At 32.9% G+C, this 144,179-nt stretch overlaps 9 protein-coding genes across 18 annotated transcripts in view; 8 read left to right on the top strand and 1 right to left on the bottom strand.

Annotated features, from left to right (window-relative positions):
* Window positions 1-23,527: 23,527 nt before the first annotated feature.
* Window positions 23,528-30,623, top strand: LOC133824617 (uncharacterized). Of its 4 annotated transcripts, none has more exons than XM_062257560.1 (9): window positions 23,530-23,671; window positions 24,371-24,432; window positions 25,457-25,546; window positions 28,326-28,576; window positions 28,673-28,771; window positions 28,854-28,895; window positions 28,988-29,117; window positions 29,741-29,842; window positions 30,350-30,623. In XM_062257560.1, the coding sequence occupies exons 3-9, from the start codon at window positions 25,462-25,464 to the stop codon at window positions 30,430-30,432; spliced, it is 792 nt and encodes a 263-aa protein (XP_062113544.1). In that variant the 5' UTR covers window positions 23,530-23,671; window positions 24,371-24,432; window positions 25,457-25,461; the 3' UTR covers window positions 30,433-30,623. The 4 variants fall into 4 exon arrangements, with proteins under 4 accessions (XP_062113547.1, XP_062113544.1, XP_062113545.1 ...); XM_062257561.1 differs by having other exon boundaries at window positions 23,541-23,747; XM_062257563.1 differs by lacking the exon at window positions 24,371-24,432 and having other exon boundaries at window positions 23,528-23,671.
* An 8,942-nt stretch (window positions 30,624-39,565) lies between these two features.
* On the top strand, window positions 39,566-44,353 carry LOC133824615 (probable inactive leucine-rich repeat receptor-like protein kinase At3g03770). Its single transcript, XM_062257558.1, has 8 exons — window positions 39,566-40,380; window positions 40,580-41,988; window positions 42,271-42,404; window positions 42,511-42,751; window positions 42,934-43,142; window positions 43,231-43,271; window positions 43,425-43,536; window positions 43,738-44,353. Exons 2-8 carry the CDS (start codon window positions 40,650-40,652, stop codon window positions 43,981-43,983), a joined length of 2,322 nt encoding a protein of 773 aa, XP_062113542.1. The 5' UTR covers window positions 39,566-40,380; window positions 40,580-40,649; the 3' UTR covers window positions 43,984-44,353.
* A 29,724-nt stretch (window positions 44,354-74,077) lies between these two features.
* Window positions 74,078-78,100, top strand: LOC133824611 (uncharacterized). 2 transcript variants are annotated; one of them, XM_062257553.1, is made up of 6 exons: window positions 74,078-74,232; window positions 74,538-74,667; window positions 74,777-74,828; window positions 75,860-75,918; window positions 76,665-76,710; window positions 77,803-78,100. In XM_062257553.1, the coding sequence occupies exons 2-6, from the start codon at window positions 74,545-74,547 to the stop codon at window positions 77,934-77,936; spliced, it is 414 nt and encodes a 137-aa protein (XP_062113537.1). In that variant the 5' UTR covers window positions 74,078-74,232; window positions 74,538-74,544; the 3' UTR covers window positions 77,937-78,100. The 2 variants fall into 2 exon arrangements, with proteins under 2 accessions (XP_062113537.1, XP_062113538.1); XM_062257554.1 differs by having other exon boundaries at window positions 74,083-74,245.
* Window positions 78,101-83,990: 5,890 nt separating this feature from the next.
* On the top strand, window positions 83,991-89,454 carry LOC133824610 (uncharacterized). Its single transcript, XM_062257552.1, has 8 exons — window positions 83,991-84,656; window positions 85,520-86,359; window positions 86,451-87,083; window positions 87,557-87,694; window positions 87,792-88,081; window positions 88,176-88,299; window positions 88,385-88,911; window positions 89,008-89,454. The coding sequence occupies exons 1-8, from the start codon at window positions 84,237-84,239 to the stop codon at window positions 89,225-89,227; spliced, it is 3,192 nt and encodes a 1,063-aa protein (XP_062113536.1). The 5' UTR covers window positions 83,991-84,236; the 3' UTR covers window positions 89,228-89,454.
* A 440-nt stretch (window positions 89,455-89,894) lies between these two features.
* On the bottom strand, window positions 89,895-92,361 carry LOC133825775 (uncharacterized). Its single transcript, XM_062258677.1, has 3 exons — window positions 90,535-92,361; window positions 90,081-90,454; window positions 89,895-89,946 (listed from the first exon to the last, which is right to left on the bottom strand). Exons 1-3 carry the CDS (start codon window positions 92,359-92,361, stop codon window positions 89,895-89,897), a joined length of 2,253 nt encoding a protein of 750 aa, XP_062114661.1.
* A 927-nt stretch (window positions 92,362-93,288) lies between these two features.
* On the top strand, window positions 93,289-107,547 carry LOC133824609 (general negative regulator of transcription subunit 3). 5 transcript variants are annotated; one of them, XM_062257551.1, is made up of 17 exons: window positions 93,289-93,522; window positions 93,614-93,757; window positions 94,140-94,277; window positions 94,816-94,866; window positions 95,888-95,977; window positions 96,075-96,221; window positions 96,332-96,442; window positions 96,862-96,915; window positions 97,463-98,179; window positions 99,321-99,485; window positions 100,090-100,255; window positions 100,540-100,685; window positions 105,777-105,977; window positions 106,067-106,201; window positions 106,292-106,473; window positions 106,858-106,969; window positions 107,370-107,547. In XM_062257551.1, exons 1-16 carry the CDS (start codon window positions 93,430-93,432, stop codon window positions 106,922-106,924), a joined length of 2,607 nt encoding a protein of 868 aa, XP_062113535.1. In that variant the 5' UTR covers window positions 93,289-93,429; the 3' UTR covers window positions 106,925-106,969; window positions 107,370-107,547. The 5 variants fall into 5 exon arrangements, with proteins under 5 accessions (XP_062113535.1, XP_062113533.1, XP_062113532.1 ...); XM_062257549.1 differs by having other exon boundaries at window positions 93,290-93,522; window positions 93,614-93,745; window positions 94,161-94,277; window positions 105,699-105,977; XM_062257548.1 differs by having other exon boundaries at window positions 93,290-93,522; window positions 93,614-93,745; window positions 105,699-105,977.
* A 10,156-nt stretch (window positions 107,548-117,703) lies between these two features.
* On the top strand, window positions 117,704-121,637 carry LOC133824608 (glucan endo-1,3-beta-glucosidase 8-like). Its single transcript, XM_062257546.1, has 2 exons — window positions 117,704-118,805; window positions 120,247-121,637. The coding sequence occupies exons 1-2, from the start codon at window positions 118,438-118,440 to the stop codon at window positions 121,373-121,375; spliced, it is 1,497 nt and encodes a 498-aa protein (XP_062113530.1). The 5' UTR covers window positions 117,704-118,437; the 3' UTR covers window positions 121,376-121,637.
* Window positions 121,638-128,916: 7,279 nt separating this feature from the next.
* On the top strand, window positions 128,917-130,264 carry LOC133824607 (GATA transcription factor 5-like). Of its 2 annotated transcripts, none has more exons than XM_062257545.1 (2): window positions 128,917-129,157; window positions 129,277-130,264. In XM_062257545.1, the coding sequence occupies exons 1-2, from the start codon at window positions 129,023-129,025 to the stop codon at window positions 129,976-129,978; spliced, it is 837 nt and encodes a 278-aa protein (XP_062113529.1). In that variant the 5' UTR covers window positions 128,917-129,022; the 3' UTR covers window positions 129,979-130,264. The 2 variants fall into 2 exon arrangements, with proteins under 2 accessions (XP_062113529.1, XP_062113528.1); XM_062257544.1 differs by having other exon boundaries at window positions 128,920-129,157; window positions 129,274-130,264.
* A 5,305-nt stretch (window positions 130,265-135,569) lies between these two features.
* Window positions 135,570-144,179, top strand: part of LOC133824605 (1,4-alpha-glucan-branching enzyme 3, chloroplastic/amyloplastic) — a 9,194-nt gene continuing 584 nt past the window's right edge. Inside the window, exons 1-20 of the mRNA XM_062257541.1 lie at window positions 135,570-135,989; window positions 136,086-136,157; window positions 136,354-136,418; window positions 136,953-137,630; window positions 137,980-138,152; window positions 138,242-138,331; window positions 139,141-139,216; window positions 139,675-139,782; window positions 140,095-140,185; window positions 140,309-140,410; window positions 140,585-140,687; window positions 140,817-140,954; window positions 141,082-141,153; window positions 141,280-141,384; window positions 141,711-141,788; window positions 141,859-141,966; window positions 142,180-142,260; window positions 142,762-142,866; window positions 143,001-143,086; window positions 143,428-143,482. Of these exons, the coding sequence (XP_062113525.1) occupies window positions 135,721-135,989; window positions 136,086-136,157; window positions 136,354-136,418; window positions 136,953-137,630; window positions 137,980-138,152; window positions 138,242-138,331; window positions 139,141-139,216; window positions 139,675-139,782; window positions 140,095-140,185; window positions 140,309-140,410; window positions 140,585-140,687; window positions 140,817-140,954; window positions 141,082-141,153; window positions 141,280-141,384; window positions 141,711-141,788; window positions 141,859-141,966; window positions 142,180-142,260; window positions 142,762-142,866; window positions 143,001-143,086; window positions 143,428-143,482 (2,655 nt within the window). The 5' untranslated portion in view covers window positions 135,570-135,720. The remainder of the gene's footprint in view (window positions 135,990-136,085; window positions 136,158-136,353; window positions 136,419-136,952; window positions 137,631-137,979; window positions 138,153-138,241; window positions 138,332-139,140; window positions 139,217-139,674; window positions 139,783-140,094; window positions 140,186-140,308; window positions 140,411-140,584; window positions 140,688-140,816; window positions 140,955-141,081; window positions 141,154-141,279; window positions 141,385-141,710; window positions 141,789-141,858; window positions 141,967-142,179; window positions 142,261-142,761; window positions 142,867-143,000; window positions 143,087-143,427; window positions 143,483-144,179) is intronic.

Below are 144,179 nucleotides of genomic sequence, written 5' to 3'. Positions count from 1 at the left end.
AAATTCTGTTGAAATATGAGAGAATTCCCTATTGGTTCAAGCTGCAATGAAAGCATAAGAATACGTGTCTACGCATTCTAATTCTTCTTCAAAATTGAGATTCCGTATACACCAATTGATTAGAAAAATAGTCATCAAACAAATGTTGGTGTCCTTCTACGTGACACCAAATATAAATTTGACTAAACTTAAAAACCATTAAAACTTAAAAGTCACAAAAATAAATATGAACCTTTTCAAAACAAGAAAAAAAATCACAAAAAAAAAAAAAAAACTAATGCAAACTTTTAATAACCAATGACTAAAAGAAATCCTATTTTAAATTACATTAATGAGGATTCGAATTCAAATAGAGATGATCTAATAGTTGATAAAAACTCATTCATAATGTTTTCGTAAAATTCAACGTATCCCCTTTCCCTATATTTTCCGTTGCTATACAGACACTTGAATTTATTTGTGAAAGTGAAGTCAGACAAGGAAATTAATTGGGTAGGCAACCATTATGAATTTGTCCAGGAAAGTATTATTTTGGTTCATATATTACTAAGAGTACTTATTTGATAATTGTTATTTTAAATTGGTACATATTTAATATTATGGATAAAGTTATAGATAGAGTTTGAGGGCCAAAAATGAAAAAAAAAATTGGGAGGGGCCAAAATATACTTTTTGAAGAAAATTGGAGACTAAAATGTAATTTTTTTAAGAAAATTGGTGAAAAGTATTGAAAAAATACTATAATTTTTTTTTCTCAAAATTTTGGGATGGGCCAAGACCTCCCTTTGTTATGTTGTAAGTCTGTCTTTATTTGGTATCCTAAATTCAAATTTATTTAATAAAATTTTGTTGCTTTAATCAAATTGTTTTTAATTATATGAGTTTCAAATTTAAATTTAATTTAATTACTTAATTACATATAACTAGTGACAGTTTAGTCATATTGATAAAATTTTATTTGTTAAATCTGAATCTAAGATACCAAATATATATATGAATTTAAAATACGCAATATCATATGAGCATTATTGAAGAAAAAAATGTAGCAAAATGATACTTTGGAAAAAGACATAGTAAGGAATTTTGTCATCTCCAACTCATAACACCATATATGGAATCAAAACTAAAACTAAGGAATCTTAGCACCGTATTTTTTTTCCATTCCAACCACAACACTAAAAATTACACCAGAAAGTATATTCTTTATTATTTTATCTTATGTATAAAATAATATACATACAAATTTATTATTAAATACTAATATAAAAAGTGAAATAATATTGTTTTTTGTTTTTGTGGTTGTTATAGTACTCCATCATATTTGGTAGGGTACTGTCGCTTGACAACATAATGATAGAATAAACAAAGTTGGATTGGATTTGATTTTCTACTTTTTTAACACTATATTTGTTGTTTCACGGCCCGGTTGAAACTGCCTTACAAATGACTCAAAACAGGTATGTTTTAAATATTTATATCGCAAGCGCACGAATTGTTCATATAGAATACTGATCGTGTAAGCAAAGATGTCGAACCCAAATGAGTTGTCTAAAATTACACACATGGCGCTGACATGGCCAAGACACATCAGCATGTAAAGAGCCATGTCAGCATTCTGTTAGCCATATGTGTTGAAAGTTAACGGAAGTCCTTCTTTACATTACTGTGAATATTTCGGGGGGAATTTTTAACGGCCTGAAAAAATTAGGGGGCACGATACGGTAGTGGTAATAGTTCGAGGGGTAAAAATCCTAAATAGCCTAAAGTAAAATACTATCTAGTTACATATTGTTTCATCATCACCTTAATAATTTTAAAAAGATTAGAAACTCATAACTAAAATAGCAAATACAGACTAAAAATTACAAACATAAATAGGAAAATTTGGATGATGAACCCCCAAATTGTTCCTCTAAAAATACATAGAAAATAACCAAAAAGAAGAAGAAGATGAAGATGAAGAGAATTAAGAGGTTTGAAAGTGTAGAAACTTTGGTATGGTAACCTCCTCCAAAATTATCCCTAAACTCCCTTATTTATAGCAAAAAAAATAAGCATTAAAATAATCAATTTAAATTGATTAAATTAAATTAATTAATTATAATATGACAAATAGGGGTAAATTATAGGGTGTAATAATGATATTTTTGGGTAAAATGTGTAGAAAGTTGGGTAAAAAGTGGCATTTTTTAACATAGGGGACAAGAGTACATTATGGCATTTTTATGGGCTCAAGAAAAAATTGCTTTGTGCCTTTTGGTGGCTGGCAGATGCTGGGCGTGGATGAGGAGTGAGGCATTGGGCCCAAGGTGTGTTGGGTAGCTGCTGATGGCCTTGTGATGTGCCAGGCAATTGACAGCTGGCTGGGTGATGTTGGTGAAGGAGCCTCGGCTGGGGGCATGAGAAGGCAGCTTGGTGCGTGAACTTCAGGAGGCAAAATGGTGGAGTGCATTTGGTGAACGTGGTTGATGGCTAGTTGCTGAACTTGGGCTTGGGCCATGGAGCTCCTTTGGTATTTCAATAATACCATTTTGTTCCTTTCTTTCCCTTGAAAATATCACTTTCTTTTTATTTTTCTTGTTTCTCTTGTATTTCCTCTTATTTCCAAATAAACAAAATGCAACTCTGTTTTCTACAAAATAATCATAAACTAAATTAAAATTAAATATTTTCATTAATAAAATATACCATATGACTTCCATGAAAATATTAATTAAAATTTAATTTACATAACATTTAATTTCAATAAAATCATATTCAAACAATCTCCACATCCCGCGCTATCATTGGTTTCAGACCTCTCACAAACTGGTCCGCTCGTACCTTGTCAGTAGGTACAAGATTCTTGGCAAACTTCGCCAACCGATCGAACTTCTGTGCATATTCTGTCACCGAGAGAGTACCTTGAGTCAGCTTGGTAAATTCATCCATTTTTGCTGCTAACACTGCGAAGTTGTAGTATTTATTGTTAAACATCTATTTGAATCTGTCCCAATCCATAGTGTTAACATCCTGTGATTGCTCCACTACCTGCCACCAAATCTGAGCATATTTTCTCAGCATGAAAGAAGCGCACACCACTTGTTCATTGCCTTGAATTCCCATCATGTTCAAGATCCTCTCCATCCCACTGATCCACTCCTCTGTTTGGACTGGATCGATGCTGCCTTCAAACACTGGCAGGTGTTGCTTTCAGAACCTTTCAAACAAGGGCTCCATACGATTCTCTGCAACTGGTAACCCTACAATGGTAGGTGGCTGCCTAACCATTGGTGCTTCAGACCTTATAGGTGGCCCAACTTGCTGCCTCAATTGATTGATCTCTGCGTTCTATCTTTGAATGGTCTTTTCCATTCTCGCAAAACGTTCCTCCCATCCTTGTGGCGGTTCGGGTTGTGCTGCATTCACTGCGGCTCTTCCCCTACCTTGACCACGTCCTACTCTGACTGATCTACGAGGGTGCATTCTCAATTTCCTGAACCACACACATAAATAACATATAATGAAAAGGAATTATTGCGGTAAAGAGATCATTTTAAGAGAATGCTAAGTACGTAAATGTACATTATCAAAAATTCATAAGTAATCTTTAACAACTTACTGTACAGTGAGTCGAGCTCATCCTTGGCGATGAACTTCACATGTTAGGGCTTACCACAGATTATTTTGGACCTTTTTTTTTCTCTGATACCATAATGTAACACCCCACGTCACTATGGCTACTTCCTAGAATGACGACTGGCCCTGCAACCAACACGAGTCTTTCTAGCGTGCTTTGTCCTCACTCGCACGCTTCCTGGGAAAACTTCCCAGGAGGACACCCATCATGAGATTGCTCCAGGTCAAGCACGCTTAACTTTGGAGTTCTCAAGTGATGGGCTACCGAAAAGAAGATGCATCTTGTTGGCATATGTAGTACCCATTAATCCATTAAAGCCCTCTTCAACTGTGTAGTCCCATACCTACACAGTCTTAGAATCAACACACTTGACCTTTCCCAGGTGATGTGGGATTGCATAGTTTTTACCCGGCCTTTCCCTCTGCAGATCACGGGATTCTGACTGCCACAATCACCCTTTCTTAGGGGTCCGACATCCCCGTCGACCACACTTCCAGCTGAGTCAAGGCTCTAATGCCATTTGTAACGCCCCACGTCACTATGACTGCTTCCTGGAATGACAACTGGCCCTGGGGATTCCAGAATGGAAGTGGGAAGATATCACCATGGATTTCGTGGTTGGTTTGCCAAGGACCGTGGGACGGTATGACTCGGTGTGGGGTGATTGTGGATAGGTATACCAAGTCCGCCCACTTCTTGCATGTTAGGACGAATTATACTGTGGAGCAGTATGCTGAGTTATATGTGAAGGAGATCGTTCGACTTCATGGGGCTCTGAGGTCGATTGTATCCGACAGGGACCCCACATTCACTTCCAAGTTTTGGGAGAGTCTGCAGAAGGCTATGGGCACGCAGTTACGGTTTAGTACCGCTTATCATCCTTAGATAGATGGACAATCTGAGAGGACGATTCAGATATTGGAGGACATGTTGCGATCCTGTGTGCTAGATTTTAGGGGATCGTGGAGTAAGTATCTCCTTTTGATCGAGTTCTCGTATAACAACAATTATCAGGCGACCATCGGAGTGGCTTCGTATGAGATGCTTTATGGAAGGAAGTGTAGATCACCTATCCATTGGGATGAGGCAGGTGAGAAGAGATATCTGGGACCAGAAATGGTTCAGAGGACCAATGAGGCGATTGAGAAGATTAGAACGCGAATGCTCGCCTCCCAGAGTCGTCAGAAGAGTTATTCAAACCTGAAACGCGGGAGCGTGGAATTTCAGGTTGGTGATCATGTGTTTCTTAGGGTTTCACCTTTGAGGGGTGTGAAACGGTTTGGTGTTCGGGGCAAGCTGAGCCCTAGGTTTGTTGGCCCCTTCGAGATTCTGGAACGGGATGGAGAGGTAGCTTACAGACTAGCGATGCCTCCAACTTTATCAGGGGTTCATAATGTTTTTCATGTGTCCATGCTCCGAAAGTATGTGTCAGATTCGATGCACGTTCTAAGTTATGAGAATCTGGAGCTAGACCAGGATTTTTCCTCTGAGGAGAAGCTGGTTCAGGTTCTTGACCGGAAAGATAAAGTCTTGCGGAGCAAGACCATCGCCTTGGTGAAGATGTTGTGGAGGAATAGCAAGGTTGAGGAGGCGACGTGGGAACTTATATCGGAGATGAGGGAGCGATATCCTGAATTGTTCAGGTAATTTCAAGGACGAAATTTCTGTAAGGAGGGGATAGTTGTAACGACCCAAATTTGCTAATAGGGTTTAGGGCCTTGATTAGCATGCCTGGAGGGCAATAAATGATTTAATATGTTAATATGTGAATTTATGTGAATATGTGATAGAGATGCATGTTTAGTTGAAGTAAATATGCATGTGGGCCCCGCTTGGATATTAGGGGTATGTCTGTGATTTTAGCCCGTTGAGGGTATAAATGTGATATGTATGTGATTTATCTGTGCAGCACGATCCGAGACAGTCCTGGGGAGCGGTTAGCCAGAAAGTCACAACGGGGTTGAGAATCCGACTCAGGACGAGTCGAGGGGTATTTTGGGTAATAGATGTATTATGGGGTTATCGGGTTATGGAAATAAATATTTGGAAATATATTTGAGGTTAGAATGTCCAGGATGGAATATTGGGGAAATTTACCATTTTGCCCTCGGGGACGTTTTGGTACCACGAGCTTTGAGGTAACCTTAAAGCTTAAGTTAAATAAAACAAAAAAAAAGGGAAACACTCAGAAACTTGTAGAAACCGACCCAAGCATTTCCTCTTCTCTCTCTTTATTTTCTCTAAGGCATATCAAAGGAAAATTGTGGTGGAAGCTAACCAAAATAAGGAATTGGGCTGGGAAATCTTTGGAGCTAGAAGCTTGAGGCTTAAGGACCAAATTCAAAGACTTAATTCAGCAAGGGTAAGCTTTAAATTACAAGAATTTTCTTGAAGTTTCTGCTGGTTCTCTTAGAATATGCATGTAGATGGGTGAAGGATTGATTTCGGGTTTGATGAGGATTTTGGCTTAGGTTCTTGTTAGGTTTTGCTGCTGAAATTGTTTTAAGATTTCTGTGATTAATGTTTGGATTGTTAGGTTGATTTTTATGGATGATTGGCTGGGTTTTAGAAGAGAAAATGGAGGATTTTTCTGGGTTCGAAGGGTCGGGTCGCGGCATTGTTCTTGCTGAGCCGCGGCCCTCCAAAGCATTTGGGTGCCCTGGAAGAAGGGCGAGTTGCGGCATGCCCTAGCTAGGGCCGCGACGCGCCTGCCCTATTTTGGGTGTGCTCTCGGGTTTGGGGGCGGACCACAACTCTTAGTGCAATTCTATGCTTTTAAGTGTGTTTAGGCTTAGGAACTCAAAGGTTAAGGCTCGGGATGGATTTTATCACCTGGATTGATAGAATTCAAGGTCCCGGAGATTAGAGTTAGGGCTCAAAGTTATTTAATGGATTAGAACTTGATGGATGAATATTGTTAATGCATTGTGACTAGGGTTTCGACGAGGCTCAAGTTAGGGGACTGTGCTCGGGATATCGGTGCTCGGAAAGCTCGGGACGCAGGTGAGAAAACCATTGTTCCCATAGAGCTTGTATGTAGGGCAGAGCCCAATATGTTTGAATTGCAGGGCGTAGCCCTTTGATTGAATTTATTAATGTTCAGTATATGTTTTGTTATGTTATGAATGCAATTATGTAAATGTTTGGCAAGAGCTGGGAACGGCGCAGGCCGAGGTCGGCAGGGGCCGGGAATGGCGTTAGGCACGTTGAGTGCAAGGCCGAGTGCGGCAAAGGGCCGGGAGCAGCGTTGAGCACGTGGAGTGCGAGTTGCCAGGGAGAGACCCTAAAGGATACCTGGGATATCCTCACGGTGTGGACCGCAAACCCAGGGCCTGGTAAAGCGCCTCAGACGGCATGGTCGTATGTGTTTAGCCTATTGATGGCCTGACTATATGCTAAGTATTTGTTACGCATATGTTTCTGCTTGTGTGGGTTTCCTTGCTGGGCTTCGGCTCACGGGTGCTCTGTGGTGCAAGTAAGGGCAAGGGGAAGATCGACCAACCATGAGTACGGAGAGCGTGAAGCGGCGCGTACATGTTTGGCCTGCCTGGCTGCCACAGCCAGTGGAGTTTGGGAGATGGTTGTACTAAAACCTAGATTTTGTCGTCTAGTCGACTTGGTTTGTACTTATATGTTGTAAATATTTCTAAACAGTATTTTGGGATCCCAAGTGTCAAATACTTTATGATTTTCAGTGAATGGAATTATTTTTAAAGTTTATAACTGTTGACGCCGTTTTTCGTCAACAGTGAAAGGAGAGCACGTAAACAATAACTGATAATGGCCAATTAAAATATGACAATACAAACACACGATTTTTACGTGGTTCAGTAGTTAAATCTGCCTAGTCCACGAGTCTCTGTTATTGTTATACCCAAATTTCGAGCTATGTTAAATATGACCTCGAAAGTTGGATTCGCAGCGAGTGGACTCATAAGGTTTAAAGTATGCTCCAGGATTGAATATCGAGCCTTCAAGGCTCGATACGACCTCGAACGTGGCGACCTCGAAATATTCATGATCTCGAAGGTGGCTTTCGAGACGCATCTATCATCAGGGATGATATCGGATCAAGGGTTCCGAGCCTGACACGCGTATGACCTCGAAGCCATGTGACCTCGGGAGATGTCATTAGCTCGAAAGCTGATGAGAAATCTGAGGGACTAAGGCCTTAGAGAGACATGATTATGACTTTGAATATCCACAAGTGTTATCCACAAGAGATGCAGTCTGCATTTATTGTTGTAAATCCCATAATATCATGAGATATTATTTGGTTAGTTATACGCCCCCTGGTCTTCAGGGGACGTTTCCTTTTATATCTGATTATAGGCATTTAAAGCCATTTATTTTATTTACACAAAAAGAGTAACTACCCAAAATATGTGGGATAGTATTCTGCAGCCTTCTCTATAAATAGAGAGGTCATGCACCATTGTAATGGACCAAAATTCTGAACCTTGAGAGAAAACTCTGAAGAATTCATCCTTGAAGAATTTTCAGAGATAATCTTAAGTTTAATAACAGAGACTCGTGGACTAGGCAGATTTAACTGCTGAACCACGTAAAAATCGTGTGTTTGTATTGTCATATTTTAATTGGCCATTATCAGTTATTGTTTACGTGCACTCCTTTCACTGTTGACGAAAAACGGCGTCAACAGTTTGGTGCTTTCATTGAGAGACTTAAGCATTCATCCCTGAGAAAATCATGGCCACAAACAATCAGAACACACCTGAGGAAAGTTACCCAAGAAGTCCTGGAAAACAATCAATGGAGATCCTGGATGTTGAAGAGAGAAGTGGGTCCTCTGATTCCCGGGGACCACCCCCTCCACCAAGGGATGAGGATATGTACTACAATCCGGAGCGGTACGTTCCTATTGTGGAACTTGAAAACCGGAAACTGAAGCAGCTGTTGGCAAAGGCCAACAAACGGAATGAGGAGTTAACAAGGATAGCCGCAGAGGCGCAGGTGGCTCAGCCCCCGCCTCTGCGCGAAAACCAAGTCCCTCCTCCAAGGGACGTGCATGTTCTTCCCCGGAGGCCCCGCGGGCGTCCACGAAAGGATGCTGCCACAAGGAGGCCGACTCAACCTCCGGCACCAGCAGAGCCATCCGCTCCACCTAGGCCCCAGAGGAGTACTCAGGCTCGGGCCCCGGCTAACCCTCCTGTGGAAGTGCCTGCGGGAGCTGAGAATAACCGAACCCCTGCAGAGGCTCGGACTTAGGTACCTGGGAGCGCACCGAATGCGACTGACCCATCTCGGGCAAATTTTGGACCCTCTAGGTCGCGACAAGGGTGGCAGCCACCGTCGCCTATACGGTTCCCTCCGTCACCCATAAGATATCCTTCGCCCCCCCGCAGGAACGCTCAACCCGTTCGAGGTCAGGATGAAGGCCGTGCGGGGGAAAGACAAGAAAACAGGGAGACTTTCCAGGAGCAGAGAGGCGCTCCATCTGAGAAAAGTCAAACGTCTCGGTCTCGCACGGCGGAGACGAGGCGACGTGGGAAGAATCCATCATGAAATAACCGAGCAATGAGTTTCACCAGTGATGAGTCCGGAGATACCACGTCCGTCAGTAAACATGACCGAGGTCGTAATAAAACTGGAAGCCGCAAGAATCGTCCCGACCTGCGAAATCATCTGAACCAGAGTCGGGGTAATGGAGATCAAACAAATCCGGATCTGAGGGATCGCTTGAATAGGCGTAGAGATCCCTCGCGGAGACGCGAACCTGGAATCACGATCAATGACAATCAATTCCAGACAGTACCTCCTACTGACCCAGTCCAAGAAAGAATCGATCAGCTCGAAAGAGCTTTTAGGCTTTTAAAGAATGAACGAGGAAATGGTCGATATGAGGACTCTGACGAGGAGCTCGAGCCGTTTGCTCCCCATATTTCCAACACTCAATTTCCTCAAGGGTTTCGGATTCCTCACGTCCCAACGTTTGAAGGAAAGACCGACCCGTGTAGTCACCTGAGCACGTTCAACACTATCATGAGAGCCAGTAACGTGGGTTACGAGCTCAGGTGCATGTTGTTTCCAACATCATTGGCAGGACCTGCCAAAAGTTGGTTCGAAAAATATAAGAGACACTCAATAACCTCATGGGAGCAGTTGTCTAAAGACTTTAAGAAGCAGTTCAGAGCAATGATGGGGGTCAGACCAGAAGCATCCACCTTAACTAACGTCCGGCAACAACCGGGCGAAACACTAAAAAGTTACCTAACAAGATTTAATCTGGAAGTAGCCCGAGCTCGGGACATGGATGACAGTGGTGTTGGGTTTTATGCCCTTAATAAAACCATTTTTCTTATGTAACACGTTATTATTATCAATAAAAGAAGTAGAAATCATTTTGTTTATTCAATTGCATTGTTCGCTTGTTTTATTACATGTTTATTCAATTAATACAAACATTCATAAAATCCTGAACATATGGATAGTTACAATTATGGTGACTAGGTCACAGTGGATTATAGTTGTAATTATATGTTCAAAAGAACAAGTCCTAGATTAGATCAGTGCATTGGATTTTCACTGATTAGGAAATCTACGATATGATCTACTTACACATTAGGAGTGTGATGTCTTGTCCAAGGCATTGACCAAGTAGATATGATCGGATGTATTTGGTTACATCGGACTAGGACCGATATTGATTATTGATTGATAAATAAGTATCGTTGTTATCGAATCTAATCAATATCACAACGTTGACCATAGGTTAAGTCGATCTTAATTCTGAGTGATAATATTCTGCTAATTATATTATTTAAATCTTTTGACTTGTTCGTTACCAGCTTACCCTACGGTCTAGTCCATACTTACATCTTGGAGATTTAGTAATGAAATTGAGTGGGAGTATTATTCATAGATATGAAATCTATAACTTCTGTATGAGAAGTGAAAAGATGATTTCCTTAATTGCTTTGTTCAAAAGGTTAAATGATTGAGATCTCATTTCTGTGATTAAGTTCACGGAAATATCGTTTATAAGGAACTTAGTGGGAGTTAAGGATAAAATACTGATGAGGGGTAAAACGGTAATTTTCACCCAGCTTGTTAGTAAGTCATTGATAGAGGATTGACTAACTGTAATGGTTATAACAATGGATAACGTATTTATGCTTTGGAAAATACGTTCTATGAATTCAAGAGTTCAATTCCAAGTCTATAGTGGAGTCACGAGGAATTAATAAGGTAGTGAAATTATTCGTAAATAAATTCACGGTAACTTATTGGAGCTTGATTTCATGGATCCATGGTCCCCGCATCACCTTTGAGTAAATCATCTAGAATGTCTCAATTAATTGATTTAATTATCAATTAGGATTTTTTTTTTTAAAGTTGACTAGGTCAATTTTGGAAAATTTATAGAGATATGAGATTTAGAGAATAAAAGAGAATCTTTGGGTAAATTTATTAATATTGATAAATTGGTGTCAATATAAATAAATAAAAATTAAATCAAGTTTCAAATTATAATTAGTTAATTTGAATAAGGATTTAGTTAATTAATTAAAATAAATAAATAAATAAATAAAGGGTTTTGAATTTAGGCCCAATTGGGATTTAAATTCAAAATAAAAGTATTGGGCCCAAGTCCATTTGTGGGAGCCCAAGGCTTTTATCTTTTTGTTTATTAGTTTAATTAATTCAAAATTTAAATTTAAATTTAAATTTAAATAAAGCTCATTAAGTTGTCTATATAAGGAATATGATATCTAGGGTTTTCATAAGTCAGTATCAGTTGATTTATTGGGTAAGTGAAAACCTAGACACTCTAATCCTTTCTTAGCCACTTTCTCTTCTTCTTTTCTAGATCTCTTTCTCATGTGTTGAGAACCAGCCCACACTAGTTCTAGATTGATCAAAGGCTTGGTGAGGAAGACTGTGTTGCTGATCTAGTTCAATCTCTTGATAATACTCTGCTATAGAAAGGAATCAAGAGTTAGAGAGATTGAAGGAAGGAGTTGTTCCAGTTCCGCTGCGTATTCGTAAGTTTCTACATCATTGTGTTTATGTTAATTTACGAATCTAATGTTCATATGTATGTCGTGTTATTCTATGTTTCTATTATGTGTTTGGAAATATAATAGGAAGCATGCATCTAGATTTAAATTTCAAGATCCTACAAGTGGGCACCTAATGGCTATCCGAGCTGGTGTATTACCGGGAAGTGCCCTTTGGGACGACATGCAAGGGAAACCGGTAAGGTCAATAACCGAGTTTAACAGACGAGCGCAGAGGTTTGTCAATGTAGAGGAAGCGAGGTCGACGCTCAAAGCGACTCCCCAGTCCGAAACTACAACGATAAACATCAACTCTGCCTCAACCTCGGCGGACCCAGCAGCTCCAAAGCCTGCCACGGAGAACCCCTCCAAGAGAAAAAAGAACGAAGGAAGTAACCCCGAAGCTGAGGGAGGAAAGAAAAAGAAAGGGGAGAGGTATTTCTCCGTGTATAGAGTATACACCGAGCTCAATGAGTCTCGGGAGAACATATACCTGGCTAATGAAAACCAGGTCCCCTTTAGGTGTCCGGACCCGATGAGAAATCAAAAATCCAAGAGGGATTCCAGTAAATATTGCCGGTTCCACAGAGACACCGGGCATACAACAGATGAATGTCGACAATTGAAGGACAAGATCGAAGGGTTGATCTCGAGAGGTTACTTCCGGCAATATGTCAAAAACCAAAGTACTGGTCAGACGGCCGCGAGCCAGAGAGTAGCCGCGCCTCCGACGACACAAAATAATAACTCCCGAGCTCGGGAAGAGGACTGGCCCCCGCCGATAGATGGAGAGGATGTAATAACCATCTCGGGAGGGCCTCACCTCGCAGGAGGAGGCAGGAATGCCCAAAAGAGATATGTTAACGAGTTAAAGACAGGGGACGGGTCTCCTTATGAACCCGAACCTAGGGCACCAAAAAGCCAGAGGATTGAAACACAACCAATAACCTTCACCGAGGAAGACGCCTCCCATGTTCAGTTCCCTCATCATGATTCGCTGGTCATTACTCTTCAGCTGGCCAATAAAAGGGTCCACCGAGTTCTCATAGATAATGGGAGCTCAGTCAACATCCTTTATAAAGCAACCCTCGAGAAGATGGGACTCTCCCTTCGCGACCTGAAAGCATGTGCAACTACTTTGTACGGCTTTTCAGGAGAAGGAACTGCTTGCATGGGATCCATTGAGCTCCCCATGACCTTGGGAGACTATCTAGTCTCGGTGACCAAGATAATAGAGTTCGTGGTAGTAGACTTACCATCTGCCTACAATGTGCTGCTCGGGAGACCCGCCCTGGTCGGGCTGGGGGCAGTTTCATCAGTAAGGCATCTGGCCCTTAAGTTCCCGACCCCTAGCGGAGTCGGGACATTAAAAGGAGACCAATTGGCAGGGAGGGAATGCTATAGCATCTCCTTGAGGGGAAAGAAACAAACGAGCGCTCGAGCACTCGTTATCATACAAAACAAAGACGGAACAGTCTTAGAAATTGACGAGGAGATTGATCCGAGGATTGAGGAGAAAGTTGACCTCGAACCCTTAGAGGAGCTCGAAGAAATTCAGCTCGAGGAAGTTGATCCCTCGAAGAAGGTGAAGGTCGGAAAACACCTCCAAGACGAGGCAAAATAGCAATTAATTTGTTTTTTGAAGAAAAACCTGGATGTCTTCGCGTGGTCACACTCAGACATGGTGGGGATAAGCCCGAATGTAGCAAGCCACGCACTAAACATAGACAAAAGCTTTCCTCCGAAGCAACAAAAGCGAAGACAGCTGGACGAAGACAGAAAGAAGGCGCTAAAGGAGGAGGTTGACAGGTTAAAGGCCAATCGATTCATTAGGGATGCCTTTTACCCTGACTGGGTAGCCAATCCGGTGTTGGTCCCAAAGTCCAATGGGACATGGAGAACCTGTATTGACTACTCAGATCTCAACAAAGCTTGCCCAAAAGACTGTTTTCCGTTACCAAGGATTGACCAGCTCGTGGATGCCACGGCGGGGCACGGCCTGATGTCGTTCATGGATGCATATTCTGGATATAACCAGATTCCCATGCATGCCCCCGACCAAGAACATACGAGCTTCGTCACGGATAAAGGGCTATACTGCTATAATGTCATGCCATTCGGGCTCAAGAATGCTGGAGCCACATACCAGCGGCTCGTAAACATGATGTTTTCAGAACAAATAGGGAACAACATGGAGGTTTATGTTGATGACATGCTTGTAAAGTCTCAACTCAACAAGAACCATGTTGATGACCTCGAAGAGTGCTTTGGCGTGCTCAGGAAATACAACATGAAGCTAAATCCTCAGAAATGCACTTTCGGGGTATCTTCAGGAAAATTTCTGGGCTTTATTGTGAACTCTCGTGGAATCGAGGCTAACCCCGACAAGATCAAGGCCCTGATTGACATGCCCTCACCTCGAAGGCACAAAGATGTCCAAAGTCTGACTGGCAGGATGGCAGCCCTAAGCAGATTCATCTCGAAATCTACGGATCGTGGTCTTCCATTTTTCAACTTACTGAGAGGAGGTAAGAAGTTTGAATGGACAGAGGAATGCGAGCTGGCCTTTCAGGAGCTCAAAAAGCACCTAGCGGAACCACCCATCCTGTCAAAACCTGAAACGGGAGAAGTATTGTACCTATACCTTTCAACCACCGAACACGCGATAAGCGCAGTGCTCGTTCGAGAAGAAGAGAGGGTGCAAAGACCCGTTTACTACATCAGTAAAAGATTACTGGGGGCAGAGTCAAGATATCCATTGATGGAGAAACTCGCGCTCAGTCTAATTCATTCATCCCGTAAGCTCCGCCCCTACTTTCAGGCACATCCCATCCATGTGCTGACTGATCAACCACTTAGGCAAGTCCTGTCTAAACCAGAAGCTTCAGGTCGACTTCTTAAATGGGCTGTTGAGCTCAGACAGTTCGAGATCACCTACCACCCGAGAACGACCATTAAGGCACAGGCATTGGCGGACTTTATAGTGGAATATACTGGTATAGCCGACGACGAGGTAATAACCACGGCCCACGAGCTGTGGAAACTTTACGTCGATGGCTCGTCAAATGAAAATGGAGCGGGGGCAGGGGTCATTTTGGTTACCCCCGCAGGAAGCAAATTTCATTCTGCCCTAAGATTTGGCTTCAAAGCGTCGAATAATGAGGCCGAATACAAGGCTTTACTCGCGGGACTTCGTATAGCTAAGGAGCTCAAAGCTAAAGCTATACATTGCTACAGTGACTCCCAGCTAGTGGTTAATCAAATCTTGGGAGAATACCAGGCTCGCAGCACGAGAATGGCAGCTTATTTGGAGAAGGCAAAATCCGCGTTAGAGTGTTTCGAATTCTATACAATCGAACAGGTTCCCCGCGAGCAGAACTCGAATGCAGATGCCTTTGCTCGACTCGCCACATCCACCGAAAATGAAGAACTAAACGTTGTACCCATAGAACACCTTTCGGCACCAAGCATTAACGAGCCAGAAGAGGAAGATGTGTATATGATCGAAACAGAGCCAACATGGATGACCCCAATAGTTGAGTATCTCGAAAACGGAGTTCTTCCAAAAGATCGGAACCAAGCTCGAAAGTTGATGTATCAACTTCCCCGATACACAATTTTGGATGGAAGGCTATACCGAAGGGGGTATTCCATGCCGTTACTTAGGTGCGTAACCCCTCTCGAAGCTAAAAAAATCATTGAAGAAATTCATGAAGGGTTCTGCGGAGATCACACCGGGGGGCATAGCCTGTCCAAGAAGATCATACGCCAGGGATATTTCTAGCCAACCATTAAAACGAATTCTTCGAGTATGTGAAGAAATACGACAAATGCCAGAGATTCGCCACGATACCCCGAGCCCCACCGTCCGAGCTGGCCATGTTGACATCCCCATGGCCTTTCACGGTATGGGGCATCGACCTCATAGGCTCTCTCCCGACTGGCAAAGGCGGAGTGAAATATGCTGTAGTCGCTGTGGATTACTTCACAAAATGGACGGAGGCTGAACCATTGGCAACTATAACCTCAAAGAAGATCCTTGATTTCGTAGTAAAGAGCATCGTGTGCCGATACGGAGTGCCGAGGAAGATCGTATCCGACAACGGAACCCAGTTCGATTGCGACTTGTTCACCAACTTTTGTGAAAAGAACGGTATAATAAAAAGTTTTTCATCGGTAGCTCACCCTCAGGCGAATGGCCAGGTCGAAGCTGTAAACAAAACCCTCAAGAGTTCTCTGAAGAAAAATTTGGAGGAAGCAAAGGGACGATGGCCCGAAGAATTGCCCCAAGTCCTTTGGGGATACAGGACCACAGCTCGAATATCAACAGGGCATACCCCGTTCTCTCTAGCATACGGCTGCGAGGAAATGTTGCCCATTGAGGTGGAAATCCCAACGATCCGAACTCAGATTTATGATCAAAGTTCAAACCACACTCAGCTCGAAGAAACCTTAGACTTGATTGAAGAAAAAAGAGAAGAGGCTCAGCTGAGAAATGCTGCTTACCAGCAACGAACTACCAGATATTTCAACAAGAGGGTTCAAGATCGAAAGTTCGGAATGGGAGATCTGGTGTTGAGACACGTATTCTTGGCAACTCGAGACCCAGCAGCTGGAGTGCTCGGGCCGAACTGGGAAGGACCGTACCAGATAGAGTCAATCATCCGTCCTGGTGTGCACAAACTTGCGAGATTGGATGGGAGCCTGGTACCGCGAGCATGGAATGGCGAACACCTTAGACCTTACTATCAGTAGTGTAGGAAAAGTGTTGCCTGTAACCATGATTTTCTATATGTATTAGCATGTTTGCTTTTGAATTCCATCAAATAAAAGATCTATTTCGTTCAATATGTTATCTCTTTTTATTTTTTATTTTTTATTTTTGCAATCTCTCTTAATTTAATAACCTATGGTCACACTCATAGGATATTAAGGGGGCATCATTGGTATATATACACAGCTTAAAAAATAAAAAATATACAAAGTATTTGGATATAACCAGATACGCGAGCTTAGATATTTCGGACATAACCGAATTATCAAAAATAAAGTATTTGGATATAACCAGATGCGCGAGCTTAGATAGTTCGGACATAACCGAATTATCAAAAATAAAGTATTTGGATATAACCAGATACGCGAGCTTAGATAGTTCGGACATAACCGATTTATCAAAAACTGAAAACGATTGGAGTTAACCAGATGTGCAAACTTAACAGGTTTGGAACAAACCAGCCAAAAAACTAATCGATGATAAGTAGGAACCTAAACCTACTTCGAGATAAATCGAGAACGAGGCTGGAATGTCTTAAAGAAAAATAGTTTTGAACTCTTAACCTTGGAGCAAAGACTGAGGATGAGGAAAAGTGACTAAGCAAAAAAGATATAACCAAATCATTCACATTACATACCATATAAGTACTTTTGGGTTCATGGTTAAAGTAATATTCGACTTTGAAAAATAACGATGTCGGAAGCGGATAATTTGAACAAATTGTGCATGAATGCATTGAGCTTCGAACCTAAATCCACAATATGTTTGTATGAATAAATAAACATAAATGATTCATCCATAAAAAATGTGCAAAATATTTCGAGCCAAGAAATGTAAAGCATATATAAGTAATATTTAAAGAAATTGTATCAGCCCCGTGGGCATAAATTAAAATAATTACAAAAATAAGGGGACGCAGCCCCAATAGATGGTTTCCCCAAGATCAGATTTAAGGAAGAGGAGTCTCCTTGGCCTTCTCAGCATCAGCAGCACCGGATTCCTCAGGACGAATAGCATGGCTGTCCTCCTGGGCTCCCTTCGAAACGGCCTCCCGAGCAGCTTCTTCCTTCTCGAGCCGAGCATTCCACCTGTCAAGAAGGGTCGCCTCGTGAGGACCTAAGAAGCTGGTGTCCAGATCTTCATTGTTGACCCACATTCGGTACATGGCCGAGTCAACCGCTTGATCCTTCTTCTCTTTGTACTCAGCAAGGAGACGAGCTTTTTCATCCTCCATGATATCAAAGGTGGTAGCCTTTTCCTCTTCAAGCTTCTTGTTGGTCTCCTCGAGCTGGGTGATCTCCCTCTTATGCTCCTCGAGCTCAGTTTTCAGCTTCCCGAGCTCGGTGGCCATGTCCTCACGTTCCTTAGCTCCTGCCTCAAGCTTCGCATTCGCTGCCTTCAGATCATCGCTCGCTTTGAGGTGGAGATCCTTCGCCTCTTGAGCATGAGACTTGCTCGAATGAATCTCGTTGTTCAACTTATAATTGAGCTGGGCGGTAAAGGCAAGAGACTGAAAAAGAAAAAAGTCATCATTAACACCAAGTCTGTGTGATTATAACCAAGAAGAAGGACTGTAGAAGGATACTTACCGCGGCAGCGAGCTCGATACTCTTCTCATAGAGGACAATACAGTCTTGGGTATCGTTCAAGCATTGCCATTGGGGAGCTTCGAGACTGCCAAAGCTCTGGCCGATTCGGGACATAACATCCGAGACCAGCGTAGACCCATGAGACCCAGCGGCATTGTCGACCACATATGCATCCATGTGGGTGGAAACTGATAGCTTCTGAGCCCGAGAAGCAGAAGGCTTTCTAGAAGGCGGACCTAAGGATGACTGAACCACGACAGGAGGTTGGGGCTCAACCATAATGGAGGGACCGACCAGCGAAGTCGGCGCCACTGCAGAGGCGACGACCTGCGAGGACGGCGCCGCTGTGGAAGCGCCGGCCTGGGAAGTCGCCGCAGCGATGGAGCTCGAAACCGGCGGAGTAGGAGGAAGGGTTTTCTTGGACCTCTTGGGGCCCTTGCTCGGCCGGTCAGTCTTCAGCGACCCCGCTCTGGGACGCTTGCTCCTCTTGGCGCCACCACTTTCGATGATGTTGTCGAGGTCAGAGTCCATCTTGCCTGCACAAATCACAACACAGTGTGAGTCAGCAAAAGAGAAGCATATAAGTTGTTTCAGTATCACAGACATATAAAGTGATGATAGAGGAAACCTAACTGGAACTCTCCCTCGAGCTCGAGCTTGGGGACCATGAAATTCCCCCGTCTTCAGAGGAGGCGGGGGGAGTGCCTTCCCTATATGTGGGTGATAACCTCGAAAGGTCCCTATAATCGTTGGTCCCATACTGAACAGCTATCCCGTTCCACACCTCGTCCGTGGTATACATGGTGTCGTATTTCCCGAGCCCACTATCAAACCTATGGACACAGTCATCTACCCAACTCCATATGTAGAAGTGGTATCTATCCTGTGGGCATGAGACTAACCTATTGGGCTTATGTTTTAGTAAGGTGGGGGACCACATTCTCGAGGTACGGAGGGCTTTACCTTCATCCGAATCTAAGCTCGAGGCTTCATCATTAGCCTCATTCCCCGACAGCGGACTCCTTAGGCGAACTGGAAGTGGCGGCCTCGTTTCTCTCCTCGGAGGAAGGGCGCCTGTGGGCAGGGGCACCTGCTCCCAGTGTTCATATTTTTTATTGGACCAGTCAAAGGTGGACTGGCCCTCTCCCAAAAGTCCGCATTTTCAGAGCCTATCCTCATGTAAAAGGTACAGAAGAGACCTCCTTCCATGGGGGAGTTGGAGCAGGGTCTCTCTGTGCCCCTTCATTGTATCGTCAGGAGTGGGACGCTGAAAATTGGCTGAAGGGCAAGACACATTTCAGCTAAGTGTGGATTTAAGAGTTAAAATTTCGAGCACAGAAATAAAAATAACGAGAAAACTTACGAATCCGCCTGAACGAGTAGTGTCGAGACGGGGACAGACCGTCTGTCCAGAAGAATGCCTTTTTGAAATCAGGCGGATGATTGGGAAGATCTTCAAAGACCTTCTTCTCTTTGGGATAGCTCGAGAGATAATAAAAGCCATCCCCTCCCCGAGCTCGGGAGGGGTTACTTTTCAGACAAAAGAGATATAAAATCTCCTGAGGCGAAGGTCCTTTCCACCCCATCTCGTGGTATAAGGACCTCAGGGCAGACAGCACCCTGTAAGAATTGGTGTTGAGTTGGAACGAGGCCAACCCAACGAAATCCGTGAAGTCCTTGAAAAAAGACTTCAAGGGCAACAGTGCTCCCGCCCTCATGTGTTCCTGGCTCCACGCCGCGTACTTCAACCTGGCGTCACAGCCCCCAGGGGCGAAACAACTTCGTTCATGGTTGGCCGGAGCTCGACACTTCAAGGAGCCTGACAGGCTGAGGCCGTGGAAAGCCAGGATTTCAGTTATCTGACTAGTTGTGGTAAACTTAAGATTATCTCTGAAAATTCTTCAAGGATGAATTCTTCAGAGTTTTCTCTCAAGGTTCAGAATTTCGGTCCATTACAATGGTGCATGACCTCTCTATTTATAGAGAAGGTTGCAGAATACTATCCCACATATTTTGGGTAGTTACTCTTTTTGTGTAAATAAAATAAATGGCTTTAAATGCCTATAATCAGATATAAAAGGAAACGTCCCCTGAAGACCAGGGGGCGTATATCTAACCAAATAATATCTCATGATACTATGGGATTTACAACAATAAATGCAGACTGCGTCTCTTGTGGATATTCAAAGTCATAATCATGTCTCTCTAAGGCCTTAGTCCCTCAGATTTCTCATCAGCTTTCGAGCTAATGACATCTCCCGAGGTCACATGGCTTCGAGGTCGTACGCGTGTCAGGCTCGGAACCCTTGATCCGATATCATCCCTGATGATAGATGCGTCTCGGAAGCCACCTTCGAGATCATGAATATTTCAAGGTCGCCACGTTCGAGGTCGTATCGAGCCTTGAAGGCTCGATATTCAATCCTGGAGCATACTTTAAACCTTATGAGTCCACTCGCTGCGAATCCAACTTTCGAGGTCATATTTAACATAGCTCGAAATCTGGGTATAACAATAACTCTGTTTATGATTTAATTACACTTTTGACTTTAAACCTCAATTAGCGAGGTAAATGCACGTTTTGGAACTCACTTAGTAACGACTCTAAGGAAGTAAGGTGTTACAGTTAGCAATGTTGAATTGGACCATGAATGAATATGTTGTTAGCGATGGGCTAGCGATGCAAAATTGGACTATGAATGAATATGTTGTTAGTGATGGGTTGGTTAGAAATGAATAGGTTGGTAGCGATGGGTTGGCGATGCTATAACGATGGGTTAGGCTAGAAATGAACAGGTTATTAACGATGGTTCGAATTATTAGTGAGTTGGGCTGGGTTAGAGATTGGTTAACAATGCGTTAGCGATGGGTTAACGATGCTTAGGCTCTAACGTTAAATAAAATGGTTGTTAGTGATGGGTTAGCGATGAGTTAGCGATGGTGACTGTCTTTAAATATAACGATGCGATAACGATGGTAAAAATGATGGAATAACGATGGTTTTATCCATTTTTAAAATTTTGTATTTTTTTTATTTGAGAACTAATTTGAATGGTTTTTTTTTTGGCAGATGGCACCTAAAGTAAAACGTCCGATGCTCGATATCTGGGCCAGGAGTTGTATCTGGAACTACTGTTTAGATCTGACTCACAAATTCCTGGTTAACACTTGCTCTAGGAGATGGATCAAGAATGTCATTATTCTTTGGAATCTTAGTAACACATAGAGGAACTCGATGCTTTATGGACTTGGAATTGCCTGATATAAAAATGGTCACTCCTTCATCATCTTTGATTTCAATGGGATCTAAGCAGAAATCATAGTATGTAACAGAGATTTCCAACTTTAAGTCAAGCAATGAAGAATCCCCGTTTAGCTTATCCAAAAATTATGTGTACCTAACATCTGTTGTACTTGAATAATAGCATTAGAACCCCATTTGAAAGTCCATTTATCTCATTTTTTCCCAAACGTCGTTGAACAAAACAATGATGGTGACTCTCGATCCTGGGAATTCAAATAAAGAAACTACAATGATTAAATCTGAAATCATAATTAACGATGCACCACAAAAAAATAGAAAACATAGCATAAATGATGGCATAACGATGGTGTGCAATTACCTTTATTCATTAACAATAGTTTAACGATGCAATAACCATACTTTACAGAAAATTAAAAACGCAATGATTTAACGATGTATTAACAATACTTTAGTGATGCTATAATGATGGTTTTGGTATATTAGGTTTAGTTAACTATGGGACTGCGATGCAATAACGATGTTTTTTTATAAAATAAACCTACATGACCAATAACGATGGGTTAACGACACTCAAGAAAAAAAAAATAACAAGGCCATCGTTAACCCATCGTTATGAAAACGCAAATCCAGAATACGACTTCACAAGAACACAGACTTGCTCGAAAAATATATCAAAGTAATTCTAACATGCATACAACACTAGATAAAGTGAGAAGAAAATTACCCATGATTTTTTCACTGTAAAAGTGTACAAATTTTTTTCCACAAGAATAGGTGGGATGATGATTGCGAATAGAAGAGCGTGGTTCGAATTAGAGCTGTAATACGGGCCGGACTTTCTAGCACAGCACAAAACCGACACGAGCTCGGAAGACACGAGCACGACACGACACGAAAAAATATGGGCTTGGGCCAGGCACGACACAAATTGAAAATTGGCACGGCGCGACACGACACAACATGAGCCTGAGCACGATACAACACGACAAGCCCGAAGGCACGACACGAAAGCACGAACAAACTAGCCTGAAAGCACGGCACGATAAAAAACCCGATATTTTGACATTAATAATGATAATGTCAATTATCTATAAATTAAAATGATAATAAAAGTCTATTATTTTTCTCATTGTTTATAATTTTATAATTATGTTAATTTATTTTAAGATTTGTGAGTTAAAATTTTTAGTATTTGTTAGTAGGTATTCAAATTCTAATAATTATATATGATATAATTTTGTATAAAGTATTTGTTGAAAAATATATAAAAATATCTCAAACTATAATTTAAACAAAGAGATGTATTTAGATTGGTGGTGAGTCCATTGATTGTTAAAAAAAAAGTGGAGAGTTCAATTCTCCATTAGATCCAAATAAGGAAAGTGGGTCGGCCTAAATAAGAAAAGTGGGCTGGTCCAACTTAGGCCTGACACAGCACGAGCACGACACGACATAGATCGAGCCTATGGGCCGTGCTGGACTTACTCTTTCAAATATGAGTCGGCCCGGGCCAGGCCGACCCACATTCGAAGCTCTAGTTCGAATCAATGAATTGTTTTTAGTTTTATGGGTGTGCTTCAGCTCTGTCAGCAAGAGAGAGTGATAATAGTTGTTCAGAGAGATTATGACAAGTGTAAATTTATCTAATATTGAATAAAAGGCATATGAGGGGAATATTTTGTAATTTTGTCATATAAAAAAGGGTAAGTAACTATTTGGTACCCTGTGTTTTTGCAAAGTATCATTTTGGTACCCTATGTTTTCAATAATGCTCATATGGTACCCTGTATTTTAAAATCGTACATATTTGGTACCCTAAACTCAAATTTAATTAATAAAATTTTACCAATTTAATCAAACTGTTGTCAATTATGTAAGTTCCAAATTTAAATTTAATTACTTAATTATATATAACTGATGATAGTTTGATATATTGACAAAATTTTATCTATCAAATCTGAATATAGGGCATCAAATATGTATAATTTTAAAATACAGGATACTATATAAGCATTATTAAAAACAGAGGGTAATACTTTACTATCAAAAAAGTAAATTCCCTATTAAAAAAAATTACTATATTATGTATAAAGGGTCAAGTTTCCACTATAATAATTCATTTGGCCTTATTCTAAAAAAAAAATCATTTGGCCATGCAAGGGACACGTTGTGAAAAACATTGACTATTCCACTAGGTGCAGTGAAGTAGTGATGGGAACCCCGCCTATTTTTTTATCCTCTGCGCAGAAAAAAAAAACTGAGAAAATATTTATATAGCTTATCGTCGTCTTCCAAACTATCTGAGTAAACCAAAACTTCCTCAGCAAAAAAAAATTCTGCTCTCTCACTCCTCTCTCAGGCTCCCACGTCTGAGGTCTGAGGGTAATTCTTGGAGCAGTTGAAGTAAGGCATTTTGATTTTGATTTTTTTTTTGGGAAATTTCAGTGGATTTCAAGTCTGGGCTCTCTTACGTTTGATGGTATTTATTAGTATTTTGGGTTTACATTCTGATTGAAATTTGTATTGATTAAAACTTGTATAAGCGTTTGATATTTGACATTTGGTGTTTTGGTTTGTTGAATTAAAGCCTGTTTTTGATTGTTTTTGATTTGGTGTTTTGGTATTTTCTGTGCTTGATGATCTATGACTAATCTGAGCTTTAAAATTGTTGTTTTGGTTATAAAAAGCGGCGATTCCTAACAAGAACAAACTTAGGTGGTGATGATGAGCCTAAGTTTTTGTTTGTAATCCTTGAGTGAATGTTTTCCTTTAAATTAAAATGTCATAAATTGGGATTTATCTTTTAACCTTTTTTCTTTTTATTCATTTCAAATTTAATCTGGTTGAGAGGCGTATTTGAATGCAAATCAAGAATCTTGTTCAATGGGTTGTTTACAGTTAATTTTTGACTCCTTTTGTCTTTCATTGGTGTAATGTAGTTATTTTTTGTTCATGAACTTCATTGCTGCATGGTTATATGGGTCGATTTTAGGGACTTTGTATGTTTCTATAAAGTATTCTGATTGTTTGTGATCTCCATTTGGGTTTTGAGTTTCCTACTTGAGGACTTGCTTGTAAACAAACTAAATCATATTTATGCAGGGAACTGCTCTGCATTTGAGTCTCTTTATGGTGCTTGTGAGGCAATGTTCAAGTCGGACTTGGTGCGTTTACCTTATTAACTTTTCTTTTCTTTTTCTGGAAATTTTGATGTGGCTGTTTGTATTTGTTTTTACATTGTTTCATAAATATTAGAAATACTAACAATGTTACTTGTTTGTTTTAAGTCAAATTTTGGATACTCCCTGCTTATACTGAATGTTTGGAGTTTTATCTGTCACACTTTGAAATTTTTTCTAGCATTGCAAACATACTTTCTTGTAGATTCTGTTAGGTGTTAGATATTCAAAGGTAGACATCAAAAGGTTCTTGAGCAACTGTTTGGATTCAGTTTTCTCTCTTGGATTAGTTCTTTCTTTCTCCTGTATGTGCATCTAATGGAGTTAGCACAAGGGTTGGTTTTGTCAAATTGTTCTTGGTTTGCTTCACACTTCAACCCCCCAAAAAAATATTTACAGTTACATACTTTGACTGAAATGGGCAAAAAGGATTTAGAGACATTCATTGTAGTTTGACCAAAAGGGGAATGATGACCTTAGTGTTTTCTTTTGAAAACAATATGCATAATATGAGTGAAATTACCACAAACACACAATTCAGAGTTAAATAAGGAGAGATTCAAGTTAGAAATAGTAGACATGTAGTATTTTGTGTAAGGTTCAATTCAATCGAAAATAAATTGGACTATCTATAGTGGTTAAAAATAGAAGGCAATGGTTTTTGGTTGATGAATGATAAGGCAAGTGTGTTCTTTGATTTGGAAGAACCTTTCAGCAAATATGTTATGGTTTTCTAAGTTATATATTGATAAGGTTATAATTCTCACAATGTGTATCGAATAAATGTATATTCAAACCCAAGCCCAAATATTTTAAGCAACATGTTTATGTAGGTATTAAATATGGGTTAGCATTATTAAAACTCTTTGGATATCTTTGCTGGGAATTTGACTTGAATGATATAGATGGTCTTAAACTTGATATAGAGCTTTTGGTATGACTTATTTTTTTGTGTGGGATTGTACAAGTTCTAATAATTTTGTAATAATTCTTGATTGCATTACTTTAGAGGACATGCCAAGATTAGTTCAAGGAGGTTCAGCAATAATTGTTCAACTATCTGCAAATCTCATCAGCAGCTCTGTCAAGTTCACCACATGTAAGTACAACTTTAATTAATACTGTTGGTGTTGCTTTGGGATACTTACTGTACTTGCTTGCACTATAATGGAGCTTGGAAAGACATTTAAAATCTTTTTTTTTTTATGGATTTATACAAACTTTAAGAATTTATGAACAAAAAGACACAGCTTAGTCAAAATATGGCATTTAACCGGATTAGATATAAATAATAACAAAATTTAAAACATAATGGAATAATAAATTTTGAATCAATAATAAAAAAAATTAAATAATGATCAAAATAGTTATAAATAATAAATAATAATCTATATAAAAAATAACACAGTTTTTTTTTTTTTTTCCATTTTCCCTCTAGCTGAGAGCATCTCCAGTTAAAAAGCAATGTTAGGGAGCCACTTTTACCAACCTCACTCCAATCATACTCTCCATTTTACCTAACTTTGATTAATTTAATAATTTTTTACAATTTTAAATTTCTAATATTTGGTTACTTTAACAACTAATTATACAATTCATTAATAAAATTTGTGTAGAAGAATAATTTTTTTTTATAATTTCACAATAAACTATAAATAATTTTAAAAAATGAACAAACTATGCTCAAAATAATATACAATAGACAGTTAAAAAAAATAGTTGTTCGAAAAAAAAAGATATAAGTGGAAAATAATTGTAAAAACAATTTGTGAAAAAAAGAGAATTAAATAAATAATTGTGATGTAAATTTTTTTTTTTGAAAGTAGATGTAATATTACAAAATTATTAAAAGATGTTAGTTTTTTTTTATTAAAATAATATAAAATAAGTTTAGGGAGCTCCCTATTTATTCTCTAAAATAGAGTCATTTTGAGGAGTGGTTGGAACATGTTTTTTGTTAAGAGTTCCCTAAAATAGCTAAAAATAAAAAAGAGATTTAGGGAACCCCTTGGAGATGCTGTGAAGAATTAAAGCATAGCAAAAGAGTACTTTTGGGACACATCTTCCTATGTGTAGTGTAAATATTTTGTTCCTATAATATTGGGCTCAATTGGTATAATTTTTGTTTTTATTTTTATAATGTAGAAGATATTATCTTTTTAGTTATTATTTTGATATTATATTATGGTTTAAAAGAGTTTTTCAAATTATAAAAAGATATTTTGATATATTAATTACATTAAGATAAAATAAAAAAAGATAATATATGTGCATGCAAAATCTGCACCAAAAGAGCATTAGCAGTAAAAGCCAAGTTGGCAAAATGCATTTTATTTATGGACTTAGCAAAAAATGGTTTGATTTAGTTGAAATTCAGTGAATCTTAGCCACTAACAAAATAATAATGACTATGTATTTTTTTTTTTTAGTGGGGAATAGACTTTATTATTATTCAGATTGAAGGACAACATAAAATTACAATTTAATATTATTGTCTGGTCAAAGAGTATGCAAAGATGACTCAAAAAATTAGACAATAAAAAATTAAAAAATAAAATCTAAAAGCCCGCAAACTTAGTCATATTTGAAACTCCCCGAATCAATATTTTCAATCTTATAAATGAGAAAATTTGGTTCGAGATGTTTAGCATTTTGTGTACCAACATTATTATATTTAAATTAAAATACGAGAGATTGATATTAATTTAAGATTTATTAATACTCAAAATAATATATTTTTAAAAAAAAAATCTTCCTAATTCTAGATCCAACTAATCAAATATTTGATTCTAAAAAAATTAATCAAATACTTGGAAAAATATAATTTTAAATTCCAATTATTATTTTCAAAATGATAAAATTTTGAAAAACAATTAATCAAATTTAAAATCATCAAATTTGTTTTAAACTTAAAAGTTATATTATATTTGCACCTTTGCACCTTAAGAATACATATAGGAACATTACTAATAAAAATAATAATTTTTAACACTTTTTCTCCATATTTTTATTGACATTTTTTAATTACTTTTTTTTTATTAATTTCCATAATTTTATTTTATCTTATTTTTATATATATATTTTTAAAAATAATATATAATTTTTAGAAGGGAATATACTTATTTGTTACCTTATATTTTTGCAAAGTATCATTTTGGTACTTTCTGTTTTCAATAATGCTCATATGGTACTCTGTATTTTAAAATCGTACATATTTGGTACCCTAAACACAGATTTAATAGATAAAATTTTGTCAATTTAATCAAACTGCTGTCAATTATGTAAGTTACAAATTTAATTACATATAACTAATGACAGTTTAATCATATTAACAAAATTTTATCTATCAAATCTGAGTTTAGGATACCAAATATGTACGATTTTAAAATACAGGTACCATATGAGCATTATTAAAAACACAAGGTGCCAAAATGATATTTTGCAAAAACACAAGGTACTAAAGGAGTATATTTCTTTTTAGAATAAAACTCTTACTTTAACATGTTTTTTATTTTTTTTATTTAAAATATATTTTTTAGAATATGAAAAAGAAAAAAATAATAAAAATGTGAGTATAAGTTGAAAAAATATATATATTATATATTAGTTTAATCGGGGTGGGTAGACACGTGCGTGTCGGGTTGGGTTTGGTTTGGTTTCGCACGTGGGAATTAAATGAGGCAGATACATGTATGTCACAACTGACCTTCCGTTCTCTTCCACGCGTTTCTCTATTTATACTCGTTTCCCAGACTCAAGGCATCTATCGTCACTTCTGACGCTATATTCTTCGTACCAACGACTTTTTACTTTTTAAGACTGCAAAACGTTTTTCTTTCTCATTACAAATTTAGCCCAATCTTTCTCTCTCTCTTCAGTTCAAACAGAATTAAAAATGGGAAGCGAAGGAGGAGAAATCCAGCAGAGAATAATCAAGCCCAGATTTCTCTGTCTTCATGGGTTTAGAACTAATGGAAAGATCATGAAAACCCAGATTGGGAAGTGGCCCCAATCGGTTCTAGACAAACTCGATCTCACTTTTCTCGATGCCCCTTTTCCTGCCCTTGGAAAATCTGACGTCGAAGGAATTTTCGATCCTCCTTATTACGAGTGGTTTCAATTCAACAAGGTTCTCACTCATCCTCATATCTCTTCTCCATATACATATATATATATATATGTACGAGTATTCCTTTTTCTCACAATTTTTCTTTGGGTATCGCAGGAATTTAACGAATACACCAACTTCGAAGAGTGTCTCAAATTCATAGAAGATTTCATGGTTGAGAATGGACCTTTTGATGGCCTCCTTGGTTTCTCTCAGGTAAGTCGATATATTTTCTAATCCCCTGTTTGGCTTCTTTCTAATCCTCTGTTTGGCTTCTAATTCTTGTCAATCTTTTTAGGGAGCTATATTATCAGCGGGATTGCCAGGGCTTCAAGCCAAGGTACGGTTACTCAGTCAACCATACGACATGTCGTTTGATTAATAAAAAGTTAAAAAAATAATAAAAATAATTGAGGGAGTTATTGGTTGCAGGGGCTTGCACTGACTAAGGTTCCAAAATTAAAGGCTTTGATAATTATTGGAGGGGCCAAGTTCAAGTCCACTGAGGTGGCTGAGAATGCTTATGCCTCTCCCATTGACTGTCTCTCTCTCCACTTTCTAGGTAATTTACTCCTTCTGTCAACATCCACACGTGTCTTTCACACGTGTGACAGACACCATATGACTTTTGACTTTTTTACTAGTACTTACTAGCTAGGTGACTTAATTCGAGTTATTTTGATTCAAAGTCATAAAAGAATAGGTTTTGGAACTCTAGAATAGTGACCATGATTTTCAGCTAATGATTTGAATAGTAATAAATGTTAATAATACCCTTGTTCTTATCTTACCTACACTCCTGAAATTCTGCATTTTATTGGTAAAATCAATCAATATTTACAGAGTTACCGTTCCCATATAATAAGGCAGAATCTGAAATATATATTTCTACTTTTTTTTTTGCCAGTGATTACAAGCTGGTTTATTCTATGGGTTGTCAGTATTATTGTTAGATATTAATTTAATTATATGCTACTTAATTATTTTTGTCTTTAGCTGAATAGTGGGTTTTTCTTACAGACCTTGTCTATTTTAATTCAATAAGAAATAAAATGAACAATGACTTCTTTAATTAGGAAGGCTATTACAAATTAGTCAAATTACTTTGTGATAATAATTATAGGAAAATTAGGAGAATTAATTGGAGCTTTTGTAATATTAATGTAAAAATAATATTTTTTACAGGAGAGCAGGACTTTTTGAAGCCATATGGACTTGAGTTGTTGGAAAACTGTTTAGACCCTCTTGTCATTCACCATCCCAAGGGCCACACAGTCCCAAGACTTGGTATATATATATTTATATATATTTTACGGAAATTTCTATAATAGTGTTTCATTTTAAGCCCATTGTTCTCGATTTTTTACTAGTTTTCAGTGCGATTTTTTTTGTGATCGTATATATTGTAGTTATTTAGAGCATCGATGTGATTTTTAGAAAATTTTGAATAGTTTACAGCATTGAAAACTAGGTTCAAACATATTGCACGCGTGACTAATTTTTTTTATACGCGTGAAAACAATATATTTGAACTTAATTTTCGGTATTGTAAAATACTCGGAATTTTTTGAAAAATTTGCAGGATGCTTTAAACAACTACAATATATACGGTCATAAAAAAAAAATAACTGTTCACGAATCAAGAATACTGAAGAACCTATTGGTGGGCTTAAAGTGAAGTCCTATAGAGAATTATCCAATATTTTACATATAGTTACTCTCACTCAAACTTTTATGTTTATAATACCATTTTAGATAATTTATTTATTATTAATTAATATATTTTTTTTCCAGATGATAAGGGCTTGGAGACTATGGAAAGTTACCTTGAAAGGATTCAAGAGATGTTATCAAAGAAAGACGAAATAGTTGTGTGAAAAAAGAAACAACAAAAATTAAGAATGGTCATGTTAGTCACTATTGGTAACCGATTAAAACTTAATTATGTAAAGTAGCTCAGAAATCTTTAGGGATGGGCTCATATTATTTTGTATTTTGTGTATATCATTCACGACTTGTATTACAGGTCAAGTTTTAATCTTATTAATTAAGAATTTTAATATCTTAATATATTATTTTCTTCTTTTGGTCCAATAGTCACCAAAACATTACACAGTTATGAGTATAATGTGTTTTAGTGCATGTTTTGTGTGCAAGTATCATATTACTTTCAATTCTCATTGTAAATGATTTACATTCCATAAATTTGAAATTTAAGAATTTAATTATTAAAATTAAAACCATGGGAAGAAAATTATAAGTGATATAGTTTAAGAGCCAATATTGTCACATATTCTGTCCAAGAATGGCAAATGTGGTTGCACATTCATTAGCAAAACTTGCTTTATCCTCGAAGACTCTAAAATATGGTGGACTAGCTACCATGGACATTCAAACTTTGATTTCAATGAAATTTCTTTAAACTAAAAAAATCTATTTGATAATTTATAATTTTTTAAGAAGATAGTATTAGGCAACTTATATAAAGAAATATATGGAAAATTATAACATTTTAAAAAAGGGGAATTCTTTGGTCTCTCAGCTGACGTTTTCAGGACTTAGTCCAACAAGTGTTGTGAGCCATAAGATGTGTTAATTTTTAGGTTGAATTTGTCTTGTCTCGTTTTTGTAAGACTCTGAGAATTTTATGAACTTGGATGTTGGTGACAACTTACAGATAAATTTCTCTTCAAATATTGAAATCTAAAATTTGTAACTTTTTTAGTTGATAAAATCTATACTATGACGAGAATTAGTTTCAATTTCTTTTTTGTTAAAAATTTATATATTGATTGATTTATATTTAATAGATATATGTCTCTTTGATTAAAATTTTCAAATTATAGTTTTTTATTCTTTTACAAATTTAATTAATGCATATTACTTAGATTTTATTATTTACATTTATATATGTCCTCATTTACTATTATTTTAAAATATCTCACCAAAATACTATTTTTTTTTATTTTACTTATAACTTTTACATTACAACATTTTCAACTCGTTCTGAAAAAATAGAATTTCATGTAATTAGATTTTATAATTCTAAAATATTATTTTTCTCTAACTTAGAAAATATATATATATTTATTTATTTATTATCATCCTAAAAAAAATAACATTTGTTATAATTTCTTATAAAACAAATGCTCGTGTTGTCAACGCTGCTCTAAAACCAAAGACACTTGTTAATGCAATAAACGAAAGTTCATTCATTTTGGGCCTGTTTGGACACCTGCATAAAAGTATTGGAATGGAGTTTGTTGTATCCAGTGTTTGGACATGTTGAAGGACTATATAAATTAGTTCATTCCTCCAAAATAATTCGAGAGCTATATTTAACCCACCCAAAAGTGTAGGTTATGTACCAATACAAATAAGATTTATTATTATTATTAGGGTTTATACTTTTTTAGACATTGTGTTTTTTCTGATTAATTGTTTGAACTCTGAATTTTAAAAAATTTATTTTTAGACTTTATATTTTGTAAAATAGTTCAAATAGACTCCTAAACTCAATTTCGATAAAGAAAAAAATTGAATATAACAATAATTTTTAAACATAATGATTTTATTTTTGTTCTGAATTGTTAGTTTGGCGAATTATTTGTGATTTTAGTTGAGAAAACTTTGACCAAAATCGGTTTTAGGGTTCTACAAAATATAGGGTCCAAAAAATAATTTATCAAAATACAGGATCAAAACAAATAATAAGACAAAACACAAGGTTCAAAAAGGTATAAACTCTTGTTATTATTAGTTTATATAATATATTTTTGAAAAATAATTTTCAAATATTAACATTATTATTATAAATATATATTTCAAAATTTTCCTAATTAAATATTGTTTTAGATAAAATTACCATTCTAAAATCTCATTTGATTCAAATAATTTTTTTATTTTAAGATTTTTAATTATCTATTAGATAAAAGCATGACAAACTATTTTATTGTACATTTAGCCTTAAATTACACCAAATATAATATAACACTTAAAAAATCTAAATTATTCCCAATTTCGATCCCACTCAATAGTCATATTCAATCAAATTGTAAATTCTATATCATTATCCTTCTCATATCTTGTAGAACTTGGTTTTAAATGTGTTTCATTTTGACCCTACCACAAAGCAAAACAACCATATAGAAAAAAAAAATAGTGTCATCAAAATATGAATCATTATTTCATGAAGAAATTGAGAAAAAGTGAAGATTGAGTCAACAATTTTTAGTATTGCACAAAAGAGAAGAAATTTCATATAAATAAAATTGTTCTATTTATCCTCATTTAGTGGGAATAGAAGCCCACATGTCAATAAAAATGCTTTTTGATTAGAATCCAAAGGGTAAAAAGCAAAACTCATCATTACCACACATAACAAAAATTCACCAAGTCAAAAAAAAAAAAATTACATAACAAAAAATCAAGGTGGAAAATTCTGATAGAATTTGGTATTAAAGTTTATTCCTTATGAAACACAATTTTTAGTTAATTTAAGGAATGAGGGGCATTGGTGAGAATCAAATTCCAAAATCTTTCCACACTTATATTTTATTAATAAGAAAATAATTGATCCATCTCCATATTAAAAACAAAATTACAAATTTTAACTTTTATTCCTTTAAACACAAAATAAAAACAAATAATATCAAACTTAAATAAATAAATAAATTATCTCATAAAAAATTAGTAATTTATACTATGTTTAAATTTCATAATAAAAAAATAACATTTATAATTTATTTCACACTTGTTAATAATAAAATGTTTGAAAGTGTGATTGAAGAAATATAATTTTATTGTTAATATTAACTAGTGATATATTTGTTTAAATTTATAACAAACATTTATTTAGAAAAAATTAATTACTCAAAATGGGGTGCAAAGAAAAAAAAAGGTGGGCCCAGCCCTAGACACAGGCGGGCCAGGTATGTATGTGTCTAGGTCCCTATATAATGAGGCCCAATTTTTTTGAAAAATACTATCTTTTTTACATGTACAAAGTCCCTCAAAATTTTAAAAAATATCATTTTATATATATATTTTTTAAAATAATAAATTTTGTATAGGTCCCTTACCACTAATGCCCGACCCTGTGTAAAGAGAATCACCTTTAAGAAAATATGTAAAACCCACTTTTATATACATGTATAGCATTTAAACTTAAATGAAACGATGTATTTAATTAATAAAGATGAAATATTTTAGTTTTGTTTTAGCCTGGTGAAAGAATCGATACTATCAAAGTTAATGGTCAATCTTTAGAAAGAATAAAAAAATCTCCAACATCTCCAATACTCAAACAACTCAAGTATTGGATCATTTTGATTTCCTCTGTTACAACAATCGCAAGGGAGAACAAAACCTCATTACTAGTGAACTAGGGAGAAGCAATGAAATCCACCAATGAAAATTAAAACCAAAATTCCTTGCCTTATTGTATCTAACAAAAAAAACTAATAAAATCCAATCAAAATACTATAAAACACTAAAAGGATAAGCAAACAAACTCACGGCATCATTCACTCCAAGCGGGTCAGGCATGTGCCTAAGACTCCCACATAATGAGCCCTAATTATTTTGAAAAATACAATTTTTTTTACATATACAAAGACCCCCAAAAATTTGATAGGATCCACTACCACTCAGGCCTGACCCTGGTTTGCCCTCCTCCTTAGCATGACACTCAACTCATTCTCCATTGACTAACTTTCGGTTGCTCTGCTAGAGAGGAGATGATATTGCCCTCCCAAATCACTAAGGTCGTCACCCAATGTAGCACACATTGTCGCTCGAGTTCGCAAGAGATAAAACAATGAGAGAGAATAGGATAATGCAAATAATTAAAAGTTAGGGTTTACTTTGTTAATTTTAGGCCTTTATTTCATTTCATTTCGTTTCATTTTTTCTTCTTCTCATATATGACATTAAGTTGTGTTTGAAGCCATTTATGACGTCGAACAATACTCAATATCTTTTTGAAAAGTAAAACATCGAATATGGCTAGACGTCTTACTTCGCCTGACGCATAAGATGACGTGCATTAGAAACTAGGAGTGTGCATAGTGTGGTTTGGACGGTTTGAACACTTTTTAATATACCACGCCACAAGTACGGTGTAGTAGCTAGAACACACCGTGCGGTGTGATTTCGTTGCACCAAACCGACCAAACCAAACCATTTTTTGCAGTGTGGTTTGGGTGGTTTTCCATGGTGTAAGTGTGTTAAAAAAATATGTGTGAGATGAAGATGGTGATAGGGAGGAGGCACAAATGAGACGAGAGAGAAAGAAGTTATCGTGTATGATGTGTTAAAGAATAAGGTATACCCTAATTTAAGTTGGCTCCTAGTTTCAAATTTGGTTACCAAAAAATGGTATATATGTAAAGTTTAAATTTTTTTAACATATTTGTAAGTATACGGTGTGGTGTAGTGCAAATCAAAATTTCACACTGGTGCAATTTGGCTAAAATACAAACCATACTGAACTATTTCACTTTTGACATCGCGATTTGCGGTATAGTGTGGTGTAGTGTGGTGCGGTCGGTTGCCGTGATTTGCCGGTCTAGATGCTGACCCTATTAGAAACATACATCATCTTGTATAATAATTCTTATCTTGTTATTGTAGTAGTGACGTACAACGAAAAAGTGAGACATTGTGAGGAAAAAAACTTAAGAAGTTAAGTATAACTTTTAAAAACAGCTAATATATACTTTGTCCATATTTATGTAATATCTATTAGTTTATAGCATCTTCATAGTGAAAAGTGGGATCCACTTAAGTAGAGCTGTGTCCACTTATGGGTAATACCCTAGCACATGATAATGTGTAGGAGTTGACATAATTAATCCATATAGTACATATATATGGGATCGAATTGGTGTCTTCTGAAAATTTATGATAAAAATTAAAAAAATTAAAAAAAATAATAATTATGAAAGTGAAAGCTGAATAAAAAAGCAAAAGGAAGAGGTCCCTTTACAAGAGCATTATTATAAAGCTCAGAATTCTATGATATGATGGAGAAGGTAATTGGTAAGTTGGTTGATATAATAATAACATTATTGGAGTATTCTATGATGGGGTCTTCAAAAAAAAGTTTTATTGGTAGGGTTTTTTTGTGTTCTCAATCCTTGAATAATTTTTAGTGCGAATTTTTTTATGATTGTGTATATTATAGTTATTTACAGTATCTTGCAAATTTTCAGAAAATTCCGAATAATTTACAGTGCCGAAAACTATGTTTAAATATGTTATTTTCCACGTGCATAAAAAAATTAGCCACGCGTGCAACAACCTGTTTTTAAACTAGTTTTCAGCACTGTAAATAATTCAGAATTTTCTGAAAATTTGTCGGATGCTCTAAATAACTACAATATACACGGTCTTAAAAAAAATCGTGCAGAAAACTGTTCAAGAGTTGAGAACACAAAAAAGCTTTACCGATAGGACTCTTTTTTAAGTCTCTACCAAAGAAATTTCCAACACTATTTATGCAACTTTTATAATTAGTGTGTATTTGAATTTATGATCAAAAAGTATTCTTATACTATTATACCCAACATTACAAAATTCTTTCACTTTGATCATTTTCTCTTCCAAAACACTTTCTCAAACTACCACCGACACTATAATTTTTTAATTATTATATGAGAGAAAATCTTTATTTTTATAAAGAGAGAAGTTTAAATTATTAGAAAAATAAAATATAAATAATAATAAAAGAATTTTAGGCATACAAAACTAAATATAATTATAATTAACCCTTTAAGGGCACATGTCTCTTTGTACTTTTGTTAGTTTGTGATGATCTGATTTTTGAGGAAAAGATGACATTATTTAATATTTTTTATTAAAAAAAGTTTGGTTGATTAAGATGTTTAGAAATAAGATTAATATTTTTGTAAAAGTGAGAAATATTTCCATGTATGGACAAATTTAATTTGTTTGGTACTCATGTATGAAATTGACTAGACTTGCATTTGTTTTGCTTAGCAATCGGATTATTACAATTTTACTAACAATTATTGGTTTTGCTTCATGTCCACTTAAGCAAGTAATCAACAACTTTGTTGATTTTTTTATGCAATTATTAATTTTACTATACTTAAATTAAACCTTTCTTGTATAATAATTAACAAAAAATTAACAATTTTATGTGTTATTGTTTTCATTTTTCTTTATTTTGTAATGAATAATTTGAAAAAAAAAACTAATATATAGTATATTGTAAAAAATTATTATGTCAAATAAAAAAAATTGATTATGTATTTTAAATAATAGGATAAAGAAACCATTAAAAGTGTTCTAAGTTTGTGAAACCAAAATACACTTATAATCAACAGTCAAACTGCCATATTACATAAATTATTTTTTAATTCTCTTAAAAAAATAATGTAAATATATTTTTGTGATATTTAAGTTAAAAGACTAATATTCCTTGTTGTTAATATCTTTTGCACATGCTCTTTTTCTTTTGGGTTTATACATTTTTAGACCATGTGTTTTGTCTTATTACTTGTTTGGACCTTATGTTTTGATAAATTACTTTTTAGACCCTATGTTTTGTAAAATTGTTAAAATAGAATCCTAAACTCAATTTTTGATGAAGAAAAATTAAAAAGAACAACACAATTTTTAAGCAAAATGATTTTATTTTTGTTTTGAATTGTTAGTTTGGTAAATTATTTGTGATTTTAGTTGAGAAATCATTGATCAAAATCGGGTTTAAGATTCTATTTTAACAATTTTATAAAATATAAGATCCAAAAAATAATTTATCAAAACACAGAGTTCAAACAAATAATGAGACAAAACACAAAGTCAAAAAAAATATAAAACATTTTCTTTTCTACGTTATGAAATTTTTAGCTTTCAAAAAGAAGATAATATATATATATAAAATACCCATCTTATTTAAATGATTCCTAACAACCTTTTGATTTGAGCTCAATTTGGTCATTAAATCCAAGAAAATGAATTGGAATCTCTGCCAAAGAAAAAAAAAATTATAACTTCTTTAAAAAATTCAAATGGAAAAGAAAATTTGTGATATACTATTCAAGTCTAAAGACAAATTGAAACTAGTGTTAACAATTTGTATAGAATTACATATCTATTTAACATATTCTCTAAATTAAAAAAAAAATACACCAAAATATTTTTAATGTGGGGTAAGCCATAAAATTAATCACAAATTATAGGAAGAGCAAAGGGAATTTGTTGAGTTGACTATCTCATGAGTAAATACTTAAAACACAAGAACTTATTCAGTTATACTCATAAATTTTGATACATAAATGTCACATTTTATTTATGTATATTTAACAGAATGTCAGAAAGAGTACACTTTGTTTATATTTTACTATAATAATCTTTTATATATATCCTATAGTACGCACAATTAATCAATAGATTTTGGTAGAAAACATTGAATTTGACAGTGATATATTATTTAAAAAAAAAGGAGTATTATTAAGAGCTCTATTTAATGATATTTAGCATAATTTTATTTTATCATTTTTCTTTTTAGTTGTAAAAATAAAAGCAATCAAGTTTTTATTACTAATTTTTTAAGCTTCCATTTTTTTTTTAATATCATAGTGTATATAATATATATGTTTAAAAAATATATTCATAAATGAAGAATTTGTAAACAAAACAAAATTTCAAGAATGTGATTATTGAAATCTTTTTTTTATCTAAATTGTCAAACATTAAAAATTAATTATCCAAATATTTACACTAAGAACCCTTTAAACAATGAAATTACTTCAATTGAAAATTAAGTGGTAGGTGATGGAGTAGCAATAAATCATATGTAAAAGTTAATAGACAAATAGTATTATTAGATAATATGTGTTGAAATTGGACCTCATTTATTATAATTTTAGCATCACAAATTATGTAGTATTAATTTATAGTGGAATTAATATTGTAAGGTAGCTTAAGGTGGCTAATACTATCATAAAAAATGTGATATTAAATTGGGATAAAAACAAAACCCACCACTGTTACATTTTTATTGCAGTCATTCACTTTTAGACATTAAGTGTCTGTTAGGACTATGTGACATCAGATTATATGTTTAATTTTTTTTTATTGAGGTTATATGTGCATCAATTAAAAAATATAGGAATTTTGCTGCAAATAACCTTAAAGTATTTAACACGTGACCCAATAGAGCATTGACACGAATGTCCTTGCTAGCATTTTACAGATTTAGTTGGCATCTAAGAGCACTCCTAACATATACTCTACTCCATTATTTAAAATACCTCACCAAAATATCAATTTTTCTGTTTTACCTCTAAGTTTTACGTTACACCATACATCAACTTCTTTATATTTTCTCTCAATATTATTTAAATATATTTATTAATAAAAATAATAATTTACAAAGAGAGAGAATGAAAAGTACTAAAATAATAATAAAAAATATTTAAAAAAGATGTAAACCTTAACTGCGTATGAAATTGGAAATATAGTGAGCTAAAATAAATAAGTGGTTTAGCTCATCGTATGAAATATATTTTTGATGATTTCGAGCTTAATTTTATAGATTTAGCTACTATAACTAGTGCTCTAATATTCAAAAGGACTCATCTTCAACAAAAAAATAATCTAAAAATTTAATAAGAGATATATTGCATCAACCCAAAGAGATTAAAGGGATTTGCCACAAATATCACTTTTTAATCCAAAATCCTATTTTATTTACTACAAGACACCTTAAGGCTTAAACCACATATAAAATATAGTTTATTTTATGTGGTGTTGGACAGTTAGTGGTGGTTGGATAATTTTATATATCTACTTTTACTTGCTAAAATTAATTGTAATAAATAAAATAATTAAGATGAAATAAATAAACAAATGTGTGTTAAATTAAGAAAGGCGGCAAAAGATAAAGAGGGGCCACAGTCTATGAATCACTATATAATATAAAGAGAAAAGCCAAACCTTAGAAAGCGAAAGCTTACATTACAGTCTGTCTATGGCTCTACTATCCTCTACTGTGCCCTCTCCAGTTGCCTACTCAAAACCCCACCTTTCTTTTCAAGTTCATGAATTTTGAAATAATTAAAGAAATCCCAAAAATGTTTTCCAAAAAAAAAAAATATATAGAAAATCCAACATGCCAAAACTCAATCTGCGGGGCACCACATTCTGGTCAAGTTTCCTACCACAGAGGAATAAAGGGTTCCAAGAATCTTTTTTTTTTTTTTTGCTTTCTGTGTAGCCATGGCTTCCCTTTTAGACTTGCCCATAAGGCATAAACCACTAGTTGTATAATATTATTCGATTAAATAACAAAAAAAGAAAGAAAGAAGAGATTTTGGAGTGTTGTTTTGTAGGAAGTTTCTGTTTTGTTTTCCAGGTCATGTTTTTTTGAGACTTGAAGAGTGACTCTTTTGGTTTGGTTCTCTCCCCAACTTCCTTTGAGAGATTTTGTTCCTTCTTTCTTGTTTCTGATCCAAAGGAGGGTAATTTGGGAAGCCTGTGAAATTATTTTTTCTTTGGTGGGTTTTGCTGCTGAATTCTGAATTTGAGCTTAGTTTCTGAGATTTTCTTTTCTGAGTGACCTTTTCCTTCACTCACAAGTCACTATCATTATACCCTTTAGTTGTTTTTATTTAACTAACCAATCAAGGCCAGATTTTTTTTTCTTTTGAAATAAAGAGAAAGAATCCTCTGCAGTTCAACTTGTCAAATTTATCAGTTTTGGGTGTGGGGGAGAGAAAAGTAAAAATAAAAATCCAGAAGACTGATTCATTTACCTGTGTTGGGAGAGCTGGCTTACTGCAACTCCTTTTGAGGTAAGTTCATTGACTTAGAATGTTGTGTCTTGACTAGCTGCTTAAAACAAATAACAAAAACTTCATCGTAATGTATTTTTTTTTTATGGATTTGGTGTTCATTTCATTTGAATGGTTGAATGTAAATTGTTTGTAATTGCAGAGGATTATGTTGTTGAAAGGATTTTCATTATTTAATTCTTCATATATGATTTTGTAGGACTTCTGCAAGTGTGTTTGAAAAGTATTTGATATGAGGCCTCAATAAAGTCTTCCTCATACACTGCCATATGGAGAAAATAGTGAACCGTTCTGTACTTGTTATTGTTACTATTTTTCTTTTGATCTGCCATTCAGAGCAACTGCAATCTTCTCAGACTCATACCCTTTTAAGAGTTAAGAGACTTCTCAACTACCCAGCCATTTTAAGAGACTGGAACAACAAAACAGACTTTTGTAACTATGAACCAAATCCATCTGTAACTGTTGTGTGCTATGAAGATACGATAACCCAGCTCCATATGATTGGTGAAAGGGGAGCACCTCTCTTACCTCGAAACTTTTCGATAGATTCCTTCTTTTCAACTCTTGCTAGGCTACCTAATTTGAAAGTTATCACCTTTGTTTCGCTTGGATTATGGGGTCCCTTGACTGGTACTAGTTTAGCAAGTTTGACATCATTGGAAATAGCTAACATGAGTTCAAATTTTCTATATGGAGGAATTCCAAGAGAGGTTTCATCTCTAACAAGTCTCCGGACACTCATACTTGATGACAACATGTTAGCTGGTAAGTTACCAGATTTGTTGAGCTCACTACCTCTTTTGACTGTTTTGAGTTTGAAGAACAATTCCTTCAATGGATCTTTGCCTGCTTCATTTGCTTATCTTGAAAATCTTAGAATTCTTGCTTTGTCACATAACCATTTCTATGGCGATGTGCCTGATTTTAGTCGTTTGACGAATCTTCAAGTTCTTGATTTGGAAGATAATGCTTTTGGACCCAAATTTCCCAGACTTGGAAACAAGTTAGTTACTCTTGTACTCAGTAAGAACAGATTTAGATCTGGTATTCCTTCTGAAGTGACCTCCTACTATCAGCTCGGACGATTGGATCTGTCGATGAACTCGTTCGTGGGGCCATTCCCTTCAGCATTGCTAGCATTACCTTCTATCACTTATCTAAGTGTTGCAGGAAACAAATTCACAGGAATGCTGTTTGGTAACCAATCTTGCAATCCTGATCTTGAATTTGTGGATTTGTCCTCAAATCTTATAACTGGAAGTGTACCTGAATGCCTTCATTCGGATTCTAAGGAAAAGGTTGTGCTGTATGCGAAAAATTGTTTGTCAACTAGAAAACAAAATCAGCGCCCGTTACAGTTTTGTCAAACTGAAGCATTGGCTGTGGGAATCTTACCTGAGAAAAGGAAACAAAACCAAATTTCTAAAACGGTTCTTGTCATAGGCGTTGTTGGAGGCACGTTTGTAGGTCTTGCTCTTGTTGGTATTATATTCTTAATACATCGAAGGGTAAATTCAAAGGTAATTAGCAAATCTCCAACAAGATCCATAACAGAGAATGCATCAACTGCAACTGGATACACCTCAAAGTTGCTCTCTGATGCAAGTAAGCTTTCATCACTTCCAACTCCTTAAGAGTAAACAAACATTTTTTATTTATCACCAAAAGTAATGCAAATGAAAGAGTTATCTTTTCACATTATCTTGAGATGTGCTAACGTGATGAAAACAAACTTTTCCTAATAACAAGTGAGTTTTGTTATGCTTATTATTGGAGAAAGGAACATGACATGTAAAGGAGCTAACCAGTTGAAGCGTGAGAAGTGGAATTTTCTGATTTTCTAACTTTTTACCATAGCTGACACTGGTATTCTTGTGTTTCATTAAGGGTACATATCTCATACAATGAAGTCAGGAACACTCGGCCTTCCTGGTTATCGAACCTTTTCTTTGGAAGAGCTCGAGGAAGCTACAAACAACTTTGATACATCTGCTTATATGGGTAAAGGCTCTAATGGGCAGGTATAACAATTACATCCACATATGAACTTTTATACATTTGAGAAGCTAAATTGATCTCAGTCATGTCATTTTTGATATTTTTTGTTTAAATAAAATGTGTTATCAGATGTACAGAGGCCTGCTGAAGGATGGTTCCTATGTTGCCATTAGATGCCTAAAGATGAAAAGAAGGCATGGAACTCAAAACTTTATGCATCATATTGAGCTTCTTTCTAAACTGAGGCATCGAAATTTGGTCAGTGCTCTTGGACATTGCTTTGAATGCTACTTGGAAGATTCTAGTGTCAGCAGAATATTTCTTATCTTCGAATATGTACCAAATGGCACACTGAGAAGCTGGATCTCTGGTAAGTCTAACAAGTTTATCATTTACTTTTATCAGAATAAAGAATATAGCTGGTTCTTAGCCCATTAAGAGAGCCATGGCTAGTCTGCCACCAATGGGAATGAGAAATCATTCTCTATCCCCCTAAGTACTTTAAAACTGTGTTTTCATTTTTTCCTTATAATTTAAGTTTGATTTGCCCAGAGCCACATTCAAAGCGGTCGCTCAGTTGGAGCCAACGGATAGTGGTGGCAATAGGGATAGCAAAGGGGATCCAATTTCTGCACACCTGGATTGCGCCTGGTGTATACAGAAATAATCTTAAAATAACTGATATATTACTAGACTACAGCTTTGTTGCGAAAATTAGCAGTTACAATATCCCTTTACTGGCCAATAATACAGGGAAGAAGGTAAGCCAAGATATATCTTCCATTGGTTAATTTCTTGACAAAATCAGTTTGAATTGGTATTGACTTTGAGTTCTGCATTTTCTTCCAGGTCAGTTCTAGTGGATCCAAAGAGATCATTGTTACTACGAGGTCTGTAATAAAGATTCTAGAAATCTTGAACTTAAATCATGTGTAGATGGATTTAACACTGAATTTTAAGTACTATTAGGAAACATTTTCCTTGATGATCTATCCTTTAACACAGCTTGTCTGAATGAGAAAATCCAATGAATTGTTCCACAGGATGAAAGATGATGAGCAGAGTGATGTTTATGACTTTGGAGTGATTTTGCTAGAAATAATCAAGGGTAGGCCAGTCAAGTCTGAAAAACAAGTGGATGCTCTTAGAGATCAGGTAATCCAGGTTTTGCTTTTTTTCTTCTCTTGAAAGACAACCTATAATACATTGCTAAAGCACACAAATACTTAAGTTGTGTAAAGTTTTATTTATTTGAAGTACTTAAAAAGTTACTCCTACTAATATATCAATCAAAACCCAAGTATAATTTAAAAAAAAATAAAAATTACATCATATCAATCCTTTGACAACATGCAGATACAGTTGGCCATTGCAACTGATCGAGCAGCTCGGCGGAGCATGGTTGACCCAGCAGTCAATATGACATGTTTGGATCAATCCTTGAAGACAATGATGGAAGTCTGTGTGAGATGTCTGCTCCAAAACCCTGAAGAGAGACCTTCTATTGAAGATGTGCTATGGAACTTGCAGTATGCAGCTCAAGTCCAGGATGCTTGGCGAGGAGGAGAATCTCAGACTAGCAGTGAGGGTTCTCCAATCTGATCACAACAATCTTATTCCTCTGTCTCCATCCCTTGGCATCATACAGGTTTAAGTCTATCCTGTTGTTGTACCTTATCCTCCTCTCTCAGGATTTTTCAGTTTCATGATGTGTTAAGAAGATGAAAAACTATACCAGTCTACCCTCTCTTACTAACTGAAAAGTGTTAATCAAGAAGATGAGTTCAAATCTTTGCATAATTATATGATAACTGCATTGATTTCTTTGCTTTCTTTTGTGCATGCCAAGGAAATATTGGATTGGTACACAATACTTTTCTAACTTCTAGTAGATTTAGCAAATTTGTCAAGTACTGTAAAAGCATGAGTATGATCACTCTGCAAGTACACACTGTGAAATATGTTTCATACACGAGTTCTTATTTTCCTTCTTAAATTAAGCAGAAGAAAAGAAAAATCCATCTCTGGTTTTCCATGTTTGATAAACAAAATCTAACTCTTATACCGCAGATCAAGATGTTCTAGGGAAGAAGACAGGGAATAATGACAGTAGTGAAACAAAAAATTTCTTTTAGCACAAGACAATAGGCCATTTTCAGTAATCCATTGGTCTAGAGGTTTTTTCTTTTCATTTTTGCTAGTGTCCACTTTGTAGTTTTTAATTGTTAACTCTTTAAGAAAAAAGAAAAGAAAAAGAAAAAGAAAAGGGAAAGCAATGAAGCCAATGCTATTATCTCAGACTTTGTTATGATATTGTTGTTATACAATACGATACAATTTATTACCAATATGTTAATCACAATCATGTTTCTCATTAATTATGTTCCATAGCTTATTAATAAAAGTTTGAAAACATCAAAATAGAAACTGAGGTTAAAGAAAATATGGGAAAAGAGACATGCATTTTTGAAGAGCCAGAAGTGAAATCAATTTGTCTAAATACATTTGTTGGAATATCACAACAACAAGGCTTGAGACTAATCTAGAACATTTACGGATGCAACACGAAATTATCCTGGTTCAGTCCCAATATGGAACCTACATCCAGCTAGAGCTCGTCCACACACGAGTTCTTGAATCCACTAAGAACATTAATAATACAAACCCAGTCAAGACAATTTGTTCTTGACAACTCTCACAAAACTCTCAAACACTCTGTGAACAATCACTCTTTGAAAAGACAAACAAGTAAATGGTACACACGCTCTTACTCTATTGTCTCTCCAAGAATCAACTCATTCTATGTTTCTTTCTGCTTTACTATGAGAATTAAACACCACAACGTTCAAACAGAAAATGAATTTGAGACCAATGAGATAAAGAGCTACTAGTTTATGAAGATCCAAAATCAATGTAATTAAATTTTCTTAATTGTTAATTAAATTTTCATAAACTTTAGAAACTAAACTTGAAGACTACGGAGTTTATGCTAAGATTGAATAACAAAGCAAACATAAATAAGTGAAGAGATAATAGATAGAAGATGCAAAGTCTATTTGTATAAAGTTGGATTAAACTCATCACCTACCTCCTTAGTTTGTCAAAGCTATGATTGTCCCTTTATATAAGAGAAGTGATGTTTACCAAGGTTCAAACAAATCTCTTACAATTAACTTGAATCTATAAATTATTGATTTTAAGGTATCAATCTCACCTAAAATGAGTTATTCTAAAAAGCTAATGTCAATCTCGTCTCAACTCACAAAATGATTTTTGAGTGAAGGTATTATAATAGTAGAGTGTTGTTATTTGACACCTCAAGGTGTCCAACACCACATGAGATGTCACCCTATGATTGGTTAGCGATACCCCATATTACTTATTCAATTCAAATGTATGGGACCCGATATTGGATTGCACCAATAGCGATATACCAACTCCTTATAGTGTTGAACATCAGTGGTGTCTCTTAGCAATTCTCTATAATTGTAAAAGTTGTCTCTATAAACTAGAAAGACACAAGAAAAGAATCCAAAATAAAACTTAATGATATGGTCAAATATATTAAATATGTGTCATATCAAAGTTTTTATTTTTATTTTTATATATAAAAAAAATTAAAACTAGATTATTGTATTGGTTAGAGATTATACGTAGATTAGTTTGTTAGGTGTTTTACTAGTTTCTGTTGCTTTTAGTTCTTGATTACTCAGGGGCTTTCTTGTCTTTCTGTACCAAGTTCCTCTTCTATAAATAAACATTTCTCAGCTCTAATCATTTTTTAACGATGTGATCAAGAGTATTCACTACAATCTTGTCTCAATTCTCTACACATTTGCATAGTATCAGAGCCAGGTTCTCTTGACTCATCTTCCAACTTTCTTCTCAGCTTCTTGAACTTTCTTGCTCTTCCATTTTTCTTGACCTTTAATGGCGAACGTTCCTCCGACTGGTGAACAAGTTAGATCCGATCAGAACAATCAATCTGTTCTGACCGCTTTCACAAATATCTCAGCCCTCACTCCTCATCAACATCACTTTCTTGCTCTGTCTCAAGCTTTGAATCACACTCTAGCTGTGAAATTAGACAGTTATAAACATTTGATTATAGGATAGATAAAATAATATGTATATATTTGAAATTGAATCTAGCTCTCCCTTAAGATATGCATAATAAAAATAATAATAAGATCCTCATTCTCATTTTGGTCATTTTCAACATTATCTTCCTCTTTTTCCTTATTATCCTCATTTTGGTCATTTTCCACATTGTCATCCTCATTTCGGTCATCTTCCACATTTTCAACATAGCTAATCAACTCTTTTGGAAATCCACCATCCATTGCTAAAGATATAGTTGTATGCGGTTCAATGCAGTTCCTCAAAGTGTTCAAATATTCTTGTGAGAAGTAAACCATAGGGAAGGTTACTAACTCTTTTTTTTTTTAAAATGAAATATATACATATAGATGAGAGAGATATCCAAACTTGTTAGAGGGCTGGATTTGATGAAGAAATCCCAAGATTTTCGATGGAATCGCCAATATTCCAAGAGAGAATGAGGGGTTTTTTTTTTAAGTTTTGGGGGCTTTTTGGAATGAGCTGTTGGAGATGGAAGACGATGGGTTTATAAAGACACTTACCAACAACACGTTGTTGGTAGTTCCTTCCGTGGTCGGTATAGGAACTTATCCCAAAAAAACCGCGAATCTTTGGCGCTATTTTGAAAATAGCTATACCGACAGTAATTTTCGGTAGAGACGTTGTCGGTACTACCATAAATTTTGTAGTGTGTGAGGTAGTAGCCTCTAACATGTTGGTGAGTATGATATGACCCAAGTTCACAAACATGCCACTAATTAAGCCATCAATAACCAGACTAATTTTTCTAAATAACAAATATAAATTCACATACATAAATTAAATTAATTACTTTGATGATTCTATACATTTTCTCTTGATAAGAATATTTGATTTTGTCTTTGAGCCTAATTAGTATACATCTCTTCCACATAAAAAGTGTGTAAATAAGAGAAATTCTTATTTTTAACAATTTTTTTTGTTATCCTTAATATAATATTACAAATATTTAAGAGAATATACATTTAAAAGTTATTAAAAATAGATATTTATTAATTATATTAATATAAATTCAAGTATTGTAAAATATTTGTATTATAATAATATTTAATACAAAACTAGATATTTAATAATTATATTAATATAAATTCAAATATTATTATAATAATAATATATAATACATAATCTTAATTTTTATTAAAAATTTTATTGTTTATATATATAAAGAAAACATGTAATTACATAAGAAATTAGAATAATATTATGAATATTTTATACATTAAATAGTATAGTTTATGATCTAAAATGTTATCATATACATATATATATTTGGAAAAACTATAAACATTGCTTAAGTTTAATTTTTCTTTTAATATGTTAATGTCATTCTTTATATATATGTATATAATATTATTTATTTGTTTAAAATTTATATGACAATCATAAATCTTAATAAGTATATTTAATAATTTTTTTAAAATAAAACTAAGTAAATGTATATTACACATTGCTTATACCTAGTATAAATATATGTATACGTGTGATAAGGCATTGTATTTAGGTTTGCTTTGTTTTTAAATGAGAATTTGTTTTATCAGTGAGCACCATTGTTTTATTTAAATTCATGTGGAAAATTATTTAAATCCCAAAATCCTAATTTTTTTTTGTATTATCTCTTTAGTCATTAAAAAAAATTAGGTCATTTTTACTTGTTTGAGTCTAATTATATATAAAATTATTACATAATTTTTATTTTATTTTTCTAAAAAAGGTATTATTTAGTACAGCTTAATCTGAGTTGGATCCCTTCAAATGTTACGTTACGAATTTACGTTCACACATGAATGGACCCCAAATAATCATAACTCAATTCATCAACAACTCACGAGAAACAGAAGATTTACCCACAATTAAAGTTGGGACAACTATGTTCAAACTTAAAATATCTCTATATTAAGACTAAAAATTGAACTACATTTCATTGTTTACTCACATTTCAAGCCTAATAACCTCACTTAAGAATCATTTAGGAAAAAAATGAATGTAATTTTTTTTATATAGTTTAGTCCCTGAAGTATAACTTCTTACATTTACGCTTACAAAATATTTATATTTTATTACCCCTTATTTATATATTTATAGTATTATAATAATTTTTTTAATTGTATATATTTTGTATATTGAAGATAATTAATTACATTTCTGTTGGATAATTAATCAAATATTCGTGTGAGAAGTACATAAACCATAGGGAAGGCTACTAGCTCTTTTTTTTAAAAATGAAATGTATACATATATATGAGAGAGATATTCTTACTTGATAGTGGGGTGGATTTGATGAAGAAACCCCAAGATTTTCGCTAGAATTGTCGATATCTCGAGAGAGAATGAGGGTTTTTTTGTTTGGGGCCTTTTTGAAATGAGCTACTAGAGATGGAAGACGATAGGTTTAAACAGACCTTATACCAACAAAGCGTTGTTGGTAGTTCCTTTTGTAGTCGATATAGGAATTTATCCCAAAAAAAACAACAAATCTTTAGCGCTATTTTGAAAATACCTCGACTGACAACGGTTGTCGATACTACCCATAATTTTTGCAGTGTATGAGGTAGTAGCCTCTAACATGTTGGTGGTGAGTATGATATGACTCAAGTTGACAAACTTGCCACTAATTAAGCCATCAATAACCCGACTAATTTTTCTAAATAACAAATATAAATTCATATACATAAAGTAAATTAATTATATATTTTGATGATTTTTCATTTTCTTGTGATAAGAATATTTGATTTTGTCTTTGAGCTACTTTGGAACCAGAAGAACACGAATGCTGCGGCTATTGTTTCTTCCGCTCGGATAACTTTAGATCAATATTTGTTTGCTCAAGCAAGAAAGGGTCAAGCTTTCATCTCTGTTACTATTAGTAATGAAAGCAATGAGCATTGGACTGCACCTGTGAATGATCAAGTTAAGGTTAACGTGGACGGAGCAATCTTTGAGCAGGAGGGTCGTTTTGGTATGGGGTGCTTGGCTAGAGGGCGAGACGGTAGGCTATTGGAGGCCTTTACTAGGGGCCATGTTGGGCGTGTGAGACCTGAAATCGCAGAGATTATTGGAATCAAGGAGGCACTTAGCTGGATAGACCAACATTCTTGGCCAAGTGTGGTGTTGGAAACTGACAGTCTTCTGTGTGTTCAAGCGGTAAAGAGCAGAGTTTCAATGCCTTCTGAGTTTGGTCATTTAGTCGATGACTGTACAAGTCTTATTTTAAATTCTTGTAATGTTGAGTTATGTTTTATTAATCGATCTGCAAACAGAGCTGCCCATTGCTTAGCAAGGGGGTCTTGTTTCTCTCCAGGTCGTACACTTCAGGACTATGATGTCTCTGCTGAGGTATTTTCTATTGTAATGGATGATTTTACTCATTAATGAAGAGTTACTTTTAATTCAAAAAAAAAAAAAATACTAGATTAGACATTTATTAATTATATTCATATAAATTTATATATTATAAAATATTATTATTATAATAATATATAACATATAATCTTCATTTTTATAAAATTTTGCCAGATAAACATTTAATAATTATATTAATATAAATTCAAATATTATAAAATATTATTATTATAATAATTAATATTTAATACAAAACTAAATATTTAATAATTATATTGACATAAATTCACACGTTATAAAATATTGTTATTACAATAATATATAATACATATAATCAATAAGAAATTAGAATAACATTTATCTTCTATTAAGAATAAATAAGTTTCTTCTTCAATCATTGAGGTGTAATTTGAATAGTATTATCATGAATGTTTTGTACCCTAAATAGGGTAGTTTGTGATCTAAAATGTTATCGTATTATTTTTTTTTTTTAAAAAAACTATAAACAATGTTTTGGTTTAATTTTACTTTTAATATGTTTAAGTCATTTTTTTATATATAATATTATTTATTTATTTAAATTTATATTACAATCATAAAAATTTAAAAAAATTTCTAAATAAAACTAAACTTACGCATGTTGATTGCACCTAGTATAAATATATTTGTGTACGTGTAATAAAGCATTGTATTTGGGTCTCCTTTGTTTTTAACTGAGAATTTTTTTTATCATTGAGCACCATTGTTTTATTTGAAATGTTTTGTTCATATAGAAAAAAAAAAATCATGTGGAAAATTATTTAAATCCCAAAATCTTAATTTTGTTTGTATTATCTCTTGAATCATTAAAAAAAATTAGGTCATTTATATTTGTTTGAGTCTAATTGTATATAAAATTATCACATATTTTTTATTTTATTTTTCTTAAAAAGGGTATCATTTAGTACAACTTAGTCTGAGTTGGATCCCTTCAAATATTACGTTACGAATTCACGTTCTCATAGGAATGGACCCCAAATAATCATAACTCAATACATTAACAATTCACTATGGAACAGAAGATTTACTCGCAATTAAAGTTGGGACAACTATTCAAACTTAAAATATCTCAATTCTAAGACTAAAAATTGAACTACATTTCATCATTCACTCACATTTCAAACCTAATACAGAATTGCTAAGGGGCACCACTGGTGCCCAACACCACAAGTAGGTGGCATACCGCTATTGGTGCAATCCAATATCGGGTCCCACTTATTTGAATTTAATAAGGGTTATGGGGTATCGCTAACTAAACATGAGGTGACACCTCATGTGGTGTTGGGCACCTTAAAGTGCCAAATAGCAACACTCAACCTAATAACTTGTCTTAAAGCATCTCCGTTGGAATGCTAAATTGGTGATACATTGCTAAAATATAGCTCACTTTACAAAAAAAAAAAGTTACTCCAATGCTGTGCCAAAAAATGTGTCAAATTTGGCACATACTACAACATATTTTGCATCACCATAAATGCTACATTTTTTTTTTTACTTTTATGTCATTTTTTTATTTTAGTATTATTTTTGATAATCACCATTAAATGTTAGACTTTTTACCATATTATTTTATTATTATCTCTAACTATCAACAACAAAATATTAAGAAAAATTATTACTTTTTTGTATATTTTCAATAAATATCAAATGAACATTAATGAAATATTGATTTTTGTATCAACTTTTACAATTGTACATTGGAACATAGTGCTAAAAATTGTGTCAAATTTATCGTATAATAATTTTTTGTGTCAAACATAGCACAATATTTACATCTCTCGTTAGAAATATTCTTAAGAATCATTTTGGAAAAAGTGTAGATGAGATCATTGGTGAACCCAGTCAATGACTACCCACCTTTACATTTTTTTTTTTAAATGAATGTAATTTTTCTATAGTTTAGTCTCTTTAGTATAACTTGTTACATTTACCCTTTCGTTAAATTTATTTATTCATTCCTTTTGTACAAAATATTTATATTTTATATCCCCTATTTGTATACTATGGTGCTGTTAGTAACACTTAAAAAAATAATTTATTTATTTAATTAATTAAAAATTTGACATTTAAAAATAAATTAGTGTTTGGTAACTCTATTTTTATTTAATATTTTTTAAAATTCATTAAATTTTGAAAATATAATTTTTTCACTTTTAAATTTTTTTTAAACCATTTTCGACTTTTAATTTTTTTTTTCTTCTCTTATTCGAATCAACGCCTCATTTTATATTGTTAAACAAAAAATAAAAATAAAAGTTATCAAAAACATTTATTATTTTTTATTTTTAAAAACAAAAAACAAAATATAGTTACCAAACATATTTTTATTTTTTAAAAATAAAGAAACAAAAATAAAAATAATATTTCTATTTTTGTATTTAAAAAATTCAAAAACAAAAATTTTACCAAACACAACCTATAATTTTTTCATTTCAATTGTATATTAAAGATAATAAATTAAAATTTTCCCCTAACCAATTCTTTCGGATAAGATTATAATTAATATATATATGATAATTCTTTTATAGGGGCTTCACTTTAAGCTCTATCGGTAGGACTATCAGTGTTCTCGACCCGTGAACAGTTTTCAGCACAATTTTTTTTTATGACCGTGTATATTGTAGCTATTTAGAGCATCCTGCAAATTTTCAGAAAATTCTGAATAGTTTACAGTACCGAAAACTAAGTTCAAACATATTGTTGCACGCGTGACTAATTTTGTTTATGCGCGTGGAAATCACCATGTGTTGAATCTAGTTTTCGGTACTGTAAACTATTCGGAATTTTCTGAAAATTTGTAGAATGCTCTAAATAGGTACAATATACACGATCATAAAAAAAAAATCACGCTGAAAACTGTTCACAGGTCGAAAAATATTGAAAGTCCTACCAATATGACTTAAAGTTCCTATAAAAAAATTGTTATATATATTATCATGTTTTGGGAGGCTTGGAGGGAGGGTTGTATAGGTATTTTGAGTAGTAATGTGCTTCCTTGAAAGCTACACGATTCCCATGCACAATGCACTTGACGTTATTTCCTATAAATAAATATATATATATATATATATTTATATATATTTATCATCTTCATATTCCCACACGACACGGACCAGCGCAAGACTTGTGCTATCTTATTACCCTTTAATTTTCATCTATATAATAATCTCTCTCTCTCTCTATATATATATATATATATACATACATACATATACCAACACCAACCACCACACTCTCTCAATTATAAATTTATCTTTATTAACATGATTTATATGAACTGTAACAGACAAACAAAGTTGTTGTTTGTAACTCTACTTCAACTATGTGTATATATATATATATTTAATAATTTTGGTGCAGGGCTTCACTTTAAGCTTTATCGGTGGAACTATTAGTGTTCACAACTTTATTTGAATAATTTTCAGCGCGATTTTTTTTATGACCGTACATATTGTAGTTATTTAGAACATCAGCACGATTTTCAGAAAATTTTGAATAATTTACAGTACCGAAAACTAAGTTTAAACATATTATTGCACGAGTGACTAATTTTTTTTATGTGCGTAGAAAACATATTTGAACCTAGTTTTTGGTGCTGTAAATTATTTAGAATTTTTTAAAAATTTGCAGGATGTTCTAAATAACTACAATATACACCATCATAAAAAAATCACGTTAAAAATTATTCACAGGTCAAAAACACCGAAGATTCCACAGTAAATTCCTACATGAAAATTTCCCTATATATATAGTGATGATATATATATATATATATATTAGTTGGCTGCGTGTGCGTTATATAGTAGAAAGTATATATATCTGAATAATTTATTGTATATTTTTTTAATTTGGGAAAGAAACTAAGTAATACCACTCCTTTTGCATGTATCTATATATCTTCTCACACCAGAACTCTCTTCCCATTTTTTCCCATTTTACCAACCATAACGTCTCTCTCTCTCTCTCTCTTTCAAAAATTCATTTGATGATATAAGTCCCAACCCCATAACCTTTTTCTTTTGCACTTCTCTTTTTCCTACTCTATATTAACCTATCCAATAATGTCAGATCACATCTCACCCACTACTAGGGTTTTAGATAGCCGGAGAAAGAGCACAACAAAGCGCACTGCCGCCACCGCCACCTCCACCTCATCAGCACTACTGCTTCAACCAGATCACGAGCTGGGGGAGGCGGCGGCGGCAACGCCTTTGACAACAGCAGCACCGCCCGCCCCTTGTGGTGCTTGCAAGTTCCTGAGGAGGAAGTGCGTTAGTGGGTGCATCTTTGCACCGCACTTTGGCTCCGACCAAGGGGCGGCGCGGTTTGCTGCCGTGCACAAAGTGTTCGGCGCCAGCAATGTGTCGAAGCTGTTGTTGCACATTCCTGTGAATAGGAGACATGATGCTGTTGTTACCATTTCTTATGAGGCTCAGGCGAGGCTAGCTGACCCTGTTTATGGCTGTGTCTCTACTATTCTTGCTTTACAACAACAGGTTTTTATTGGCTATAAATATATACTTATATATATATATATTTTGTTAAGGGAAAAACATGTGTTACACTACAGATCCTTTCACTATGTTTACATCAATCTCTATATGTAAAATATTATTACCTATTAACACTTGATAGTATTACTTATTCTAACTAAACTAATTACTCATTCTTGCTAATAAGTACTGTATAGCAATGCTAAAACCATTTTGCAAAAGTAATTAAGACTTGAATATTAATTAATGACAAAAGGAGTTATATTGATGTGTCATAGTTTGTTATTATATTCCTAGGCAAAATATTACCATTGGCAATCACTAAGTCTCTAGCAAATTGACATGTATTTATGAGTTGTCAATTATTATTCTGAGCAATCTTATAATATTAAATTATTAAATAAGAGACACACTTGTATTGGTATAAATATATATATATATAGTACTAAGCATCATATGTGACATTTTAGCATTATTCTTACTTTATGTGTGTATGAAAAGATTTGAAATTGAGAATGAGTTATCAATTATTTTCATTTATATGTTATATATTATATTCTTATTACATTCACATGGAAAACTTTGAATTTGAGAATAATGCAGTTACACATCAATTAAACTATACCGTGTCTTTTTTTGTATTTTTATAATAAATGTTACAAATATGTAAGTAAATAAACGTTATGTAATCATTAATTATATATTTATGTATTTATCGTATATTTTAGGTGGCGTCACTACAATCAGAGTTAGTAATAGTGCAAACTCAACTGATGAACAGCCGATTTGCATTTGCAAATGTAGTTCAGAGCTCGCAACACGAGCAGCAACAACAACAGCAGCAACAGCAAATGCAGCAGCATAACGTTGCGGTGTTGCAACCTGCCTACTCCAACAACTCCTCAACTTCGAATAATCTCATCAACATTACTTCCTTCACCTCCAATTTCGAGCTCGCCACTTCCGCCACCGCAACTCTTTCTTCTCAGAGTTTGGAGCCTCTTCAGCTTTCGCGACCCTCAAACGACGACGATGAGGACGAGGAAGAGAGTCAGATTCCTCATGTTTTCCCCACTGAAATGCTTCACCGTGGCTAATATGTTCAAATTATAAATTTACATATATTATAGTTACATGTGGATTAAAATCCTACAAACATATCTCTCAACTTAAACTCTGGCCTATTTTAAATTATTTATAATTTTTTTATTAATAAGAATATTATAATTTGTATTGAACTAAATATTTGTGAACCAATACAAATATATATAAGACTCCTTAAATTTTAATTGAAATAATTTTGTGCATGAATGATGTTTGGTAAAAGTAGTTTTCTTTCATTTATTTATTTAATTATTTTGGTTAGGATATAGTCCCATGAGTGGATAGCTCCTTACGTCAGTAATCACGTGTTCAAAAATTTACTATATAGACTCGATCGTTTACTTCATGCCACATCATGCTCATTGAAGATATGCTACCTAAGGACTAGATCCCTTGCATATCATATACATGTTCTCTTAGAACATCTCCAATGGTAGCAACATTACTGGTTGTCAAAAGTAATATATTTTTTTATTCTCTCTCATCCACATTACAATCGACACTATGAGACAACGTTGTCACTGTCAGGCAACATCTCTAGCATCAAAATCCTCTGAAGCACACTTGGCAATGCCACATTGGCATGTGGTCCAACAAAAGATAGTCAAGCCACTTTTGTGGCTACAGCAGTAAAGATGCTCTTAGTAAACTGCTTTACACTAAGTAATTTGAGCTGGATAAAGAACAAGCATTGGATCAATAAGTATTTTCGAGAATATCTACACAATTATTTTTGTAATTCAAATTTGAATATAAAATATTTCTCATTTAAGTATGTATCATCTTGTATATATCTAGGAGAAATATCCATACATATATATTTTAGTATTTTTTGCACACACAAAATGACTGAAAATGTTTTGTTTAATTTTGTGAGTAAGAGTAAGGGTGTTGGGCGCAACCAGTAGTCAGCTCGAACTCTAACGATAGAGCTTCAACAAGGACTTCAATATGCATGTGCTCCCAAGAAAAATGTTCAACACACCACCATGCACTACAAAAATTCTGACTTTTGCGCCGGCAAAAGTCAGGTATTGCGCCGGCAAAAGTCCTTTGGGTTTTATCGACGCACTTTTGCGTCGGCAAAAAGCAACGACGTACCCCCGTCGATAATGGGACTTTTGCTGACGCAAAACGTAATTGTTTAACGCCCAAACGTGACTTCTACTGAGCGGTAGTCGTAGTATTGATGGGCGGTCGATTCCACAAGGAGGTAAAGAAACAAGTTAATCAATAAATAAAAATGTTATAAATAAATAATGTGAGGAAAATAGAACAAGTGATATTTTTGTTGTTTTTTAAATTTAAAGATTAGAAATAAAGATAGAATAAAATGTGATGTAACAATAGATAACAAGTAGGAAGGATCAAGAATCACCGATATGCATACTTATTTGTTTGGATCTTTGATTCACAAAATTTACACAAATGGATAGTTCACATCCCAACTATTTATTTGGAAGATTTAACATTGAAGCACAAATATATTTAACAAAAATGTATTCAAGTGATTATTATTCTTTACCATGGAAAGATGAGATAAATCTTATGAAAAATCTAAAAATGACATTATACCATTGACAATAATGCAATAAGAGATTGGACATAAAACCTACCACAAATATTACTTTTAATATTTATAAAATACATAGAAAGAGCTTGACTAATTCTATATAGATTTTAGTAAAAGTGAATATATATGAATAAGATGGAGAAAATGATAAAGATATTATCTATATTATTTTCACTAATTTGATAATACATAGAAAGTGCATGACAAAATCTATATACTATTAGTAAACATAACTATAGATAACAAGATGAAGAAGTAGAGATGAAAGAAAATAAATCACTCAAATATATAAATTTTAAGCACATGGTGAATCAAAAATACCAAACAAATTCATAGTGCATATATGATCATCCTAACCTTCCTAAGAAGGTTAGCCTATTATGCTAGACATTCTCATAAAATTCTAGAGAGAAAATATGAGAGATGAGACTAAAATTTGGTAGAGTTTTGCTACCTAAAAATTACATACAAAATATGAAATGAGAATCCCTATTTATAGAGGGAGAAAGGGACTAAAAAGAAATTAAACAACAATTTGGGGTTTACAAAATAAATCTGAAATATTAATAATAAAATATGATTTTGAAAAATCAAATCTTATTATAAATATTAACCTAGTTATTTTGATGTATGGTCAAAATGCCATTTGTCAAAAACACAAAAAAAGATGAGCTTTAATGCTCAAAATGGCAATTTTGCAAGGCCCAAAGTGCACAAAAAGTTGGGCCAAAGGTAGCTGGTGGCAGCTGGTCCATTGATCAAGCGCAGCCAATGAGGGCACACCACGTCAGCAGGTGGAGATGAAGGAAAGTGGCTGGTTGACTGGGTCAACGGGCAGGAGGAGAAAGGCAGGAGGAGCTGGGTCTACTAGGCTTCGGATGGGCTGTTGGGCCTGCTAGAATCCTTGGGCTGCTGAAGGAGGCAAGACTCTGAAGAGGCTTGGGCATGACTGCTTTGTTGGGCTACTGGGAAGGCACGGGTCAACTGAAGGGAAATGAGGGTTACGTTGAGCATTTGTTGGATGTTGGAAGGAATGCTTCGGACAGGTGGCGCAAGTTTGGTGGCTGGCTGGAGTGCTGCTGGGACGCGTGGCACGCTGTGGCAGTGACACCTGGCGGCTGGGAGAAGAGTAGCTGGCGGGGCTTGGTCCTATTGGGCTTCCTTCTTGGGCTTTTGTAACGCCCCAAACTCCAGGGACCGTTACGGTGTGCCTTGTAAACAGTGCTAAACTCGCTAACCGAGCCATTTGGGCAAAATCGTGAACTAAGTATGATTAGCGGTTTAGGGATTAAAAACTTTGATTAAGATGTAACGTCTCACTAGAACGTTTAATATATACATTGGGATCCCGAAAATATAATTTCAGAGTTTATTACATAAAATATTTACAACAAGCCGTTCTAAGCGGCAAAACAGGGTTTAACCTTAGTTCCACTTTAAACCTCGGCCGTGGCGGACGAGCAGCTGCATATGTACACGTCATCACCTAAGCTCTCCAACTCAAGGATGGTCCAGCTTCCTCTTGCCTCTACCTGCACCACGTAGCACCCGTGAGCCGAAGCCCAGCAAGAAAACACAATAAAGCTTGATATAATATCAACAACGATCATAATAACCATTCAGGACTATCAGTCCAAGAAAATAGGTGACAATAGCCAAAAGTCACAATAATGAGCATCGCTCCTTCTAGCCATGTGACGATAGGGTCACCAAGGCTTAACCGATAAGTGATTCTTTCTTAAGTTTGATTAGGACAGGTGCAAGGCGATTAGTCACCAACATAACCTTCCTCACGACTCTAGAGTCGAAACTATGGACAACGTCCCTTAGCCATGTGACAAACGGTCACCGGGGTCATATACCTTGGCTATAGTCATCTGGTCCTAGACCAGGCAAGCGCTTATAAGTTCTTCGACCTTAAGGTCGGTCTAGCATTAATGCCATAGAGCCATTCAATGCGTGATTCTCGACTTTAGAGTCGGTCCAGCATTAATGCCATGGAGCCATTCAATGCGTGATCATCGACCTTAGGGTCGGTCTAGCATTAACGTCATAGAGCCATTCAATGCGTGATTCTCGACTTTAGAGTCGGTCCCTGACTAGTCAGTGTCATACACAAGTAAGTCATGCCGCTAATCATATATCACATGTTCCATATCCATAAACAAGGTATTTAGCATGCTTACTAAACAGGTATTAGTACAATTAGGACCATGCATAAACACAGAGGCTCAAGCTCTGGACGATATCACACTCAGTATACAAAGCATGTCCTAATCACATGTTTCTCATGCATCATATGCAATATATCCAGCAATCCAACATGCATTAATAACAGCCATGCATGTCACGTTTAATAGTCAACCAACATGCATCAAGAATAACCATGCATGTCATACATAATAATCAACCGACATGCATCAATAATAACCACGCATGTCATACTCAATAATCAACCAACATGCATCATAATAGCCATGCATGTCACATATACACAGGGTGCAGTTTTCTTACCTCAAAGTCGAGCTAGAACGATTAAAAGAACGACCCTTGAGAACGATCAACCTTTAGTCATTTAGCGGTCACCTAGTCATAACCAAATATAAGGTATCATCAATAAAAATGATCAACTTAAGTTCCCAAATCAATATCTACCCTCCGGGACATCAATCCCCACTTAACCGGGTACTAGGACCAACCCCGAGGCCTATGGTAGACATCCCTAAGTCAAAAACCCTATTCTGGCCAAATCTGCCTCTATGGGTCGCGGCTCACCCTCCTGACAGAGCCAAACCCTTCACAAAAACGCACGTAGGCCGCGACTCACCCTAGCCGTGCCGCGACCCATTACCAAAACCAGCAAGCACCAGCTTGCGTTCCCCTGCGTTTTCCTTCGAAACCAACCCTTCAAACCAGTCCTAAACCTCAACCCAATACCCAATTTAACCACCAAGCATCATCCACAACTCACCCACATCAAAACCCAAGTTAAACCTCAATTAAACTTCCATTAATTCCAACTCTTAATCAAGAAATCACAAGCTGGAACTTAAATAAAAAACAGAGTATAACCAGGGATTTCATGGTTGAAACTTACCTCAAACTTGGTTCTGATTCCCCCTTAATGGTTGAATCACGACCCTAAGCTCCCACCTTTGATTCCCTAGCTTAACTCCTCAAGTTGGCTCCAAAATTCCAAAGAGAAAAGGAAGGAAAATGGTACACGGGTGAGGGAGAGGAAGAAGGTTATTGATGCTCTGTTTTTTTTAACAATTCCACAGCCTTCTAAAACTCAAAAGGCTGATACATATCCTTTGCCAAATGACCTAAATGCCCCTAGGTCACTTAAGGCTTCTAAAATCACCCCAAGGGCAAAATTGTCCTTTCCAACCCATACCGTTAATTATAATTAATGCTCTCCAATTCCCACTATTCTCAATATTCTCAAATACCAATAAATCATGTCCCATTACCCTTTAATTCCCGGTAATGCTCTAATCATTAAATTCACCCCGAGACTCACCCCGAGCCCCGAACTTAAACCCGTTATGACTAGACCGAACACTTACATCTCATGATCGTCTCATGTCGATTAGCTCGAACCAATCCACCTTATAATGTGGCTATATTAATTAATCACAACCATGCACCCAAAATATACAATTACGCCCACAGTGACCAAATTACCCTCATAATTAACATATGAACCCATATGCATGCATTCACCATCATATAATAATATAATTCACGTAAACATGCATATAATCATTAAATACTATAATAAATCAATTATGGCCCTCCCGGCCTCCTAATCAAGGTCCTAAACCTTATTAGGAAATTTGGAGCATTACAGCTTTAATCTTCAAAAATACCATTTTCTCTTCTCTTTTTTTCAGATTTAATTATTTTCTTTTCTCTTTATTTCAAAGTATCAAAATACAACTTTAATTCCTACAAAATAATAATAAATTAAATTATAATCAAATATTTTCATTTATAAAATAAATCATATTAATTAAAACTTAATTAATTTTGACTATTAAAATCAATAAATGTGTATTTTTCACCACTAATCAGTAATGCACCGGCAATTGTATCTTTTGGCGACGAAAAAATGTGTCGGGAAAAATAAAGATGCGCCGGGAAAAAAAATTGTCGCGTTATTGTGGAAAACACTTTTAGCGGCGCAAAATTGCACCGGCAAAGATGATTCTTTTAGTGGCGCAAAATTGTGCCGACAAAATATGTGTCTTTTAGTGGCGCGTTTTTGCGCCGGGAAAGGTGAATATATGTAGTGAAGCATTTTTGCGCCGGTAAAGGTTGAGACTTTTGCCGACGTAATTTTGCGCCGGTAAAAGTATTTTTAAAATAATTTTTTTGATAATAATACTAATTTTATTTTCAATATATTAATATCAATTAATAAATTTCTATTTTAATATATTAATAATTATTTAGTTTTTTAGTAATAATATTTAATTAGAAATAAAATTAAAATTTTATAAATAAATAAAAAAAATTATAACTGTTAATATTTATTGTCTCCACCAAACATGAAAATAAAAAAGTAGTTTAGTAAATTAAATCTCTAATAAATTAAACTTTAAATAAATAAATAAAAAAGTTCTACAAATGTGTACTGCCCTCCTCATCATCCCCGCCCCCGTGAGCATCATCGTCCTTGTCCGGATCCTGTTTTGGTAAGTCGACAGTAACACCAGGAGCCAATACACCAACCTGCTTCAACAAAGCACTGAGCAGTACATCTTGATGCCGTTGACGACTCTCAAGTTTAGTCGTATACTTCTTTAGATTATGATTTTCCAGCATAATGTCCTGAGTTTGCTTGAAAATGGTATCCACTTCAGGTGGCAATTGCCCGGACATTTGAGAAGTTGACGAAGATGCTGCCCTATTTGTGCCAATTGCCTTCAACCTAGTCAACCCCTCAAACCCTTTCTTAAAACGCGAGCGGGGTCCAAGGACATCCGTGACAATATCCATATCAGGCGGGAACTAACCGTCGACATTATCGCCGACACAAGAGGCACCAGATGATACAGGGGCCGTACTCTGCGATGCTCGACGCTCGGTCATCTCAGTCTGCACAATAAAAAGCACGTATGTCGAATTCCAATATAATATTATTTGAAAACCTAACTTATAAATTTTTAATATAACAACATATAAAATATAATTTTATTATCTATCTGCTAACATCCTATCATTAATGACTGCAGACCAGTGATTGAAAAATAATGTAATTAATTTTGTTCCTGTATAAGGGAGCAAGTGGGTTAAAGTTAATTTGGTCATGAAAATCCATATCTAAATAAAAAACATGAAGATATTGTTGATATATACAGTAAGAGCAGTTAATTTCATTAATGGAGAATTTATGTCTCTAAACATATACATCAACTATATTTGCATGTGTTGTGATTTAGATATGGATTTTCATGAACAAACTAACTTAGCCCACAAACTCCCTTATACGGGGACAACATTAGTTACATTCTTTTTTTATCTTAGTCCACAATCATTAATCATAAAAATATTAGCACATAGATTATAAAGATTTAATTGTTAAAAACTTAATTAATAATTAATAAATAAATATTAATTGACGCCAACCAATTAATAATTAATATTTATTGATTATTTACTAAACTTTTTTAAAGTTGAACGATCATAAATTAGTTAAGGTTATGCAACTTACATATTTTGTCGCCGCTACATCACTAATCCACTTATCATTCTTCTTGTGGAGGTGCTCGAATGTGTCGATCATGCTCGGAAGTTGGCAAGTAGACGGGTACATCTAAAAAAGAAAATTATTTAAACATTGTTACCTTTATAATATTTTCGGAAATGTAAGGATATAGGTTATTATAATTTACGTGATCATAAACATGGACAACGATGGATTTGGAACCGTGTCCTCCTGGTATGGTCATTTCTGCTCGAGCTTCTTTATTTCTCTTCGAAATCCGCTTCAAACATAAAATAGTACTCATTAATCTAGATTGTAATTTTATAATTAAACATTAATGTAAAATCTAAGGCATACCTGCTGAGAATCAGAAGCCCAAAAATCGCATAGAATTGCCCAATCAGAAGAAGTAATCGACCCAAATGGTTTTGACTTCGCTCTTTCATTGTCCATCTCTCCTCCAACCTCTACCCAGTGTTTCTTCATCGTGTGGCGCCAATCAATCAGATGCTTTTGCATTTGTCTTACCATGGCATCGTTGATTACTGGATTGTCTTGTGGATAAATGAATTTGTCATAAAATCACAATTAAATTTGGAATTTATTAAAGGGTTTATACCTTTTTGAACCCTGTGTTTTGTCCCATTACCTGTTTGGACCCTGTGTTTTGACAAATTACTTTTTGGACCCTATGTTTTGTAAAATAGTTAAAATAGAACCATAAACTCAATTTTGATGAAGAAAAACTTGAATATAACGATACCGTTTTTAAGCAGAATGATTTTATTTTTGTTATGAATTGTTAGTTTTAGGGGTGAGCATCGGTCGGTTTGGGAGGTTTTTCCATAACATAAAATCCAGAATTCGGTTTTCGGTCCGGATTAGTGCAATCCAAAAACCGACCGACCAAACCAGTTAAAAGAAATAACCGACCGTTTTGGACCGCAGTTTAGTCGGTTAAACCGACCAAATCGAATTTCTTTTTTTTTTTTTTTAAAAAATTGAAAGTTTTAGTTAAAAAACTAAAAATTTTGGATTGTTAGAATCCATTTTTGTGCATTTTTAAAACATAAATATATAGAACATAATTTCACATTTTTTTGTATTTTTATTTAATAATTTTAATAATTAATAATTATATAATATTATATTATTATATATTATATTGTTCGGTCGGTTTCGGTTCTGCCGGTCGGTTTGGACAAAATTTTCAAATTGACCGAACATTAGCGGTTTGTGCCGTTGGCGGTTTTTTCGGTATTCGGTTTAATCGGTTTCGGTTTTTTCGGTATTCGAAAGGTCAGTGTATACGGTTTTTTCGATTTTTCGGATTTTATGCTCAGCTCTAATTAGTTTGGTAAATTATTTGTGATTTTAGTTGAGAAAATATTGACCAAAATTGGGTTTAGGGTTATATTTTAACCATTTTACAAAACATAGGGTCCAAAAAGTAATTTGTTAAAACACAGGGTCCAAACAGGTAATGGGACAAAACACAGGGTTCAAAAAGATATAAACCCTTTGTTAAAATATTATGAAGATAAACAAAATCTTTAATAGTGAGTTATTAAAGATTTAAAAAATGCTTACAGATAGCCTCTGCCGAATAACTTGGATATCAGCTGGTGTTACTTGTTCCCAAGCTAGTGTAGTTGGGGGTACGGTGTCATGCAAATTCCGAGCCATGGAATTGTTGAACCATTTGCCGTACGTTTGAATAGCTTTTCCAGTTTGTGCATCAAACTCTACTTTCATATGACTAACTTTTTTGGTGGCCAGCTCCTTCTCGATATTGGCACCGTAATAAGCTCCCCTGCTCCTCTTGGAGCCACCACCGGTGTCATTACTTGATTTGGCCATTCTATATTAAAATATTCATTAATTGACTAATTCAAATTATGTATGTCTATTATTTTTTGTTATAAAATTAACATTTTATTACTTATGGTCTTTCCAAACCTACCCTATTCCGACCTAGTGGATCCCTTGGAGATAGTAAGCAGTCATGTAGTTCTCCACATTTTTTCAAAATGTTTCTCAAACATATTGAAAAAATGAGGAGCAGTACATGAATACATTGGATATCCCCAAGGCATCCACTAGGTGCATGTCTATTGTTTTTTTGTTATAAAATTAACATTTTATTACTTATGTTCTTTCCCTACCTATCCTATTTCGACCTAATGGATCCCTTGGAGATAGTAAGCAGTCGTGTGCTTCTCCTCATTTTTTAAAAATGTTTCTCAAACATCTTGAAAAAATGAGGAGCATTACATGAATACATTGGCTATCCCCAAGGCATCCACTAGGTGCATGTCTATTTTTTTTTATACATATAAAATTAACATTTTATTACTTATTGTCTTTCTCAACCTACCCTATTTTGACCTAGTAGATCTCTTGGAGATAGTAAGCAATCATGTACTAATTCTCATTTTTTCAAGATATTACATAAATACATTTATTATCCCCAAGGCATCCACTAGGTGCATGTGTACCAATATCTGATACTATCATTAATTAATGATAATAAATAAAGTTTTCATTGAATTAAATAAAAAATTACATATACTTGTTTAAATTACATATCACTGTCATCGTCATTGTTATCCCAAAATTTGAAAATGATGATGTGGCAGTAAAATTGACACGTGGCATGGATTAGTTGGGTGATCTGGCTTAGCAATAGCCCAATGCTTCAATGAAGAATTTGGACTGCTTGAGAGATGTCATGGTCAAGCCAAATGCACCCGAGGAGAATACTTGGGCTAAGGTGTGCTTGGCTCGGAACCTAGTTCGAGGAGCCCAAGTGCTTGGCTCGGACCCTAGTCCGAGGAACCCAAGTGTTTGGTTCGGACCTTAGTCCGAGGAACCCATGCATGCCAAGAGATGGGCTTAGACCTTGGCCAAAGAGAGGCCACAAAGGGTCCGATCGGACCTTAGTTGGAGGAGCCAAATGCTTGGCTCGGGCCATGTCCGAGGAGAGTCTCCTAAATGCTTGGCTCGGACCATGTCCGAGGGGAGCCTCCTAGGTGATTGGCTCGGACCATGTCCAAGGGGAGCCTTAGGAAATTGGCTCGGACCATGTCCGAGAAGAGTCCATACATATGTGCCAAGGAATTGGCTCGGACCCTAGTCCGAGGAGAGGTCCCAAGAGATTGCCTCGGACCTTAGTCCGAGGAGAGGCAAGGATGATTGCCTCGGACCCTAGTCCGAGGAGAAGGCAACAACAGGTCCGATCGGACCCTAGTCCGAGGAGCCAAATGACTTGGCTCGGACCTTAGTTCGAGGAGGCCCAAAACATGTGGCTCGGACCTTGGTCCGAGGAGAACCAAGTGGAGTTGTGGACGGATCTTGGTCCGAGGAAAGTAAGGGGTATGGTCCATATGCAGGTGTCCAGCATGCATATGTCCGACCAGAAGACGATATTCATCAACAAAACAGACTAGACTACATCAAATTTCCAGAAGCGACTTCAGTAAGAATCGGTCTGGGCACCGCGGGAATCTCTCATTCCTCACTCAAATTGAGGAATCTGTTGTATTTTAAATATTTCTTGTAATTTAAATATAAGATGAATAATAAAATATCCCTATCTGAAGGGGATATCAGTTGAGGATCCCAAGCCTATAAATAGAGGGATGATGGGATCGTAAAAGGAATTTTTGGCAATTTGAGAATTGGTCTGAGTTCTAGAGAGAGAAAGTGCGTTTTTTCTTGAGAGAACCCATTTTGTATTCTTGAATATTTACACTGAAGAAACGCAGTTGACACTGGTTCATCTGATCTTGAGTGTGGATAAAGTAATAAAATCTCTAAGTGGACTAGGCTATTACCGATTGATCGGGGCTGAACCACTATAAAATCTCTTATGTTATTTACTTTTCTTAATTAAACTGTCTGTGTCGTTTACATTCTCTTGAAGGCTTGTCGTTATTGACGTTCTCACGTCGTTGGCTAAAAACACAGTCAACTGTCATCACTAACTACAATATCATTACGAACACCACTATCACTATCGACTAGAACATTGTCGTCATCCTCATCGTCTTCATACTCGACCAACATGTCGTCTTCAAATTCAACTTCATCATCGACAACAAATTCATCTGAACCTTCGCCAACCAAATCATCGACGTTGTACACTTCAATGGGATTGACATCAACCCGATCATACTGAAGATTATCAAAAATTAGAAGTTCTACCCACAACTGAAATGAAGAAGAATTAACTTCTTGCAATATTGGTATATCATTTTTCGTCTCAGTATCATCAATATCGGAATTTGAGAAATCCCTATCTCATCTCCATCCTGATCTCGCACCACATCTGGTGGCAGTGGCAACACCTCTCCATGGTAATGCCACACTTTGTAGGATTGTGTGATGTCATTGCTGAATAAATGCATCGAAATTGCATTTATAGGCTGGAACTTAACATTCCCACATTTTTTGCACGGACAACGAACTAAACCCCGATCGTTCACCTGATTTTTAGCGATCTCGAAGAACTCCTTAACACCATTTCTATACTTTAGAGACCAACGATTCCTCGCACTCATCCAGCTTCTGTCGCTCGCCATTTTCAAGCGAAATAATTAAGAAAATATTAATAATTGTCTTAAAATAAGGGAAATAATAGTCAAAATATTTCAGAACCGTTTATCTCCCTTATTATCACATATCATATCTCTGGAAAAAATAATTATTTATATTTACCAAAGACAATATAGCTAATTATTAATTATTATAATTTTTTAAATCATTTACTTGTTTATTACTTTTATTTTAAAATTAATTTAATTATACATTAATTTCATTTTGTAATTTTTTATTAAATTCTTCAATTTTTATTTGATTATTTGCTTAATTAATAGCAATTTTATTATATTTATATTTTACTTAATTATATTTTATTAAATCATTTATATTTTTAAATTTTTTCAATTACAAAACATTTAATATTAATGTTAAAATTAATTGTTAATTATTATGATTGGTAATTTTACTTTCTTTAGATTATAGGTAAAAATTAATGTTTTGATGTATTTTTTAATTATTCTTAAACGTTTATTTAATTAATTATTAAACATTTATTAATTTTACTAACCCTAACAAAATTTGGGCAGCATAACGAATATATTTCAAACTATCCCAAAATTTTTAAAACCTACAAATTAAACGCGTATATAACCAGAATATTCCTAGATCATACAAAACATATATATATATTATCAAATACATCAATTTACATATATACAAATATTTAACCACAAAAAAATATATACTAAAACTGATTTTTTTATTAATACAAAAAAATTATTAAATACATATTTACAAACATATCAAATTTAATATAAAACAATTTAAAAATATAAACATACATTATTAATATGATTTTTTTAAGTTCATACTTTAACTAAAATACATATATCACAAAATACAATATAATAAATATTAACAAGCAAAAATAAACAAATACATATAAAACATTAAAATAAAAAAATACATATTCAAATCTGTTTTTTTAATTTTACAAAAAAAAATAATAAATACAAAAAACATATATTATAAAAATAACTTTAAAATAATTGTTATTAAGAGAAAAAATACATATAAAACATTAAAATAAAAATTAATGTTAACGGCTATATTTTTTGTAACTAATGTTAATTTTCCTAAGACTAACAAAATTTGGGCAGCATAACTGCTATATTTTAAACTATCCCAAAATTTTATAAAACATGCAAACTACACACAAAAATATACATAATATTACTAGAGCAATATACAAAATATTTCCAGAGTATGCACAACATAAACCAAGATTAATAACATATATCAAATCTTTTTATTTCAGTAACATCAAAACGATTTATTTAGTAAATATTTATAAACAAATAATATTTAATATAAAAAAAAATTATAATGCAAATGCACAATATAATATAATAATCTAATAATATACATATAAAGCATTAAAATTAAAAAATATACATACTCACATCAGTTTTTTTTTAATTTTTAATAAATACTAAAAACATACTTCTTTTTTTCTTTTTCATTATGTTGACCCTAGATTTGGGCAACTGACACAGAGTCACAATTTGCTTGACGTGTATGAATGCGTTGAAAATAACGTAATGACGAAAAGAATAAGAACACGATATTTTATAGTGGTTCGGCCCCAGAATCTAGTAATGACCTACGCCCACTTAAATTGTTATTAGATTGAGATTCAAAGGAGTGATCAAAGAACTCGGGTCCAATGAGTTTCACTAGCCTCTGAAGAACAAATACAATATGATTTCTATGACCTTTCTAATCCCAAGCAATTTAGAAGTCTGAATAGAGAAAATAGAGCCTGATCCCCTTCCCTGAGTCCTCTTCCTCTATTTATAAGCTTAGGGAAGATTTACATTTATTTGTTACAGATATTATTTCCTAAATAATCGGATACTCAAGAAATCATGGGAGAGAATCTCGGATTCCCTCATAACCGCCCAAGATCTTTTCCGCGTATAAAGTGCATACGACTAGTCTGGTCGTATGAAAAACTGATCGTCTGATACAGGGTGCTTTCCTGGTCGATAGTCGAACACGCATTCTTCCAGGTGTCAGCCATGTGTAATTAATGCTTGCCACGTCATTCGTTTCTGATTTTTTGGATAACACATTATTAATCTAATTTTTCTAAAACTACACAGATTCATATATTTTTTTAACACAAAAATATAAATAAAATATCAAATATCACACACGTACATATATATTAATAGTTCACAATTAATTAATCAATTTTCTAAAAAAAATTAACATTAAATAAACATATGTACACACACATTCCATGGAGATGTTCTAACCGAGAGAAACATAAACAAATATATATACATATAAACATAAACAAACATATATACATATATACGTAAACATATATACATAAACAAACATATATACATATATACATAAACAAACATATAAACATATATATATACATAAACTAACCCTTGGAGATGTTCTACCGAGAGATTGGAGCTGCAACCACTTTGGTGGACCTGTTTATAGAGAGATAAAAAATATATATATATAATTACAAACCGAGATATAGAGAAAAAAGTAAAAAAATGTTAAAATTTTTGCCATTGGATTTACTAACCTTGACTTGAGAGATATATCTTCGTTAACTTCTCAAATGTCCGGGCAATTGCCACCTAAAATGGACAGCCTTTTGCAGCGAACTGAGGACATTATGCTAGAAAATCAGAACCTAAAAAAGCATAATACCAAACTTGAGAGTCGTCAACGGCGTCAAGATCTCCTGCTCAGTGCTTTGTTAAAGCATGTTGGTGAATTGGTTCCTGGTTTTACAGTTGACTTACCAGACCAGGATCTGGACGAGGACAATGATGCTGACGGGGGCGGGGATGATGAGGCGAGCAGTACTCGTTTGTAGAAGTTTTTATTTATTTATTTAAAGTTTAATTTATGAGACATTTATTTTACTAAACTACTTTTATATTTTCATGTTTGGTGGAGACAATAAATATTAATAGTTGTAATTTTTTTTTATTTATACAATTTTAATTTTAATTTTATTTCTAATTAAATAATATTACTAAAAAATTAAATAATTATTAATATATTAAAATAAAAAATTATTAATTAATATTAATATATTGAAAATAAAATTAGTAATTTAATCAAAAATATTATTAAAAAAATACTTTTACCAGCGCAAAATTACGTCGGCAAAAGTTTCAATCCTCACTATATATATACACCTTTCCCGGCGCAAAAATGCGCCACTAAAAGAGTCAACTTTTACCGGCGCATTTTTGCGCAATGCGCCGCTAAAAGTGTTTTCCACAACAACGCGACAAAAATTTTTGCCAGCGCATCCTTATTTTTCCCGGCGTATTTTTTCGTCGCCAAAAGATACCATTACCGGCACATTACATTTGCGTCGGCAAAAGTGAAATTAGCGACGGGGGTACGTCGCGGTCCTTTGCCGGCGCAAAATTGCGTCGGCAAAACCTTACTTTTGCCGGCGCAAATTTGCGCCGGCAAAAGTCCTATTTTTTGTAGTGATAAGAGCTTCATTATTTGAGCTGAGCCACGGTGGGAATATGGCATGGGGTGGTCAGACCAGAGAGAAGAGAGAAGAAACATACAAAAAAATTCTGAAAATAGGGAAAAAGGGCTCACGGCTGCACTAAATCGTTATGACTTTTGCCGGCGCGTTTCGTTGCGTCGGCAAAAGTCTAAAAATGCGCCAGCAAAAGTCAGTATTAAAACCCTAGGTCAAAACAACATCGTTTTAATAAGTCAAACTTTTGTCAACGCAAAATTAGACTTTGTCGGCGCAACGAAACCCGCCGACAAAAGTCTAGCCACTTAACTTGTTGAAAACGTGCACTAAGTTAAAATACACGTTTGACTTTTGTCGGCCCGACGTTAGGTAAAATGCGCCGAAAAAAGTGTGCTATTTTTTATAAAATTCGATAGATCTTTGCCGGCGCAATTCGTGGTTGCGCTGGCAAAAGTCATTGTTTTTGCTGGCGCGTTTCACTAAATGCGCCGGTAAAGGTTTTTTTTGCCGACGCAATTCGGAATTGCACCGGCAAAAGCCTTCTTTCTTGTAGTGATGAGTATAAACACAAAATTTTAAAATGAAGCAATCAAAATATAAGTAACTATAAGTGAATTTAAAATAAAATCAAGCATAATGAACTAAGGTCCAATATTAAGCCTTAAGGTGATCTTTGGTTGTCTTGAATAGAAAGGAAAGGAGTTGAAAATAATGGTTGATTCCTATATGTTTGGTTGCTAAAGTTAAATTGGAAAAACTTTTTCATTGGAAAACTCATTCATTCATCTAAAGGTCCAAACTAATATTCCATGTTTTTTTTTCTTTCTAGTATTAGTTTGTATTTTATTCAAATGAAAAGGTAAGTGATAGGATTCGAACTCTTAACCTCTTTGAAAGAATTAAAGTGTGCTTTATTGCTCTTAAAAGAACTAATATTTTTTTACGATCGTTTTCGGTTTATTTATTTTTTTAAATCGAAACCAAAATCAACTTTGAAATTTGATAAGTATTTTAGTTTTTACTTATACAACCTAAAAATAAAGACTAATATGTGTCTTAATTATTTATTTATAGATTTATATTTGAGATTGTATCATGTTCTTGCTATTATATTTAATAATTTATTTATCAAGAAAAAAATTATTTATTTAAAATATTTAATTCTTAATTTTTTAATAAAGAAAGTCTATAATTTTTATTTTGGTGAAAAAAAGGGACAACTTGAAACTAAGAAATATCTCTTCAATATAAAAAGTGTATAGATAACGTAAATTCTTAGTTTTTAGTAGGGATGGCAATTTGGGTCACGACACGATGGCACGACACGACACGACACGTTTAATAATCGCGTCGTGTTCGTGTTTGAGTTTTTGACACGTTTAATAATCATGTCGTGTTCGTGTTTACCTTAATCGTGTCATGTCATAATCGTGTTGACCCATTTAATAATCGTGTCGTGTCATAATCGTGTCAGACACGATAACACGAATACTTTACATAGGTTTTATGATTTTTTTCGTATAATTATGATTAATCGTGTCATAATCGTGTTATCGTGTTCGTGTCGTGTTGACCCGTTTAATAATCGTGCCGTGTTCGTGTTCGTATTTTTGACATGTTTAATAATCGTGTCGTGTTCGTGTTTACCTTAATCGTGTCGTGTCATAATTGTGTTGACACGAATCTGACATGTTTACACGAATTTCCACCTCTAGTTTTTAGTTAATTTTAACGGAATATTTTTATATTTAACGATAGATTGTAAATATAACTTAAACTTAAATAAATAAATAATTAAACAAATTAAAATATGATATTTTTTAGATATTTTACAATGATAATTATTTAAAAGTAATAAAACTATATATTTTATAACTTAAATAAAGTTAATTAAACATAACTTAATATTATATTAAACATATAATATATAATCTTTTGTTGTCACTACCAAATTCAAAAACTAAAACAAACATAAACTTAAAAAAAAATTAATTAATTAGAATATGATATTTTAAAGATATTTTATGATAATTTAAATAATTAAATCATATTTATTCAAAAATAATAAATGCATACATATTACTTTTTATCTTATAAATTTGTGTGATAGTTTGCTTTTTATCAAGTAGTTGAAGTTCTTTTTCTTCATCAAATTCACCAAATGACATTGCAAGATACATTAAAAACTAAAAATAGTTGATGCATGCATATTACTGTCTGTACTATGACTTTTTCTATTGTTATTTTACATAAATCAGTTAATAAAAGAATAGAAAAAACTTTTATTGTGTCACTTAAATTATATAAAAATTCTTCTAATTTTTAATTTCTTTTTAAACATTAGGGTTTATACCTTGTTAGACCTTGTGTTTTGCCTCATTACTTGTTTGAACTTTGTGTTTTGTAAAATGGTTCAAATAGGCCCTTAAACCTGATTTTGATGAACAAAAAATTTAGTATAACAATACAGTTCTTAGGCAGAATGACTGTATTTTTGTTCTAAGTTGTTAGTTTTATGAATTATTTGTGATTTTAGTTCAAAAAATTTTGATCAAAATCGGGCTTAGGGGTCTATTTGAACTATTTTAGAAAATACAGGATCTAAAAAGTAATTTGTCAAAACACATGGTCCAAACAGGTAATGAAACAAAACACAGGGTCTAAAAAGGTATAAACCCTAAATATTATTATATTTTATATATATGTCATGAAGTCATGTAAATATATATCTATGTCAACGTTGTGTTAAGATGTCATATATGTAGAGATTATTGATATAAATATTTGTATATCTTATAGAACCATAATTCATATTCTATTATATATATATTAAAACAGTGAACCAATCTTTATTAAAATTATAGACAATGTTTACAACTTTAAAACAAAACAAACGTACATTGCGCGTTGCTTCTACCTAATATGAATACTTATAAAAAAAGCTTATATCAGAAACGATATGTGCACTCAAAATATACACCTAAACATTATATACATCGACATGGTAATTTAATCTAGTCAATTATATTTATTAAAACTGAGAAAAGTATTGTAATGTTTGGAACATATTTTAGGTATTACATATCATTAGTAATAATTTCTCTTTTTCTAAATTTACAATTTTACCACATTTGCACGCATATATAAGATTTTGGCCCATTAACTAAGCCCGGCCCAATGTTTCATCACTAAGTCTCAGCTCAGCCACTTACACCGACTCTTTCACTACACCACAAACCGGTCCTCTCTCTCTCTCTCTCCCTTCACCGCCGTTCCCAATTGACGCTCACGGCCGCCTCAGGCGGAGTCACAACGCTTGGCCTCACAAGCTCTCACCCTGACACCGCCGTTACTATCAACTGTAAGATTTCCAAGTGCGTTTTCCCTTTTCAAAGTTTTATTTTTTGTATAGAAATTGTTTTGAGGTTAATCGTTTCATTCATAAATTTTTTGTATAAAATTTCATTCTATTTTAAAGAATATGGAATAGAAAATTTCAATATATGTAATGTAGATTTGTTGTTTCATTAAAATTCACTTGGGAATTTTGATTGATTTTGAGTGTTAAAAACCCGTCGTATTGTCTGTCAATACTTTCAAGGAGGCATTTTTTTTAGCATAAAAGGCTAAAACCCTAATCAAACACCATCAATCTGTATCTTTCAGAGACAAAATGGCAGATCCCAAACACGGGGAGACGAGTTTAAGATGTCATCACTGCGCTGGACCTCTGACAAAGGATGTGGAAACCAGCGAGTGGACTGTTCGGCCATTTATTAGGGATAGCTTTTCTATGGTATCTATCCATCCATCAGCTATGCATTTTCAGGCTCTATTTGAATATTGTCTTCTTCTTTTTTTATCTCCTTTCGTATTTCATTGTTGGGTTTTTTCTTATTTTATAGATTGGGTCTGCTGTTGGTGGCACAACAAGTGCTTTTTATGGATTCAACCATGGTGTGCTTTCTCGTTTCTTATTTTTCAATTTCATTACTTTTACATGTTTTTAATCTTTTTGGGCTTCTTATATATGATTGGCTTTTCTTTTGTTTTCTTGTCTTTTACAAAGTTATTTTAGTTTATTATGATCTGTTGAGTTGTCAATTCATGTTCAATTAAATTATTGTGCTTTGATCCTCAAAACTGATATGGGGATGATGTGTGGGTATTTATAAATTATATATATGAAAAAGAAAAAAAAGTTTATTGGAGTAAGCATTCGAGTAATCAGTATTTAGCCGGGAATAACTCATTGATTTTTGTTTACAAGTTTAACGCTTTGTGATTCCTTTAATATGCTTCAGTTTTAGGCAATGTTTAAACACTGAAAGGCATTATTAGCATTTTGGTTTTTGATCTGTGGACATGTTTATGCAGTGAATGTGATTTAACTCTTATCTATTGACAAATTCACTTGTAATATGCTCTGTATTGTACATGTATAATTTTAGGACTCTTACTGCTATTACCAAAATAAAAAGAACAAAAAATATAGATTTCCAATATATGTAAATGCATTGTTCTCCATTTTCCATTCATAAAATTTGTCAGTATTGGCTGATTTTCACTGTGAAATGCATTACATTTTCTTTGGATCTCAACATATAGTAATAGTACTTTAATTTTGAGGTCTAGTCGTAGTGCTTTTCGTTAGGTATACCCTTGACAAGATTTTCCCATGCAAATCGCTAATTATAGGGTAGGAAGCCAAGTAGCTGATAATTAGCTATTCCAGGATTTTAAACACAAGGGTTTACTGATTGCTTTTAAGTTCCATAGCCCTTCTTGTCATTGTTTTTGTTTTATTTTTCCCAAATGCCATATCCTTGTTAAAGACTTGAAGTTTAAAAAGAAAGAAAATTAAACTACAAAGGTTGCATAACTGTTTGTTGACCTCTCTTTTCTGTTTGTGCCTTTTGCCAAGAGATTTCTTCATTGGAAACGTTGCATTATAAACTCATGTGTTCATTTTGTATTTGTTGTTGCAGTAATGCCAATTGTTCGGAGATTTGTAAAGGGGCCAATGTGGTTACATTTTCTCGTTGGTGTAAGTTTTTTGGTGTTTTAGTACTTACTCTGATATGTTTTTTCTTTGTAAATGACAACTTGTACTTGCTCATGTATTTTGGCTCTCCAATGCAAACTTTCTTCTTCCTTATGACATAAAAGATTCAGTATATAAATAGATGATATGTTTGTTTAAAGAATTGTGCATTATACTTAGTGATACGGGGTTTTATGTAAAGATTTCATCTCTCCCCTTTTTTCCTTAGTTGGGGTTTTATGTTGAATTGTAAATTGTTGATAAAGGCTTATGCTTTTCTATGTTGGAGAATGGTTACTGTTGGTGGGGGAAGTCTTTATCTCGTAGGAGTTTTGGAATGTTTTTAAACATGAAGAATGGGCTTCAAAAGTTTGGGAGTTGATTATGGGCTGGTATTCTTATTAGTTGTTTTCCTGCCGGGTTTCATGCTCACTCCGTGAAACAATTGAATTTTGTGCTAGGTGGTGTGGCAAGGCTAATGTGTTTTCTTGTTTGAAGGAAGATTCTTGTGGTTTTTCACTATATAACGCCTTAATTTTAATTTCTATAAAGATTCTGTGGAAGTTTTCTCCATAAGTTAATCCGCTATTTTGTGAAACTTTTTTTTCCTTAAAATATCATGGTTGAAGTTGTCTCAGGTTAAATTAATTTCCTTTTACTTTGTTCATATTGTAATGCGAAACCCTTACATGCAATTGTAAAGGATTATACACTGGCATTGGCCTAAATTTTCTCATGTAAATATGCAGGCACCACCTGTGATAGTATTTTCTTCTGCATGTGCGGGTTTGGCAGGTCAGAATTTTTTGTACTTTACTTTTGGTGTTCTTTACACTGTGTCTCTCTTACTCATCAAATTTAACAGGCTTTAGTTTCTGCTGATGTGGTAAAATAAAGTTTTGTAGAATAAACTATTTCATGCAGTAAGGTTTAACTAATATCAAGTAGTGGTGCTCATCCGATCCGATCTAACATTTTTGCTTCTAACCAATCCAATTAAAGGTTGGATGTTGGAAATGAGCATCCAATCCAATCTAATTTGACTTCAAAAATTGGATTGGATCTCTTAACCTGAATTTTAATATTAAAAAGTATACTAATGATATTTGCTAATAATACTACATTAAAATTTTAGAATTACCACATTAGTCCTTAACATGATGTATTTACATAATGAGATATACTATGATGTATTCACATAATGAGATATACTATATGTCAACCAATATAAATTTTTTTAATTAAATATATTTATATTTAATATAATATATATAAATATTTTAGTAAAGGTTGGAATCGATCGGTTCTTAATTAGATTTTCAGAGTGTTATCCAATAATTGATCCAATCAAATTGTAGTTGGATATTCAACTTTTTGTAATTGAATTGGTTCAGAGTAATTGGATTGGTTTGGATCTTGAGCACTCTATCAAGTATATGTATATGCATTTATCAAACAATTATAAATAGTTGTGTACATTCATTCGAGAGCAACTAGATTGACAAATATATACGTGACTTCTGAAGCATTTTTTATTTACCCCAACGCGAGGCTCTCTAGGTTTCTAAGTAATGCTTGTGAGAGAGGAGGGTTTTTTATTTTTCACCCAATCACTTCTAAAAGTACTTTTCTAATTTTAAAAGTTAAAAAACAGCTTAAAGAAGCTTAGCTGAACGAGGTCTCTTAACTATTTTTATGTAGCGTACTTTCTAGTCATTAATCTCTTGTTGTCTCTCTTAAAGGGAATAGATCATTTTTATTCTGCATAATTATCTTAATCTAAGAGAATTCCTGCCTGCCTGAGTTCAATGTTCCATTCCAGCTTTTCGGGATGAGATTGATAGAATGATAGTAGATCATTAACATTTTCTATTGGAATGTGCGCAGGTGGTGCAGTTCCGGCCGTTGCACAACTTGCTTCGTCATCGTATCACGCAGCATTTTCTTCCTCGCCATTTCCGTCGCCTACCACTTCTAAAGACGAGAAGATTCACAAGTCCAGAACGTCCTCGACCCTTTGATGTACAGAGAATATCCGCCTTACTCGAGTAGGCAGGTGCTCATACATCCTTGAATGGTCCTACAAAGTATATATTTTTTGGTTACACACTCAAATTAGTGAATATTTAACCCAAAAAAATCTTATTATATTGAAAGTTCTGTAAATATATTCTATTTTTGTGCTTTCCATTTTTGTCAAAGGGGTATCAGCCTCCAACTGAGTTGGGTTCGTCCATTTCCAGGTTATTAGAAAGAAAAAAAAAATAAGTAGAAAAAAAAAACTTTGAATATGTGCTAAGACTAAGAAATAGAAGAAAATTGGTATGGCTTTCAAATTTTTTATTGTGTGTTGGCAATAGTTAGTGATGTTGCATTATATTAGTTTGGTATATAATTGGTACTTGTATATTTTGTAACATATTAAATAAAATTTATGATTTAAAATACTAAATATCATTTCAAATAAAATTTAAAATATTAAAAAATTACTAATATACTATAATAATACATAAATATAGATATAAAATACATAAAAAATTTAAATAGGAGCCATCGAAGCAGAAAGTGTTATCCTCGCCCTGTCACATTTAACATTTGAGGAATAAAAATAATCTTCATCCTTGGCCTGTTCCTCGTTTAGACAAGAATTCTCTTCCTCGTTTAGACAAGAATTCTCTGTTCCATTGAGAGTGGGTTCTTTGGGAAAAATGTAAGCATATATATATATATATATATGATAATTCTTCTTTAGGAGCTTTACTTTGAGCGAGTTTATCGCTGAGACTTTTAATGTTCTCAATCTGTGAATAGTTTTCAGTGCGATTTTTTTTATTAAGTTCAAATATGTTGTTGTATGCGTAACTAATGTTTTTTTATGTGCGTGGAAATTAATATGTTTGAACCTAATTTTCGGCATTGTAAACCATTCGGAATTTTCTGAAAATTTGCACGATGCTCTAAACAACTACAATATACATGGTCATAAACAAAATTGTGTCGAAAATTATTCATGGGTAGAGAAACTGAAGAGCTCCATCGGTAGAGTTTAAAGTGAAGCTGAGAATTGTCATATATATATATATATACTAGATACAAACAACGTGCAATATGCACGTTTGTTTAGTTTTATTTATAAAATTTATTAATTATTTTTATTAAATTTATATTAATGTCATATAAATTTTGAAATAAATATCCTATTTTAATTAAATAATTTATTTAATTTTGTTTAAGTTTGTATTTGTTCTAGTTTTCGAATTTGGGAGTGACAACAATAGATTATATATTATATATTTAATGTAATATTAAATATTATACGTAGATTTTAAATTTAAGTTTCTTGCTAGTTTTTTTTTTATTAAAAAAAAAAAAAATTTGTTGCTAATTCACAGTAGATTATATTATATATTTAATATGATAAAATTCTAATAAGTGAGTTTAAGTTTAATTAAATTTTATTTAAGTTATAAAACGTATGATTTTATTATTTTTAAATAATTATCATGATAAAATATCTCAAAAAGATCATATTTTAATTTGTTTAATTATTTATTATTTTAAAATAATTATTATTGTAAAATATCTGAAAAATATTATATTTTAATTTATTTAATTATTTATTATTTTTAAATAATTATTATTGTAAAATATCTCAAAAATATCATATTTTAATTTTTTTAATTATTTATTTTATTTGATTTAAATTTAAGTGTTTACAAACTATCGTTAAATATAATAATATTCTGTTAAATATAAGAATATTCCGTTAAAGTTAACATTGAAAAAAATAAAAAACCGTTAAAACCAAGAATGTTCGTTATCTACACACTTATTATATAGAAGAGATATAAAATATAAATATATACATATATAAATTAAAAAATCAAACTAAAGTAATATGGAGGTTTTTGTCTTAATTAATTATTGTTATAATCATTATTATTAATATAAAAATAAAATGCAATAGAATTAATTACTATTAATATAAAAACATAAATTTAATTGAATTTATATAGACCTTATTATTAACATTGAAATTGAAATAAAATAGAATTAATTATTATTAATATAGAAATTGCAATAAAAATAAATTAAAATTTATATGTAGAAGATTAAGAGACATGGTGGAGAAGGGAACAAATAAAATATAGGGAAAATACTAGTTTGATCAATGTGTTTTTTTTAAATACGTGATAGACTTTTGTGTTTTGTTAAATGATAATTCAGACCCCATATTTTATAAAATGGATAAAAATGTGCCCTAGCCTTGATTTTTATTAAAATATTTTTGGTTATAAGATCAATTTTTAGGTTGTTGAAGAGAATGTGGTCAATGATCTAAGAATGAAAAATTATATTTGAAAATATTTAACCAAATCAGGTCAGGAGTACTATTTTTATATATTTTGTAAAACACAAGGTTTGAATTGTTATTTAACAAAAATATAGACAGCGATCTCGTATTTTAAAAAAATACAAGGACCAAACTAGTATTTTTTATAAAATAAATAAATTAAAACCTATCATTATTTAAATATAAGAAAATCAAAATAAATAAGATTAGAATGCCACATTTGCAGTAAGTAGACTTTCAGCGGAGAACTTTATAAGCCAACGCTTATTAATGTGTTGTTTACAAAATTATAATATATGGTTACAAATTTGTTATAAATTTGTAAAAAAAATTTTAAATCTTAGCTAAATATGTGAATATCCCAATTTTTTTTTATTAATTTATAAGATTTTTAAAAGAGAAGTTTACATAAATATGGGAAAAATATATATAGGTTTTAAATTTATGGGAAAAAAAATAATTGTACAAAATATGGTAAGTTTTGGAAAAAAAGTTTAAAATATGGTAAATAAATTACCATAAACTTAATTTTCTTATTTTTTATTCTCTTCTCTCCTCACGATCTCTCTCTCTTCTCATTTCTTTCTTTCTCTTCCTCAATTCAATGGCCATCTCAGATTTCTTCTGGCGTTGCTACCTCCACTGCCGCCTCCGACGACGACGAAGAACTGATTTTCTTCTTCTTCTTCTTCTTCTTCTTTCTTTCTTTCTTTCTTTCTTCTTTTTCTTCGTCTTCTTTATTTCTTCTTCTTATTCTTCTTCTTCTTATTCTTATTTGGTCTTTCTTATTCTTCTTTTTCTTTCTTCAAATCTAGTTTTCTTCTTTTTCATATCTGATTTTGAACTTCATATTTGATTTTTCTGGGTTTTTTTTTTTCTAAACCTGTTTAAGTAACCAGGTACTTGACTTCATATTTGATTTTTCTGGGTTTTTTTTTTCTAAATCTTTTTAAGTAACTAGGTACTTGACTTCAAATTTGATTTGATTTAAGAAATGTACTTAAGAAAAGTTGACTGCTATTATTTAGTGTAGACTAGGGTAGTATAAGAAGCTAGGTAGTTGAATATTTTAGGGTACTTTTAACATATGAAAGCTTAGGTTAGCTCATTAGTTTTTTTGGTTGAAAAGGACAAAAGTTGTCAAAAGGTTCTTCTCTGTGATGTTTAGATCAATAGGTTTAGCAGCCAAATATTCATCAAATAAGGTTATAACATAAATATTTATGTGTTTATTGATTATTTAAAGAAATAGAACTAGAACGTTTGCTCAAAAAATGTATCGATAGGTTTACAAAATTTATTCAGAATACAAGTACAAGAAATAAAAAAACAAGCAAACAAAACTTTTGATTTTTCTGGGTTTTTTTTTTTCCAAATCTGTTTAAGTAACCAGGTACCATGACTCCTGAATCATTTTATTCATATCATATTTTTTTTAGACCTAGGTGTAACCAGTTACAGTAGCGATTAATTTATATTTTTTTGTTTAGATTTGATTTTGTTTACACACCTGACTAAGTAACCAGGCACCATAGCAATTGGTTATTTTTTTTAGATTTGATTTTTTTTTCAGACCTCGCTGTAACCAGTTACGATTATTATTAGTTTAGATTTTTTGTTTGAATCTTATTTTTTTTCCAAGACTGGCTAAGTAATCGTTTACCATTGCAACTGTCTCTGTTTTTTTTTTCAGACCTAGTTGTAACCAGTTACCTTCAAGATCAATTTAGTTTATTTTTTTTCATATCAGTTTTTTTTTCAAATCTGTTTAAGTAACCCGGTACCATGACCCCTGATTCATTTTATTCATATCTGATTTTTTTTAGACCTATGAGTAACCAGTTACGATAACGATTAATTTAGATTCTTTTGTTTAGATTTGATTTTGTTTTTACACTTTACTAAGTAACCAGGTACCATAGAAATTGGTTTTTTTTTTTCAAACCTCGCTGTAACCACCATATCTTCCTACTAAGCTTTGAGCCTCTCAGCCATTTTTTCTTCTCCTCATTCTTCAGTAGTTTAATTCATCCCCCATCCTCTTCACAAAACCTCCATTAAAATTCATTTCTTTTTACTCAGTTCAATATATACATATATTTTTTCCACAGATAGATCTAATATAATCTTAGCTAGATGTTACTAACAACCAAAACCAGTAGCTGAAGATGTCTCCAGTACTCAATGAAGTTCTTCTTTCTGGGTATATGATAAGCTCCAGCCCCAGATCTAGCCTTGCCCTTCGCCAACCTCCCCAGATTTTTGCATCGCGAGCATCACGATACCATGACCATGCCTGAGCGACGGAGATCGACATCTGCCTTGGAGCTTGCTGCAATATTGACGATGCAAGAAGAAGAAAAAGAAGAAGAAGAAGAAGAAGAGGAAAATGCGTACAAGAAATAAATATGGAAAATGAATCACAAATTGATTTTCATTTTAGGCTTTAAGTTTAATTAAAGCGTGATGCAGATAAAAATGTGATAGAGAGTATATGTACTCAAATACCTGCATGCATACTGGGAATTGATTTTCTTACAAAAAAAAAAAAATAATAATAATAATAATAATAATACGTAAAATGACTGAAAAACCTTCACAAAAATTAACATAAATGCATAATAAAAAACTACTGAATTAAAATTTTCTTACAAAAATATTTACCAAAATAATAAAAAAAAAAATAATAAAAAAGATAGAAATTCCCTCACAAAAATGCCCATATAGAATAAATAAACTTATACAAAAAAATATGGGATACAGAACAAATATTTTGATAAATATAGGAAAACAAAATCCATAAAAAAAATAAAACAATAAAAAAAGCCATAAAAAATGCACACAAAAAAAAAGCCATATATATCAAATTTTATTAAATTTTCCCATATTTCATGTAAATTTTTGGAAAATGCCAACACTGTTATCTCAAAGAAGTACCCTATTCATGTAACATCATTTACAATAACATATCATCTACGTACCAATGTAGATAAAGTAAGAAAATTTTCAAAATACTTCATAGGAGTGCAAAAAATTTATATTAAGTAATATAATCAAAATAAATTAAAACAAACATTCTAATAAATATAAAACATTTAAAAGATTTTAGAATGACACATATTCTCCTCTTTGAAAGGTATCGATTATAAGAATATATTTATAATTTAATTAAATACTTATCATAATTAAATATCTAATTAAATTAAAATTTAAACATGTAGATACTATTTTTTCTAGAATAAAATAGATTAATTAAAATTGTAGAAATATTAGATACTATACGAACTAAATTCAAATTTAAATGTGTAGATATTTTTGTTTTTCACAAAAAAAATGTAGAATTATTTAATTTCGGTTCCCTTATATTTATATTTATACGAGATATATGGAATGCAATATGCACCTTAGCTTAGTTTTATTTATAAAATTTATTAATTATTTTTATTAAATTTATATTAATGTCATATAAATTTTAAAATAAATATCCTATTTTAATTAAATAATTTATTTATTTTTATTTAAGTTTATGTTTGTTATAGTTTTTAAATTTGAAAGTGACAACAAAATAATATATATTATATGTTTAATGTAATATTAAATACTATATATATATTTTAAATTTAAGTTTCTTGCTAGTTTAAAAAAAAAACAATTTGTTGCTAATTCATAGTAGATTATATTATATGCTTAATGTGATATTATTCTATGAGAAAATTACATAATACACCGTATAAAGCAAAAAAATTTGAAATATACGGTTGCCTACTTTTATACGGTTTTTTATTTCAAATATACGGTTTTTTATAAAGTCTTTTTTTCAAATTTCAAACCCCGAAGTTTTTTTGTATTCTCTTTCTCTTTCATCTGTTTCATTCTCCGTTTCTCATTTTTTCTTTGGCCGAGTCCGAAAACCTAACTGAGTTTCTTCATTTTTTTTCAAAATCGTTTGGCATTGACTGGTTAAACAATGGTTGTCACTCGTGCGGGGTCTGCATCTCCTGCTCGGTCGGGTGCTGCGTTCTCTGGCCCAGCATCCTCGAAGCATTCCGACGATCAAGAGTCTTCCGAAACGAAGGGGAAACTTCTGAAGAGTAATCTTTCTCCTTTGTCTAAAGGGAAAGCTGTTTTGAAGTATTCATTGGATTCTCCCCTTCCTAATGTGATCGAGGATGATGTTGGTGGTTCAAATGAGTTGAAGGAGGGCGACATGCATGCGAGTGTTGACTTAATTGGGAAAAAGTTGAAGCGAAAACATGTTGCATTGTCAAAGAGCAAAGTCAGTGCGAAGAAATCTAAGAAACTATCTATTGAAGGTTCTAGTCGAGTAAAGTGCAAGGCTAACAGAAAAATTGCGAAGAAGAATGTTGGTTTACTGGATAAACCGAAGGTATTTATGTTTGTGTCGTTTAAATTCGTTTTGTTCTTTTTTTTCTGTTTTTTATGGGTCTATTTGTCTTGTTGCTGTTAACAATTGTTATTTTTTTGTATCAAAGTGTTACAGGTTTGTTAATGGTATTTCTGATGTTTGTAACCTTGTTTTCCATTTTTGTAAACATATGTTACAAGTCATAATTTGGTAGTTTTGTAACGAAGTGTTACAAGTTTGTTAATGTTCTTTCCGACGTTTGTAAATATGTTTTTCTTTTCTTTAAATTTATGTTACAGGTTCTAATTTGGTAGTTTGTGTATTTTATATATTAGGTTTTATATTCTTGAAATATGTTTTCTATGTTGTTCATGCTCTGATCTGATTTATGTTTTTAATTTTGTTAATTTTTGTTAGGTTTTTGTACCTATATGTTACATGTTTGTTAATGGTATTACTGAAACCATGTTTTTGTTTTTTTGTAAACATATGTTACAGGTCCTATATTGTTAGTTTTGTAACCAAGTGTTACAAGGTTGTTAATGTTCTTTCTGATGTTGTAAATATGTTTTTCTTTTTTTGTAAACATATGTTACAAGTTCCTATTGTTAGTTTTTGTAACCAAGTGTTACAAGGTTGTTAATGTTCTTTCTGATGTTGTAAATATGTTTTTCTTTTTCTGTAAACATATGTTACAAGTTCCAATTTGTTAGTTTTTGTATTTAAAGATAATAGGTTTTATATTATTGAAATATGTTTTCATTTTTTCAAGTTTTGATTGTATCTGTTTTAATTTCATTTCATCAATTTGTGTTTTTCTTGTCATCTAATCATTTGATTTGTCTTGTTTTAAAATTTTGTTGGTTGTCTATTATTCTATGCAGCATATGGAATGTTTTATCAAACATGAGGATCATTATAGAGCAAGAGTCAATTTTCACTGTGGTTTTGAGAAGATCAATGTGATCTCAGAAAAATTGACTGACTCTCAAAAGGTTTTGTTTAGTAAGACTTGCTTTGGTCATTTTCTAAACCTTAAATCTTATGCTAATCAAGCTAAATTGGTTCACCATGTTTTGTTGAGAGAAGTTAACCAACCAAACTTAAATGAAATGTGGTTTAAAGTTTGTGGAAAGCTGATTAGGTTTTCTTTGGGTGAATTTGGGTTATTGTCTGGGTTAAATGTGTTTGGTGATATTGATAGAGGTGGAATTAAGAATAGTAATCCTATTGGATTGTATTCGAAATTTTTTGGTGACCATACAAGGGGCATTTCAAGAATTATTGTTGAAGAAAGGTTTAAGGCTGCCAATTTTGATAATGATGATGAGGCTGTTAGGATGGCTGTACTTTACCTGATCACTAACTTTTTGTATGCTTGGCAAAAAGAGAAGAACATTGAAAAAACTGACTTGTATCTTTGTGATAGTGGTGGTTTTAATCATTTTCCATGGGGAAAGGATATTTTTAATGTGACTCTATCATCTTTGAGAGATGCTTTAAGGGAAAATGAAGTTGTTATTACTCGGCAAGGTTCTTACCCAACCTATAAGTTGAATGGTTTGCCATTTGTTTTCCAAGTTTTCATTTACGAATCAATTCCTAGTTTAGAGGGAACTTATTGTGAGAAGGTTAGTTGTGGTCTGCCTAGGATTATAAATTGGTCATCTGTTGCAATCCCATCTCATAAGGAGCTTGAGAGGAATGTGTTTTCATTACATAAGGTAATTTTTATTCTTTTTGCTTTTCTTTATATATGAATTTATTTGATTTTTTTAATATTGTAAACTGATTTTTCTGTGTTGTTATTTGCAGACCAAAATTGTTAAAGTTTTGCCCACTGATGAAGAGAACAATGCCTTCAAGCTTGAAGGTTTTTTCCAGTGCAACAAGGATATGAATGTTGCTGATTTTGAGGATGATGATTTTGTTGCTCCTCCAAAGAAACCAACCAGTGAGGCTCCTTCCTCATCATATGTTCCTTGTGTGACATTTGGTTTTTCTGATATGAAAATTATTGTGGATGAATGTCAGAAGAAGTGTAACATTATGTCTAAGGAAATTGCATTTTTAAAGTCTGCTAGTGAATCTAGACATAGGGCATTGATGGAGATGTTGGTTAATCTGAAAAACGATCAAGATTTAAAACACAAGGCAGTTATGGAAATGTTAGGTGAGTTGAGGCCAAAATCATGTGGTATTAATGATGATATTGATCATGTTGATGTTGGTTTTGTGGGAGCTGATGTTGGTGATACTTCTGGTGGTGGTGGTGTTTCAAAGGAAAAGGATAAGTTTTTTGAGAATGAAAGTTTTACCCAAGTTTTTGATGAATGCATTCAAGCAATGCAAGAAGATGCTGCTGGAGATATGGTAATTGCAGATGATAAGAATGATACAGTAAATGAGAATGAGAAGACTACTGGGAATGATGTTGAAGAAACAATGGTATGTATTCTTATCTAAATATTAATTTTATTGCTTGGTTGGTTTGTTATTTTTTATTTTATATTTTATAGATGTTTATATTTCTGTTAATATATATAATTAATATTTTATTTTTATTAATTTTTGTTTTCCCTTTTTGATAGGAATCTGATTTTGTTTCCATTGGAATATGAGAAGTGGAAGAGAAAGTTTAGAATTCTTGTTTTGTAAACCTCTTGTTATTAATTTGTAAACTTTTTTTTTCTTAGTTAGTTTTGTACAAGACTTTTCCAGAGCATGTATAAACTCTGTTATGTTTTTGTAAACTTATGAATTTTGGAATTTTTTGTTTGGCAATTATTATTTTTTATTATATATACAACTTTTTTTTCCAGAGCTATGACCAGGTTATTTTGGTTTCATGATTTGTATTTTTTTAAGGTAATGTATTCATGTATTTCTGTATTAATTTATAAAATTTTGTTTTTCCATAGAATATTGTCAAACCTCATGATGATGTAGCTGATGTTGTTAAAGATCTAGAAGAAGAGGCTCATATTTTTAACAACATGAATGTGGAGATTTTTGATAAAGTTGTTCATGCAGCTGTTGGTGATTTGGCAAAGAAAAAGGTAACTAAACAAGGCAGATATTGTATTTTGTTTTCTCTTTTTGCAATATGTTCCAATAGTTGTATTATTGAGTTTTTCATATTATTTTTGTTTCTAGGAAGTTATTATGGCAACACCCATTGCTGGTTCTTTGATGAATCCAGTAGTTGTGTCTACTCCTGTTGTTGGCAAAAGGAATCCAAAGCCTGCTACAGTTTTGCAATCTCCTTTTGTTAACCAATTTGGATCATCTTCTTCTAAGGATATGAAACATTTGGAGGTTGTGAAGTCTAAAAGGAAGGTTGTGGGACGATATGCTTTTGGAGACAATCTTTTTGATCTGCCTAATCAAATTGACCAAGACTCTTTTAACAAGTGGTTTTCTCTGGGGCTGAGAAAAAATAATAAGTATGCTTCTATTTTTTAATTGTTTTTTTATTTATTTTGTATTTCAGTTTCTGTTTCACCATAATTCACTTTTAAATGTTTATAATTGTTATAGGTATAAGAAATTTGATGATAATAATAGTATCATTAAGGAGCCATTTCAGTTTTGTGTAACTGAGATTGAGAGAAAAATTTGGTTTTATGATTTAGTTAAAGATGGGAGGGATTTGGACAATGAGGTATTTTTTTCCCTTATTATCATTAAGTTGTTTTAGTTTTACTGTTTTCATTATTCTCATTATGGTTTGCTTCTTGTTTTTTCAGCATATTAATGTGGCATTTTATTACCTTAGAAAAAAAGCCAAGTATTGTGAGTTGATAAATGTTAGAGTTACTACTACAGATAACTCTTTTGATCAAGTTATCACTTCTCTGTATGATGTGTATCTGTCAAGTGACTGTGATCGATCTGTTATATCGCATAACAGTGTTATTTTTGAGTATATTTGTGGTTATAAAATGCTTTGTAACACCCCTTGGTCGCTAGTAGATTTCATTTTATTCCCTATTAATATGACTGTTGTTGGCTGTAATCATTGGATTCTTGGGGAGTTCAACGTGAAGCAGAGATTTTTTAAAGTCTACAACTCAATGAGGAATAGAGTTATGGATAAGAAAGTGTTGAAAGTTGTTGAAGCATATTCTACTTTGTTGCCCTTGTTTCTTTCTTTAAATAATTTTTATGAGTCAAGGGAAGATATTGATCTAAATGCACAAGCATTCAAGGGCATTGATATGTGTCACCCGTTGGACATTGTGTTTGATGATGAGGTTCCACAACAGAGTAACAAGTAAGTGGTTTTTTTTTAGTTATTGTTATTTTTTGGTTGCATTATTTTGTTTATATGCATTTATGTGTTACTGATTTTGTTGTTTTTTTTTTGTAGCGATTGTGGGATTTTTATCATAAAGTTTGCTGAATTTCTTATGCATGGACTTATTGAAAATATCCCCAATCCTCTGAATGTTAGTTTCCAGAGAAACAAAATTGCAGTCGAGCTATATGTCCATGCTAAAAGAAAGAAAGATGAAGGCTATCTATCTGATGGGGAGTTCAGAGGAAGAATGAGCAAGAAGATGTTGAATGTTAATGCAATGGAAGTATGAGAGCATCAAAGTAGTTAACATTTTGGCTTTTATCTTGTAAAGAAGATACATACTTATGGCAAGATAACTTTTGTGTCTTTGTTTTGCAAACTTTCAAGCAAGTATCATGTTTGAATATTTTGAATACTGTGGCATATCATTGAATTTTGATATTAGCCCTTTTTTATGAGGAATGTTGTACAGAGGTGTCTCAAGTTTGTAACTTGAGTTCACAACTTTATTTTTATATTTCATGTTTTAGGTAACATCTGTTAAAAGTTTGTAACCTAAGTTCATGCAAAATTGCGTAGCATTACTTAACGTCTATTAATAGTCACGATAACTTCAGTTTCAAATATGTATCAAATCGTTTCAAACTTTTGAAGTTAATCCTTTTAAATGGACTGGAAATTTACAAATGAAAATCAAATATTTTTGTTTCAAAACTGTAACATAAGCTGATAAAAGAACTTATTTCACATTTATTTGATGTTGGAAGTGTCTGTGAGAAACTAGTAACATATCTGTAACAATTATGTAACAAAATGTTACATTAATATTCATTTCAGATATATCTGTATCAAATATGTAACAAAAATTTACAGATAACGCCCTGAACATTAATTCTGATATATTGATGCAAATTTTTTCCTAAGTTTTTATAATATTCCATATATTCAATAAAATTTCATAATTCTTTATCACAAGTAATAGTGATAAGTAATGTTCCAATCACCGTACTGAAACATACAAAGTTTCAAAATTCAAATAAAAAGTATTTTTAATCTATAAGCTTTGAGTGCTTTTTTGTTTTTTTGTTCTCAATAGAGGCTGGTTTGTGCAGGTTTTTCGGTTGTGCCCAAGCTCTCCACACCTTCCACATTTAAGCTGATAAGACCCTTCTCTTGCTGAGACAAACCTTTTTTTCCTTGGCCTTCCACTTTTTCTGTTTCCCTTTGGAGGTAGTACTTCTATTTCCTCAACATCAGGCGGAACTCTCCATGTTTTTGGATCTCCCAATGGATGTATTGATGCATTATAGGTGTTCAACATGGCTTGTTTTGTGAAATAATATGAGCAATATTTTTTATACTGAAGGTTCATCTTTCTAATGACTGCCATGGCATGTTCACAAGGTAATTCATCCAAATCAAACTTGTTACAAGAGCAAGATTTCTTTGCAATGTCAACAATGTTTGTTGTTAAACCATTGTGTACACTGTAAATGAGTGTGCTAGCTGGTTCTACCTGCAATGAAATTATAATAATGAACAAGGAAGTATATTAATACAGAGGTATTTATAAATAAAGGAAATAGTTGTACTTACAGTCATTCTTAATGACTTGACAAAGTTCTTTCTTAAGTATTCCTCTTGTTTCTTTGGCAATTCTGTAAATGTTGCTTCTGCTTCTTTTTTGTTGTTGTAGCTCCATTTTTGAATCAGGTTTCTAAGGCACTCGAGTAATGTTGTTACTGGAAGCTCTCTCATTTCTTTTAGTGCTGCATTAATGGATTCAGCTATGTTTGAAGTCATAGCTGCATATCTACGACTTTTGGAGTGGATTCTTGCCCACTTTTCATATTTAACCTCATTGGCCAGAAAAGGACGGATTCCTTCATGTAAACTGTCCAAGTCCTTCATGTATTTTTCAAAATCTTCCATGTTATAAGCTTTTGCAGCAGCATGAAATGCAATACTGGTTGCCTCTGCGTCTGTTTTAAACTTGGTCTTTATGTTGCAGAAAAGATGGTAGGAGCACACTCCATGAGTTACATTTGGAAAGACATTTTTTATAGCATTCTCTATGCTTTCGTGTCTATCTGAAACTATACACAACTCTTCTCTTTCTCCATAACATTCTTTTATTTTTCTGAAGAACCACTCCCATGAATCATTGTTTTCCGAATCTGTTATAGCAAAAGCCAATGGGAAGATGTGTCTATTTGCATCTTGTGTTGAAGCTGTGAGAAGTGTACCGCCAAATGCAGCTTTTAGGAATGTTCCATCAACAACAATTACTGGAATGCAATGTTTCCAACCTAGAATTGATTGTCCCATAGCCATATAAAGATATTTAAATCTGTTTATACTATCAATTTGCAAATCTGTTACAGTACCTGGATTTTTGTGCTTCAAAATGTGCAGATATCGTGGAATGTCTCGGTAGGAATCTTGACTTGAACCATGTACATAATTAACTGCTTTTTCCTTAGATCGCCATACTTTTTGGTAACTCATGGAAACTCCATATCTGTCCAACATGTCTTTAGCTATATCTTTAGGTCTATAATTTGTTTTTGGATCTGTGAACTTGGTCTTCACAACATTCCCAACCATACTACTTGAAGCCTGTCGGTGATCTCCAAGAATAATGTCCAAGGAACATGTGTGGGCACGATTGAACTTCCTAAGTTGGAACATATCTGTCTTTCCATATCTTGCAGCACGAAATGACCACGTACATTCTGAATCAAGGCACTTCAACTGATATTCTTTTTTGCAAGATTTGTGGACCTTGAACTGAAAATTGTTTTTTATGGCATAGAGACCAATTGTTGTTGTAAGAACCTCTTTGTTTTTGTATACCTGTTTTTCTCTTATTCCATCAGAAATTGCATGAGTTATAATTGTAGTTTCTGTTCCAATATGTTCAGGAATTGATTCATGTCGTTCCTTCTCCAAAATCAAATCTGTAATTTGATCTGCCAACTGAATAAAATTTGGTAGTCCTTGAGGTTCATCTATAGAGAATGTCGATGTGTCCGAAATATCATTCTCTATATTATTACTACTTGAAGCAACAGTAGAACTCATCTTTTGAAGTGCTCCACAGGTAATTGTTTGGTTGTTCTCTGTTACAGAAACTATCAAAGGGTATTTTGTGAGTGTTTTGTCATTTCTTTTGCACTCCAAGTAGAATTGTATAGAGCTATCACTTTTGATCTTCAATGGAGGCAATGTTTCTGCAATCTGGTACTCAATTGTTGCATTTTCTGTTGACAGAATGGTAGACAACTCTGTAGACAAGATATTCATTAGTGTTGTAAATGAGCAATCTAATGGTATTAACACTCCCAGCATTTTGAAATCCTCATACACATTATTTTCATTCCAATGACCATCATAATATACCAAAGATGTTATTGGATTCATGGCTGCAGATGAATAAAAAGAAAAATTAGATTGATATGTAGAAATTTTATATTTTCATTATAAAACAAAATAGGATATAAACTACCTTATGGGTTAAAAACTACCCAATCCAGCACAAGCTATTCAATAACACATCCCCCAACAAAATGAGAATTTAGCATATAAACTCGTCCCTTTATTGGTTTTTAAATGACCAAATTCTGCACAAGGAAGAGCAAATAACTTAAAGATGAGACAATCTAAGAAACATCTTTATAATATTGTAACAGTTTCTTTTTTTTATAAAAGGTTTTCAGGATTTTCAAATGTTTCTATGGTAAAATTTGTTTATGATTCTGTGGAGATATGTGTTAAAATATATGTTTTTGCTATAATTATCTTAATGATTTCCGAAAGCTATAAATTATGTTCCAAGAACAAAATAGAAGACCCATCGATTCAAGGAAACTTACCACAAAACAGATATCGTGTAATTTGTTTTGTAGACCCATCGATTCAAAAAATTTGCAGTAGATTGCAGAAGAAAATTTCTCATTTTTTCCCAGTTTTCTCGGTTTTGTTAGCTGAAATCCATGGAAATGTTGAGTACAGCATGTTACAAAAACTTTGGCCGAGTTGTGATGGTTGGGTTGGGTCTTCGGTATATAATGGTGGGAAATGTTGGGTCTTCCGTATTGGGTTGGGTCTTCCGTGAATTGTGGGCTTCACTTTTACCGTAATATTGTAAGAAGCATGGATTACCGTATTTTTCGAATTCTTTTGGTGAAATGCCGTATATATAAAATTTTCCCTTAAAATTATCGTTAAAACAATCAAAATTCCTTCAAACAAAAAATTTTCGTAAAAACAAAAAACAAAAAGTAAAGTTAAAAGAAGCCCAAGGCCCAAAGAGTCCTGACTATAAATACGAGAGAGACGAAGAACCAGAGATTTTGCTCGACTCGATCACTGCTCTCTTTCTATCTGACTCATCCTCCCAAGGGTTCCTTCCCTTTATCACCATTTTCTTCGTATCACAATCGCCATTACACTTGCCATTTTGATTGATTTTCTTTCAATTCCTCTACAATGGGGGCCAGTCGGAAGCTTCAGGGCGAGATCGACCGTGTTCTTAAGAAAGTTCAGGAAGGCGTCGATGTCTTCGACAGTATTTGGAATAAGGTTCACTCACTCTCTCTCTCTCTTTTTTCTTGTTTTTCTGTTTGTTTGGTTACTCGGAAAATTGACTTTCTTTTTTCATACTCTTTTTTAGGTTTACGATACGGATAATGCTAATCAGAAGGAAAAGTTTGAGGCTGACTTGAAGAAGGAGATTAAGAAGTTACAAAGGTATAGAGACCAGATCAAGACTTGGATTCAGTCCAGTGAGATTAAGGACAAGAAGGTCTGTCTGTCTGTCTGTATCTCTCCTTTTCTCTCTCTCTCTCTCTCTCTCTAGTATTTATTACTTTTTTTGTTTGTTTATTTTGATTCATTTTTACTTTAAATTTGAAATTCTACCGTACTGCATAGCTTTGGATTCTATACACAGTGAAATAGATGCTCTATTCCATTGGGAGAAAGTGTCTATTCATATTGATAAATAGTGAAGTTATGTGAAGGAGTTAATCAGTTCCGGGTTAATTTCTAAGTTTTATTTGGAAATGCTTGATTCCAAGTGATATGAGGTGATATGAGTTGCAGATGATTATTAACAATTGTATTTCTGATGCTATCAGTATGAAAGGATAATAAGCAGAAGATGATGATTAATTTTTCTTTGATATGTGTTGACGTAGGTTAGTGCCTCTTATGAGCAGGCTCTCGTGGATGCTCGCAAACTTATTGAGCGTGAAATGGAAAGATTTAAGATATGTGAAAAGGAAACCAAAACGAAAGCATTTTCTAAAGAAGGGTTGGGACAACAACCTAAAACTGTAAGCACACTTTGCACTACCCATATTTTGGATCTGTTGTATGATGGCGATGTGACAATGTATATTGTGGCTACACTCTTATTCATTCCTGCTGGAATTTTGTATACCTGTGAATTTATTAACCTCTTGTTTATGACTATTGGACGTTCGTCTCTGTTTTTTTGGTTCTTTGAGGATATTATTCACATTTCATCATTCATTTAATTTGGAAAGAATTATCATGATAGTGTGACCCTTCAATTCTTTTTGAAAGGAAAAAACCTCTCAGCCTCGTACCCTATCTTGCATTGATTTGACCTGAATTTTTACTTTGCTTCTCTCTCTCTTTTGTAATTTTTTTTCCAAACTTTTTAATATGGAAGACTGGTCTGCAAAGTTAGGAGCTATCCTCTCTCTCTCTCTAACGTATAGAAAAATGTTATTGGAAAAGAATTAGAGGGAATACTGATAATGCATGTGTAAAATTTTATTTATGAGAATGTACACTGTTCATTCTATCTTTACCCATATACTCACTATGTCAGTATTCTGGTTATAGGATCCGAAAGAGAAGGCTAAAGCAGAGACGAGGGATTGGTTGAACAATGTGGTATTAAACTAGACCTTTTGTTTTAACTTCTATTGCTTCCTGGCTTAGAAAGATTGGTACATACTGTGTTGGGTATACAAATTACCAGTCAGACATCCAATAAGTCAATGACTAGTTTTATTTCCATCTTTTTCTTTCTATCTGTGCTGCATGTGAATTGTTTATGCTATTCTATATAGTTGTCTGGCTGTGTGTGTTTTATTATCACAATGAGATCAGGCCATTTTATTGTAATTGAGTGTGGTTTTGGTGTTAACTTATCCTTTTATTTTCGTTGTCTGTTTTGTTTGTTTTATTTTTCTGGCAGCCTGGTATTTGCTTTCTTGTGAGAACTATTATTTTACTCTGCCTCTCTTTTGTTATTAATTTTTATTTCAATGAATATGTTAGTTCCATTTCATATAAAATAAATAAAATATATAGTTATATATCTTACTTGGGAATGTTTTAATCTTTTGTGATGAATTTGTTGGTTTTTATTATCCTTATCTCATGGTAATAGTTAGATGTCATTAATTTAAAAAAATGACGCCTAAGTATGAATTTTTGAAGATTCCGAGGGAGACTTTTTCCCAACTGTGGGAAAAAGATAGATATTGGGCAGCTACTTGGACAAAACCTCATTGTTAACTAGATTTCAAAATTTTGAGGATTACGGTTTGAATCTCAAACTTGAGTCAACAAAAAGAAAAAAATAATATCCATCATTTGACTACTGGGTTTGGTCAAGATATATTTACTTCTACACATCTTTTGAAACTCTTTTAATGTATTTTTTTTAATGATCAAGCTAATATGTTGCATTTTGTATTTGTTCAAAAAAATATGTTGTATTTTGTATTCTGACATTTTTCTTTGGTCAATCTTGTTTGACTACTAGGTTTGGTTAAGATATATTTACTTTTAAATAGTTTTTGAAACTCTATTTTATGTTTTTTTTAGTAATTAAAACTAATATGTTGTATTTTGAATTCTGATTTTCTTTGGGTGAATATTGTCATGTGTTTTTGTGATTGAGTAGGTTTCTGAGTTAGAATCGCAGATTGACAACTTTGAAGCTGAAATTGAAGGGCTCACTGTTAAGAAAGGAAAAACAAGACCACCTAGATTGGTTAGATGCAACAATATTAAAAACTTTTTCTAATAATGTTATTTTTTTTATGTGGTTATTGATAATTTAACTTCTTTGTTTTTCTTTGGTCATGCAGGTTCATTTAGAGGAATCTATTACTCGACACAAGGCTCATATTATGAAGTTAGAACTCATATTGAGACTATTGGATAATGATGAATTGAGTCCTGAGCAGGTCAATGATGTTAAAGACTTCTTGGATGACTATGTGGAGCGTAACCAGGTATGTGTTGATTTTATATATGATTTCAACTCTTCATCATTCTTGTTGTGGATTGAATATATATCTGCTATAATAAATTTTTTATCTTTTCTTCTAAAAATATATTGCAGGAGGACTTTGATGAGTTCAGTGATGTGGATGAGCTTTACAGTTCATTACCATTGGACAAGGTGGAGGCACTTGAAGAACTTGTTATAATTGGGCCTTCTAGTCTTGTTAAGGTAAAGGCAGTTTTTAATATTTAGTAATGTTGTATTTGTTAGTTGGGGGGAATATTTAAGAAAAGTTTAGAATTTGAGTAGTTTTTATGCCATCACTTTAGTTTTGGAAAGGCCAAGAACATTATTTTGTTGTGGGAAAACTATGCAATTTGAAAAGGTCTTATGGGAGGTGGTGTCAGTAAAGTTCATGTTAAGAGCTTGTGCAATTGTGTCCCTTTGATGAAATTTTGTACTTTATACTTATCCACTTCATTTTTTCATAATTAAGTGGCTTGTGGAGGTGCATTTGATGGTGATGATCTTTCAGGCATATGCTTAAGTATTACATTGGCTTTTATATACACATGCTAGTTATACCAGTATAAGCACACATCAAATCCTTATGTGAGGAATCCCTTTGATTTTTGTTATTTCGGCAGGCTGCGCCAATTCTTGGATTGAAGTCTTTAACAGTACCAGCAATTCAAATCCCTGTATGTTTTAATTATTTTTCTATGATAATATTATATAATTACCTTAGTGCAATTTTGGGATGTTGAGTCTTCAGTGATATTGTTAAGCCTGATTTTGGTTATGAATCAGTTTTTGACTATGTTAGACCAGAAGTTGTTCTATTGTTTAGATGTTTGATTGGGCTTTTGGCAACATTGATATCTTTATTTTATTTTTTTTCCTACGAAGTATTTTGAAATTTTAGTTTTCTTTTGCTCAAGGGCTTTTTTTTTTTATTTCCTTCCTCGACTTCTACTTATTTGGTTGCTGTGATTGTTTCATAAAGTCAATAAGAGCATATAGTTGTAGTGTCCTTGGTCACAAGTGCAAAAAAGAAAAAAAATATCTTGAAGAATATCTAACATTGGTGATTTCGATTACTTGTTTTGAACTACACTAAATTTGTGGTTTTTTTATTTGTTTTTTGCACTTAAAATTGCATTGTTTTTTTTTTCTTTTTTTCCTAGAAGGTTGCTTTCATTCACTTGACATTGTTTTAGTTACATTTTGGTGTTAATTCTTTTGTAGGCCACCGTATCTTCTACTCATCAGCAAACTACTTCTGTCCAAGAACCAGTTGAAGAGACAGCTTCCCAGGAGAGTACCCTTGATACAGTTGCAAGAACACCACCTCCCAAAAGTAGTGTGATGAGTTCTTCGGCTGCAACTACTCCAGCAGGAAGTCATACAGCTTCTGCACCTGTGAATATTCCATCTCATAATTTGTCTGGTGTTTCGATTGGTTCTCCGAATCTGCAAGGTTCAAGTTCTGTTCGGGTTACTGACAGTACTGGGGCTACTAGTTCTTCTCCTGTAAGTTTATCTACTTCTTTAAAGGAAGAGGAAATAGGAAGCTTTCCTGGTCGCAGATCATCTCCATCTTTTACAGATACTGGACTTGTAAGAGGCATTGGTAGAGGCAGTCTTTCAAGCCAACCTTCATCTAGCATCCCACTTAGTTCTGGTAATGTAAATCCTGGTAATAGCACCCTTGGTGCTGTTCCATCAGCATCTGATATGGCTAAGAGAAACATTCTGGGAGCTGATGAGAGACTTGGGAGCAGTGGTGTGGGGCAACCTCTTGTTTCCCCTTTAAGTAGTAGGATGATTTTGCCTCAAGCTACAAAGGCTGATGGAACAGGCTCACTTGATTCTAGTAATGTCAGTGATGCTGCGGCTCTAGCTGGCAGAGTTTTTTCCCCATCTGTTGTCTCTGGCATGCAATGGAGGCCGGGAAGTGAACCAGTATGTTAACATTTCCTCTAATATATATATTTTTTTATTTGACCATGCATTTAAGATTTGAAGGTAGCTTTGAATTTCTCTCACTTGGAACCTTTACACCATTATGGTCATCATTATAGCTATCACTCTTTTTTGCATAAAAATTTCATCATTGTTTTGAAAGGCTAGTTCGTTAATTAAGATGATGTGTTAGTCAAACAGGGTGTAATTTTAAAGTTCAGAAGGCATAACATGTCTTATTGCTTTTCAGCTGATGTGGAGAATTAAAAGGCAGTAGTAATAATAAAGCCATTAACCTACTAAAATTGTATAACCTAACACTATAAGTAGATGGGCAGCCAAGAACAGCTGGGCAGCAGCAGCAGCAGGGAGAAACATATTCAGTTTGAACTGTTGCTGCATGCTGGAGTGCTGTCATGAAAAGCACATGCTGACCTTTTTCATTTTTTTTCTTCTTTAAACACAATCAAATCCATATACAATATGAATGCTCTGATGAAACCCACACAAGCAGGCTCAGTTTCTCAATATAAAGGATATCCTGCATAAAGCTCTAAAAACCTAGGTGAAGCCATGGTACTCACCTCACATACCCCTTTCACTTGCAAAGCTAACCTCTGTTCTAAAAGAGGCTGCCTCTTCCTGAGAAATTCCTTCAAAATGTCTTTTAAAAAGTTTGGTTTTCATGTCTGTCAAATTATTTCTCACTGCATTTTGTCTTCAAATTATCTTTGGCTATGTATGGAACACTTTTATGTTTTCTGTTTAAAATGTTACGGTGAAATCTATAATTGCCTAACAGTCCGCAAATCCATTTATTGAATATTGACAAAATCTAAATGTGCAACCACTGAAGGGACACTCTTCCATTTTATATTTAAATGAACTACATTATTAGGTGTAACATTGATGTATATGTTTAGTGGTGTAACATGTATTTTGTATGAAGGTTGTTCTTTGTTGAAGTTTTGGGTGATGCTAGGTTTCTGCTATCCCTAATTTTCACATATAAGTGCTTTAAGTTGTGCTCCACAAGAATTTATTATTATTTGACTGGAAAGTTAGGATAATAGGTTTGCATGTTGATTATATTTACCATCTTGTTGTTTGTGTACTTATCTAATTCCATTTTCTGGGGCAGTTTCGTGGAAGAACTGAAATAGCACCGGATCAGAGGGAGAAATTTCTACAGCGGCTCCAACAAGTGCAGCAACAAGGCCACAGTAACCTACTTGGCATGCCAACACTTGCTGGAGGAAATCATAAGCAGTTTTCAGCACAACAGCAAAATCCACTGTTGCAACAGGTGGTTTTATTGTTTTATTATGTTTATTTTTGAGGCATTTGCTTTTCCTTTCCTTTTGATTAGTTAACCACATCTGAAAGTTAAATCTTCAAGGAAAAGTCTACTAGCTTGCATTTTTTTTTATGTATGCTTAATCTTTGTTTGTTTACCAAAATGGTGAAAATATGGAATAGCATTCCAATGCCTTAAAATGTAATCAAACATAGGAATGGAATGAAATTATATTCATTTTTCATTCCATTTCTTTTTCCCCAACCAAACATATCTTATACATTGTATAATGCATATGTATTTTTTATTTCTTTTTACTCATTAAATTTTATTCCATTCATATTTCTATGATTTTCAAAGTTTGGGACTGGGAAGAACTGATTTCTGGGTCTTTTGTGCTTGTTGGGCTGCTGCTATGGCTTTCCAGTAAAGAGGTTACTATTTGTGTGGCTTTATCATCATACAAAGAGAATAAACATTTCTTCTAAAACATATCTTTTCTCTTCTCTAGGGCTTTAAGTGCATATTAAACTTAGTTTGTGCCACATAAGCACAAGTACCCTTTCATTTATGAGTTGGTGATTTTGATTTCATGACATAACTATGTTTGCAGTTTAATTCTCAAAATTCGACTGTACCCCCTCAAGCTGGTCTGGGACTTGGAGTCCAGACTTCAGGTCTTGGTCCTGTTACTTCTTCCTCCTTGCAGCAGCAGACAAGTTCCATCCACCAACCATCTAATCCATCAGTGTTGGTATCAAGTGGCCCAAAAGAATCTGGTACCTTCATTTACTTTCGCCTTATATGCTAAATATTATTAACTAGGCAGTTTGATATACAGTATAGTCAGCATGCTGATTAATTATTTACTATTTCCTTGGGAAACAATACTGTGATTGTTAATTTATCTTATGCTTAAAAAAAAGATTTTCCTTTTTAGTGTGTGTGCTTGTGTTCTATTGAGTGGCAAGTGGGATTTTGAACTAAAAATTAGTGTTCCATCTGATTATTTTAGATAGTCATGGTGTTCTAATGATTTTAGTATCTGTTATGTTTGATGCAGAACTTGGCCATGCAAAAGTTGATGAACACCAACAGCAGAATTTACCTGATGATTCAGCCGTTGATTCTACTGTTGCTAGTTCTGGGATTGCAAAGAATCTTATGAATGAGGATGACATGAAAGCTCCATATGCAGTTGATTCTCCGGTATGTTGATTTATTTGATTGTATTTTTAATGGAATATACTATGTACCGTTTAGATCTATATTTTCTTTAATGGTCCACATTGTTCCTATAAGTAAATGAGGATTCAGAACAAAAATTCATTTCTAAAATATTTTAAACGAATACAGTGTGAATTTGGTCTGACATTGGAAAAAATAAAAAATAAAACAAAAACAATAGCTTTGATATCCTGGTAATGTAGAATCATAGGGGAGAGGGGTGATGGACTATGGAAGAAAGAGTACAGTAGACAAGTCTGATAATAGTATTGATTATTCCATAAATGATAACACAAGGTTTAACAGCGGTCCAATGTACTTGTGGATAAATAATTCCAAGTTTGTATTCATAATAGGAAAGTGAAATAAATATCTCTATTATTTAATGATAGATTGCACACTAATATGTATATGGGTCAGTAATTATGTCAATATTTACTCATAAATAGTTACATATGTTTTAGTTGTTAGTTCTTTTTTTTTGTGATCATTTGGGAAATCTTCTTTATCAGGTCACTAGAATTGCCAACTCAGCATCAGAAATTAATGACGATGCAATTTTCTTTTCATAATATAGTCACCATAGAGACTTAATCGTTGATTTTTTTATATATATATATATATATATAGATATTTTATAGTTACACTTAAGATAATGTTTTTCTTAGATTGGATGGAATCCTTTGGAATGGAATGGAATGACTTTCTTATGTTTGGTTTCATTTTTACTATGGAATTACTTTTCACCCAATTAGAGGAATTGACATTCCATTTAAAAAATGGATGGAATTGTTATTCATGTGTGAATATATATGTATATTGTCCTCAAATTTTTCAATGGTTTTTGTTTATTATTTTTTCTTTGATTAAATCTAATAAATGTGGAATGATTTTTTTTGTTTTTTTGTTTTAAAAAAAAACTGCAATGACTTTTATTTTTTAAAAAAGAAAATAAACTACAAATTACAATGATTTTTTTTAACTATTAATCAGAAAAACCTTTATATGACAACTTTATAAGTTGGTATAATAATAAATATTCTATAAATATATCAACCAGAAATAATTTAAGATTTTCTATTTTTTTTATTATTAATGTTATTTTAATATAATATATTAGTCTGAAAACATTATTAATTTGTAAAATAACAAAACTAATCAATTTTTCTTAAAATAATTTTCTCATTATCTCACAAAAATATATATTATTTCATGATTGTACATTTTGTCAAAGTGCAATTAATTTATTTTACTTTTATTGAGAAGAAAATATAATGATCCTCATTCCAACTTCCATTCCAAAATCTTAACCAAACAAAATAATCATAATTATTTTCCATTCCCATTTAATTCAATTTGATTCCTATTCAAAATAATTGCAGTAAAGGCAAGAAGGGTTGGGTTTTCAAAATTGATTTTACTAAGGCCTACGATTGTGTAGATTGGGATTTCCTGGGATTCGTTCTGGAAAAGAAAGGGTTTGGTGCAGTTTGGAGAAAGTGGATTCAGGGGTGTTTGTCTTCTACTTCCTTCTCCGTGTTTTTAAATGGGAGACCGAGGGGGAAATTTGAGGGTTCTAGAGGTCTTCGCCAAGGTGACTCCCTCTCACCTTTCCTTTTTACCTTGGTGGTTGATGTTTTGGGTAGGATGGTGGATAAGGCCAAGAGCGTCTCGGGGCTAAGAGGTTTCAAAGTAGGGAAAGATTTGGTGGAAGTCAGCCATCTTCAGTTCGCAGACGACACGATATTTTTTGTGGACGATAACGAGTCTTTTTCAGCTCTGTTGGATATTCTGAAAGTCTTTAGTGTTGTTTCTGGACTTTCTATTAACTTGTAGAAGTGCCAGCTATTGGGGATTAACTTGGAGGAGGAAATAGTGACGCTTCGTGCTAGAGAGATTGGGTGCAAGGTGGGTCAGTGGCCTATGAAGTATTTGGGTCTTCTTTTGGGGGACTCCCCGTAACAAAGGATTTTGGGAGCCTGTGGTTTCAAGTTGTGCCAAGCGGTTGGATAGGTGGAAGTGTGCTTTCCTCTCTAGGGGAGGCAGATTGACACTTATCCAATCAGTCCTTTCTTCTATCCCGGTGTATTATTTGTCGCTTTTTCGTATTCCTAAAGGGGTGGTAGATGTGTTGGAAAAGCTGATGCGGGACTTTCTTTGGGAAGGTGCGGATCATTCTTAGTCGGATCATCTGGTCTCTTGGAAAGAAGTTTGTAAATCTCGAGATCACGGGGGCCTTGGTATTGGCAATTTGGATGCAAGAAATAAGGCTTTCCTCATGAAGTGGCTGTGGCGCTTTCCAATGGAAAAAAACACCTTGTGGCATAGAGTGGTGATGAGTAGGTATGGGGGGATGGAGGTTTTTGGGACATTGGTAGAGGGGGGAGGCTGTCTGTTCGTGGCCCTTGGAAAGATATTTCCGCTCTTTATGAGGATTATCTTCAGTTGGTAAGCTTCAAGGTGGGGAAGGGGGGATCGTATCCGCTTTTGGGAAGATATTTGGATTAACGATGCTCCTTTAAAGAATTAGTTCCCAGATTTATTTTTGATTACAATGTCCAGAAATTGTTTGATACGGGACTTGGTGGTCTTAAGAGGGGTTGCGAGCCTCCAAACTCAAGGATGGGATTTGCGCTTTAGAAGGAATCTGTTCGATAGGGAGATCACCAGTCTCTCTCAGTTATTACTTTTGTTAGAGAGGGTGTCTCTTCCAGGAGTTTTAGAAGATAGGAGGGCTTGGATACCTGACGTTAACGAAGTATTCTCTTGCAAATCGGCCTATTCGAGGTTAAGTTATGCTCAGCTGGGTTCTGTTCGGGAGTGGGGAGAGTCTTTGTGGAAAAGTGTCTCTCCTTCGAGAGTTAAAGTGTTTGGTTGGTTAGTTTTCAACAATAAAATTAATGTTCAAGACAACTTGCAAAGAAGAAGACCCTACCATTATTTGTCTCCTACTTGGTGTGTTTGTTGTAAGCAGGCAAGGGAATCCACTAGTCATTTATTCTTGGAGTTTCATTTTTCAAGAGAAGTGTGGGGTAAAGTCTTAGCCGAGTTTGGTATTCTTTGGTGTATGCCATCTATCTGTTCTCAATTGTTTCTCACCAAGTTAGGGGGCGGTAGGCGAGTTTCTCGTCTTTGGCAAACTACTGTGTTGGCAACTTTTTGGGCCTTATGGCTTGAGAGAAATAACAGACTTTTCGAAGATGTTAGCAATCCGGTAGAGACTATTTGGAATAAGATAAAATTTTGGGTGGCGACTTGGTTGTATAGAAACAAAGGTTTTGAGGAGGTTCTCTATGACCTTATTAGAGATTGGGACAACTTCTGGATTTAATTTATGGGGGTGGGATTTGTTGTGGGTTTTTTGATTGTTTAGTTTGTTCTCTTTGTAACTACGGTATTCCTCCGCCACAAGTGAGGTTTTCAACTTTTTGAGTAGAGGTTAGCTTTTTGACCTTTGTCTCTTTTTAAAAAAAAAAAAATTAGGTTTAAAAAAGTAAATACAACAAGGGCATTTTAAAAAAAAAAGTAAATTTACCAAGGGTTAGATTTACTTATAAATGGAATTTTTTTAAAAAAAATAAAAAGAAACTAAGGTCACATATACCTCTTCCCAAATTTATTAGGAACCCTCACTTATGGCGGAGGAAAATTGTGGTAACAAACAACAATACGGAAATGAAAGCAAAATTACAAAAAAATATTCCATCCTCTGAGTATATTAAAGAATGGGATCCCTTTAAAACCCTTTGCATTATGTAGCAAAGGGCCACCCAAGATCTAATCTTAACCCAAAGACTATCCACATCATTAGCATGTCTCGAAAATCCTTCTGTTCCTTTCCACCGATAGCCCCCAAAGAGCAGCCGATACAGCAGTCCGCCAAAGAGTGTCTTTCCTTACATCGACTAATATAGAACATCATGATTTCCTCAATTCGAGCTGGGTTACCCCACGGAACACTGAATTCTTTTAACAGTCTATGCCGTAGCTGTATTGCAAAGTGACACTGTTTGAATTAACAAATACTAGTCTCATTATTGTTGCTGCATAACGAACACCAGCCAGGGGATAACACCAACAAAGGTTTTTTTTTTTTGTAGGACTTCATGCATGTTCACCTTATTCCACATTAACAACCATAATTTTGCTTTACCTTTGGGTGGAACTGGTTATAGTCAAACATTCATTGTTACCTCTTAATAAGTCGAAGGCAGATTTGCACAAAAATATTCGAAACTCTCTCCTCTCCAAACTCTGCAGTCTTCTATCAGCTCGTTGATATTTACAGTCTCCAATCTTTCTAGGAGTTCTATTGCCTCTGAAAATTCCCTATCATGTAGGTATCTGAATAAATTCATGTTCCAATCCACCGGAGGACCATAAATGCTACAAACTTTGAAATACAATTTTTGAACTTATATTTAAAAGAATCTCCTTGTTTCTAGCCTTTCTTTCCTGCAAACTTGCCTTTTGACCTTCCGTTGATAAAAACTGAATTAGAAACAACTTCAAACACCCCATGATCCACTTCCTCCCAAAATTCTTCTCCATAACAAAATCTAGAAACTTCCACTCCACGTTGTCGTACCTTTTCAAAATCCACTTTAAAAACCACCCTTTTCTTTCTCAAGTGTCTACTCCTCCACCACTTCATTTGCGATCAATGCCGCATCCATTATTTGTCTCCCAGCACAAAGGCACATTGGGTTTCTGAGTTTGTCTTACATAAAACATCTCTTAATCTCATGGAAAGGACTTTGGAGATGACTTTGTAAAGATTTGTTACCAAACTAATTGGCCTAAAGTCTTTAATTTGCTTTTTTAGAAACGGGGCAAATGTATGGCTTTTGTAATTTTATTCAAAACATACATGTTCCTTTGTGATAATTATTCCTTTTTTTCAGTGACTATCTATTCTAATATTTATTGTGCTATGACTGGACTAGTAATTTATTTATTATGTAGTTGACTTTCATGATGGCTTGGTCTGTGTAGACAGGAGTTTCTGGCTCCTTAACAGAGCCAGCTCAGATGCCAAGAGATATTGATCTCTCTCCTGGGCAACCTTTACAGGCCAATCAATCTTCTGGTAGCTTAGGTGTTATTGGTCGAAGAAGTGTTTCTGATCTGGGTGCCATTGGCGACAACATTACTGGGTCAACTGCAATGCCCGGGGGAATGCATGACCAATCATATAACGTTCAGATGCTTGAAGCTGCTTATTACAAACTTCCACAACCCAAGGACTCTGAACGTGCAAGGAGTTATAATCCAGTATGGATGTGCAATTATCGTTAACTTTCATCTTCTGTTGATCTTGGACGTTACAATTTAATATTTACCATTGTTTTGTTCATTTACAGAGGCACCCCGCAAGTACCCCTCCAAGTTACCCTCAAGTACAGGCACCTATTGTTAACAATCCAGCATTCTGGGAACGATTGGGTCTTGAACCATATGGAACTGACACCCTCTTCTTTTCATTTTACTATCAACAGGTGCAACACCGCTAACAATCATATATCATGCTTGCATTACTTTTACTACAAGCTTAGTTTCATATTCTGTTCTTTATTTTGCTTTCTCAGAATACACATCAACAATATTTGGCCGCAAAAGAATTAAAGAAGCAATCATGGCGATACCACAGGAAGTACAACACATGGTTTCAGCGACACGAGGAACCAAAAGTTGCTACAGATGAATATGAACAAGGGACATATGTCTACTTCGATTTCCATATTGCCAATGATGATTTACAACATGGATGGTATGTATTTATTGTAGTTGTGCTTATAAATATATGTAGTTGACATCATTATATTATCTGTTTTGCTGTCCATGCACTACATATGAATCCATTACTTGTTGGGAGGAAGAGAATAATATAACAATGGAGAAAAATAAAAAAACAATAGTTACAATCACAAAGAAATGACAAATTGAGAGAACTCAAAACAAAGACTTGCACAAGATGATGATATGTTCAGCTTTTTTATTCCAAACTACTAGAGAGGATTGCTTGAGGTTTCTTTGAAGGTAGAATGAGAATTGGCTTGACATGTTTGTCTTGTAGAATCTCATATCATATATGTGCAATTGAAAATTTTAGTGTGGAATTACATAGTTTGCTGATTCAAATATTGGTATACAGGTGTCAGCGGATCAAGACAGAGTTCACCTTCGAGTATAATTATCTTGAAGATGAGCTTATTGTATAGAAGATGTGTTGATGCTACTACTTCAGATCATTGTTCATTTACCAGGTTCGTAGTTTCTGGATGACTTTTACCCTACATTTGGAATTCTTCACAGAAAATAATTGTTTTTTACTAAATTTGCTGTCAAAGGATGAAAAGTGATAAAATGCAATATAGCACTAAGCGACGATCATGAAATAGTATCTTAGGACTTGGTCAAGTGTAATGACCCTGGTATCTTATCCCAAAAGGCACAAAAACATTAGTGGGCGGCGTAAGTGAAAATAACATGCTTAATTTTGGTACCAAAAGAAGGGCCTTGATCGTGGTGGTGACATTTAGGATAGCGGAATCTTGTTATTTCCTTTTCATACCTTGTTTGGGTCGTTAGGCTCATTACTCATCTAATTCAAGGAGTAAACATGAAATAATTTTGTGTGTTGAAAACCTTGGTTTTTGTTTGCAGGTACTCGTTGGAAGCGGGCTGGGTACCACTCAGCGCTCTACCCTGCTAAGCATAGAGGTTACTAATTCATATTTTCGATTTCTTGTATTTTCATTATAAGTTGTTTGAAACTTTATCATCGTATACTTTGGTATAACTAAATTTAGAGATAAGAATTCAAATCCGTCTTATTTTCCAACGGAAGTAGTACCATAGATATAATATTCTGAGCTTCAGCTATTCAAATCTCCCCTTAAAAAGAAGAAAGAAAAAAGAGCTGCTGCATCTAGGGATTATTGGTACATTTTACCTTGTTTAAATATGGGAGTTTCAAAGTATCATTATTATCATTTGCAGTTCAAAGAAGAAAAAAATGAGTACCAAATTTGCAAAATGTAGAGACAATCTGCCAAGTGTCAACAAAAGAATATAAAATGGGAAACAAGTTGCAACTCAATGCTATCTATATATCTTTCAATTCCTTTTAGGCCCTGTTTGTCGGAAGAAATAAAAGGAATGAAGTGGAAATTATGTTGTTTCTTTGCTTGGCTGGCACCTGGCATTACCATAGCAAGTCATTCTACCAAACTGATTAGAATATGATTAAAAATGTTCGTTATATTGCGCACTATAGTATATATTATTATTAATATCATATTCGATCATTATCAAGATAATGGAATCGTTATCAAGTCATTGACTGAAAAGAAGCACGTGAATTGACTTTGGGGGTAGAGAAGGGAGAATTGGCATCTAGAGATTGAACTGCTAATCTTTTATGTTAATATGAAAACTAAAACTAGATGAAACATTTCAATGATAATCACTTTGATGATCTGTGTTTAGTTTTGAACAATTCTTCAATGATTGTGTAGTTTTGGATGGAATTCCTCAAAAGTTATTGATCGAGTGATTTTAACTTGGAAAAGCTAAAACAAATTGACCATTGTGAAATTTTCTAGGGTAGGTACCCTTTGGTATCTGCTCATTTGATATGCATATTTTGTATTTTAAATTTAAATTTAATTAATAAAATTTTACCAAATTAATCTCAATTATACGAGTTACAAATTATATATAACTGCTCACAGTTTGATCATATTGATAAAATTTTATTAATTATGATATCACATATTTATGTTTATAAAATGTGGGGTACCATATAAACATTATTGAAAGCTAGAACGATACTTTGCAAAAACAAAAAATGACTAAATTCTTAATTTTATATAATATTTTCTTGAAAATGTTTGTGTATTTCGAAACACTTGTAAATATATATATATATAAATATTTTTGACAATTCTTTTATAGGGCTTTCATTTTAAGCCCTATCAATAGAGCTCTCAGTGTTTCTCGACCCGTGAACAGTTTTGAGCGCGATTTTTTTTTATGACCGTGTATATTGTAACTATTTAAAGCATCTTGCAAATTTTCAGAAAATTCCGAATAGTTTACAGTACCGAAAACTAGGTTTAAACATGCTGATTTCCACGCGCATAACAAAAATTAGTCACACGTGTAGCAACATGTTTGAATCAAGTTTTCGGTACTGTAAACTATTCAAAATTTTCTTAAAATCGCGCTGATGCTCTAAATAGCTACAATATATACGGTCATAAAAAAAATTTGCGCCAAAAACTATTCAAAGGTCGAGAACACTGAGAGCCCTACCAATAAAGTTTAAAGTGAAGTCCCTATAAAAAAATTCACCAATATTTTTATATAAATATACATATATATATATATATATAAAAAAGGTAATATTATGGCATCAATTTCAACAACCATAAAAGTAAAAATATTGTGGCCTTAGTTGATAAATGATTACTTGGAAGCTATATGTGTGGTCTTTCAAATCATATGGCTGGCTTATACGAACTGTCAGTGTGTAATAACTTATCATGCAGAACCTTATTAATGAGGTACAGCTCAAATGCGTGTATGTGTTTTGCTTGTTAGTGTGTTAAAGTATATTTTTTAAAAATGAAAATGAAGGATAGTAAGTTCCATTTACAGATTATGGGTCAAACATAATATGGGATATTAAATGGTGCATATTTATAGCCAAAATGGTACATATTAATTAAATAGTGATTTCAATATATAAAATGGGATTATATATTGAGACATTGTTGCCCATATTATGCAGTGAATTCAATACTTAATATGGGATTATAATGAAGACTTGCATTTTGTGTGGTTCAATTTTATCACATCAATTACTCCACAAGGTTTGATTAGAAGTCACGTGCCATGTGCAACACTATATTAATATATATTGAATAATGATATGTGTACCAAAATTATGTATCAAAACAATATATTAATTGATGTGATATTGTTTTTTAAAATAGTGAGTCTCGCCTGAAATAAATTTGATTGGTTAAATGAAACTGACATGTCTAATGTTTATTTTGGTGTACATATCATTAGTCATATATAATAATTTATGGTATCAGCTTTATGGAACATGATACCTTATAACAAGAAAAAAATACTATTTTTCTTTTAATTGAGTTGATATTTTTAAATTGGTGAATGATAGGTAATCAATTTCATTTTTGCAAAACACAATGAATAAAGACTATTGAGCCAATTTTAGCAGTGCTACTCCTCCTCGTGTCGAAACAAATAACACTACTTTATAATAATACTCTTAATAATGCATATTATTGTGCAAAAAAATCGAATATCTTGTATAAATGTTAAGAAAAATTATAAACCTTAAGAAATTCCCAAACACTCAATGATATAATCAATTAAACTAGTTTTTTTATCCTTAAAAAAAACTACTTTTTTTCAAACTTATTATTAATATCTACGTTGAATATTGAATAGATATATTTTGTAATCTTTACTATAAAACCTTAACATTGATAATAATTAAAGAAAAATAGTGACTCTTTTTAATTATCTGTATTTTTTTAATAGAGATTTTTGTTTTGCAAAATTACTCTCTGAAAAAGAGTTGATATTTGTTCACGTTGCATTTATTTGCAACTCTTTTATTATCTTTAATTATGTGAACTTATATGATTGAATTTTAATTTTGCTACATGTATATTTATGATGTTGTAATTATACACATTTTTATGACATAGAAATTAATGGAAACCCTTAATGGAGTTAATGTCACAATACTTTCTAATGCAAAATTTGTGAAATAAAAAGTATGAGTTAATATACATTCTGTAATGAATAAATTATTATTGTTATATTTTATGGTGCGAATCAATTTGAGATTTTGATAATTAAATAATAAAGCCGAAAAAAAATCACTTATATTGCTAATTAAATAATCTCTCAATCCACCAATACTTGATTATAAGTTTACATGATATGTGCATATAGTAGATATTTGATTTTAAGTTTGCTACATATTTGTACATAATTTTTAGATGCAAAAATTTATGTTTTCAATAATGAAAAGATAGAAAATGCGAGATAATCTATTTGAACAGTTGTCCCGAGCTGATGTGGTGCCTCCTAATGCTTGTAGTCTCTCTCTTAATTGGGAGATACATTACTATACTTTCCATTTTTGGTACTATTGAAAAATATGTGATCATTTTTTTCCCTTGAAAGGTAAAAAAATTGTCCTTGAATTGGTAAAACTAATGAGAGATTTTTACTAGTGAAAAACCATAAAGTTTGATAGAGTTCTTCACCCACTTTGTCTCTTTAAAAAAATACTTCATTTACTCCAAAAGGATATTATATTATTTTTCTTATTTAGGTGGAATCGATCAAAAAAGAGAAATGCTAAATGTATTTTATATTACACTTTCTTTTGTACTTTCATAAATCAGTGACAAATGAATTCCACTAATAATTTAAAAAATATTAAAATATAAAAAAAATTAATAATATCTGCATGTCATGCATGGATGAAGAAGAATGTAAAAGAGAGTGCAATAGAGAGTTTCTATCAAATCATAAATACTTAGACACTTATGTATATGTATACACGGGGTTTGTTGTATCAAATCAAGCCGTACAATAATTAAATTATTTCATTTATTTATTTTCTTTGTTAGTCTATCACTTTCTAGTTTTAATATTTATAAAATTCAAAATTTCAAGCTGAGCTCACCCCCTTGTTCTTTCTCCTCTCACTTGCCCTTTTTTTTTTGGATAAATAAAAATAATCAGATAGGTTGTCATATTTTTAATTCTATCCACTTTTGTTTTAATTTTTTATTTATTTGTTGTAAAGAAAGGGTTCTTCTTGCTTATTATTGGATAATTTACTAAAACTACCCCATTACCACATTCAACCATTTCTTATTGCAACTTACAACTTTTTCTTTCAAGAAAAGTTTATATCAAAGAAGATATCATTCTTTTTTTTTATTATTATTTTATTTTATTTTATCATGAACTTGTGACTTTTCATGTAAAAAAAGAAGTGTAGTATCACTGAAGATAAATTTATAATCATAAAAAAATAGAGAATAATGTTTAAAAAAATACAAAACCTAGGCTTAAAAGATAAAGTCTTAATTATTTTTAACTATAATTAATTTGAAATTTTAATTTATTTCCCCTCCAAATTAAGCACTATTATCTTATGTCCCCTATTTAATTTCTTTCCTCCAATTTTATCCAAAAATTTCAGCCAATTTATTTTCAAATAGTAGTTACCAATTATCTTTGTTTGTGAGAGTATAATCGATTCCCACTATCATATTTTTTATCTTAATTTTTTTAAAAGGTATATTTTTCTCTTTTAGTAATATAATTATTAGTTTTTTAATTATCAACTAGTTTTATATAATAATATTCTTTCACTTAACACCACGTAATCATATTCTTGTTGTTGTGGACAATTGTTTAGATTTTTTAAAATGTTTTATAATAATAGAAGAATTCACACTTAAATATATATGGATTAATTTATGCATGAAGGTAGAATTTCTTTATCACCTATATTTTAATAACTAATTCATTTTAATAATCTATTTTTATTTTTATGATATTTAGTTATTTTTGGCCATTTTAAATTTTATAAATTAATATAAGGGATATATCTACAACTACAAATAAAAAGGAGTGCTTTTGTAATTTGAATTAATTTTTTTTTTTTTTATGAAAATTTTGTAGAAAAGTTGAGAAGTAAAAAAGTGTTGGAAATACAGAGTGTACATACGTGGAAGTGACATGGCAATGACACTTCTTATCCTTTTTTTATTTGGATGTTTAAGACTTTATCTTAGATTTTCTTTTTTAAGAAAATTCTTTAAAGAGAGCTTTAGCTCCTCATGTTATTCTTTTTTTTTTTAAAATAAAAAATAATAATAATAAAAAAAAAACCTTGCCCTACGTGTTTCACTTTTATAAGTTCGATGGTTCTATTATAAATTTAAAACAATAAAATTAAAGATACATATTCCACTTTTAATAGCAAAATCTTACATGTGGCATAGAGCATTATTATTATTATTAATATTATTATTATTTTGTTATTATTAAAATGTACTTTATAACAGCTTAACCATATAGGTATTAGTATTCAAAAAAGTTAAATATTAACAAATAAAGGAAAATTAATCGTCTATGGTGCTTTGGTGTTAAAAATATTTTGTTTGGGATTATTTTAGGTAGTTCAAAATTGATAGCTTTTGGTTCTCTCCTAGTAACTTTAAGTTTTGCCAATAGAAAATAGATTATAGAATGTTTGGTCTCTAATTTAATAAACAAAAACAATTATGATGTATATGACATAAATTGTATGATGTGATTTAATCTAAAAGAGCGACTTACATCAACGATTATCATGTTACCGTATGTGAAAGACGGATGAGACTTCTCCACTCTCATTCCTGCCGGAAAATGTATGAGGCAGGGACAATAAAGAAATGGAGAGACGTTTTTTATCTTATCTCCATCCATACTCGTCACACATGATGCCCAAAAATTATCTTTGCTTTTAAATATGATTCAATATTTTTAATAGAACAAGCGATCGTCTTTTTTTATGCATACTCGTAAAATTTGTTGTTTCCCACAAATTCTTTGAAAATACAATGCTACCTTGAGTCTTTTTTTATATGAGAATGAAAAAGTAGGACAATTTTCATGTTTTGGTAGTATTTGTGTTCTGCATATATGAGTTTCTTCACATTACCTTTCCATCTAAAACCCTACTTATTAATTATGTAAGACATTCTCATATACAATTAAACATTATTTTTTATATTCTTGACGAGAATCATAGCCTTAAAAATCACCTAACTTTTTCATTTCACTTTTTTTAAAGGTTATATATATAAAAGAAAATGAAAGGAAAAAGACAATTCATAGTTTTTAAAAAAACAATCTCCCAAAATACAATGACTAATAAAGCACCAAATGGTAGTGATGTTTATGCTTCTCTATGTGATGTTTGTGCTTCTAGGCTAAGAGATTGGCGCCTACGATTGGAACCACTGGAAAACACAGGACCATTGAATGGATACCGCCTCCGCCTGAGTAGCTTTGTTTCTCTGCAGATGCAACAGCCTTGAATTCTGGCTCTATGGTTGCAGCAGTTTGTAGGAACTCAAATGGTAGTGTAGTTTCTCTACACGAAAGGAAATTGAGTATCACAGATCTTTTGATTGCGAAAGCTTATGCATTACTTCTTGCTGCATCTGTAGCCAAACACAAAGGTTACTAAGCTGTATTATTTCAATGTGACAATGCCTTAGTGGTTGCTGGTTTGGCAAAAAGGAACACTGTGGATAACATCCGATTGGGGAGTCTTAAGAAGAAATTTCTTGTTAGCTGCAGTGCTTTCAAGCATTGGGAGGTTGTCAAACCCAGTCGCGAGTGTAACTATATGGCCCATAATGTTGTTCAATAGGCTTGTTATTATAAGCTGGAGGGGGAGCTAGATTGTAAGTTGTGGTGTAATGAAGTCCTAAACGATTACAATAAGATACACTTCAAAAAAATCAATCATAAAGACTCGAACACTCTAAATAGAAAACTAGCAGCCCAGCAACTAAACAGCCGACAACACAAACACGAAGTCCCAATGGAGGAATTCCTTTATTGCACCAAAGCTTCCATTATGGTGGATACCATGCCTTGTAATCGTTTGGGAGATTGTCTAAATTTTTCGACCAACTGTCTAAAATTTCGATCGCCTTTTCGATCACCTATCTAATTTTTTTATTAGCTGTCTAAATTATGAGATGCTATTTTACAAAAAATTATTAAAACTAGGCTAGAAAGCAAAAGAATTTTAAAAACTAAATCAATCTGCCAAAAAATCCTAATAATAATAATATTTTTACTATTTTAATTCAAATTCCCAATTCTGAAATCCAAAGGCATCATTAATAAATTATTAATAATAATATATTAATTAATTAATTAATTAAAAAGAGGCACAAGGCAAGCATATACACATTCATACATTTGTACGCAGCTGAGCTCAAGTCTCAATAACAAATCTGATTCCAATCCCAAAAAAGAGAAAAAGTGCAATCATGATCCAACGGCTGTGATTCGCTCACGTCAGCCACCGACCTCCGAGAAAAGAGATAACACTAAATTACGAGAATGCCCTTGTCTGTTATTGACGTTACTCGTTGCGATCTGTCCTTTTTGGGAATAGAGAACGTGTGATGTCTCAGTCATAAACTCGAGAGCTTAGTGGGCCACGTCATCTGACTCATCCCATTCTCACTCGCTTCTGTTCCCCAACCCAAAGCTAAAAGCCAAATCTATCGACACTTATTTATTTTTATTATTTTAGTTCATAATTTCACAAAATAAAACTCAAATATAAAAATAATAATAATAATAATAATAATCATAAATAGTGTGAATCACTCATTCTTCACACGCTTTCTAATTTCCATTAATTATATAGAATTTCCTCAAAATTCATTGTGACCCCTCCTTTTACGATGATATACTTTCTTTTTTTCAAAAAAATAAAAAATAAATAATTGATCCTAGATATTCACAGAGTATACACATATTATTTAGTTATGCAATAATATAGATAATGATATCTCTCTATTAGAAAAAGAAGCTTTGACTCGGTGAATGTGATGTATGTTTGATATGGTAGAAATACTATTTAGACCAAAAAACGACAAACATGCTAGCGAGGGCTTGAGAAGGGCCAACAAAAGATGCATAATTAATTACTTTTTAATTTTTTTTAGAGAAGTAGCAAATAGATGTCGGAATGAGAACAACTTCTTCTATTTTATTTGTATTACGTTGATTTGTAAATTAAAAGGAAAATATCCCAATTTATTAGGAAAAGAGGTCACAAATTATTGGCTATAAATACGTTGTATCATAAGGAAAACGGTACGGGACAAATTGTATACTGTTATTCTCTTAAATCGATAACACATTAAGCATTTTGAAGAAAACTCAATGGCTATGCTCTTTAATTTTTTAGAGTCTCTAAGAAAGAAATAATATAGACTTGTTGATCATGTTAGTCCTTAGTCGATCCATGTAAAAATATTTTTTCTTTCACTTTTATATTGTCGTTGGTATGTTTTTATGTTAACAATACTCAAATTTATACTTATTTTTGCTCGGTAAAAACAAGATCAAGTGGTGTCAATCTCGTCTCTAGCTCGCTTTAAGGCAATCTCGGGGACCACATGACAGTTATAGGGGCCTGACATCTCATCCCCTCTTGATTGAGTTATCGACAGATGTACTTTAAAGGGTTCCTACCACAAGGATAGGCCACCGAAGCAAGCCTTGAGCTTCATACAGCTCTCCCCGCCCACATGAGGGCTTCAGTGAACTTCAAACCCTTGACCCAACGCAAGGAGGGGATGTCGGTAAAGACATCCCTACTGCTACACCACAAGACATGCGGTCTCCCAAAATTTAAACTTATTTAAAAAATTGTCACACTATTATATAAATAAAATTTGAGCTTAAATTATGTGTCTTAATTATACTTTTTTAATAAAAAATATTAAATAACCATAATAAACTTGATTTAATTAATTGATAATATAAAATACTTTACCAATGTAAATTAAAACATATTTAGACATATTTTTCCTATTTTTCTAAAATAAAAATTAAGTTGAATTTAGTTAGCTTCTATGGACCATAATTCTTAGCCATACCCTTGACACATACCTTTAATAAAACCATAAAGTAATGAAGATTTAATAACGGTCTCTTACAAAATAATTATTTTTTTAATAATAATTTTCATGACATCACATTCTTCGTGAAAGAATTCTTTGCAAAGAATAATAATAAATAAAAAAACTATTTTATGAAGAAATTATGAAAAAATAATAATAATAAATCTATTTTCAGCCGTTACTATTATTTATAATCTCTTTTAAGACCATGTCAGATGTTTCTTACCATCAGTTTTTCAAGGGGTGTCATCGTAATTTTCTCATATATATATAAATAAAGGAACAATACATTTACACCCAAGATTAAGACACCTAATTTATATTAAAAATTAATATTTAATATATTTTTTTTCAACTTATGCTTATATTTTAAAAAAAAATTCATATTTTAAAAAATACATATAAATAATAAATGTTTTAATTATTAAAATAAAATAAAAATTAATATTAAAATATATAAAAACTTGTTAAAGTAAGAATTTTTTTCTATAAAATTATAAAAATAAGATAAAATAAAATTATTAAGATTGACAAAAAAAAAAGAATGTCAACAAAAATATTCAGAAAAAAATGTTAAAATTAATTTAAAAAAAAAATTAATTGGGTGCCTTTATATATCTTTGAATGCAAATATAATATAATGGAGAATTCTCTTACAGGGATTTACTTTAAGCCTTATCGGTAGGGCTCTCAGTATTTACAACTCGTGAACAGTTTTCAGCGCGGTTTTTTTATGATCGTGTATATTGTAGCTATTTAGAGCATCTTGCAAATTTTGAGAAAATTCCGAATAGTTTACAGTACCGAAAACTAGGTTCAAACATGTTGCACGTATGACTAATTTTTGTTATGTGCGTGGAAAACAACATGTTTGAACCTAGTTTTCGGTACTGTAAACTATTCGGAATTTTTTGAAAATTTGTAAGATGCTCTAAATAGTTACAATATACACGGTCATAAAAAAAATCGCGCCAAAAATTGTTCATAGATCAAGAAACTCTGAAAGTCCTACCGATAAGGCTTAAAATGAAGCCCCTTATAAGAATTGTCCATAATATATATAGTTCAATGCTAAATTTTAATTGAATTTATATTTTAGGGTGTGAAAAATTTAGGGTAAAAAATGTTATTTATTTATATATATTTGTTTACTTTAATAGATTCATTTCACCGACTTATAGAATATAATAATAACCCACATTTTTTTAATTTCTTCTTCAATTGTCAAAATTGTAGCCGTTGGAGGAGCGAGCGAGAAGCTCCAACATCCGTCGCTTTCTCCAGACAATAATTTTGATTTTTGTTTTGGGTATTTCTCGAATCAATTCTTCTTTTTGGATATTTTTTCTTGGATTTTTTCTAAATCTAATTAATTTTTATTACAAAATATCTCTGTTTTTTCTTCTTCTATAAACTCTGCAATCGTTTCTCTCTCTCTCTTTCTATTTGATTCGGAAATCTCCTGTTTCCAGATTTTGAGTTCTCTCTCTCACTTTTCCGTGTTCGTTGTTGTTTCGATCTGAGACTCATTCTTCTTCTTGAATCGTTTATAGTATCCATTTGTGAAAAGTTTCCTATTTTGGATCATAAAAATTATTAATTGTTTTTCTGATTTGTCGACTTGTCTTAGTCGGCGTAATATTGAGAGGAGGAAAGGAGTGGCTCATATACTTTTCCCATATTCCTTCTTCTCTCATATAAATATATATATATATATAAGCATTTATTTTCTCCTGTCTTTCTGTTTGGTACACTACACGGTATTAATTTTCGTGGGAAAATAAAAAGAGAAGGGAAAAAAGGTTGAGGAAAGCAGGATCACAGGATTTTCGCCGATCCTTGCAAACCCACCTGGTAAAAACCGTTTCTTTTCCCTCCATTAGCGAAAATAAGAGTTTTTAGTTATCGGGCATTTGTGGGTTTTACTTTGTTTTTTTTCCCTTTGATATTTTCTCGGGAAAATGATGGAACAGATGAGTTTTTCTAAGTGGGTTTTGGTTTTAAGGCTATGGGGTAGCTTCTTCTTCTTCTTCTTGGGTCTCTTTGGTTTTGGTGTTGTTGAAGGACTTGGTGTGAATTGGGGGACTCAGGCTACTCATAAACTGCCCCCCAAAACTGTGGTCCAGATGTTGAAAGACAATGGTATTCAAAAAGTGAAGCTTTTTGATTCAGAAGACTCCACCATGACTGCTCTGGTTGGGAGTGGTCTTGAGGTTATGGTGGCTATTCCCAACGATCAGCTTCAGGCCATGAACAGCTATAAACGAGCTCAAGAATGGGTTAAGAGAAACGTAACTCGTTACAACTTCAGTGGAGGAGTTAACATCAAGTACGTCAACTTGTTTATTTATTTATTTTTCCAAATTATTAACTTTTTTTTTTTTAATTTAAGTGTTTGTTGCCCTTCTTAATTGATTTTTGCCATAATCTTTGTTTATATTATATATGATTTCGGTAGGTATAGCTTTGTCACTTTTCTCATACATTGAATTTGAATTGGCGTACCTTATTTTATTTTTTAATAAATTGGAAGTTTGAACAAACTAAGTGGCTGTTGTCCTTTGGTTGAATTCACATTTAATTTTCTTGGGGTTGCTTAAAATCATTGTATTGCCCATACTTGCATTGAATCATGTTTGTTTGGATTTCTTTCCAAATTCATTCAGAGAACCGATTGAATATGATAGATATGTATATATTCATATTTAAGAGAATATAAAGCTGGTCTTATCCTTCTGGTTTGTTGTGGAAGGAGGAGAAAGGAGTCTAGAATCCTTTTCCCACTTTTAATTTCCTTTTTTGATCAGAGTATTTGATTCTCTGAAACCTTATTGTAAAGGAAAGGTGAGTGGGGCATCTTGAGGAGAACTTTGTGCTATAGCCAAATAAAAAAGAGATGATCTTTTGAAACAAGGACAATTGTGGAAAAGAACAATAGAATTTGTAAAACATGTTTGTTGCTCAATATAGTATTGGTTTTACAATTCTCTTATCTGTCTATCTTTTTTAAGAAAAGAAAATCTGAAGCTCAGCCTCCTTTCTATGGTTTAAGAAATTTTAGCATGTGCTTTATCTCATATTAGTTTACAAACATTATTTGAGTAAAAAGTTGAGAATTTTTTTCTTTCTTTCTCATTTTTCACCTTTTTAGCACATTTTGATTGTCATTGGAAGCACCACAAGAATGGCTATCCTTAAGCAATGAGAATCAATCAAAACACAACAGCTGGAAAAGAATTATCCTAATCCTGAAATGAAAAAATAAAAGTGGAATGATCCTTGAACTCTTTTCAGTTAGAAATCCATAGTATCTACTCTGTACAATCAACAAGAATCTTCTTTACAGAAGCTTTCTGAAGATTGTCTGTTCCTTCTCTAACCAAGTCAGAAATTCTTTCTATGCATAAATTCAAAAGTTTTAGTCCTTTCAGGCACTACCAGCCACCCAAAATCCTGAACTTTACCAAGTACATGAATTATTTTACTGAATCATGCTTTGTTGAAGAAGCAACTGGGTGAGTTAGAGAATGGAACAAAAGTTGAATAATGCTCAGGAACAGGTGTCAATGCTATTCTTGTGCTTCTTTTACAATTTTTTTCTTCTCCATGAGTATTTCACAAACTAGTCTCCTCAACAGCAATCTTGTTTGGAAACTTGCCATTTTTATTTTGGTTCTATGCTTGTTTTGGTCTTATGTCTGTTTTTTCAGTTAGATCAGTTTTATCATCATGCTGTACTTGATCTCATTAAGTTTTTAATCTATGGCCAGATATGTTGCAGTTGGCAATGAACCTTTCCTATCATCGTACAACGGTACATTCCTAAATATCACCTTCCCGGCCCTTGAAAATATTCAAAAGGCACTCAATGAAGCTGGGGTTGGAGATTTTATAAAAGCAACTGTGCCCTTAAATGCAGATGTGTACAACTCACCAGAAAACAACCCTGTTCCATCTGCTGGAAGGTTTCGACCTGATATCAATCAATTGATGACACAGATAGTCCAGTTCCTCGACGCAAACAAGGCACCTTTCACTGTAAACATTTATCCATTCCTGAGCCTTTATGGGAATGACAACTTCCCATTTGATTTCGCCTTCTTTGATGGTGCAAGCAATCCCGTTGTCGATGCAGCTACAGGAATCCAATACACTAATGTGTTCGATGCGAACTTTGACACCCTGGTGGCAGCTCTGAGAGTAGCCGGATATGGAAACATGCCCATATTGGTTGGAGAAGTAGGCTGGCCAACCGATGGGGACAAGAATGGCAATGTTGGCAATGCTTTTAGATTCTACAATGGTCTTTTACAAAGACTTGCAAGTAACAAGGGCACCCCACTGCGCCCTGGATACATTGAAGTTTACTTGTTTGGACTCATTGATGAGGATGCTAAAAGCATAGCGCCAGGAAGTTTCGAGCGCCACTGGGGGATTTTTAGGTACGACGGGCAGCCTAAATTCGGGCTTGATCTTTCTGGTCAGGGTCAAAACAAGCTACCTGTGCCTGCTCAGGATGTGATGTATCTTCCCAACAAATGGTGTACGTTTAATCCAAATGCCAAGGATTTGAGCAAACTCGCAGATAACATAAACTATGCCTGCACCTTCTCGGATTGCACAGCTCTCGGTTATGGTTCCTCTTGCAACAACTTGGACGCCAATGGAAATGCTTCGTACGCGTTCAACATGTACTACCAGATACAGAATCAGGACGACAGAGCTTGTAACTTCGAAGGTCTTGCCATGGAGACCACACAGAATATTTCACAAGGAACTTGCAATTTCATCATCCAGATTCAATCTTCTTCTGCATTTTCGATTAGACCCTCTTCGATTGCTTCGATATTTTTGACCATTTTTACATTTGTTGCTAGAGATATTCTTAGCTCTTTGTAGAGAGATATGATGTATCATATCTATTGGCAGATGCTCTCACTGTCTTTGTTATATTATTAGATAGTTTTAGCTTCCATGGATGATGATGATGATGATGATGATGCTGATGTTATTGTTTTTGGAGATATTTTTATTACTTGACAGATTTATTTATTGTCATTCATAACTCACAAGCATGAGAATTCAAGGCAGTGGGGGCCATGAATGGTGGTGCTGCTATTGGTAAGAAAATAATAAAACATTATCATTAGATTACTCATTATCTTGGTAATTGAGAGCTCATCTTTTGGCTTGGTGCTGTTTTTGTTTTGGTTGTTGATATTGACATTTGACCCTCTTCCAAAGAAAAATAAATGTTTCTTCATCATTCTATAATTATACTTTAAAGACTAAGTTCCATTTGGTCTTTTTCGAACTCTCCATAAAGTTCTAACATCAGCTCGAATTGTATCTAAATTCTAAAGTGCTGTTACCTAAAGTCATGTGGTGTAGGGGTGTTTGGTAAAACAGATATTCTTTTTGATATCATTTTTCAAAATGATATTTTTTTCCATAATTTTTTTCCAAATAGTCTTTTCAATACACTGGATATCATATTTGGAGGCTATTTTGCAAAATCAGTAAATAAAATAAATATTCATTTTGCAAGTTTTATTAAGTAAAAAGAAAAATTCTATCTTCACTACAAATATCAAGACTATATTTACTAATTTGTATTGTGGTCCTAACAAGTAATTATGTAAATATAATAAATTTGGTGCAAATGGTCCTTCTATTATTCAACTTACCATCTCCAATGAACATTGTATAATTTTTGTCAAATTTGGCCAAAAATATGTGTCAATAATATATTTTGCCCACTTTTTGTATTTGTACACAAACTAGCTAAAAAAAATCAATATAGCTATTAATGTTTATAGAAAATATACAAAAACAAATATTTTTTTTATTAAAAGATAAATTAAAAATTTAATAATTTATATTAACGAGTGATAAAATAGTAAATAAAAAATGTGATATTTATTATCGGTTAAATTTGACTCATGCTATATTTTGTACTAAATTTGGCACATGCTAAAAATTGTGTCACCATTTTTATAGATCACCATTTTGACACATATTTTAGATTACCGTTAAAGTTCAATTTTATAAAAATGGGCTAAAGAATGACTATACATACTCCATTGGAGATGATTTACGTGAGTAAAATTTTAAATTTAGCATTTTTAGTTCTAGTAAGTTTTGTCTACCAAAGGAAGTTTTGTCTAAAAAGAAAACATTTGTTCCTTATTACACCATCTGAATTTGTAGCAAACATTTTGGTTTCTTGCATAGTAAATTTTTACCAATTTTATTCCATTTCCATGAAAAAGTTATCATACATCCAATTTTTGATATTTATGGGAGAGTGCTTTAGTAAATATTAATTTCTCAATAGACATAATTTTAATAAATTAGTTTCTTGTTATACTTCTGTTAATAATTTTTTTGTACTTCTAGTCAAATAAGTACTAATACCTCAATTGTATTTTCAGATAAAGACAAATAGATTATGGAGCTTGTATATGAATATTCTATTAGGTGTCCAACTTCTGGATGCCTATTTAACTTAAAAATTTAATATTTATAGGTATTCTGTTTATTAGGATAAAGTAATACTCTAAAATAATTAAGTTTTATGATAGGGTAAAATTGTTGTTTTTAGGTTTAAGTAATGTTTGACCATAAACTTAACTGATACTCTAACCCCGTTAAAATATATAATTTAAATAGAATGTACGCGCTTACAAAGTTTTAGTATGAAAAAATATATAACTATTTTTTTTTTCTTTTTTTTTTGATACCCAGGGTATCAGGGGCCCCACCCCTACTAATCCCTGGAGGCCCTGGTGCCAAGCGGTATTACCACCACTTGAACGATGGCGACAAAGCTCGGAGGCGCACCAATTTTTGATGATGCCACACTCCATTGGACCCGCCCCATCGCTTCGGCCGGAGACTGCCCCAGTGGCCCATTACGGAATATTGGCTCAGTGGGGATTCGAACCTGTGAGGAATTACCTCCTCAAGGTCGCCCTTACCAACTGAGCCGCCGCTTTGGGTTAAAATATATAACTATTATAAAGATCAAAATATGATTAGTTTTAGCAAGAATCACGTGATGCAAATCTCATCCCCATATCTTTATGAATTTAAGGTAATTTTAAGTATCACTAATTAATTATAAGAGTCTGAACCGGATCCTTTCACTTATTAGATTATGAATTTTCATTCGCAAAGAGATGGTACAAATACCCAATATTAGTTAGAGTAATATCCTTTATTTATTTGATATAATATGGTAATAAGATATAGTATAAGTACATATGTCTTAATAAATTAAGGTAGTGAATCAGAATCACATAGTTTCTTAATCTTAAAAAAATCACATAGCATCTTAGATTGCAAATAATTGAAGTGGCCACTCACAATACTTCAATTGGATCCAACAAGGAAGCATGGGAGTCAAGACTAGCTTCAATCCAATTACTACAATAGACACATCTATTAAGGCTAGCCCAAATGACTCTAGGGCTAGTCTAAACTCTCTAGATGGCTAAATCATATTGATATCATTCTCTTAGGACAAGTCCAATGAGACTACAGAATGCCAAAATAGTACTAATATCACACCATATTATAATCCAACTCAATTGTATTTGTCCCACTATTATGCCGTCAAACTATAGTACCCTACTAAATATGATGGAGTAGTCTAGCAACCGACAAAAAAAAATTCTTTACTTTTTTTTTTCTTTTTATATTAGTATTTAATAATAAATATATATGTACATTATTTTATATATAAGATAGAATAATAAAATAATATAGAATATATTTTTTAGTGTAAATTTTGATATTGTAGTTAGAATGAAAAAAATATATATGGTGCTAAAATTACACCATTTTAATGTTGGTTCAACTCCAAAATACATTTCATGGTTAGAGTTGGTCTTATGACATTGAATCAAATGATGACCTACAACTCACAAACTACAAACTTTTAATCATTTTTTATGAACTTTTAATCAATTTGAGTTTAATTAAGAAACTTTCTCTTTAACACTTAGGACAAGAAGTGAGAGAAAGGGCAGAAATATTCTTGCTTTTCTTGGTTACTATAACAAGTAAGCTCATGATTCAGTTTATTAAGTGCCTAAACAACTTATCATTTGAAACTTTGTGCACAGGAAATATAATTTTTAAAGTTGAGAAACCCATAAGGCATTTTTTTGAAACTCTTAGGTTAGGAAAATAAGCCATTTTTTTAGGGTTTATATATTTTTTGACCATGTGTTTTGTCCAATTATCTGTTTGGATTTTGTATTTTGACAAATAATTTTTTGGACCCTGTATTTTGTAAAATGGTTCAAATAAAACCCTAAACTTGATTTTGGTCAAAATTTTATGAGCTAAAATTACAAATAATTCACAAGACTAACAATTTAAAACAAAAATAAAATCATTTTTCCTAACAACTGTGTTAGTTATATTCAATTTTTTCTTCATTAAAATTAGGTTTATGAGTCTATTTGAACTATTTTATAAAATACAGGATCCAAAAAAAAATTTGTCAAAACATAGGGTCCAAACACGTAATGAGACAATACACAGTGTCCAAAAAAGTATAAATTTTTTTTTTTAATAAGGTTCTAATCTTTATATTCTTCTTAAAAATCAAGTTTACCATAAAAATTGACCAAAAAATATTTTCTCATTCCCTTCACTCTTCCTAGCTAGATCAGCACCACCAAGAGATTTTCATACATTGAATTGTATGAACACATTTTAGATTTCCAATAGTTTATATGAAGAATAGAATGCTAGAATTAACCAATCTAGTGGGAAAAAAATTTAAGGTTTGGTAAAATAAATTCCAAGAACATTAACCTTCCCCATTGGAATTTCAACACATTCTCACTCACACAATCTGTTTTTATCTCTCTAATCCACTTCTAAATACTACAATATTACTTAATTTTAGATAATTAATGAAAATTTATATGTATACTTAGAGGCATTACAGTGTGTCAATATTTTAATGTTGGTTCATCACCAATTATTTGAATATAGAGATATGAAAAGATAATAAAATCTATTTTAGTTTTTAATTTCATGGATTAAAATTATCGAACACATAATTACTTAAATTTTAAGTTAATATTTGAATTAAAAAAATTAACATTCTTTCCTTTGCACATATTGTCTAATATAACAATAAACAAATACTTGAATCATAGCATTATCTATAGTGAGTATTATCTTTCATACACATTGTGTTCATTTTTATGTTTATTCTTAGTCAAAATTTTCACCATATTTCTTAGAATCACAAAATTAAGGGGCTCATATAAATTTGAGAAAACATTAAAATAAAATAAAATTAGGAGTTTGAAAATAAGCATATCCTATTCTTCTATTAACAACATGATTCTTGATATTTAGTCAAATGTTCACTATCATTAATTTAGTGCTAATAGTCTCAATAACTACTCTTTTTTCTTTAGCACATTATCCTTTGAATTAATGTCGTTGTGTTTGCTTCAACTCTCACTTGTGTTGTTCTTTTTTTTCTTCCATAATGACAACAACTGAATTATTAAAAAATATTATCAAAGGCGATCAGATGTAAAACTCCTTAACCATTACACCAAGTGATGTAACATCGAAACACAAACATTAAACGAACTTAACATCCATGGTGGAAATTAATTGTCGTCAAGGTTTACTTTTGTACTCTTTCATGATACAGTTTTATTGGCAAATATAAATTAGGCACTAAGATATTGATTTATGCGACCAAAAAAGATTGAATCTGTGTACTCAACTACTTTCAGTTTGTTAGTCTATCTAAGCGCATAAGCATGTACGTAGTTCTTAGTACCTTAAAGATATCATATTACTTTTTTTTTAGTTTTCTAGTGGTCTAAACTTTAATCGGGTTATATGAATTCGACTCACAACCCACAAATCCAACACTTGAACTTAGTTGAAAACTCTCATCAAACAACCAAAATTCATATTTTGAATCCTAAAATTATTTGAAAATCAAATTCTCAAGAATTCTAAATATTGATGTGTGTTGGGGCTAAATTCTATTGTTTGGGATCAACAATTTCCTTAATCTTTAATGAAGAAAAAAAAAAGGTGGTGGAGGAAAAGTAAGGATTTAGAAGTTAGTTATGTAATTAATAAAATAAATATTGTAATTGTAACTCATAATTAATTTTTTAACTGATCTTTTTCGTTCCTAATTTCAAGTCCTACGAAGCTTTATAATAATATATCACTATATCATAGATAAACAATTATGTATATGAAGTTTAATTTTTTCTAACCAAATAATCTTCTCGATGAGAACACTTAAGTAATCTTGAAATTGTAATTTTTTTTGGTGGAATAATAAATTATGATCTAATTACTTTGGCCTTTTATATCTCACACATGCATTGGCAAGGTGTTTGAGTTAGATTTCTTGTGAAGTAAGTCTGATAAGAAGTGATGTTGTCATTAGAGGACTTCCAATGGCACATCTAGTTTATTCTTTAGAATAATTACTAAAATTAATTAAATAATTTTGTTTATTAAAATTAAAATTATTTTAAAGTTTTAATTAAACATTTATTTTATTTTATGAATTCTGAAAAATATATTTAAAATTGAAAATCAAATAAATCATTAAAATGAATGATATTATGAGAATATTATAAATTTAAACCCACAGATGGTATCAAACTATGTAGTTTTTGCAAACAGAGAGTATCAATTGATAATTATCAGAAACACATGGTACAAAGTTTGTATTTCGATAAAACACAGAGTACCAAATAAGTACTTACCATTTTTAATATTTTAATTAAATATTTATTTTATTTTATGAATTCTGAAAATATATTTAAATCATTTAAAAATAATAAAACAATTGAAAATCAAATAAATCTCTAAAATGAGGAGTAATATAATAATTTTAAATTTTAAACGTATGTAGGATACCAAATTATGTAATATTTGCAAACAGATAGTATCATTGATAGTTATTAGAAACAAATGGTACCAAGTTAGTATTTTGAAAAAAATACATAGAGCCATATAATTATTTACCCTATTAGAAAATAGTGAAGAAAGCTATAATAGCTTGATATGGACCAATGTACGGACTCTTTAGCCCCACAATAAAGTCGGCACACTTTGTTCTTTGAAATTTGTCACCAAAGCACACTAACAAAAAAACCCTAGTGGTGCTTAAGATCATCATTACATGTTAAAAGTTGATTGTGAATACATTTATATTCTCGTAACATTGAGAGCCTAATAAGTCAATAACACATTGATATGTAAGTAGCATTGTTTTCAAATTATTTGCTTGAACTATAATGGCTTTGTCTTAATTAGTTAGTTAAATGTTTTAGGAGGGACAAAGTTATAATGTTCACCTAAAAAATAAGACTAATGATATGTGCACCAAAATATTACATACAATGACGTGCCATTACTTTTTAAAACAGTGAGTTACAGTTTTAATAAATGTGATTGACTAGGTCAAACTGTCGCATTACTATGTGTAATGTTTGAGTGTATATTTTAGGTACACCTATGTTTGAGTATAACTGTCATATCACTGTGTGTTATAATTTAGTTTAGAGAAAAAAGAAGTAGATTTTAATTTGAGGTTAAGGCGGGTAGAATATTCAAATAAATTTATATAATATGTTTTTTATCAAAAGGAAAATAAAAGAGACAAAGCAAAAAACAAAATAACTTTTGAGTGGAGGGGATTGGAGGCATTGAAGAAGGTGTGGGATCATTCTTAGACTTTTGGCCAAATCATGTTATGCAATAATAGTATTCTATAGCTATCACTATTTTTATATTAAACATAACCACATATATATATATTTAAAAATAAACAAATAAATAAAAAATATCATATCCTATTACCTAATTGAACAAAATATATTTAATATGAAATGCTTGACGGTAGCACTACAATACAAAGAATCAAACCCTTTTTCATTTTATTTTTTCCCTCCAATTTGAAAAAAAAAAAGATACTAATTTTTCACTTATCACATATTAAACATCATATAAACTTTAGATTTAGTTTAAGGTAATTATATTTATAATCAATGTAGATTGATTTTAAACTAATTTTTCACTTTAAATATTGTCCCCTACTTGTAACAAATGATATATACTTTAAACTTAGTTAAATTTTTAAAAATTATCAACCGATCATCAATCTAATCATCAATTAAACAAGCTTCGTATCCGAATAAAAAATAAATTAAAAAATAAACTAGTAAAAAAACAAAAAGAAAAAAAGAAAGTAACTTTACTTTATTATTGTTATTATTTTGGCATGAAAGCTTTTTCCCTCTCATTGACAAAATTGATTGCTCTCTTTAGCTTTATCTGCCGACAGAAAACGAGGCCATAAAAACAGCACACACATACAAATATATATATATATATATATATTTGTTTATATTGTGAGACAATTGAAGCCAAAGATTGAAATTTCATATTCATATATATATATATAAACATACACACAAATTTTATTTATTTTCATTTTTAGTTTAGAGCTTTCACTCACTCACTCACTCCATGGATATATGCCGGAATGTGTCTTTGGGCGGCGAATATGAGAAGGAAGAGCACAACCTCAGCCTATCTCCTCCTTCCTCCGACCACTACAGCTCCTCTTCCGGCCTTGACCAACTTTTCTCTTCTCAAACTGCGGTCAGTAGAGTACACTTTTCTATTCTGTTCTTTTTGTGCTTGAAATTTTTAAAAAAGTTTTGATTTTTACCAATATTTGAAGTTGAACTGAAAAAGGGTATCTTTTAAAATCTCAGCAGGAGGAAGATTTGAGCTTAGAATGGTTATCAGTGTTTGTTGAAGATTGCCTAACCAGCTCAGGGAATTGTCTCCCACTCCCACCACTACCTAACACTACTTCTAGTTCTACTACTACTAATATTACAAGTACTTGTACTAATGTACTTCAAACCCCAAAACCCTCAAAACCACTTGAGTTTCACAAAGACCAAAAAAAACCCACTTCGCTAGAGACCTTTTCAGTTCCAAGCAAGGCAAGGAGCAAGAGAAAGAGAGCTGTTTTGACCAAGAGAAGAGACCCTTTGACCATATGGTCAAGTCAACAAAAGGCCAAGAAAACCACCACCACCACTACTTCTTATTATGAGTACCCTCCTCTTCTCCAACAAGCCTATTGGTTAGCTGACAGTGAGCTAATTGTTCCCACAAAAGAGGTGGGTAAGGAGAAGGAGAAGGAGAATGGAGATTTGGTGAAGGAGCAGCCATTGGGCTTGGTGGCCCATGGGCTTGTGGCAAGGAGGTGTAGCCATTGCTTGTCTCAAAAGACTCCACAATGGAGAGCCGGCCCATTGGGCCCAAAGACTTTGTGCAATGCTTGTGGAGTGAGGTACAAGTCTGGTAGGTTGCTGCCTGAGTATAGGCCTGCTAAAAGCCCTACTTTTGTGAGCTATTTGCATTCTAATTCACACAAGAAAGTTATGGAGATGAGAAATGGATCTTGATTTATATTAATAGCAATTAGTACTAATAGTAGTTGTAGCTTTCCATAGATTGTGTTCATTTTCATGTTATATATATATATATATTTATATGTAGAATATTAGTTGTAATAGTGAGTAGATTACTAACCCCTCATTTGTAATTGGCTCTAGTCTTTATTTCAGCTTAGTTATGTATACTACTTGTGGATTGATATTCTCTTTGTAGCTTTAGAATGTTTGAATTCTTTTAGGCTGTTTTTTTATGTTCTTTCTTTTGGAAAAGGGACTTTTGGGAAGTGGTACTCAATTCAAATGAGCATTGATTTTGGGTATTGAAGATGATGTTTGTTCAGTTATTCCTTTCATTGGAATATGTGAATGAGAACTAAGAAGTTTCTGAATCTAAAATATAAAGGAAAGAAGAAGTTGCATTATTCAGTTTGTTAAATGAAAAAAAAAGTTTATACAGTTTGGATTTGTATTTTGTCCAATTATTCTTTTGAATCTGTGTTTTGACAAATAATTTTTTGGACCTTATGTTTTGTAAAATAGTTCAAATAGAACACTAAATTCGATTTTGTTCAAAGTTTTCTGAGCTAAAATTACAAATAATTTACTAAAATAACAATTTAAAACAAAAATAAAATTATTTTGCCTAACAACTGTGTTGTTATATTCAATTTTTTCTTCATCAAAATTTGGTTTAGGGGACTATTTGAACAATTTTACAAAACACATGTCCAAAAATGAATTTGTCAAAACACAGAGTCCAAACAGGTAATTAGACAAAACACATGATTAAAAAAAAATATAAATCCATGAAAAAAAATATTACCACAACAATTTGTATGTTACTGCACGCTTTGTTTGTTAAGTTTAGATGTCATATTTTGATTGACCTAACTCATAATTTTTTAAAAAGAAATATCAATTGATTTTATAATTAATAATTAAAAACAATAAGAACACTTTTTAATTAAAAACAAAATAAGAATAAAAAAACAAATAAATTTATTATTATAAAACTTAAAAATATTAACTCCATATTTTCTTCTTCACCCAACTAAATTTATGTCTTTCAATTTGGGAATCCTATATTATAACTAAACAAATTTATATTTATATTAGATACCAAAATATATGCTCATGTGTTATTCAACTTCAATTTAAGGATAAATTATAAATTCAAAATTACAAACAAATATCAAATATGGCAATTCACATTAAAAAATTACACAAATACACAAAAAAAATTAAAATCACATTAGGCAAATGGCAAAGTGATAGGTCTTGGTGAGTTAATGCGACAGATAACCGTAGAATATATGATTGACACGTCAATTTTTAATCTATTTTTTAATAGAATATGACATAAGTAGTTAATATAATATTTTACATTGTTTCATAGAAGAGAATCGCTAAAGGGCACTAGTGGTCCCCAACACCACATGATGCTATTATATCACTATTGATGCAATTCAATATTGAGTTTTATATATTTCGATTCAATAAGAAAAATGAGAAATTACTAACTACTTATAAAGTGTCACTTCATATGGTCTTGAACATCTTAAGTTGCTTAATAATATTGCTATTGGGAGAAATGTTTATAAAGAAAATAGTTGAGGGACAAAAATTGAAAGAGTTAATAATTGAAGTGGAAAAAATAAGAAGTTATTTACCATATTATTTATGTTAGTTTTTATGCCTTTGGAAAGTGGTATGAATTAGATTTTTTAGAAAAAAGCATATCATTTCTCAAAAAGCAAAGCTGTGTAACCATTGAACTAATGAGAGAGCATTACATGACATTGAAAATGACTACACCAAACATTTGTTTGTATCTAATTCGACATAACATGGCAACCCATTACTAGTTTTTAGCAATAAAAATTCATTTAAGGAAAAAAAAAATGAAAAAGACATGGAGCCCATTGTGCCCATTTTGCTTATTGAAAGTTCAGTGAGCCGATTGAGTTGAATATTTGGTGTGCATTATTAGGTGGTGTGTTGAAAGTTGTTGTATAATTATTAAGGTAGTAATTATATTTTATTTTAAAATATAAAATATATTTAGATGTTAAGTGATAATTACATAAAGAAAAATTAATGTCATATTTGGTAAGATAATTACTAATTACATAGTAAAATATAATATTATGTAATGATTACTTAGATATGATAGTATTTAATAATTACATAGGAGAATTAAAAAGTGTAATTGGAGCACTTCAATTACTTTTAATTACATGGTGAAACAAACATGTAAAATTTAGTAATTAATTCGACTTACACTCAATTTTAATTACAAAGTAGTTTTTTATATACACCCTTAAAGACTCAAATTTTAAAAAATTCAATTTTAATAATTATTAAATATTTAGCTAGTTAAGTTAATCAATTATATATTTTTATAATTTGTGAATTTCTCCCAACTAAAAAAACTTGTTGCAATGATCTCATTGCATGTAATTTGTGCTTGAACTTCTTTCAAAATTTTAACATGATATTCTCTCAAGAATGACTGTACTTTGCAAAGAAACTCTTATGCTATCTTTGGTAAGAGGGATAGAAAGGAGGAGGGATGAATTAATTAAGAAGGACGGAAAAGAAAAAGGATGGAGAGGAGAGTGAGAATATAATGTTTGGTAAGTTGGGAAAGAGAGAAAATAATTCTCCATTCCTTATTCCTTTGTTTGGTATTTGAAGGATAATGGAAATGATAGAAAGAGTTTCAATAATGAAAGTACTATATTGCCCATTGTTTAAGATTTTTTTATTTAATTTTTAATATAAAATCGATGGTATTTCGACGCTTTTTCGATGCAAAATTGATAGTATTTGATGCTCTTGTGATGCAATCATGAAACTTGATTTATGGTTTTTCGATGCAAAATCGATGATATTTCGATGTTTTTGTGATGCAATCATGAAAATGTTATTTTTGGCCAAAATGATGCTTTTTTCGATGTAAAATCGATGCAAAATTGATGGTGTTTCAATGCAATTTCGATGGAAATTTGACGAAAATTTTGGAGGTTCATATATTTTCACTCAAATGTTCGGTTCAGATGATTTTTTTTTAAATTTTGGTATTTTTTTCGAGATCTAGAATATTAGAATGAGAGAGAGAGTGTGAGAGAATAAGATACATTAGAAAAAGAGAGAGTTCAGACTAAGGGAGAGAGGGAGTGTTTGAATGCCAGTGATATTTTTGTCTAAAATATAGTAAGAGACACATAAGTATGAGAAATTTTTACGTTGGCATATTAAAAAAAATTCACTATATTATTATGCATAAAACAAGAAATTTCCCGAACAAAATGCATATATGCTATAGATGGTTGCTATCATTGGAGGAGAAGTCAGAGTTGGAGGATCGGATCTTAGCGAGTAGCGAGCTGGGTGATGACATGGGCTGGGAAACATGACATCGTGGGCTATTTGAGGCGCATGGTAGCTAAGGCAGATGGTTGCTTCTTGCTTGTTCTTCATGTTCTTGAGTAAAACTCATTTTTATTTATTTATTTTGAAGTTGATATATATATATTATATATATGATTTTATCATTTGATATATGTATGATTATCTTTTATTTGAATATTGTTATGGGATACCATCCGGTGCCCAACACCACTTAATGCTATATTTTTTTATTGTTTAAATTTAGTATCGGATTCCACATACTTTAATTTAAAATATTATAGCTATTAAATATAAGTACTTGTACGATGCTACCCAAAGTAGTGTTTGTTGGACACTATGGTACCCCATCAATACTTACTTTCTTTATATCATTTAAATATTATATATTTTTAATTTTTTTGTTTGTGTTTAATATAACACAGATGATGAGAAAGGAGAGAGGAGAAATATATAATTAAACAAATGTATGTGTTGTTGGAGGATTTCGGTAGCAACACAATAATATGCGAGCACTTAAATAGAACTGCGAGTACTTGAAGTAAAGCTAACAAAGACTCAAAATAAGGTAACAATACTGAGAATTATAGTGGTTTAGCAATTGATGCCTACGTCCACTAGAGAGTCTAAAATGTTATTAATTTTTTCTCAGTTTTCGGTTCACCTATTTATAATTAAATAGATGCTGTTACGATTATGTTCGATCATTATTTGACCATTACAACACTTATTTAAATAATAAGTGCAATAAAGACATCTGTTACATATGATTTGAAACGTCCTCATTAATTGTACTTAATCGTTCGAGCGTTTATGGCTGTTAGCCTCAATTAAGGAGTCGTTTAGGACTTCACTATAAGATTCACGTTGTCTACTTGCTACTGAAAGTAGATTGCATGCTTCTCATAAGATAAGTCTTGACAATGAGAGTTCACACCTTTGAAATGAGCCACCCAATTCTCTTGTGTTGCAATACAAATGGTGAGCTACTACTATTGCATACTTACAAGTTTGTTATGGCAAGGTTACCCTTGCATACTTTTAAGTTGTTGTTTGGCGACCTCAATTCTGACGAGATCGCATGGTAGAATGCAACAAGGTCGTTATCGCACTCTCGGTAAAAACACCACGTACAAAAAAAATGTTATAGAGAGAATCTACACAATGTTCTTTTATAATTTACATAATCCATATGTTGTAAGAGAACATTAATGACTTGTTTGACTAAGCTTATACTTTTAGATTCCAGCTTCTCAAAACTTATTTCTCAAGAGGCTACAAAGATTAGTTTTCCCTTAGGGGTGTTTGGTATGAGGTAAAATGAATGTTTTAATGAGAATTTAAAACACTTATTATGTTTTGTTCAAATTTTTAAGGGGTAAAGTTAATAATTTTTGTGGGCCCCACGTGTATTTTAAGAGTAAAGTGAACAATTTTATACACTTGAGTTTAATATTACCTTCATCTTAAGCCCCTTTACACTTTCCAAGGTTACTCAACTAGTCAAAACAAACACCACTGAAAATCCAACCAAGTGCTTAAAGTGCCTTTAACTTTAAAACCCAAAAATGACTTTTAAAAGCATAACCAACCGAAGCCTAAGAAATGTATAAGAGCAACTCCAATGCTAATATTTAGAGGGTTGCCATAGCCATTTGTGGGTCCCAAGTCAGAATGTGGGTCCCTATATTAGATTATTGCTGAGAAAGTTGCCAAAAGTTGGCAACGTTATCATTTTGTTTTTTATTGTAATATAATTATTTTTGATTAGGTAGAGGAAAGACAATACAAAAATATTAATATTTTATTTTTTTCGGCGTGCTAGCATTGTACTAAGAGCATCTACAACGGTGGTAGTCACAGAAGTGGCTTCACCATATATGTCAGATAAAATGCCAACATGACATTACCAAGTGAGACTTGTATATATTGTGGCCAGAGATGTAGCCACTCCAGGGCAACGTTGCCCATTCTGCTTTTAAAAAATTAATAATATTTTAATATAATTTATGTACTTTTGGCAACAAAAAAATGGCTTTGCACCGTTGATGCTCTAGGGAGGCATGCAAGTAATTTGATTTTTCTAAACATTTACTTAGCCACGTTTTGACACGTGGAAAGTAACACCGAGTTATGTCTCCGAGTATGCCCGAGTCAACTCAAAAACCTCTATCTTATCTTAAAGAAAAAAGAAAATCCTTAAACCCTGCACTGCCTTCTTCTCAAGCTATGCATACATATGTACAATTGTACACATATTATGTCAACTACCATTGCCATCGCTCTTGATTCAAGTCCACCATTTTTGTTGAAACCACACTCTTCCACTTCAACAACTCCATGACTTCGCTTTCATTCACTCCAAAGCTTTCTCTGTATCCGAGAAGCTCTCCTTTCATCTTCCAATGCCCAAATGGACCCAAAAGAATCTCTTTCCCAAAGAAAATGAAGCTTGTGTGCTCAGCCTCAGAGCATCAAGAAGAGAGACGACAACGTACGAGGAGGAACAAGAAAACTGATTCTGATGCCGCTAAGGGAATTGACCCAGTTGGGTTCCTCACCAAGCACAGCATTTCCCATAAACAGTTTTCTCAATTCCTCCGAGAAAGGTAGGTGCTGGGCTGGTTTTGTTTTGTTTTGGCTTTCAAGTGTTTGATTATGTCTTACATGTTGTTCTGGCTCTTTGTTTTTATTTTCTTTTTCAGACACAAAGCGTTGAAAGACCTCAAAGATGAAATCTTAAAGCGTCATGTTAATTTCAGAGATATGTTTTCTGGGTTAGTTAGTAGTACTTCAAAATGCTAATTCTTATAAAGCAATTCAGTTGGCAGAAATTGTTTTTGAGTTACTGTTATAAGTTCATGGTGTTGAATAGTTTCTGAAATTTCATAGTTAGAGGTTTGATTTTGAGATGTTTGCTATAGTGTATGCTCTTCTTTGAATGAATTTTCTTTGAGTTTTTATCTTCTCCAGGTTTGAAATATTGGGTATCCATCGCCACCCGGAGCGTCGAGTGGATTATATGGATTGGGCTCCAGGTTTGACATTACTTGTGATTTTTCTCTTTTGCTGGTAAAATATGATTTTGAGATAGTTGAGCTTGTAGAAAGGAATACAATTTGATTTCAATTTTATTAGTCTGCTTATATTTATGTTCGGAACTTGGATTTTCACACTTGTAATAATATGAGATATGTTGAAGAACATAAGTTTGAGATAGTTGGATGAAGGTTTAGAGAATAAAGTAATAGAATGTTACATAGGATAGAAAAACTAATTGGGAAAGAGAGGAGTAATCCATGGTCTTATAAGTGGGTTAATATCCACACAACTATTCAATGTGTTGTATAGTTTCTTACTTCGTTTTTCAGTCTCTTCTCCAACTTGATTTTTTTCATAATGTTTCTTCGAAAACTACTATCATATCTTACTTCTCCGCCCACTAGATCACATAGGTAAATAGAGCAGGTCTCAAATGGTCATTTGTCTTCTTTTTTTTCATAGAAAACACCTTCATGTCTGAAATTTCCATTCATCAGATCACATATGTAAATAGAGCATGTTGAACACAGGAGCTCGTTACTGTGCGCTGATCGGTGACTTCAATGAGTGGTCACCAACAGAAAATTGTGCAAGAGAGGGTCATCTCGGGCATGATGATTATGGATACTGGTTCATCGTTGTGGAAGATAAATTACGAGAGGGAGAAAAACCAGATGAACTGTATTTCCAGATGTATAACTATGTAGATGACTATGATAAAGGTGATAGTGGTGTTACAATAGAAGAACTATTTAAGAAAGCAAATGATGAGTATTGGGAACCTGGCGAGGATCGGTTTGTAAACCACCGTTTTGAGGTACCAGCAAAGTTATATGAGCAAATTTTTGGTCCTAATGGACCTCAAACCTTAGAAGAATTAGGAGAAATACCCGATGCAGAGACAAGATATAAAGCATGGAAAGAAGAGCATAAGGATGATCCACCAAGTAACTTACCTTCTTATGATGTAATTGACAAAGGGAAGGAATATGATATTTTAAATGTCGTGGGTGATCCTGAATCGCATGAGAGATTTAAAGCAAAGGAGCCTCCTCTGGCATACTGGTTTGAGACACGTAAAGGAAGGAAAGCTTGGTTGAAAAAGTATGCTCCCAGTATACCTCATGGAAGCAAATACAGGGTCTATTTCAACACTCCTAATGGGCCATTGGAAAGAGTTCCTGCTTGGGCTACTTATGTTCAACCAGGTAAGTTTACATTCATGTTTCCTGGAAATTATTTTCTTAATCACCAGTACAATTTTTGGGGGTTAATATTTTTCATATTACTATGGATATTACTCATTACAACTGCGGATATGAAATACAACTTTGAGAGCCTACACGGCGTCAATGACAACTTTGGCTGTGACTCCATTTCTCTTCTCCCCATTTAACAATATATATAGGTTCCCATGGAAGTGTCTTTGGCAAACATATGCTTTTCTTTTCTGTAATCTCTCAACATAATCTGCAGTTGTATTCCTTGTATTTAACGTAACGACTATGGCATGTTGCACTAAAATTTCTTCGTATGAATGCAATTAATTACATGTAGAGGCGGAAGGAAAACAAGCTTATGCAATACACTGGGAACCACCGCCAGAAGATGTATACAAGTGGAGAAACACACGACCAAAAAAACCAAAGTCGTTGCGTATATATGAATGTCATGTTGGGATAAGTGGATCAGAGCCAAAAATATCTTCTTTCAGTGATTTTAGAGAGAAGGTAATGTTTTAATTGTTGGTGTACTGTTGTATAGCCCTATATTGTAACATGCTTATTATTCTTAAGTTTGTTTTTTAAATTTGGTTCAGGTCCTTCCTCATGTAAAGGAAGCAGGCTACAACTCAATCAAGTTGATTGGAATTATTGAGCACAAAGATTATTTCAGTGTTGGCTATCGAGTGAGCCTATCATTCTTTTCATCCTTTATTTGTCTGAAGTAATGTTGGAATGGAATTATTTGTGTAAAGTTTACTCAGCTGCATATATTCCTTAGTGTTAGTAAGTTGTGACATAAAAACTTGAAATCAAAAACTAGAAGAGGGTGATATATTTCGCGTTGAAATATGATTGGCATAGTTGTTGTCTTTGATGTAAAAATTATGTGGAAAACAAGGTAAGTTCATTGAACTACAGTATTACTAATAAAAGGTTTATCAATTGCTGTTTTAATGTGATACACACAAGCTGATTGAATGCTTTGAGTGAATCTTTATTGATAAACAGAACCAAAGTTACAAGGTTGTCCAATGAATTCGAGACCTTGGAATATCTCCACAGAAAATAACTCTCAACAATTACGGCAATAATCAACAAAACTTTCTACTGACTTAGGTTCTATTTATAATACAACTAGGCTGACTAGAATAATTGCTTAGCTGAGACTAGGATAACCACTTAAACACTCCGCCCTTCACCCAATTAAACTTGCTGACTTGGACATAAATTACTAATCCGGGTCAGCCACTAATTAAAACTTCTATTGTGCTTGGAATATGTTCGAAGAACAGCTGGTCTAACATAATGTATTTCATTTCGTTGTAGATAGAGTTCAATGGCTGGCTCATTTTCTATTTTTCATATTTTCTTCTTATTTGTCAAAAAAAAAGTTCATTTCTTCTTTATTTATTTATTTTTAACTGTAAAAAATTCCACCAGCTGCAATTTACTTTATGCTTTCAGTTAATTTAAACGTCTTCATGAAATGCAGGTCACAAATTTATATGCTGTTAGCAGCCGATTTGGAACTCCTGATGACTTCAAGCGGTTGGTTGATGAAGCACATGGTTATCTTTCTTCATTTGATGTCATTACTTTAATTCTCGAATCCTAATATTTTCATCAATTCTTTGGAAGTAGCCTAGTGTTCTTGTCTTATAATAATTATTAAAACATTTCCTTTCCATTGCCTCACATATCACTTTGCTAGCTACTGATAGATGGAAATTGCAAGTCAGGCAGTAATATTTTCTAAGTTGCTGATCAGGAATTTGTACATGCTTGGTTTTATTTCTTTTCATTTATAGGTTTAAGAATGCGTAAAGAGTTTTTGGTTATCATATTGAGTTATCTGTTAATTCTTATACGGAAGAAATATAATTGTTATACGCGTATTGATGAGAGTGCTTATTTGCCATACCCCAGTGGGCATCAGTTTATGCGTTCAACACACTTTTCTTCCCAGCTGTTTATTTTTTCTGGTCATTAAACTTATAGACTGTTAACTGCCTCACTAATTTTACAGGACTTGGACTGCTGGTTTTCTTAGACATTGTCCATTCCTACTCGGCTGCAGATGAGATGGTTGGGCTGTCTCTCTTTGATGGATCAAATGACTGCTATTTTCATACTGGTATCTGTTAATACTATTTTTTTTCTTGACTTCAACTTACAAATTGTACAATAGTTTTCACTCTAAACTTGGTTGCTCTCTTTCCTAGTTATTTAATAACCCTGTTTATGACATGTCTTGTGTATTTGTTTTAACAATGCAAATTTTTAAGCTGATTCCTACTAAGATCTGTTGTTTGATCTTTGGGCTACCTTTCAAAACATGAATGACCAACTTGTTCTTTCATCATTAGTGTTGTGCCATGAATTGATGATTGGACCTATTTTTTGAATAAGATCATTTTATGTTTCCAACTTTTTTCTTCTTGACTAGGCAAAAGAGGGCATCACAAATACTGGGGTACACGGATGTTCAAATATGAAGACCTCGATGTTCTACATTACCTTCTCTCAAATTTGAACTGGTAAATTTAAAATTTGAATTGGTGAAATCTCTAGCTTCAAAATTACTGAGTTTCATTGGTGTTGTCTTTCTTAATCTATCCTCTATCCCTCTGTATTTGTTTTTCAAATGGGATTTTATGCAGGTGGGCTGTGGAGTATCAAATCGATGGTTTCCAGTTCCATTCACTTGCTTCAATGATGTATACTCATAATGGTTTTGCTTCGTTTACCGGGGACTTGGAGGAGTAAGGCATTTCCTTCATATTCTTATAGCAATAAGTTTTAAATGAGATTGAAATATAAATATCATAATCAACTAGATAATTCTTCTTTAATTTAAAAAACTGTGAATGTTTTACATCAAACATGCAGTAATGGCTAGCAAGATATTGTCGGAATTTAATCACATCTTATTGCAGGTACTGCAATCAATATGTTGACAAGGATGCTCTTTTATATCTCATTTTGGCGAATGAGATTCTGCACATTCTCCACCCGAATATAATAACAATTGCTGAAGATGTAAGTAGTTTGATCTTTTTTATTTCCTCCTTGTGCTATCTTCTTAAAGTATAGTATTGAGCTTTATGCTTTCTTTTATCTTTTTTATTTGACTACTTAGATATTTTTTATTTTAAATTTGATTTTCAGGCAACCTATTACCCTGGACTATGTGAACCAACATCTCAAGGTGGGTTAGGATTTGATTATTATGTCAATCTTTCTGTGCCAGAAATGTGGTCATCTTTTCTTCAGAATGTTCCTGAGCATGAATGGAGCATGAGTAAGGTTGTATATTATAATCGACATAAATCATCTTATCATCAACTAGTTTAATGAAATTTCCTTGTTAATTTAGAGCATGTTTCTGTTGTCTTGATTTACTGTGCACTGATTTTTGAACTAATTTGGTCAGATTGTCAGCACATTAATGGGTAATGTACAATGTGCCAATAAGATGCTTGTGTATGCTGAAAATCATAACCAGGTAACATCTGCTTGTAGTCACATCTTCCACAGCTGGTATTGAAATAACATCAATTTCATAAGATTTTTTTATTTGTTCTTATTAGAATATTTTCATTATGTCTTGTCTCTCAATCTTCAACGTTAGTCGATATCTGGAGGGCAATCGTTTGCAGAGATATTACTCAGTACAATAACAAGTGAGTCTGGCGTTGCAAAAGAACCATTGCATAGAGGGTGTTCCTTACTTAAGGTGCAATTTATTTCTCACTATCAAAAATCACTTTGTAAGCTTTCTCCATTTATTATGCAGATCAGTCATATAGGATGCTTCAACTAGGTTAAATCAGTAATGTTATGTAATTAAAAGCATTAACCTTTAGATGTTGAGTTATCGAGAAAGATCTTCTCTGAAATTTGATCTATGTCACTGGATTAACTGTACAAGGATAATTCAATGTACATGTGTATCTTAGTGAACCAAAAATTGCATTTTATAAGTGGTTTGGTAATTGTATGCTTTTCTATGATCATTTTATTTCTCTTTTCAACTTATAGCTGCTTTTTATTTTGAGGCAGATGATCAGACTGATTACATTTACAATAGGTGGCCGTGCATACCTTAATTTCATGGGCAATGAATTTGGGCATCCCGAGGTGAGGTTGCTTTCCTAGCTAGATCCTTGAAAATTTTAGTTCATGCTACTGATGATAATTTTTTGTACAGAGGATCGAATTCCCAATGCCAAGCAACAATTTCTCATATTCGCTAGCTAACCGTCAGTGGGATCTTTTAGCCAAAGGAATTCATCACAACTTATTTATCTTCGATAAGGTGTCATTTTTTACTTACTCTGTTAAATGTCCCCAATAAAGGCAGTTTTGCTAACATCAAACTTTTACATTCACACTTGGGTCTATAGTAACATGTTTTGTTGGAGTTGTCATTTCCAGAGGCTTCATTTTTCTGTTTAAACTTTACAGAGTCTTCTCTCCATTAATGGACAAAGAATAAAACCTTGGTAACAAATGTGTTTTTCTTTCCTAGGCCTTGATGGAGTTGGATGAAAAAGAACGAGTACTATCCAGAGCTTTACCTAGCATTCACCATGTGAATGATACTACCATGGTAATTATGGAAACTCTCATTTTTTTTTCAATAGTAAATTTTCTCTATTATATTTTGGTATATCAATATGACTGCAATTCAATGGCTTCTTTATTCTATCCCCTTTGATTATTCATGTGAATCTTTCGGTCTGCTGGTCCCAAACTCGATTAAGGATGCCTTGAAAAAGTTGACAACCTACATAAACATAACAAACATCTTTTCAGACAATCAGTTTATGTACTTTGCATTTTTTTTTTTGAGTCAATCCCTTTCAAGCATTACTCATGGACAATAATACATCTCTGTCAATCTTATGTTTTTTTTTGGTCTGTTAGGGAGATTCATCTTACTGTTTTTTAACATGAACACAAATAAATCCACACACACAGATATTTATATATATATATATTATATTATCTTAAAGAGTGCTTGACACAACCATATCCTTCCTATTAGTGCAATAGTAATGTATTCAGAAGTTTTTCCTTAAAGTGACAAAGCTATTTGTTTGTCTTACAGGTAATAGCTTACATGAGAGGTCCACTTCTATTCCTATTTAACTTTCATCCATCAGATTCATATGAAGGATACAGAGTTGGTGTAGAAGAAGCTGGAGAATATCAAGTAAGTCTTAGCAAGGAAAACTTTATTAGCTTCCTATCTTCTTTCTTCTTTTTTTTTTCCAATCATATTTTTATGATGCATACTATTCAAACTTATTGATGAAGTGAATCTTATATGATGTTTTCTGGTCACAGCTTATTCTAAATACAGATGAAATAAATTATGGAGGTCAAGGACTTGTAAAGGACTACCAATATCTTAGGACAACTATGAGCAAAAAGTAACCATGGACTTTCTTCAATCTTTATGTCCTTTCCCAATATAAGTATATATTTATAGTAATTGGTGTAACTTTATCTTTCCTTCATGTCACTTTGCACATTCTTTTGATAATTCTTTACGAAATGGTTTTCAAACAGGGTGCCAAGTATTTTGATAAGGTGTCGAGTGTGATAGAGGGTGTCGATTGTGACTGGAAAAACCATTTTGTTGAAAATTATAGTGAAAGAGGCTATTGTGCAAAGTGATTAAAAAAATAAAAGCTATTTTGCCAAGCATGCAGTGGAGTTTTATTTAGATTTTCTATCTCCTATATGCTGATCTGGAAACACCGTCTTGCAGGGTGGATGGCCTCAGAAATTGCTTGGATGTGCCTCTGCCTAGTAGGACTGCACAGGTTGGCTTTCCACTGTCTATGTTAATTTTGTTTTATCAGTGTCCCGTTAATGTTGTTGGGTAGTGTTAGAGAAAAATATCCCATGTCGAAAGTGTGTGGGAACATTCAACAATACATAAGAGCATGTGTTACTCCACTCATCATCAATTAGTTTTGAGATGGAACCCATGCTTCTTACCATGCACCTCATTCTACTTCTAGACCACTTTCCACATTCTAACTTGGTATCAAGAGCCAACAGAAAACTCTAACGAGTATATATCCGATCCAAATCCAAAATCGGTCCAAAAAAAGTCAAATAGTCACTTGTGATCGAGTTGTCCAAGATTGGTGAGCATAAATAGCCACCATCTTGAGGGGAATGTTAGAGAAAAATATCTCACATGTAAAGTGTGTGGTTACATTTAACAATACATAAGAGCATGTGTTATTCCACTCATCACCAATTGGTTTTGAGATGAAACTCCATGTGTTTTACCATGCACCTCATTCTACTTTTAGTTCACTTTCCACATTCTAACTGGCAGCATAAGATTGTTTTGCAGTGTAAGCTACTTTGTATTACTTCTTTTCCTTTCTCATGATATTATTTGAATGAAGTGATTTTCCACAAATACATGCATGGATTAGGAATACACATAAGCTATTTGGCATATTGCACTCAATTGACATTGTTTGCTTGCTTTTCCAGTTTATC

The sequence above is a fragment of the Humulus lupulus genome, chromosome 3, assembly GCF_963169125.1.
Source record: "Humulus lupulus chromosome 3, drHumLupu1.1, whole genome shotgun sequence".
In the NCBI taxonomy this organism is placed as follows: Eukaryota; Viridiplantae; Streptophyta; class Magnoliopsida; order Rosales; family Cannabaceae; genus Humulus; species Humulus lupulus.
This window is presented reverse-complemented; position numbering and strand designations above follow the sequence as displayed.

Excerpts from the sequence above, each read along its gene's own strand:
- LOC133824617 (XM_062257563.1), top strand. The coding sequence starts at position 25,462 with ATGCCAAGATTAGTTCAAGGAGGTTCAGCAATAATTGTTCAACTATCT. Across the intron at positions 29,118-29,740 it reads TCTCTCTCTCCACTTTCTAG|GAGAGCAGGACTTTTTGAAG; the intron begins GTAATTTACTCC and ends TATTTTTTACAG. Across the intron at positions 29,843-30,349 it reads CCACACAGTCCCAAGACTTG|ATGATAAGGGCTTGGAGACT; the intron begins GTATATATATAT and ends TTTTTTTTCCAG.
- LOC133824615 (XM_062257558.1), top strand. The coding sequence starts at position 40,650 with ATGGAGAAAATAGTGAACCGTTCTGTACTTGTTATTGTTACTATTTTT. Across the intron at positions 42,752-42,933 it reads ACTGAGAAGCTGGATCTCTG|AGCCACATTCAAAGCGGTCG; the intron begins GTAAGTCTAACA and ends TGATTTGCCCAG. Across the intron at positions 43,537-43,737 it reads TGGATGCTCTTAGAGATCAG|ATACAGTTGGCCATTGCAAC; the intron begins GTAATCCAGGTT and ends GACAACATGCAG.
- LOC133824611 (XM_062257553.1), top strand. The coding sequence starts at position 74,545 with ATGGCAGATCCCAAACACGGGGAGACGAGTTTAAGATGTCATCACTGC. Across the intron at positions 74,829-75,859 it reads TTTTTATGGATTCAACCATG|TAATGCCAATTGTTCGGAGA; the intron begins GTGTGCTTTCTC and ends TTGTTGTTGCAG. Across the intron at positions 75,919-76,664 it reads GGTTACATTTTCTCGTTGGT|GCACCACCTGTGATAGTATT; the intron begins GTAAGTTTTTTG and ends GTAAATATGCAG.
- LOC133824610 (XM_062257552.1), top strand. The coding sequence starts at position 84,237 with ATGGTTGTCACTCGTGCGGGGTCTGCATCTCCTGCTCGGTCGGGTGCT. Across the intron at positions 87,695-87,791 it reads GTGATTTGGCAAAGAAAAAG|GAAGTTATTATGGCAACACC; the intron begins GTAACTAAACAA and ends TTTTGTTTCTAG. Across the intron at positions 88,300-88,384 it reads GGAGGGATTTGGACAATGAG|CATATTAATGTGGCATTTTA; the intron begins GTATTTTTTTCC and ends TTGTTTTTTCAG.
- LOC133825775 (XM_062258677.1), bottom strand. The coding sequence starts at position 92,361 with ATGAATCCAATAACATCTTTGGTATATTATGATGGTCATTGGAATGAA. Across the intron at positions 90,455-90,534 it reads TCAAGTCATTAAGAATGACT|GTAGAACCAGCTAGCACACT; the intron begins GTAAGTACAACT and ends ATTTCATTGCAG. Across the intron at positions 89,947-90,080 it reads TATCAGCTTAAATGTGGAAG|TACGGTGATTGGAACATTAC; the intron begins GTGTGGAGAGCT and ends TGTATGTTTCAG.
- LOC133824609 (XM_062257547.1), top strand. The coding sequence starts at position 93,430 with ATGGGGGCCAGTCGGAAGCTTCAGGGCGAGATCGACCGTGTTCTTAAG. Across the intron at positions 96,222-96,331 it reads ACTATGTGGAGCGTAACCAG|GAGGACTTTGATGAGTTCAG; the intron begins GTATGTGTTGAT and ends AATATATTGCAG. Across the intron at positions 105,978-106,066 it reads GTGCAAGGAGTTATAATCCA|AGGCACCCCGCAAGTACCCC; the intron begins GTATGGATGTGC and ends GTTCATTTACAG.
- LOC133824608 (XM_062257546.1), top strand. The coding sequence starts at position 118,438 with ATGATGGAACAGATGAGTTTTTCTAAGTGGGTTTTGGTTTTAAGGCTA. Across the intron at positions 118,806-120,246 it reads AGTGGAGGAGTTAACATCAA|ATATGTTGCAGTTGGCAATG; the intron begins GTACGTCAACTT and ends ATCTATGGCCAG.
- LOC133824607 (XM_062257544.1), top strand. The coding sequence starts at position 129,023 with ATGGATATATGCCGGAATGTGTCTTTGGGCGGCGAATATGAGAAGGAA. Across the intron at positions 129,158-129,273 it reads TTTTCTCTTCTCAAACTGCG|CAGGAGGAAGATTTGAGCTT; the intron begins GTCAGTAGAGTA and ends TTAAAATCTCAG.